This window comes from Meriones unguiculatus, chromosome 11 (genome assembly GCF_030254825.1).
Source record: "Meriones unguiculatus strain TT.TT164.6M chromosome 11, Bangor_MerUng_6.1, whole genome shotgun sequence".
NCBI classification, from domain to species: Eukaryota; Metazoa; Chordata; class Mammalia; order Rodentia; family Muridae; genus Meriones; species Meriones unguiculatus.
In genome coordinates this window covers 97,539,621-97,641,691 of record NC_083359.1, presented here as the reverse complement: position 1 = coordinate 97,641,691, position 102,071 = coordinate 97,539,621, and the positions used below count along the sequence as shown (strand labels likewise).

The window sequence follows — 102,071 nt, the reverse complement described above, 5'->3', positions numbered from 1 at the left end:
TTTCTAAGTGCCTTTTACATACTCATGAGATACTGAGTAGGCATTTGCATAAATGAAATGGAGTCAAAACCATTGAGCTGACTAAAATAGACATTTAAGTAGAATTTAAAGCCTAGAGACTAGTTGGATAGCCTTTCTGCTGCTGTGATAACAGATACTCTGACCAAAAGAAGCTGAGGGAAGAAAGGGCTTATATGTGATAATCTATCATGGAAGGAAGTCAGGAGAGGACAGAAACTTAAAACAGACACCTTGGAGGAACACTGCTTCTGGCTCGGTTACAGGCTTATGCTTGGCTAGATTTTTTATACAGCTTCTACACCTGCCCAGGGAATGGTACCACCTTCAGTGGGCTGGGCTCTCATATCAATTAAGACAATCAAGACAATACTCATAGGCTAATCTGGTCAGGATAATCCTTTTATTGGGATTTCTTTCTCAAATGACTCCAGGATATGTCAAGGTAAAAGTTGAAGCACTAGGAAATATATTTTAAAAGTGCAGTTGGAAAGAATTATGAAATGGAGAAGGAGGTGAGAGGATAGGATAAAGAAAGGAATATGGGGACAACCAACATTAATGGCCTTTTGAAAACACATATGGAAACTTATTGTAGAAGCTTCCTAAAATATATACGTATATGAAAAAAAAATATATATATAATATATATTTATTTAAATGAAGTCACCATAAAATGGGAGAAACGGTGCCCCAACTAGACATCTTAGGTCACCAAGTAAAACCTCTGTTGCTTAAAAAGGGTTACATCTTGAGTTGTTGGCCAAAAGGGCCCTATAGACACCTTCCCCCAACACTGCACTATTGCTAAGGCTATTGGTTACTCTCCATAACCTTAAAGTAAGGCTTTATTGCTAAAGGCACCACTTATGTTATCAAACATGGAAAAACTGATCTATTGCCTAACTAAAAGCTTCGCTCCTACTGACTAGTATTCATAGTACTGAAAGGTATTTTCAATGATACTAGAGGAGAAAAGTAATCATCAATGTCACCCATGAACAAACCTAGTTGCTACACTAGCGTCTTGCCTTCAATAGTGATGCAATAGTGGCACAAATATTACAGGAGTAACCAACTACATGTGTTTGTTTGTTTGTTTGTTTGTTTAAACTGGGTTTAAGGACCACTCTGTGAACTGGAACTCAAACCAGAACCTGTTGAAGTGGCTAAGAACCTGCAACCTGATAAGTCATGGACCCATGGGAAAACCTACTACTATTATTTTACAAAGGAACATAGATATAAAATGACTCCTGTTGTTTTCAGAAACAAAATCCCAAACATTTGATCTTACCAGTAAAGACTTGAGAGCCAGATATTGGGGTGAAAGCTTGCTAGCTCAGAGAGGCAGAGTTGACACCAATCGACACCAGAAGAAGGGCCGCTTCTCCACGCTGTCTTAAAAACCCTTCTGCCCAATGTCCCTCCTTCCTGTGGTTTTGTTGTTGTTTTTTGTTTCAAGACAGGGTTTCTCTGTGTAGCCTTGGCTGTCCTGGACTCACTTTGTATATCAGGCTGGCCTGGAACTCACAGAGATCTGCCTGCCTCTAGCTCCCTGAGTGTTGGGATTACAGGCTTGCACCACCGGGCCTGACTCCCTGTCTTTCTTAAGATCACTCCCTGACAACTGGTTGGTTGCTCTGCCTCTTGACTTATGGTTGACTTTATTTAACTTTTGCTTACAGAAAACTCTTGGGCTAAAGGTGTATGCTAGGGCTGAGCCATGCCACAAGAAACAGGTTTTTTTTTTCCAACTCACAGTCTTGGAGTTCACAATGTGATCAAACACCCTGCAACAGACTCCTAATGACATACTGCTATCAGTGCTCCCCTCAACCCTCAGCAGAGGATTCTTCCTGCAGTAGGTGAGAATGAACACAGAGACCCACAAATGAGCAATGTGCAGACAGTAAGAGATTTTGGAGCATCCAGACATAAATGGAATACCTTCATGAAATCATTCCCCTCAAGGCTCAAGGAACTAGGCAGAGAGTAGGTAGGTTTGTAAAAGCTAGAGGTGTTGCATGCCTTCAAAGAAACAGTATCATCCAGACTCAAAGAGATCATGATAGCACACTACAAGACCTGTAGAAGTTCAAAGCAGACAAAATTACAGTACAGAGAAGAGAAAGACGCAAAGATCCCACCCTTATCCAAGAAGCTATTTGTAATTAATACCTGCTAGGGAAGTCAAAATCAGGTTTTTCCAATAAGTGTCATTAGGTTTGTCAACCGCACTCCAGAGCAGGCCCCATGCTTAGAAGTAGTTGACCAAAACAAATCAGGCTCTATTTGTCTTGCATGTATGCTTTTGCTTTTTTTTGTTTGTTTGTTATTTTATTGGCGGTTTGTTGTTTTGACCTTTTTTGTTGTTTTTCTGGGATAGAGAATATGAAGTTGAATGGATAAGGGGGTGGAGAGGATCCGGGAGGGAGATCGAGGAGGGGAAAGAATATGATCAAAATATACATAAGAGAAAATTTAAATAAGCAATAAATTAAAAACAAAGACAAATAAACAACAAGTTGCTGGGGTCATGGCTCAATGGCTATGCAAGCCTGGGGACCTATAAGTCAGATCCCCAGGACCCAAGCAAAAAGTCAGGCTGGCGGTATGCATCTGTAACAGACCCAAATGATTCTATAGGCAGCTAGTCTAACTGAAGAAATGAACTCCAGGTATACACACACACACACACACACACACACACACACGCACACGCACGCACAGTGTGGGGGAGGGAGAGAGCGAAGAAGAGAGAAAGACAGAGTACACAAGCACGAAGCAGCAACTCTGGGACCGTCCAGCATCTTAAGGTCACACGAAAGTGGAAGAGGAAAGAGAGAAGCAACAGGGAAACCAGGAAGAACATGTTAAGTCAGGAGTCACAGAGGCAGTTGTAGGAGGGCCTTAAAGACTTGTCAGAAATGTTTAAGGAAACAAATGAAGATAAGGAAATGGAGACAATTTTAAACCTAAGGCGGTGACTGGAGAGGGCAATGTGTGGAGGGCATTTTAAAGATGGGACATACTGGGGCATAATTGTATGTCAAGAGAGATTAATTATGCAGGGAGAAGGGTAGGGATCAAGGACATGAGTGTAGGAGTTGGCCTTTGATGGGAGAAATGCTTCATTCGTAATGACAGTATGGAAGGCAGAAGGCAGATGGCCTAGAAGCCCAGGGAGGCAAGAGGAGGTAGGCTAGGAAACTGAGCTGAGTGTCGGGCTGGCCCTCCTCCTCCCCTGTCCCTTTCTTTCTTTTCATCCCCTTTCATTTTTCTTCTGCTTTTTGAGACAGTGTCTGTTGTGTAAATGAGGCAGGCCTTGAACTTTCAGTCATCCTCCTGCCTCTGCCTCTCAAGTGCTGGGATTACCAAGCTGGGCTCCGTATGAGTGTTCTGATTTTTATTGCTCTCAAATGTAAGTGTACTGGCCTGTTTTGGGTCAACTTGACACAGCTAGAGTGATCATAGAGGAAGGAGCTTCGGCTGAGGAAATGCTTCCATGAAATCCAGCTGTAGGGCATTTTCTCAGTTGGTAATCAATGGGAGAGGGCCCAGCTCACTGTGGGTGGTGCCATCCCTGGGCTGGTGGTCTTGGGTTCTATAAGAAAGCAGGCTGCGCAAGCCACTAAGCAGCTCCCTCATGGCCCCTGCATCAGCTTTTGCCTCCAGGATCCTGCCTTATTTGAGTTCCTGCCCTGACTTCTAATGATGAACAGTTCTACGGAAGTGTAAGCCAAAGAGCCAAACCCTTTCCTCTCCAACTTGCTTTTTGGTCATGGTGTTTTATTGCAGCAATAGAAACCCGAAGACAGTAAGGCAGGATTATTATGGGAAAGAACTGAAGAAAAAAAATGTAATGCTTGCTTTATCAGTGGAAACCATCATTCAGCTACTGAACAATAATCATGTATGTTTTGTGTGTCAGCCACTATCAATAGTTTATTCAAGATAAGTTAGACATGATTGAGTCCCTTACTAAACTTACACTGAAAGATACACACACATACACACACACACACATATATATATACTCATAATAAATATTCATAAACATAACAAATTGATATGGACTAGCAATAGTAGAGCATAAGATGAAAGCCTATTTGAGGTGGTTATCGAGAGAGAGGTCAGTGAAGAATGTTTTTTTTAATATGGTGGCTCAGGTCTGTAATCCAGCAGAGAAAGGAGAGTTACCAAGGAGTTCAAGGCCTGCTGGGGCTATCTAGTAAGTTCCAGGCTAGTCTGGACTATAGTGAGAGCTTGTGTCAAATTTTGAGTTGGGTGCTGGAAGTCTAAAAAGATAAAAAGGAATCTGGAAATGTGGTTCAGTTGGTAGAGTGCTTGTCATGTATTCACAAAGCCCTGTGTTCGAGCCTCAGGACTATCTAAAACCGGGAATGGTGGCATATGGCCTAGCACTTGGGGTAGGGTAAAGGCAAGAGTATTGGAAGTTCAAGGTCATTCTCAGCTACATAGTAAATTTGAAGCCTGCCTAGGTCTCTCTGAGACCCTGGAGAGAGAGAAAGAGACCACTAAGGTATGAGAAATCCAGGAATTGCTAACATTCCTAGGCTTGGTGAACAATTGAGAGAGGCTGGAATTTAAACCACCTTCTTTCTTGTCCTTCTAGTCCTCCTTGTCCTCCTCATCTTCCTCCTCCTCTTCTCTTCTTTCTTTCTTTCTTTCTTTCTTTCTTTCTTTCTTTCTTTTTCTCTTCTTTTCTCTTCTTTTCTTTCTCTTCCTCTTCCTCCTCTACTTCTTCTTCTCTTTAGGTTTTTGGGACAGAATTTCTCAGTCTAACAGCCCTGGCTGCCCTGGAGCTTGCTTTGAAAACCAGGCTGGCCTTGAAATCACAGAGATCTGCCTGCTTCTGCCTCCTCTGCTAGTATTAAAGGTGTGTGCCACTATGCCTGGTCTGAATTTAAACCTTTCTGAGGGTGGAGGTCGACACTAAATACATAAGTTCATATTCATAGGTTAGGCCACTCTCAGTCTTTGTCAAATAATCTTCTTGCAGCAGACCCTTAACTGGCCAAAATGCCTCAACTATGGGACAGAGGAGGACTGAACCTTACATGTGACATTCGTATCATCCTTTTCCAAGTTTTGGGGAGTATCACAGAAGAGGGTGGAAAGAATGTAAAAGCTGGAGGAAGGGCAGATATGCTAGAGGTGTGGTTACCACACAAGGCATGCAGAACATTGGGTGTATGAACAGTTCATCACGGAGGGGGAGGGGATCACGAGGCCCCATCCTGCATGCTAGATCACTGACAGTTAATAGTTGCTGAACGGGGGGGGCGGGGGTTACCACGCTCTTCAGTGATGTACTCCATTGATAGGCTGCCATGCTCCGGGATATAACCTATCCATGTTCATGAAAGCACCCCTAATTACACTCAGAGAGTGGGTGTCACCACAAAAAGGACATGACAGTAGGAGGGGGACTTGTTGGGGTGAAAGATTTTAGTGGGAGGGAAAAGGGGAAGGGTGACAAGGAGGATAAAATGACTAAAATTCTCTGTCTCTGTCTCTCTCCTTGCATTTGAAGACATGTGCTCTTGGTTTCCTGCTCCTGCTGCCTTGTCTGGAGCTTGTTGCTGTGTCTCTCTACTAACATTCTTGCCTTCTGAAACCATAAGCCAAAATAAACCTTTTTTTTTTTTAATATATAAGCTGCCTTGATTATGATGTTTTATAGCGGCAACAGAAAAGTAACTCATACAGGAAGGAAACAGGAAGTCCTTTCTCTTGCTTTCTCCTTCTAAAACCTTCTTGGAGGAACCATGCAGAGAGCAACAGGTTGGCAGAGATGTAGTTTGCACACTCCTGGCTGCCCTCAACAAAATAAAGCATGGAAAGACAGAAACAGTAGTGGTTTTGACTAAGCATTTAGTCACAAACCATTTCTTTTTTCCTGGAGAAATAATTTCTTACATCCTGGAGGAAGCATCCCACGCTGGGGGAGTAGATGAAGTTCTGAGTGAATGTGTGCTGTTGACACGAACACATCAAAGATGTTGGTGCCGTGAGAATGGCCCGGGCTTCCCCTGGCGTGTGTGCGTTGACGGAATGTACAGACTACAATTTCCTGTCCAAGATGAGTGGAGGCTGAGACTGTCCCCTGCAGAGATCACTATGGAGATTAGCAAACCCGCCTCCTCCTTGTTTGTATATAATGTGTGTGCTGAGTTTCCAAGCTGTTGCTGTTGCGGCTCCCCTGAGCACATGGCCCACCTGGCTCTGGCTCTTCTGTGTTTGTGTCTGTTGTTGCCTCAGTCAGGTCAACCTCAGGGCTGTGAAGGTTGCTAAGGATGGTAGAACTAAAGTCTATTGCTGACTGTATTTTCCTGTATCCTAAACCACCCCATGTGTACAGCAGCTTAAAATTCATTTTGTTTCTGTTTCTAGAGTCTGGGAGTAACAGTTTGACAGTTTGAGTGAGTGTATCTTAACCAAGTCTCTGGTTTGTGGCCCACTATATCAATAGAGCCCTCCGCATGATGGCTTGATTGGGGACTAGAGATAGGCTTTCAAGCTCACCATGTTGCTCTAATTTGTCACCTTCTGGCCTCTCTGTAAGGCTGCTCCTGACATGGTAACTGCCTGTCCTAGAACAACTGAGGCAAACGAGATTAGGCAACAACTGAGCAGGAAGCCACATGCCAGAAACGGCCTGGCCCAGCTTCTGTTGTATCCTGTTGCTTATGCTGAGCAATGTGAAGGGAATGACTACACGAGTGGACGAGCAACGGAAGGCAGTTCCTCTTGGCCACCTAGGACAGTGTTTTAGTTTGAGTGGGAAATGTCCTTCATGAGTCTGACCTTGGTCCCCAGCTGGTGGCCCTGTATTAGAACGCTGTGGAACCCTTCTGAGACTAGGCCTCGCTGGAGGAAGTGAATTTCTGGAGGGCAGGTTAACAACTTGGCTCCACGTCCATCTCAGTTTCTTTGTTTCCTGATCTATTGAGATGGGAACAGTGGCAGCCATACACTCCCACCGCTATGAACAAAAGCATGCCTGCCCTGTCGTGTGGACTGTAACCTCTATCACCTCCACCGAGGTAGCAGTCCACACGGAGATGAATTATGTTTTACAAATTACCAATCTTCTTTCTGACCAATCCCGGGGAATATCTGGGGAGGTCATCCCCTGCTCCTCCTGGCTCCCTGTGGCACATGCTCTGGTGGATCAGCTGGTACTGGGTGACCACAGTGACTGCTTCAGTTGCATTTGTAGCCAATTCTGAAGAATAACGTGCAGCCTCGGTAGTTGATCCTGAGATAGTTATTTTTCATTTCAGAGTCGCCAGCTACCTGAAGAGATAGCTGTTGCAGGATATTTGATCACACTGTGAACCACAAAATTGTGTTATTCACTGGAAAAACCTGTTTCTAGTTGTGGTGTGGCTCAGCCGTAGCACACACCTTTCATCCAAGTGCTTTCTGCTTGGATATTGTAAACAGGATTAAAGTCAATCATAGGCCAAGAGGCAATGCAAGTGACTAGTTGACAGAGAGTAAACACAGAAAAAAACAATAGAGAGTAAAATTGTCAGGAGGACAGATAGAGAGATGCACAGGAAGTAGAAAGGAGGGGCTTTCAGTTTAAGGGCTTTAAATGTTTGGGATAAGGCTGAAGAGCCAGGAAAGAGGTCTGAATCATTTGCTAAAATTATACAAGGTCCAAAAGAAGTTTTCACTGTTTTTGTTTTTTACAGATTGACTTTATCTGTAAATAGAATAATATCAGATTCAGAAGTCAGACAAATATTAATTGAATCTCTGGTTTTTTAAAATAATGAGTAGGCCTTTAAAGGCAAGATAAGCACCAATAGATGAATGGATTAGAAACATGGCTGCTATTGGATCTCACACTTAAGTTGCTACTCTGATAGAAGAAGTAATTTCTAAAAGTTTTAAGAAAAATAAAAAATGCCAGATATTTTAATTGTGGTAAGCCAGATCAGTTGAAAAGGGATTGTAGGCAAGGTGTTCCTAGAAAGATTTTTTTTTTTTAATGATATAGCCCAAAAGAAGGCCCAGCCTTCCAGAGTATGCAGAAGGTGTAGCAAAGGCCAGCACTGGAATATAGATCTACACGGGACAGGGAAGGTAACCTTTGCCATTGGGAAATGGCCTAAGCGGTCTCCCACAGGCCCCCATGTCAAATTCAGTTCAATTGTTCCCTGTAAGCAGCAAAGAGACTTGTTCACAGAGCAATTAAAAGATGTAATGCCTGTTGTTAAAAACTACACTGCTCTCTCAAGGACAGAACAGCATTAGTAGATAAAACAAACAATTCAGGAGAGACCAGAAAACAAGTATTTTGGCAAACTGTTATAAGTGATCAGAGAATAAAAGCTAAAAAAAAAATGCCATTAAAATTGAAGGTTTAGTAAGACATAGGAGCAAATGTAACAATAATTTCACCAAAATCTTAGCGTCCAGACTGGCCTCTCCAGGAGGTAAATATTCAGCTTCTAGGTACTGGAGCTTTACCTCTGGTAAAACAAAGTACAAAATGGGTTGTAGAAGGAATCTTTTAGGTCTGTATAGAAGCATCACCTGTCAGTAAACAAACAAACAAACAAACAAACCCATGGCCTACACGGAATGGTGTAGATGGTGGGAAATCTAACAAGCAGAAATGATTTTGGGATAGAGCCAAGCACAAGAGATTTACCCAACAAGATGTGAGGAGGACAGATGTCTGGTACCTGAGCAGAGGTACCCAGCCCCATGGCAGAACGTAGATTAGTAAAATGGGTTATTTTAAGATATGAGCTTGTCAGAGAAGAGCCTAGCTAGATGGCCTAGGTATTTGTAATTATATTTTGAATCTCATGAGTCCTTATTCTGGGAACTTAGGGCTGGGAGGAAAAACCACCACAACAATAATTGGAGTATATAGGGCCAGGAGGACAAATAGGAAAATTAAAAACAAATGTGACTAATATAACCATGAATTTATGGGGACATGATTTGTTGCAACAAAAAGATTAACATTCCTCCAGTCTCAGAAGCAAACTATAAAATAAAGAATGATTCTGAGAAAAATTAAAAAGTATTATCAAGAACAGTCACAGATCATTCAGGTTGTACATAAGCAGGACACAACAGCGGTTGGTCTTTCTTTTTCATTTTTTATATTAATTACAGTTTATTCACTTTGTATCCAAGCTGTAGCCCCCTTCCTCAATCCCTCCCAATCTCACCCTCCCTCCCTCATCTCCTCCCATGCCCCTCTCCAAATCCACTATAGGGAAGGTCCTCTTCCCCTTCCATCTGACCCTAGTCTATCAGATCTCATCAGGACTGGCTGCATTGTCTTCCTCTGTGGCCTGATAAGGCTGCTCCCCCCACAGGGGGAGGTAAAGCTGTTGGTCTTTCAAGGGTACCAACTTCCCTATCTTTAAAAGGGTTAAATAGGCATGAAAAAATATTATATTTTAAAATAATTTACCAAAGGCATACTTTCCTTATTGGCATGAAATGAAAAATGAGTTTTCTTAAACCATGTCTCCTAATCCCATGTTGGAATGTTAGACTGTAGATTGCCATGAGGCCCATGCCATCTTGGACATCAGCTTTTGAGTTTTCTTCTTAAATAAAAAGGATGTTTTTGTTGTTTGGCATTAAAGTCAAAGGGTTACTACAGTTCAAGCTTCTTTTCAAAATCTCTAAGAGTTGGAATGATTTGGAACTAAGATAAAATATTTGAGCAATATTTGGTGGTAGCCTATGCCTTCAGTGTTAGCAGAGACAGGAGAATCTCTATAAGTTAGTTGTTTTCTAAATTCTACAGTTATAGTGAACAAGGTAGTGGTGGCACATGTCTTTAATCCCGCCACCAAGTGACGAAACTCAGATACAGCTCCTAATTTGTATGTTTGCCCACTAGAGAAATCATATACCATATTTACAGGTTATTATAAAAACCCTCTACAGAGTTACTAGAAAGACAACTAATTTCCACTGGGGACAGGAACGAAGAGCAGATTTTGCAATTGCCAGTAAGCTCATCTCTGTGCATGTAACCCTGACCAATAATTGAACTAGATGATACCCTAATTATGAATCATATTTATTGGTAAATTGACAACTGGGGACTCTTCATAAAGCAAAAGGGAGTCCACCAACATTTGCCTGTTGACTTTTATTGCAAATACTTTCCCTATGCGAAGATTAAATACTATGTTTGAGAAACAAATCTGGACATTTTAATGAGGCATGGAGGACCTTATATTCAGTAATTTTTTCAACCACCCTATGGTCATAAGGGCACCCCTTACAATAATGGCCTGCATGGTTCAAAGGTAGAGTCCTTCGCAGGCTTAGCTATGGAAGGAAAGTTATTACGGTGGAACTGGCACCTATTTGAATTTCTTAATGACCAGCATGTGGTAGCTTTCCCACCCTGAGTAAATAGCTCAGTTGCTTATAATCCCCATCCCTAAACTGCTCACCCCGCCCCACAAAGAGGCACCTATTGAACTGTGGGGACCAACGGAATTGTCACAGCATTTGGCTAATGCATGGATTACTGATGGTTCAACCACTGATGGAATCAATACTGATGGGAAGCGGCAGCCTGTAGACCGGGGGATGGAACAGCCAATACTGAGGAGGGAACCTCCAAATCAGCACAGCACTATTGACTACAAGACAAACAACTAGGAAAGCAAAAGGGAAAATCTCTATCTTTTCCAGTTCATGGTGTGTGTGCAATGGTACAGCTCTATGGACATCAAAATGGAAATCTACTAACTGGCAAATGGCAAAGATATCTGGTCATGGGAGGCGTCAATGGAAATGGCAAAACTTAGCAAAAACATCAAATTTTATGTGGCTCATACAGGTAAGACAGACAAACCATCTGAAGATAATAAAATAGGGGACACATTGGCATCATGTTTAATTAAGACTAGAATATTAAGGTTTGCCAGGGAACAAATTTAGACTAAATCAGCAAGAATGATAGATTACACATTTGAAAAGCTTGAAAGTTTACCCCTAACACTAAAAAAATAAGGGGAAGTGGAGAACCAAATTAAACCAGGATAACCCTATGAGAATAACTGTTACAAGGAATCCATACCCAGGTGGCGGTTCACACCTTTAGTTCCAGCGCTTGGGAGGCAGAGGCAGAAATATAGGAATTAGTGATTTAAATTTAAAAGCTGCTTGCAAATGGCAGTCTGAAACTCAGAGTGATTGTTCTTTGTTATCTAAAAATAAATACACTTAAACCTTGAGTTTATATATGAAAAGAAAGGGGAATATATGTATATTTATACACACATACGAAGGCATAGTTTCAAATTTTCAAAAGAATTTTTAAAAATTTTAATTGGAAGATTAATACTTTTTCTGTTGCCAAAAGCTATTTTGCCCTAGGAAAGATATAACCTGCCTAAAGAGGAATCCCCTCTCCCTGCTCCCAGAGTTAAGATTGGAGCAGGGTTCTATTTTTGTCTTTCCAGGAGAATAAAAGCATCCAACTAGGGAATCTGGAGACAACTGGACAAGTGAAACATCTGAAGAAAATGGCAGATCATCAAGAGAAAACGTCCCAAGAAAAAAAGAGTAAACTGGCCAAGCAGCATCACCCACCTCCAGCTTGTCTCTGCTGCCCTCTAAAGACATCAGTGGCAAATGGTCTTTATGTGGTTCCATTGCAGTTAAAAATGAAAGCTGGCTTTGGGGTCGGAGCCTTCTCTCCTCCTCTCAACCCATGCATGCTTGTTAAACGAAAACCCCAAATCTCTTTCTCGTATCAGAAGAGCCCCCATGCATGGGACAGAGGAAAACAAAATTAAGGGACTATTCTATTACCACCAATCTCATAATCTTTTGTTTTTCATTTGACTCTTTAGAATTTTTCTTAAGGTATAAATATTATCTCAAAATCTATAAGCCCATTATGTCTATATAAACTTTCTGCCATGGTACGAGAAGTCATATAGCCTCCTGTGTGTGTTTTCAGGTTTGAGTCTGAAGCAGGTGACTAGGAACAAAGTTTGTAGACTCAGATGTACTTAGTACACTGTGGTTCTTAAACCTTTTGGGCATCTGCTGACTGTGGCATTTAACATGTTTAAGTTTTCTGCCATTCCTGATGGTAACCATTGAGGACTCCAAGAAGATGATGCGGCCCTACCAGGATGAACCCACCTGATTGTGGTAACGCTAACCACTGGGAAAACTGCCCTATGCCTCTTCTGCCGCCAGGTTCTGCGCACACAGTGGACTCCTTCGGGTTGACTGCTGTGTTCTACCTAGCCAGGCTTGCCACTAAGCTGAAAAACACCACCCAAAGATCAGCTTCAGACTGCAATATGCTCAGGACATTGAAACTGCTGAGTTCCTATGAGATTGACACAAACATTTTGCAGAACTTTTGACTCAAAAATACTTAATCCTAAAACTGCCAAGTACAACCAAGATGGTCACTGGAAAGCTTGGCAGAAATAGCTTCATTATTGTAATAGTTTTACTGTGTCAGAGTTAAAATCTTTCTTTTTTATTTAGACAAAAAGGGGGTAGTATTTCAGGATTTTGATCACACCGAACCCGGAGATAGTGTTATTTATTGAAAAAAACTGTTTCTAGCTGTGGTATGGCTCAGCCCTAGCACACACCTTTCATCTAAGAGCTTTCTGCTTATTGTAAACGGGTTAAATAAAGTCAGCCATAGGTCAAGAGGCCGAGCAAACAATCAGTTGACAGGGAGTGAACACAGGAGAAAACCATAGAGAGTAAGAGGAGTCAGGAGGATGGTTAGAGAGATGCACAGGAAGTAGAAGGGAGGGACTTCCCATTTGAGGGATTTTTGAGACAGCATGGAGTTGGTGGCACATGCCTTTAATTCCAGAACTCTAAAGGCAGAGGCAGGCAGATCTCTGTGAATCCGAGGCAACACTGGTCTACAAAGTGAGTTCCAAGACAGCCAGAGCTAAAACAGAGAAACCCTGTCTTGAAAAATTAAAAGAGAGAGAAAGAGAGAGAGGAGAAGGAGAGCTTCTTTTTGCCTTTTGAGACATCAGCTGAGGAGATAGGCCAGATGGGTGCTTTCTCTGCCTCTCTGACCTAGCATGCTTTCACCCCAGCATCTGGCTCCAGAGACTTCTTTGGTAAAATCTAACAATTGGGGTTTTTGTTAAAAACAAACAAACAAACAAACAAAACAAACAAGCAAAAACAGATAGCACAGCTGGAAAACTCAAGGGATATCTTTTGGCCTGGACGTCTTTAGTTTTGGAGTGACTTGGTAAGTCGCTGACAACCACCAGTTTGTTGAGACAGAAAGGACAGTGATTAGCAAAGTCTTAGATGACAGTTGCCCACGTTGTCACTGCTGCTCCATAACTGGAGGCAGTAATGGCTTCAATTAAGAGCCCTAGGCTACTGGTTTTTGTTTGTTTTTCAAGAAGCAGGGTTTCACTATGTAGCCCAGGATTACTTTGAATTTCTCATCAACCTGCTCTGCCTCTCTCCTGAGAAATGGGATTAAGCCTTTTAAAAATTCTTTCTTTCTTTTCCTTCATGTGTATGGGTGTTTTACCTGTGTGTGTGTGTCTATGTATCACATTTGTGCAGTGCTGTTAGAGGCTGGAAAAAGGTATCATATCCTCTGGAACTGGAGTTACTATGAGTCACCATGCGGGTAATGGGAATCAAACCATTTTTTCTTTTGTCTTTTGGTTTTTCAAGACAGGCTTTCTCTGTGTAGCCTTGGCTGTCTTGGAACTCACTTGTAGACCAGCCTGGCCTCGAACTCACAGACATCTGATTCCCTCTGCCACCTGAGTGCTGAGATTAAAGGCATGTGCCATCATCTCCCAGCTGCTACTTCATTCTTAATTGGTACAGTAAGACCCAGGGTCCACATCAGCATTGTTTCCCAGACAGCATAATCTTTACACACACACACACACACACACACACACACACACACACACAAACAAAACAAAACAAAACAAAAAAAACCTTAACTTTTAAAAGTTACAATACAGTTTGGATAAATTAAGCTTATTTTGAACATGCAAACCAAAGGATAAAACAGAATTAAAATTTAGAGTTTTAGCTGCCCATTTCAGTATTTTTGGTTGAAAGCCCAGCCTTCAGTAGCTGAGCCATCTCTCCAGCCCATGCTGTCCCTTCTATATAACTTTTATGACTCATATGTGAACCCGCCACTAGAAAAGCCTCTGAAATCCATTTAAAAACAGATGACTTAAATGAAGTAAGTATGCATTTATTCAGTCATTAACTACAATTATATAAGGTTCCATATGACCCAATAATATAATATCTGACACATTTATTCACTGTCAAAACTTCCATGGTTGGGAAGTATCATAATAGCCAAAGGTAACTGATTTTTATTTTCTAAATGCAATGTAATAGTATTTATGTTGTCCTTAAGATGAATAGAAACAATAACATACACAATAATATATGTTATGTGGGGGCGTAATTTAAGAACTTTTTTCAGATCTTGAATTTAATAGTATGAGCTTATATTTAATGTTTGTTTGCCAAATACAGTTTTAATATAATTACATATACATGCATTATCTATGTATCTATCTACATACATATATATAGAGTTAACTCAGTTTTCCTAACTCTTCTTCTGTTTTCCAGGAGGCTTATGCAGTGGCTCAAAAATAAACTGTCTATAAATCTTCATGTACCAGAAATAGCTCAGAACTAGAACGCTGATGAACGTGATCATCAGGACAAAAAGAAAGGAAGCTACTAGGTAGACACTCGGGCTGGAATAAAAACAACAACAAAGACGTCATCAGGAGTCATTTTTCGAGCTCTGCCTGTTAAGGTACCCAGTCCCACTGAAGACCTAGCTTGCGTCTGTCCCCGACGTGGTCAAATGTTCGAGGCTGACCAGGGAGACTGGAGTGATGAGTAGGAGAGAAAGGAAGCATGAACACATTCTGTGGAGTGGTGCCCAGGAGGGAATCTGGTGTGGGTGCGAGTCAGCTGGTCAAGCCTGGTGGAGGAGGAAGTGACTGTGGCTGAATAGAGTATGTGTGAGGCTGTGGAAGCATGAAGAAGCCCGGAGGTCCTTCCATGGCCTTTCTGTGTGACTGGGACTCCAGAGCCGGACAGCACGGTTGGAAATGAGGAGAGGGAGGTGCAGGTGTGGGAATGTGGTTCAGTGGTAGGGCCCTTGTCTATCAGGAATGAGGCCCTTCGTTTGCTTGGCAGCTCTGAGGGAACAAAAGCAAAGGAAAAAAAGAAAAAGACCTTCCCCCAAACAATGCCACCCCCAGAAAAAAAAACAGGGTGGCATGCACCAAATAAGAAAAAGCTTACAGTAAGTAGAGTGTGTGGAGTTTAGGCAAAGGACAAGAGGGAGTTTCATGGGTGCCTAACAGGATGGATCCTGACTTAGGAGAGGGGTGTGTAAACCAGCTTTAAGGTATTTGTAAGTGATAATGTGGGTGAAAAAATGGAGAGACCTGGTTAGGTCCAAGATACATTTCAAAGTTACACCGGATTTGTCTTGGCAATCGGCAAGATGTAGCATTTCAGGAATCAAAGAAAGAACGAGAACTACCGACCATGAAAATGGTGCCATCACGTGCTGGAAGTTCAGAGGGAAGGGGACACTCGGAGAGGCCTGGCCTTAGGGAGACCTTCTAGGCTCGCCTGGAACTCCTGGGCTCAAACACTCCTCCCACCCCAGGCTACAGAGTAAGGGGAGCCACCCCTCCAGGCACAGGGTCTGGTTAAATGGCTTGTGGTAACAGCATTTGTGGATGTGTGTGAGGGCATGTGTCAATGTCTATGTGTCTTTGTGTGTGTGTGTATCTGTGAGAGCATGGGCGAACATGTGTATATGAGTTTGTATGAATATGTGTGTGATTGTGAATGTGTAAATGTGTAAGAGTGTGTGTGTGTGTGTGTGCGTTGGAAGCTACTCTCTGTTGAGGGTCCTTCAGGCCTCTTCAGCTAGATTCTGCAGAGGTACTTCCCATGAGAAGGGCTTATTTCTTAGTCTAGACATGTGGTTTTTTTTTAATATATATATTTGGGGTCTGACTAGAGCAATGTGTTGTAATTTTACAGTTTCTCTGGGCCCACAGTTATCTTCGTGTTTTTTGTTTTTGTTTTTGTTTTTGTTTTTTTCCTCTATGGCCAAGCAGATGGTTCTTTCTTGGACCCATCTTCTCTCTACTAGGCATTGTGCTGAGTGAAAGGATCAGGGGTTCCAGGCCAGCCTGGGTTAGGAGATTTTTGTTTCAAAAAAGTAAAAACAGGAAACAAATACAAGCAAACAAATACAAATGGCAAGCGTTAGGTACTGCTCATTACCTGGGAATCACTCCAAAGGTCTCAATCGCAAAAATAGTTGTTAGGTTACAGAAACTGCAAATTAGAAAAGGTAGTATTAAAGATTAACTTAGATGCATTTAAAATATCCATCTCTATGGTAACAGTCAGATCATATAGAATGTTATTAAGGTGTCATTTTCTTGACGAGGACACAAGAAATGTATTTAACAGGACAGTTATAATGGCTTTTCCATTGGTGCATTTTTAGGCTATCGTGAGATTCCTCAGAGCTTGTCAGTGTAACCAGGCTGTCCTCACAGCATTACACACTTTGGGTAGCAGTTTCCAAGGCAACGGTCACAATGACTTTAATCATAATAAACAATCATCAGCATCTTCAGAAGTACTCCACAGTTAAGCACTGCATACTGAGCCCCGGGTTCACGGAAGATGGGTGCTATCTGAGCATGTGCTACTGTGTGCCTGGGGTTGTGCAGAATGCCTATACACACTGTGTTAGGCCTCGTGAGAACCCTTGCAGACGAGGGAGCGGAGGCTCACGGTGGGCTAGGCAACCAGCGGAGGCCTGCAGTTGTCTGAGTGGCAGCACTGGGAATCTGGATTCTGATTTTTCTGAGTTAGAGGGCTGGCTCCCCTCAAGAAGCTGAGAGGGTTAGGAGCTTGGCAGATGGGTGCCATCATTTCCAAAGTTACCGAGTCCCACGGCTCAGCATCTTGCTTTGAATGAGACAAGATGTGGCTAGATAAACACTCATGGCACAATTTTACCTACCTTCATGGGGGAGAAGACAGAAGAAAGGCACTTACTTCTGGCAAGCCTTTGCTGCAGGCCCAGCGCAGTAGGGCTTTACCCAACATCTCAGAAGCTATGAAGATAGGGGTTGTTGACTACTTATGAACAGATGGGCAATTTGGTTAGTTCTGAATTTTGCTTTGTGTGATCAGAACTTGAAAGGGTCACTGCTCAGTGACAGAAGACATAGTCAGTTGGGCCTGGTAGGACATGCAGATAATCACAAAACTGGGAAGGCTGAAGCAGGCGGTGGCGAGTTCCAGGCTAAGCCTCACTCAACTGTGAAACCCTGTCTCAAAACAGACACAACTCCCCAACACACGGCACCAAAACTGACGTAGGAAGTAGACAAGGCCCTCATTTTAACCAGATGCTTTGACATTCATCTTTCAGAAACCAACAGGGCAAGTATATGGGAAATATGTTTATCGAATTAAGTCTGTGGTATCAGAAATTCCTTATATTGTACAGGCGTGAATCTGTCTTAACTCTTCTCATTGCTATGGCCAAACACCTGAGAGAGACAACTCGAGGAAGGAAGGGTTTGCTTTGGTATAGTCCATCGTGGGAAGGAGGGGCGAGGGACAGCTGGTCACCCTGCACCCACGTAATGGAGCAGGGTGTGGCGGTCACCGGTGCTCAGCACACTTCCCCCTTTTTGTCCAGGTGGGACCCCAGCTGGTAGAATTGTATTGCCCACATTTTTAGGGTGGCTCTTCCCCTTCCCTTCCTCAATTAGCCTAATCTAATAAAACGCCTGCAGATGTGACCAGAGACTCATCTCTTTGGTGACTAGATCCCTTGAGGTCGACAGCAGCAATCGTGCGTGACAAAGTGTAAGGCCTGCTTACAGAGGTCTGCTGGGGTCAGTTTATGAGATAGGAGTTTCTCTTCCACCTTCAGGCAGCGCCCAGGAGGCACTAACTGTTCACAACAGCACTGAGGATCACATCGGTTGTCAGAGGCTGAGTAGGGTCCTGAGGTTCCAGGGAGAGGACGCTGCTATATAAAAGTGCTTGTCCATTTTCGTTAGGATGCAGCAAGAGGCCAAGTGGATTTACAATTAGAGGAAGAAAGTATGGTTCCCAACAGAGAAAAGGCTGTTCAAATGACGGGGCTGGAATTTGGCAGCCCATATTTGGATATGGCAGTTGACTGTGGACCCTCTCTGGCTGATATGACAAGGGCTGGGGTTGAAGCTTAGTGGTGGACTTCTTGCCTGGCATGTGCGAGGCCTCAGCTCAGTTCCAGAATCGCAGGTAAGTGAGCAAATGAAGTTACACGAATAAAATCAACAAGGCCTACCTGGAGTAGGGCCCTCCTAGGATGTGAGAGCAGTGGAGACCCTGCCAAGCTCGTGTCATGGAGATCTACTTTTAGGTTTGTTTCCTCCTTAGAAGGGAACTAATGTCTGCCAGGACTTTTCTTCTGCCAGAGTCACACCCCCTTTTGGAGGAAGTCTATCCCAGAGGCTAGTGATTCAGAGGCACAAAGACCTTGCCCCTCCTCAGAATAGCTCTGCCAGGCACCCCCGGCCCAGCACTCCCTGTGGAATCAACTGAAGGCCTCCCTGGAGCTGCAGTTTTACTTCCTGCTTCCTCCCCTTCCCCAGTTTTACTTCCTTCACCATCTCTAAAGGTGGTGATCTTCAGGCCACCTCCGAGGAAACCTTCTACGTCTGCTTCCTGGGGAAACTGAGCTGCAAACCGTTAACTGCCTCTCTCTCCCCAGGTCATCCGGAGAACTCCTCAGAAGACTGGAGAATCTGGGGCGCCGATGAGATTTTCATGAGCTCAGTAGAGGCTCTTCCCTGGGTTGTGTAATCATAGACACATAAGCAGCCATTCATTTGACAAAACGTTTCTCTCCTCGGTGTTCCACCAGCCTCATTGGCAGAGAGGAACAGAACGGTTTGTCCCCTAGGACTACCTCCACTCTACGAACTGCCTGTCAGAGAGCTTGTTCTTGGACAGTACCCCATGGGACATGGTCTTGATCCCTTATAGTGGTGACATAAGATGTAAATTCAGGTGGTGATACCTGGGTAAGAGAAGAGAGATAAATTCCACACACGGGGGTGGGGGCACATGATAGGCCTTTGAGGGTGAAGGAAAAGTCCTTATTCCCTCAGAGCATGTCCAGATAAAAGGATCATCTTGTTTTATCATTCTGCTATTGCTTTATTTTTTATCCACTTTGGATTTTGGAGATAACATATACCACAATTGGATGGCCTTTTCTAAAATATATATATTTCTCTAAATATATATAAAGTATATGTTATATATTATCCATATTTAGAAAAGTCCATCCAAATGTGGATGCATTTACACATATGCATATATGCACATGTAAGATATAATATGCATATAAATATATATGCATATATTTATATATATGCATATATATGCCCTGGAACTCAGGGAAGAGAGAGCTTTCCTGCGTGTTTCAGGTGATTCAAATAGTGCTGATAGTTGGCTCTCCTGACCTGATCCCATAGCACTGAGTGACCATGGGACCTTGGCTGCTTGCTTTTACACATGCGTTATGTCTAACATCTAAGCCAGATGTGATCTTTCTGTCCCGAAGTGCAAGTGATGTGTATAAAAATGGCCTCACATGCATTGAACAGTTGATAGCCCCCATTTGCTCAGACGTTGGGAGGCCTTCATGGCTCCACTGAGTGTAAAGAAAGAACAGGAAAGAGATTTGCAGATCACTGTGCGTTCGGGGAAAACAAGAACAGGCCTCCCATTGTACAATGTTTCATGTAGATTGTTTCCTCATTGTTCCTGGAGGATGTTGGCCAAGGCCATAATTGTGGACAGGAACTGAATGTGAGATACATAACGGCCGATTTGCAAGAAATAAAAACTGATGAGAAGAAATTTAAGGGGAGCCTGTGTAGGGAGCCCTCAGTAAGATTCTGGATTATTCAAACATTTGGGTGTCACGTGACTATCACCAGAGAAGGGGCTCTTCCTTTGTCGTGTGACTGCCCTGTAGCACCTTTCCCCAGCTACCCAAGTTCTTATGCATAAGGTCATGAGTGACACGGTCATGTTGCCTGCGGTGGCTTCCAGAGCCTGCATTTTCCTTTATCTAGGCTGAACTGGATACTGCCACTACCAAGCACTGAGTTTAGCAGCAGCAGCAGCAGCAGCAGCAGCAGCAGCAGCAGCAGCAGCAGCAGCAGCAGCCCGTCTGAGTCACCCTGCAGGTGCCTTCATCCAGAGGCACTGGACAGCTACCTGGTGGTGGCTGGTTTTATCACGTAGAGGACAGTGGTTCCTTCTTCCTGTGACATGCTCGGGTTTGAATTTGCCTTTTTCATTTAACTTTAGCCTGAAGCACTAGACAGAGGCACCCTGAGTGCCATGTGTTTTTGTTACATTGTCCCAACAAGACTGCTTCTGAACATACAACTAGAAGGCGAAGAGCTGATATGCATGGAATTCATTGGTCTCCCAGAGAAGTAGATATTTTTTCCAAGACATTTTTTGTATTAAAAGATTAATACTAATCTTTTGTTGCTGGTGACCAGGATATATTTGGTATCTACCTGTTGTTCTTGTATAAATACTAATAAAGCTTCATTTCACTCTTTAAGCCTTTGGTTTGGATAATAAATTATATAGTAATGAGAGCTATAAAATCAGAACAAAAGGTTACCAGGGGAATTGCAGAGTTCTTACAGTGATGTGATACTACAAGCCAGTGCCAAGATAAGCAGTTTTTTAAAAAATATTTATTATTTATACAGTATTTTGCCTGCATGTGTGTCTGTAGGCCAGAAAAAGGCACCATATCACATTATAGGTGGTTATGAGCCACCATGTGGTTGCTGAGAATTGAACTCAGGACCTTTGGAAGAACAGCCAGTGCTCATCTCTCCAGCCCCAATAAGCAGTTTTTAAACCTACTGCGAGAATGACAGAATTGGGAGTCACCCAGTTTTTCATTTATAACCCAGAGCACATATGCATAGGCCACATTAAGTGCTTTGACTCCATAGGAGTTTTTTAAAACATCTTTAAAAACATCTTTTACCAGGATACAAAATTTGGTACTGGCTAAAGCCATACAGCACATAGGGATGGGAAGCCAGGCGTGGTGGCCTAACCACAGCACTCGGAGAGAGGAAGATCTCTGCCCTAGCAAGTTCTAGGACAGCCAGGACTACATAGAGAGACCCTGTTCCACACAAACAACTGTAGTATGTGTCTATATTTCTATATTATATTTCCACTAACCTTTACTTTCCCCTTTTTCCATTTCTCCTTTCATATATTACACATGTTTGGTGTGTTGGTGGTAGGTGTTGCAGAATATGAAGTCAAGATCATGATAACTAAAGGAGGGACAAAAATTCTTTTGAGAATTTGAACTTGACACTAGATGGGATAAGACTGATTAGTTCCACTCCAGAGGGTAAGTGTATTTTTTTTTTATTAATTAAGTATAATTACGTTATCATAAGAGAAGTTAAGTTTTGTTGTTCCTTGGAAGTTGAGCTGTTTGGGACAAGGAAATGATATGGACTGTAATAGATTTTGTTGTGGTGGTTATTTTAATCCACTCATCTTCTCTTCAGCTTCGCTTAGTCTCTTTATGGTTTTTATTTTAACTATTAGCTTGTACTTATTGTATAATATCATACTTTTTAGCATGACAATCTTCATCATGAATATCATGAACTTCTGTCATAGTCATTGTCACATTGCTCTCTCTGTCCCCCTCCCTGTTCCCAGTTGATAGCTTCCTCTCCCCAAATACCCCCACTTCTACTTCTATGTTTCTCTCTCTTTAGATCTAAATTTTAGCTACAAGAAAAAAAAACATATTCTGTTTATCTTCTCAGTCTGGTTTAGTTCAGACAGCATGATGGTCATTAGTTCCATATGTCTTTCTGAAAATGATATTAATTTTGCTCTTATGGCTGAATAAAACTCTATTGTGTATGTGTACACATTTTCTTTATCCATCTATTGGTAGACAGCTAGGCTGATTATTTCTTTATTCTTTCACCACACCTTTAAAGCTTTTTTCTTTAAAAAAAAAATTAAAATTCAAGCTGTGGTGGTTTGAATAAGAATGGCTCCCATAGGCTCATCAACTGGCATGCTTGGACCCCAGGGAGTGGCACTATTTGAAAGGATTAGGAGGTGTGTCCCTGGAGGTGGGCTTTGAGGTCTCAGAAGCCCACGCCTAGCCCAGACGCTCACTCTTTCTTCCTGCTTGCTGCCTGCAAACCTGGATGGAGAGCTCTCAGCTCCTCCTCCAGCACCATGTCTGCAGGTGTGCGGCCATGCTCCCCACCGTAATGATTGATAATGGACTAAACCTCTGACACTGTAAGCCAGCCCCAATTAAATGCTTTCCTTTATAAGAGCTGCTGGGGTCATGGTGTCTCTTCATAACAATAGAACACTGACAAGAGACAAGCATACATATTTTGTGTCTTGCATCTCTCAGGCCTAACAATTTCGAGGCTTCCAGGGTTGTTTTTGAAGGTAGTTGTTTCTATTTGTCCTTGTCTGTTCTTGTCTGTGGTTTCTTTTTCTGCCTTGTTTATTTGTTAGAATGTTTCCTTCTAGATTTCTTTGGTGTTTACATTTAAAGGGAATTCTTCCAGAGGGGATTTTTGCTTGTTTCTGCTGAGCATGTGGGAGGCATAAATAGACTAGGACTGTTTCAAATTAAAATTTTAGCTACAGTACAATAAGCACTCGGCTAACCTGGAACCCAGGCTCAAGTCTAACGGGGGTAGATTGGTAGTTACAAGTCTTTAAAAAAATGTTTCATTTTCTTTTTCATCTGGAGTTAGGACTAATTCAGATATATATCCTCCTCCTCATCTCCTAGGATTCTACCACTCATAGTCACAGGTTGGCTGATCCAATCTTTCTGTTTGCCAGTCTGTCTGTCACTTTCTTTTGTATCACAAAGCTTATTTTTCTACCTTCTATTTCCAAATTTTCCAGGATTGGGCACATGGAGGAACTGAAGACCAAAATGTGATGGAGTTAACCCCCATAAAACATTCGCGCCCCCATTTTGCCGCCCGTGGGCATATCTTATGAGCTGTTGTATCTCAGAGAATTCACGGTTGGCTTAGACTGTTGATGACTTTCCCACATGCCTCCTGTACAGCACCTTCCGGTAATACGAAAGTCACCCGACAAAGAGGAAGCTTCCTGGTCAGTACCAACCTGATTTCTCTGTGTCCTGTGGCCAAAGTGTGTGGTGTCCTAAGCTTTAGGGGTTAACTGTCCAGTTCTACTGGGCAACAAAAATTAATGACAATAGGTTGTAGTCCCTTGGTTTCTCTGGGACATCCCTGACCAACAGCTCAAGGAGAGGTGGTTCACACACAGCACTGGGCTTTTTGTTTGATAACATATGACTTCTGGAATGACCCTTGTACCCTGAGTAGGGCAGCCCCAATTAAACTCATGTAGATGTACGCGCGCACACACGTACACACACACACACACACACACTATGTCTCTGTGTGCGTCTGTGTTCATATGTTCTAATAGTATGGCTGCTGGTAGGTTAACTACTGTTGAGTGGATGGACCACACCCAGGAATATATAGGTAGCACAAACTGGAATCAGTGTGCTATTCAACAACAACAACAACAAAAGGCATGACCTTAGAGCAGGGGCTGGGGGCTTGGGTCTGGAAGGAGTTAGGGAGGACTGAGGGATGACTATGATCAGAATCCATTGTACACATGTGTGAAATTATTGAAAATATGTTAAAAATGTCCATGGCCATTTTCATAGCCAAGGGTCCTATGTGCTGAGGGCCCAGATATTAGCTCTCAGCACCCATAACACAGACTGGTGTGCTACGCCGTCCATTTCACAGCAGGTTTCCCATGACCTCCCAAGATGCAGGCGATACTTGCTGTTTCCACACATATCCCTTTTCTCTGAGATCACTTCACCCTTGAAGTAGCAGGTGGCCCCTAGCACCATGACCCAAGGCTAATCTTCTTATTAACATATATTCTGTTATTTTGTATGATTCCGTCTCCCAGGGCCACAAGCATGTGGGCTCATGGTCTTCTATTTGCTCTGTTTTCTTATGATGCTAGGATGAAACCCAGGGCCGTGCATGCTGGGAGATGCACGGTTCATCTTCGGTGTCACCCGGACTTGGAATCACCATGGAAATGCACCTCTGGGACTATCTAGAAGAGTGTTCTCAGAAACGCCTGACTGAGGAAGACCCACATCCAGTCTTGCTGGCCCAGCTGCATGGGCTGGGGGTCCGAGGGGAAAGAGGCCTGAGGCCAAAAGCCACTGTTGTGTTTCCGGATTGTAGCTCTTGGCTACCTGCCTCACTCTCCTGCCACTATGCCGTTTCTACCACGAAAGATTTTTACCCTCAAACTTCCTGTTTATGTCCTTCTTGTCAGGTGTTTGGCCATGTCAACCGGAAAAGTAACTGATATGTGTATCAAGGGGATGTAATACAAAGAATGGAATTTCAAAATGAGTGACCCAATTGACAGTTGACACTCTATAGAAGATCTCCTGCTTCTATAGAGTGTTTTCTATGATTACTACAAACTGAAAAAGCAATCATATAAATAACAAAAATGAGATATTTAGTTGACATCAAATTAAACCAAAAAAAGCAAAAAAAAAAAAAAATACTTCTAAGGGGATAATATCATAAAACATTTATTCTTACCTAAAGTTTGGATCCAGGATCTTTACTCGAAACACATACATTCCAGAATGGTCCATGGGCCATTGTAAATGGTTTCTGTTAGAATAGTTTAAAATCTCATATGGTTGATTTAGGTCTCCTGGATTCCCAACAGCATAAGAAAAACAAGTCCTATAGTTCTAAGCAAGAAGCAAAGAAAAAAAAAAAAGAGGTTATTTCCTGACTTTAACAAAATCTGATTTATATGTGTGAGATTTATTTAATTTTATGTGTATGAGTATTTTTTTACCACCCACACGCTACCGGTACGCGCCAGAAGAGGGCCTCAGAACCTCAGGAACTGGCATTAACTAAAGGTGCTTGTGTGCTGCCTTGTGGACGGATGCCCGGAGCCAAAACCAGGTCCTCTGCAAGAGCAGCCATTGTAGGTTCCACAATGGCCCTTGTTTCTACCCACTGGCCATTCTCTCCAGCCCCGGATTCTCATACATTTAGCTTGGACAATCACTAAGAGAGGCAATGGCTACCCGTTTCTATGCTGCCACTGCAGTGCCAGAGAGTGCCTGGCACATCTCCTACTTGTGGTCGGGGGTGGGGATGGGGGGAGGGACTTCTTCCGGGATGCCTCACATAGAGCAAGACCCTTAGCTTGGTGAAAGACCGGAGGTCAGGTAGAAGTGTGGGAGCAGGAGCCCCCTGGACACAGAGGAGGGCTGGCTTCTTGGAAGGGATTAAGGCTGAGGACAGTGCCCATGGATATAGCTACAGTAGCAGGGCAGAGATCTGGCCCAGCCATGCGCAAAGTGGTGCTAACCCCGTGTGGGTAAGACTGCCCTTGGAGAGAGACTGCTGGGCTCCTCTAGGAATGTGTGGGCTTCCATCCATTTAGAATATCTGTCCCCCACAACTGTACCACCTGATAAGTTTATTTGGGTCTAGTAGTTTGCACGTCCATCTGTCCTGGATCATATTCTTATTTCCGTGTTACGGATGCTTACCACAGCTAAATTCTGTCTATAGCCGTTGGGTTTATAGCACTGGGTTTACCTGATTGTATTTGTTGCTTGATTTATTTATTGTGCCTACATTTTGAGGCCTTTTAATCCAGTGCTGTCATGGGCCCTGGTCTTCAGAACCTGCTTATCTGTATCAAAGTGTGCATTGTTACATAGAGACATGGGAATATTTCTTATTCTTCCTCCTTTCCTCCTTTGTTGTTTCTTAATATGAAGGATAATACGTGCCAATGGCTGCTCTTCTTCCTGTGCCACATTTGAAGTTTCCTATCATGTCGTTGTACTCTTTGTTCATCTATTATCTTCCCCCTTCTCTTCCATTTGTAAGCCATCACTTGGTGAAGCTACCTAGTCTTCAAGAAAACAAATCTCCCCTAGACTCACGAATTCACTCCATTTCTAGCCAAGGACTGCTCTGTCCAGGACCCCTGGTCATGTATGGGGACTCCAACCCAGTCCCATATCACAGAAAAGTAGCCAGCTGGGCATTTCCCATGCTGTCATGAAGTCAAAGAACCTACAAAAATGCCACTTTTGCTTGTGAGCCTTTCAGACATTTTTTTCCTCCCTAGAGCTGCTTCTCAGAGGCAAGCGGGAGTAGGAAGGCTGGACAGCAATAGGTGCAGCCCCAAGAGAATTAGACACTTCCTGTTTCACTGTGGGTCACTGGGGGTGACGCGCTTCGCTGAGAACAGCCTTTTCCCCCAGGGCTTAGTTAGAAGCGGAAGCCCCAGCTTGGCTGGCTGTCAACCATTTCTGTGGTTTCCCAGGTGTAGTCCCAAGATCAGCAAGGTCAGCCTCACCTGGGGACCTTTAGACACTTGCATAGGTCCTGGGTTCAATCTCCAGTACTGGGAAGGAGAAGGGAGGGAAGGGGAGGGGAGGAGAGGGGGTAGAGTGGTGTAGATAGGAGGGAAAGGGAGAAGAGGGTTGGGCAAAAATCTTAGACCCTACCTCATATCTACTGAATCAGACACTCAGGTGAGACCAAGCTATCACTGTTTCCACAGGCCCCCCAGAGGATCATTGCCGCTGCCCTCTGAAGTGCGGGCCCCACTGGACCATTTCATGCTGGTTCCGGCAAGTTCCATGATTGTTAACCACCCAGCTGCTCACGGCTTCCGCAAGCTGCTGCGGGATAGCGTCTCAGAGGACTGAGGCGCCTCGGTAAGATTTGTTCTATGGAGAGTGTTCTTAACATCTTCTCTCAATCCCAGACCCTTGGGCGCCTTTTAAGAACAACAAAAATAACCAGGAGGGCAAGTTTGGTTTGAACTGAATCCATTGTTCCTTTAATTCCTCATGATTTTTAAGTAGTAAGTATCTATTGGAGGTGTTGAGCTACATTTTTTTTTAATTAGTTCTAGAAACACATATTAATTATCTACAATGAACTAGATGCTGGGGAAGTAGCAAAAGGCACAATGTTCTCTTCTCCCTCGGAACTTGCCTTTTTTTGTTTATTTTGCTTATTTAAGATTTATTATTGACTTTGAGCTGTGTGTGTGTGTGTGTGTGTGTGTTCGGAGGCCAGAAGAGGGCGCTGGGTTCCCTAAAGCTGAAGTTACAGGCAGTTAAAAGCTATCTGACATGGGTCCTCTGCAAGAGCAGTACATGCTCCTAACTGTTGAGTCATCACTCCAGTCCCATAACTAGTCTCCACGCTTTTATCAACAGCGGTCATTTGATAACAAGAAGATACAGATTTTCAGTGGTGGACATTAATTTGCACCAAAGAGTGCACACACATGTGCGTGTAGACACATACACACACACACACACACACACACACACACAAATCAAATGAACTAAAGACAAGAATTTTTTTTTAAATAACTGAAAATCATTTACCCTAAGCAAATAAGCAATTTAAATCCGAAGTGTTTCCATCAAGCTGTTGGTAATCTTGACCACCAAACGCAGTCTTTTTCTTACCTGAGGCCCCCAAATGTCTTCCAGGGGCTTGCCCGGGTTTTCCTCTATCATTGACTTCCACGTCTGGGCTACATTTATACAACCACTCTGCCGAAAGATGGTAACGCACGGGTTAGGGAGGAGGCTTTGCATTAGCTTATCTTGGAGTATCTAATATAGCTTGACAGCACCGAAAAATTTGTCTTAAAAAAAAAAAAGCTTTCATTTAAATACAGTGCAGTTTTTTTCACTACTTCAACACAACACAGTTTTAAACACTCAAGTGTTCAATCCAGTGGCAGGAGTTTCACTCCCACTGTGTAAGCACAACTCACCACCATCATTGAGCAAATCCTCTCCCCTGCCTCCCCACAGCCCCCGGCAACCAATGTTCTACTTTCTACTGAGATTTTTTTTTTACTAACTAAAATTTACAAATGAATTAGTTCAGTATTTTTCTGCCTGCAAAACAGCATAACATCTTCACTGGCCATTCATAGTGTAGGAGTGTGAGAATTTCCTTTCTGCAGCTAGTGTGTGTGTGTGTGTGTGTGTGTGTATGTGTGTGTGTGTGTGTCCACAGCAGATGCCAGAGGACAGGCAAGTTGGGGGTCTCTTCCTTCCACCACGTGGGCCCTGGGGGAATGAACTCAGGTCGCCAGGCTTGGCGGTAGTTCCTTCACCTGTTGAGCTGTCTTGTGAACAAGAATTGCTGGATCGTATGAGACGTTTATGAAGAATTACCAGACTCTTTTCCGTGGCACGAATCCATTCCTTTTATTTTAAACCCTTTTTTAACTACGGAAAACAAAACAAAACAAAACAAAAAACAGATGCCAAAACAAACACAGTAACGACAGAGAGCCTTCTGCTTCTGATTTTAAAAACAAGCTGGAATGTTCCTGGGGGCCGTCCAGGCTTCTCTGAGGGTCTCCCATTCACCCAAACAGTTGCTGTCCTGGCTTTTCTAGCATCATTCCTCAGCGTTCTTCCCAGTATTCTCAACAGAAAGTGCATCCCTGCACAGTACAGTCTCGGCAGCTTTTAAACAGGACCACTCTCTCCCTTTCCTTACAGCCTGGGCTCTGTAGGCAGCGCTGTGGACATGGCAGAGACATGGCATGCAAATCCTTTCTTTCCCCGCTTTTGAGCGTACAGGCATGGATGATGAGACCTGGCAATTGTGCTACCGTTTCCCAGGGTGGAGGTGCCCATTATGCCCCCACAATGTGCCTGTCCTCATTTCTCCTCCTTCACTAACACTTACTACTGTTTGTTTGTCCTTATTCTTGCCATGCTAGTTTATGTGAAATAGTGTCTCACTGTAGATTTAACTTGGCTGCAATTTCCCTTCGCTCCTCTCCTCCCAGTCTCTCCCTCCACGTCCCCTCTGCCCTCCCGACCCACTCCTCCTCCCATTTCTCTTCAGAAAAGGGCAGGCCTCCCATGGGTATCAATTAAACATGGTGCATCAAGTTGCAGTCCGACTAGGCGCCTTCCCTTGTATTAAGGCTGGAAGAGGCGACCCAGTAGGAGGAAAAGGTCACAAAAACCATCAAAAGGGCCCAGGTATCCCCGGCTCTCACTGGTAGGAGTCCCACCGGAAGACCAAGGTACACAACTGTAACATATATGCAGAGGGCTAGGTCAGCCCTGGGTAGCTCTGGTTGTCAGGTCTGTCTCTGTGAGCTCCTATGAGCCCAGGTGAGTTGATTCTGTGGGTTGGTGTCCTTGACCCCTCTGCCTCCTACAGTCCTTTCTCCTCTTCCATTGGTTGCTGTATAAAGCCTCTATGATGATAATTGGACTAGGCACCAATTCTGGTGTCTTTTGATGCACACAGTTCTTAGATTTTAGATGACGTCCACTTTTTCTATCCTTTTCCTACTATTGTTAGTATTTAGGCAGTTTGCTTTTGGGTTGCCTAGCAACCTATGATGTCCCCTGCCAGGTAGCCACACCTGGCAGGCATGGTTACAAAGTGGCAGGACCAACCTGCCACTTTGTCTCTCTCTCTCTCCTCTCCCTCCTCTCTCTCAGCTCTTGCCCTCTCCCCTTTCTCTGTCAGGACATCCCCCTTCTCTTCCCTCTATAATGTTTCCCTCTCTCCTTCTCTCTCTCTCTCTTCATCTCCATCTGATAAACTTCTTTCATATAAAATCTGCTGTGTGCATCAGCGTTTTATTTGGTCCTACCAACTATCCCATTCTTTTTCTCTCTCCCTTCTCATCTCCCTCCCATTCCTTTCCCTTCCCCTCTTTTCTCCCTTCTTCCTCCCCCTCTTATTTTCTCTTTCTCTCTCATTCTCTCATCTGTGACTTGATATCGGAGCCGATAAATCATCACCCAAAACAAGGTTGGGATTATTTTTACCCTACATTTTCTTCTAAGAATTTTTTAGGTTGGGGTCTTAGACCACAGATCAGTTTTGAGTTACTGCCTGCACAGCATGTTAGGTCTGAGCCCGAGATCTCCAGAGAATCTTAGGAAATCCTGATGTTAACTTCTAGAAGGCTCTATATTCCTGGGAAGCCTTCAAGACATAAAAGCCCACAGTGGGTGGAAAGAGTGATTGCGAAAGGCAGAATGGGGGGCGATCCAGGAGGCTGAAGTCAGCTGGTCTTGGAGGAGGGAAGAGAATGAGTGCAGAGATACTTATGCCGTGGTCAGTAGGGTCAAATGGAGAAAGATGAACCTAATGGGTGCCCATTTGACTCAGCACCAATGTCTTAAAGCCAAAGTCAGAACCATAAACAATTAAACATTAAACACAGTTCAGATAGAAAAGAAAATACTCATGTTTGCATCATCCTGCTATTGCATTATTTTATTTTTTTCTGACCTTTCTTATAACTTTTTTTTTTAAAGAGATGCATCTCAGTAGTCATTGGCTTTAATAATTTTATTTAAACCTTTTTTATGTGCATTGGTATGAGTGACAGACAGTTGTAAGCTGCCCAGTTGAACCCCAGTCCTTTAGGAAGAGTAGGCAGTACTCTTAACCACTGAGCCATCTCTCCAGCCCATCATCAGCCTTAAAATAGAGTTGGCTTTCTTTTCTCCTACGGCTTGCTCTCTTGTCCCTTAGATAACTTGCGTACAAATTGAAAAGTAACGTTTACTTGTGTGCTACATTCTGTTTAAACTCGCAGACATACCTGCTTCATAGTATTGTTAAAGCTGTAGTCATTCCTGCCGTGGATTTCCCACAGGATAAAGTTTGCTTCGACGATTTTAACAAAGCCACTTTCATCATACCTGAAGCAACAAACACAAAAATAATACGTTAGTGTCAAACGGGGGTCCTGCAGCTTTCGGGTCACACGGGCTTCGGTTTAAGTCCTTTTTGTTTACTGGTTTCTTGAGGGGGTCTCAGACAGCCCAGGTGAGCTCAGTGGGTGGTGAGATCCTGGTTTTCTACTCCCATTTCCCAAAGGTGAATCACAAGAATTCACTCTTTGCATGGGTCAGATCTTGTCTTTAGCACACACTCCGACTCTTACGAATATTTATCTGTGATAAACTCGTATCGAATGGCTGTGTCCACTTCCTGAAACTGAGCACTGTAAGAGGGCTTTGTTTGGAGGCAGGATCTCGGGTAGCCCGCCCTCATCTTGAACCTCTTGAGCTCGCTGCGTAGCCAAGGCTGGCTCTGAACCCTGCTCTTCGTGTTTCCCCCTCCCGAGCGCTGGGACCATGGGTGTGCACCACCAGCCCCAGACAGCACTTGCAAATGAAAACCTAACTTGAGGAGGAAGAAAAGTTGGAGCCACAAATTTCCTCCATGACCGCATACTGATGGGACGGGGATGGATGGGGTCCCCGGGACGCGGGAGAAAGAAGAATGAGATGGACGGAAGGACACGACAAGGATCTCCTGGGGTCGATTAAACCAGGTGGGGTGTGGTGGAGTGAATCCGTGGGGTTACCGGGGTGAAGGGGCGGCTGCAGCTGCCTTCAGGAAGCTTCCTCCTCCTCCAACTATCGCTCCCTCTCCCCGCCTCCTTCTCCTGGCTTCCCCCGACTATCTCTTTTTTGGACACAGTCTCATAGCTCAGGCTGGCTGGCCTCGAACTCCTGAGGCCTCTGCCTCCCAACTGCCGGGATTACAGACTTCCGACACTGGTGGGAAGTTCCCTGGAGACTCAGATTCTAGTGTTCAGTTCTTGCTTTTCCAGGCTCCTGAGTCTTTCACCATTAAAATGCAGTTTATCGCTTGTCAGCTCTGTGTTGATTTACAAAAAAATACTACAGCCTTGACAGTCTCTCTGTTCCTTGCTCAGATCGCTACTTTACGTCAAAACTATTGATCCCGGCCTGGGGTTCGCTGCTACCCAACACTGGCTAGGCTGTGACTCGTCGGAGAAAAGCTTTGGGGTTAAGAAGCAGCTCCTGGGAAGCCATTTCATTTCTGTGTTTACTGGCTTCGAGAAAGCATGAAGAGCTCAGAAGCTTAGTTCTCAGACAGGCTCCGTGGAGAGGAGTAGCTTGGTGTCAGGGCTAGGGAGGAGAACCAAAAATTGTGAGAGAGAGAGAGAGAGAGAGAGAGAGAGAGAGAGAGAGAGAGGGAGGGAGGGAGAGAGAGAGAGAGAGAGAGAGAGAGAGAGAGAGAGAGGAGAGAGAGAGAGAGAGAAGAAACTAACTCACATGAGTGCTTCTGGCCCCGCGCCACAGGAAATGCAAAAAGGAGCGAAATAGCAGCTTTGGTGGAAGCAGGAGTTTAATTACATCTTGTGTGAGTGGGAGAATTCACTTCCTAGGAATTAGGAGTCCATGAGATGTAACCAACGCGCTGCAGAGCCCAATGACCCGGGTTTGGTTCCTGGAACCCCCTAAGTGGAAGGAGACTGGCTCTGAAGGTGGTCTGAGAGCCCCCTCCCCCTCTCCACCAAAGACATGATTTTTTTTTTAAAGGAGTAAATGCTTAAGGACAAAACACTTAAAGAGATGCTCAACATCCTTGGTCATCAGGGAGATGCAAATCAAAACGACCCTGAGATTTTACCTCACATCCATCAGAATGGCTAAGATCAAAAACCCAAGAAACAGCACCTGCTGGCAAGCATGTGGGAAAAGGGGAACACCCCTCCATTGCTGGTGGGAGTGCAAACTTGTACAATCATTTTGGAAATCAATCTGGTGCTTTCTCAGAAAACTGGGAATACTGCTTCCTCAAGACCCAGCTATACCACTCCTGGACATATACCCAAAAGATGCTCAAGTGTACAACAAGAACATTTGCTCAACCATGTTCAGCAGCTTTATTCGTAACAGAAACTGGAAACAACCCAGACGTCCCTCAGTTGAGGAACGGATAAAAAAATTGTGGTACATTTACACAATGGAATACTACTCAGCTATTAAAAAGAAGGAAATCATCAAATTTGCAGGCAAATGGTGGGAACTAGAAAAGATCATCCTGCGTGAGGTGTCCCAGAAGCAAAAGGACACACATGGTATATAGTCACTTGTAAGTGGATATTAGCCATATAACACAGGATAACCATATTAGATCCACAGACCTAAAGTAGCTAAACAAGGAGGACCCTAGAGAGGATGCTTAAATCTCATTCAGAACGTCAAACAGGATAGACACAGAAGGAAGCGGCAAAAGAGAGGGAACAGGACAGGAGCCTACCATAGATGTCCTCTGAAAGGCTCCACTCATCAGGGGATCAAAGCAGATGCAGAGACTCACAGCCAGACTTTGGGCAGAGTGCAGGGAATCTCATGGAAGAAGGGGGATAGGACATGGAGTGGATAGGAGCTCCACAAGGAAAGCAACAGAACCATAAAAACTGAGCCCTGAAGAGAAAGATACCCCAACCAAGGACAATGCAAGGAGAGGACCTAAAACCCCAGCTCTGAAGAGAAAGATACCCCAACCAAGGACAATGCAAGGAGAGGACCTAAAACCCCAGCTCAAATGTAGCCCATAGACTCAGTCTCCAAGTGGGGTCCCTAGTAAGGCGAGCAGAGACATTCTCTGGCATGAACTCAGTGGCTGGCTCTCTGATCACCTCTCCCTGGGGTGTGCAGTCTTGCAGGCCACAGAGGAAGATGATGCAGCCAGTCCTGATGAGACTTGATAAGCTAGGGTCAGATGGAGGGGAGGAGGACTCCCCCTTTCAGTGTACTAGGTGAAGGGGATTAGGGGGATGAGGGAGGGAGGGTAGAACTGGGAGGAGATGAGGGAGGGGGCTACAATCAGGATATAAAGTGAATAAATTGTAAAAAGAAAAAAAATCCTCAGTGGCACCAGGACAGTTAGTACAAAGAACTACAGTGCCATCTTGTGGACAAAGCATATGTTGCATACTTCATCATTTTTGGTTTTTGCTTCATTGTGAATATGTGACAGAGACTTGCTTACAAATGCTTGCTTATCTTTAATAAATTTTCATTAGTGTGGAATAGAATTCTAATTAAACCTGAAATTTCAGGAGTGTCACTAATTGACAGCCAACTTCCCAACAGTTGGTATATATTTATATTTTTTTTCCTATGGAAATCTTTCTCTGGGAATCAAAGAGCCCTCATTACCGATCTTCATATTCAAAACTGGATGAGCCATTATATTAACTATGCCTTTTATTATCCGTGCTTAGGGGAGCATAAAAGCTGGACAGAGTGGCGTTGGGAGAGAGCGAGAGCTGGGGAGTGTATACAGTAGCTGCAGTCTCCAGTAAGAGTGTGCCCTTTTGTTGTGCCTTTTTGTTTGGTGAATGCACATTTGCATGATCATCTGGCTGGCACGGTGTGATGGCTGACATTGGTTTGTCACCTTGGCTGAGTCTAGAGTCACCCATGAGGCGAGCCTCTGGGCATACCTGTGAGGGATTTAGATTAGCTGAGGTTCATCTCCAAGCAAGCAGCGGCCCAGATTTAAGGAGGTCCAAGGCAAAAGCATTTACTCTTCACCTCTGCTTTTGTGTCTTGGTCTTGTGTTCACTGGCCTGGCCTACTCTACTAGAGAGCTGCCTCTGCTTTCCTTCGCTTCTTCGGCCTCGAGGATGGGTGGCCTTCCGGGAATCCTCCATGCCTTCAGTGCTAGGCTGGGACACTGAGGCATCCACTCTCCTGCACTGTGCAGCCTCTGGGTTCTCACCTCGCCAGTGTGAAGGCGAGCCTAATATGCCCCCTGTTATATTCATGGATTCTGTGTGTTTTCTCAGAGACGGGAGAGATGATCTGGGAGGAAGAGAACATGCAGGTACCATGTTTATCAATTGGGAAAGGGGGTGTCAGCCTAAGTGGACAGACAGGCTTCAGGCAGACAGCTCATCTATGTTGTGCTGGCTAGTTCTCTCTCTCTCTCTCTCTCTCTCTCTCTCTGATACAAACAAGGTTCATTTGAAGAGAGGGAGCCTCAACTGGGAAAACCCAGCCACCAGACTGGTTTGTGGGCAAGCCTATGGAACATTTTCTTAATTGGTAATCAGTGTAGGATGGCCCAGTTCACTGTGGGCACTGCTACCCCTGGACAGGTGGTCCTGGGTTCTATAAGAATGCAGGCTGGGCAAATCATGGGGAGCGAGCCAGTAAGCAGAACCCCTCCATGGCCTCTGGGTTAGCTCCTGCCTCCGGGTTCCTGCCCTGCTTAAGTTTTTACTGTTGTAAAAGAGGGAAACAAAAGCTGGGCATGGTCTGGACTTCCGGGACAGCTTCCAGCCCCCTCTGCTGACACTTCTTCACTTGGCTTATGCTCCAGCACTGGATGTTTATACATTTTCTTCCTCAAGGTTCCACTCTCGCTTGAGAGGCTTACCCAGTGGAATTCACCGACACCCTTCCCCTCGTCACCTTCCCTCTGCGTCCAGCCGAGTGTCTGTTATCCTTCAGGGATGCAGTCCTCACTTCCAGAACGTGTCCCAGAGCCCATCACCTGTCACAGCTGGGGTGGATTCTTTTCCTTTTGAGCTTTGATGCCTACTACCTGCTTCGTTCTCTTCTAGAACTCAACTTGGCATGTCAGCTCTTGTATTTCTTTGGCTCACCTTTTGAGGGTCCTGTCCTTAATCCTTGAGTCCCTAGTCCTTGGTGCGGTGCTTGGGGCAAGTGTCTGCTGTGGTAGATGGTGGGGAGTTGGCACCGAGTGGTGGTGAGCCAAACTGAAGAGCGTGCTTTAATGGGAGAGAACATGCGACCTGAACACTGATCATTTATTTATCTTTCCTGGAGAAAAAAAGCATTTTAAAACAACGAAACAGCCAGGCGTGGCTGGCAATAACGCTTGGAATCCCAGCACTCAGGAGGCAGAGGCAGGTGGATCTCCGTGAGTTCGAGGCCTGCCTGGTCTACAAAGGGAGTCCAGGGCAGCCAAGGCTACACAGAGAAACCCTGTCTCGAAAAACCAATAAATACAAATAAAACAAGGAAACAAACAGCACCTAACCAGGTCTCCATAGGGGAAGAAGAGCCCCGGAGCCCAGGAGAACTAGATGGTGAACACTGGGGAGTTTTGGGCCACAGCACCATGGATTCTGATGGGTGAGGGTAGCTTCATGATGCAGGTAGAAGAGCACAGGGGAGAGCCTTAGCAGTGGGGTGGGGGTTGGGAGGGAGAAGGCACGTGGCAAAGCACGCTGGCAGAAGTCTTCTGGACCCCAGCAGGAGAGCTCTGGCAACAAAATAAAGTGGGGGTACCAAGCCACCACTACTGCCCTCTTCACCTGGGATGAGCCAAGGTCTTCTCAGCCCAAGTCATCCTCTAAGTCCAGGGAGGCCAGAATAGGGCATTAGATCTCCTGGACCTGGAATTATAGGTGGTTGTGAGCCACTGTGCGGGTGTGGGGAACTGAACTCAGATCCCCTGTAAAAGCAGAATGCACTCTTAACAAACAGCCATTTCTCTAGCACACTAATTTCCTAAGTGGGTATAAACTTACAGCTGTAATACAGGGTGAAATGGCTCATTGAATTCAAGTCTCTGAGGGCAGCCATATCTTCCCACGTCATACCTTATTTTCTAGAAAGAGAAAAATGCTTTAGTTGTTGTGTCCATTTATCACACTGACAGATTTATACTTTTCTTACCAAATTTTCAGATGGTCTCTCTCTCAGAAATTCCCTGTTTAAAAAGAAAAGACATTCATCATTATCTGCTTATTCTTCCTCCTTTCCAAATTAAAAACCGAAAGCATAGTTTATGTAGGTAGTGTGTGCACATGTGTGTGTTTGTAGGTATACATTTGTATGAATACGTCATATGCATGTCTTGTATGCACACGGAGGTCAAAGGTCAACTTTCCACATTGCTTGAGACAGGATGTCTTTGCTGTTTTCAACTGAGTATGTCAGTTTAGCTTGTCTGCAAGTTTCTCTTGTTTCCTTTCCTAGTCTCATTGTATTTAAGATGGGTCACAGGGTTAGGAGAGATGGCTCAGACGTTAAGAGCACTCGCTGTTCTTCCAAAGGTCCTTAGTTCAATTCCCAGCATCCACATGGTGGCTCACAGCCATCTATAATGAGATCTGGTGCCCTCTTCTGGCGTGCAGATACACATGCAGGCAGAATACTGTATAAATAATAAATAAAATATTTTTTAAAAGATGTGGTCTTCAAATTTAAAAAAAAAAAACAATGATGGGTCATATACCTGGCTTTTTTTTTTTTAAGTTTGGGAATTGCCAAGTTAAGTATGCATGCCAATAATATCACAACCACTAAGTACTAGCTGGTTATAAACTACTGTCTGTACATTAATATGCTTATGTTGAAAATATTTCTTACTTGTCAATCACATAAGAAAAGTCTCGGCGTTGACATTCAGTTTTAGTATATCTACAAAAACAAAACACAGTGTAGTTGTAAGGTCATTCCTCATGCATTTGCATAAACATTTCCCCACTGAACTCAGAGGTGCTTAAGCCGGAGATTGCTACATCATTCATCTATAATTCCTTTGCATAATTCATAATTAAGGTCTCTGGGATCAGTTTGTGGCCTTAGCTTTTCTATTAAAAAAATAATAAGTTTCACGGAGCTACAGAGATGGCTAATAAGAGCACTGGCTGTTCTTCCAGCGGTCCTGAGTTCAATTCTCAGCACCCACCGTGGTGGCTCACAACCAGTTACAATGAGATCTGATTCTCTCTTCTGGTGTGCAGGAAATGTGCATAAATTAATAAACCATTAAGCCAGGTGTGGTGGTGCACGCCATTAACCCCAGCACTTGGGGAGGCAGAGGCAGATGTATAGCTTGTGAGTTCAGCCCAGCCTGGTCTACAAAGTCTAGGACAGCCAAGGCTGTCTTGAAAACAAAACAAAACAAAACAAAACAAAAATCAATTTCACATACTTTTCTGATTAACCTCTCATATTTTGTACGCAAGTCCTGATGAGACCTGAAAGGCTAGGGTCAAATAGGAGGGGAGGAGGACCTCCCCTATCAGGGGACTGGGGGAGGAGCATAGGGAAGAAGAGGGAGGGAGGGAGGGTGGGATTGGGAGGAGAGGAGGGAGGGGGCCACAGCCAGGATACAGAGTGAATACATTGTAATAAATAATAAACAAAAAGGGAAAAAATCCTAAGAAACAAAGGGAGGAGAGTACTTGTTCACAAACTACAATGATTAGTTGGGTGGGAATAACAAGCATAGAGGTCTATTATACTGCGTGGGGACTACAGTTAGCCACATATGGAGTTTTTGAAGCCTGCTGTTTAATTTGAAGTGGGAAAATGTACTGCTCGTCTGAGTCTCTGGGGTAAGAGGACACGCCTTTAGTCCAGACTGTTAGAGCTGGGAAGACCCGCCTCTAATCTGGGCCACGCCTTCTTCTGGAAGCCTATATAAGGATACAGAAGAAAGGAGCTTTTGCTCTTCACATGCTTGCTCTGGCCTCACTAGGGAGTCCATTCCTTCACTGGCATTAGAGCCTACTTCTTCAGGATGGCAGAATATACTGAAGAGCAGCTGAGACATCCAGCCTCCTGGACAGGACAACCACTGGATTCTTGGACCTTCTGTTCATAGGCAGCCATTGTTGGATTAGCTGGACCACAGCCTGTAAGCCATTCTAATAGACCCCCTTTCTTTCTATCTATACATTCATTCTGTAAGTTCTGCTACTCTAGAGAACTCTGACTAACACAGCTGCTGAAACACTGCTGAAGAGTTCTCACTACAAAGGGTTAACTTTGGGGGACAACACAATTAGCTGGATCTAGTCATTCTACAACGACATCGGATCATGTTGTACACAACAAATACAATTTCATCTAGTAAAAAGCAAAACACAAAACAGACAACACAAGTCATAGAGGGGGTGTAGGGGAATTGGGGCCCCCATCTATGGGTGGCAGCAATGCACTGCAGCCATTGTGGGCAATAGTTTGGCAGTTCTTCAGTAAATTAAAGGTCAGATTGACATAGGACCCAGCATCTCCATTCCGCAGAGCATACCCAAAGCGATCGAAAGTATGTTTTAATAAAAATGTGTACACAAATGGTTACAAAAGGCTGAAGGCAGAGTCTGGTCCCTAGCACTGCAATAGAACGCCAGCTGCAGCCTCCCTTTCTCTTGCCCACATCCTTTATGGACCCCACAGACCATCCCCTCCTAGCCTCCCACCACCCCACGCATCACTGCAGCCCAGCCTCCAACACCAGCAGGCATTTCCTGGGAACACAGCAGCTGACAAGTCCAGGAAAACAGGCAACACACAGCCATTGCACTCTCCCAAAAACCCAAAGAGTAAAGAGAACCCAAACGTGGAAACACCCACCCAACAGAAGCAAACTCACAAATCGTCATCAAGATCTACAACCATTCTCAACCCATCTGGACGCCAGCATAAGAACACAATCCGTTAATAGCCAGGGCAAGTCCGTGAGCTCAGTCATCCCACCACAAGCCCTGAATGGTCCGACGCAGCTGGTGTTGGAACTGGGAAACAGGCATCTCTATGGGGACCTGACAAGTGGGACATCAGGCATCTCTGTGGCCACCTCCAGAAATTCAGGGGTAACAGGACCCTTCACCACTTCACCACACACGCACCTGTTCATCCTGCGCATGCGCTGGGTCACCTTATGCGCTGGACTTGCCCCTCTCTCTCCTCTCTCCCAAAGACTATCTCTGTAACCTCTCCTCCTCCCCTAATAAGACCTCCCACGTGGAATCTGTCACCTGGTGTGATTTATGACTATAACTCTGTGGCATAAATTCTAAGAGCTGAAGCATGAGAAAAAATTTAAACTATATGACATGATAAAGGACCTTAAAGATAAAATGTGTAAATCTCTTATAGAAATCCAGGAAAACACAAACAAACAACTGGAGAAAAAGAATAAATCTCTTAAAGAAAACCAAGAAAATACAAACAGTTGAAGGAAATGAATAAAACTGTTATATACCTGAAAATGGAAATTGAAGCAATAAAAAAAAAAAATGAGGGAATTCTGGAAGTGAAAAATTTAGTAATTTGAGCAGGAACTACAGAGGCAAGCTTCACCAATAAAATACAAGAGATGGAAGAAAGAATCTCAGACATTGAAGATAAGATAGAAGGAATGGATACATTGGTCAAAAAAAAATGTTAAATCTAAAAAAGAAATTCCTGACACAAAACATCCAGGAAATCTAGGACACTGTGAAAAGAGTAAACTAAAAGTAATAGGAATAGAGAAAGAGAGAATAATCCCAGATCATATGACCAAAAAATATTTTCAACAAAATCATGGAAAAAAATTTTTCCTACTAAAGAAGGAGATGCCTACAAAGGTATAAGAAGCATACAGAACACCAAATAGATTGGACCAGAAAAGCAATTTTTCTTGCCACATAATAATCAAAACACTAAACATACAGAAAAAATAAAGAATATTAAAAGCTGCAAGGGAGAAGGCTTATTAGAATTATACTTGACTCCTCAATGGAGACTCTAAAAGCCAGAAGGGCTTGGACAGATGTGCTGTCTAAAAGACCACAGATGCGAGCTCAGACTACTAAACCCAGCAAAACTTTCATTCACAATACAAGGAGAAAATAAGATACTTTATGATAAAGTCAAATTTAAACAATATCTATCTATAAATCCAGCCCTACAGAAGGTTCTAGAGGAAAAATTCCAACCTAAGGAAGCTAACTATATTCTGGAAACACAGGAAATAAATAATCTTACTCTGGCCAAACCACACACACACACACACACACACACACACACACACACACCACCACCACCACCAAAACCAACAAAAATAATGAATCAACAATTACTGATCATTGATCTCTATAATTGTCAATGGTATCAGTTCCCCAAATAAAAAAAATGCAGATTAACAGAATGGTTGTGAAAACAGGATTCATCCTTCTGCTGCATCCAAGAAACATACCTCAACATCAAGGTAAAATCCTTTTTACCTTTTACCTCACAGTAGAAGGTTGGAAAAAGATTATTTCAAGCAAACGGACCTAAGAAGCAATCCCATTTTAATATCTAACAAAATAGACTTCAAATCAAAACTAATCAAAAGAGACAGGGAAGGGTACTATATTCTCATCAAATGAAAAATTCTCCAACGTGACATTTCAACTTTTAATTTGTACGCTCCAAACACAAAGGCACCCAAGGTGGAAAAGAAACGCCACTACGGCTTAAATCACATATTGACTCTCACACCACAGAGAGTGGGAAACTTAAATACCTGACTCTCACCAAAGGATAGGTCATCCAGACAAAAACTAAACAAAGAAATACTGACATTAACAGATGTTATAAACCAAATGGACAATTGTTCTGTTTACAGAACAATTTACCTGAAACGTAAAAGAATATACCTTCTTCTTAGCAGCTCATGTAATTTTCTCCAAATTGACCACATAGTTTGTCAAATAGCAAGTCTCAACAGATACAAGAAAATTGGAATAACCCCCTGAATCCTATCAAACCACCATGAATTAAAAACCGGATATCATCAACAACAGAAAGCTTACAAACTCTTGGAAATGGGTCAGCTCTCTACTGACTGTAAAATGAGTCAAAAGAGAAGTAAAGAAATTAGAAACTTTCCAGAATGCAATGAAAATGAATATTTAGTATAGCCAAACTATGGGACACATTGAATGTGGTGCTAAGAGAAAAGTTTGTAGCACTAAGTGCCTATATAAAAAAATGGAGAGATCTTAACAGCTCACTTGAAAACTGCAGAACAAAAAGAAGTAATCACACCAACAGGAGTGTGGATTATTTCAGCAGGAAATAATCAAACAGAGGGCTGAAATCAATAAAATAGAAACAAAGAGAAAAATACAAAGAACAAAGCAAAGAGTTTGGTTCTTTGAGAAAATCAACAAGATAGACAAATCCTTATCCAAACTAACTAAAAGACACAGAGACAGTATCCAAATTAACAAAATCAGAAATGAAAAGGCAGACATAACAACAGACACCAAAGAAATCCAAAGAATCATTATTAGGTTACACTTCAAAAACCTGTACTCCACCAAACTGGAAAATAAAAAAGAAGTGGATAATTTTCTTGGGGTACCACTTACCAAAGTTAAATCAAGATCAGGCAAGCAATTTAAATAGACCTCTAACCCATAAGGAATAGAAGCAGTCATTAAAAGTCTCCAAACCAAACAAAGCCCAGGGCCATATGGTTTTAATGCATAATTTTACCAGACTTTGAAAGAAGAGTTAACACCAGTACTCTTCAAATTATTCCACAAAAAAAAAAAAAAAAAAAAAAAACAGAAGGCACATTGCCCAATTCATATTATGAGGCCATAGTTACCCTAATGCTCAAGACAAGGAAAGAGAATTTCAGACCAGTTTCCCTTATGGACATAGACAGGCAGTGGTGGTGCCTTTAATCCCAGCACTCAGGAGACAAAGGCAGGTGGATCTCTATGAGTTCAAGGCCAGCCTGGTCTACAGAGTGAGTTCTAAGACAGACAAAGCTACACACAGAGAAATCCTTTTTCAAAAAAAATTAAACAAAAACAAAACCTAAAAGCAAAAATATTCAATAAAATACTTGCAAACCAAATCCAGGCATACATCAAAATGATCATCCACCATGATCAAGGAGGCTTCATCCCAGAGATGCAGAGATGGTTCAACACAGAAATACCAGAGATGTAATCTACTATATTAAAAAAAAAAAACAAAACCCACAGGATCATTTCATTAGATGCAGAAAAGGCCTTTGACAAAAATAATGATAAAAATTCTGGAGAGATTAGGGATAGAAGGGACATACCTAAACATAATATGGCAATTGAAAGCAGGCCAGTATCCAACATTAAATTAGATGGAGAGAAACTCAAAGCAATTCTGCTAAAATCAGGAGTAAGACAAGATTGTTCACACTCTTGGTATCTGTTCAATATACTGCCTGGCATGTTAGCTAGAGCAATAAGACAGCCAAAGAAGATCAAAGAGATACAAACTGCAAAGGAAGAAGTCAAAGTACTGTTATTTTCAGACGACATGATAGTATACAAAAGTGGCCCTAAAAATTCCACTAGAAACTCCTATAGCTGATAAACACTTTCAGCAAAGTTGCTGGATGCAAGATTAATTAAGAAAAAAAAAAAAATCAGCTGGGTGTGGTGGTGCCTGCCTCTAATCCCAGCACTCAGGGAGGCAGAGGCAGGCAGATCTCTGTGTGTTGGAGGCCAGCCTGGTCTACAAACTAGTCCAGGACAGCCAAGGCTACACAGAGAAACTCTCTCTTGAAAAATAACAACAAAAACCCAACCAACCAAAAAACAAACAAACAAAAAATAAGTAGCCCTCTTATATACAAATGACAAATGGGCTGAGAAAGAAATCAGGGAAACAACAGCTTTTGCAGCAGCCTCAAAAAATAAAATATTTTGGGGTAATTCTAACCAAGCAAGTGAAAGACCTGTATGATAAAAACTTCAAGTCTTTGAAGAATGAAATTGAAGATACCAGAAGATGGAAAGATCTCCCATGCTCATGGATGAGTAGGATTAACATAGTAAGGAAATATATAGATTTAATGAGACCTTCATCAAGATTCCAACACACTTCTTTACGGACCTTGAAAGGACAATTTTTCAACTTCATATGGAAAAGAAAAAAAAAAAAGCCCCAAACAAAAACCCCAGGATAGCTAAAACAATTCTGAACAATAAAGGAATGCTGGAGGTATCACCATCCCTGATTTCAAGTTGTACTACAGAGCTATAGTAATAAAAACCACATAGTATTGGCATAAAAACAGATACGCTGATCAACTGAATAGAATTGAAGGCTCAGACACAAACACAAGCACATAGAGACACCTGATTTTTGATAAAGCAGCCAGAAATACACACTGGGGAAAAAAAAAAAAAGACAGCATCTTTAACAAATGGTGCTTGTCTAACTGGATATCTACATGTATACAAGTGCAAATAAATCCATATTTATCACCTTGCACAAAACCCAAGTCCAAATGGATCAAAGACCTTAACACAAAACCAGATATACTGAACCTGACAGAAGAGAAAGTGGAGAGTGGCATTGGCACAGGAGACCCCTTCCTGAACAGAACACTCTTAGCACAGACACTAAACTAAGATCATCAATTAAGAAAGGGGACCTCATGAAACTGAGAAGCTGCTGTAAGGCAAAAGACAGCTTCAGACAAAGCAGCAGCCAATAGGATGGGAAAAATTTTCACCAACCCTACCTCTGATAGAGGACAAATATCCAATATATAAAGAACTCAAGATACCAAAAAACTGCTGGGTGGCAGTGGCACACACTTTTAATCCCAGCACTTGGAAGGCAGAGGCAGGTGGATCTCTGTGAGTTCAAGGCCAGCCTGGTTCTACAGAGTGAGTTTCAGAACAACCAGAGCTACACAGAGAAACCATGTCTTGAAAACATGCGCGAGCGGGCACACACACACATATACGTATACCAAATAGAGAATTCTCCATACAGGAATCCCAAATAGCTGAGAAACACTTAAAGAAGTGTGCAACACCTTTAGCTTTGAGGAAAATGCAAATCAGAACTACTCTGAGATTCCATCTTATACCTGTCAGAATGGCTAGGACCTGTCTGCTTCTGGCTTGGGCCGTTAAAGGAATGCTCCACCACAGCTTTCGGAAGCTGTATTACTCATTCCGTCCTTTTGGCTGGCCGTTTTCTGTGTGTCTTCCAAGAAGCCTAGCCAGCACAGATTGTAGATGGATGTCAGAGGTCTAGATGGCCGTGAGCTCTGAACTCAAGCTGGGCCCTAAAAGGTGTTTTTCTTTGTTGACAGCTTTCCTGCTCTGCTCAGGTGCCTGGGACCGCAGAACCTTCTTGCCCCCCTTGAGAACTGTAAAGACCATCTGCCCACAGCAACTTGAACCCAAGATACACAAATCATTCTTGTTGCTCCAGGGCCACGGGCCATCGACTGAGAGCTAGAGAAAGGCCTGAAAGGGTCTGTAGTCGAGTGTGCTCTCCGGGCGATTCTCACGAACAGCTTCGTTATCACCTAGATCCCCTCTAGACGTAGGCTGGCTCAAGCTGCCCGCGCTGCCTGCTGTGGTAGGCCGGCAGGAGCCCGAGACTGTACCGAACATTCATTTCGTTAGCAAGTTGCTTGCAGTAGCTATTCTCAAATTGCCAAAATGCAGATTGTGATTGGCAGTTTGAGTGAGGTGTGAGTTTCTGCATTTCTCTAGGCAGGTCCCAGGCGATGGCAGTGCCGGTAGGTGCACCGCTAGGAATCGACGAGCAAGCCATCTCCTAAACACTAAGATGAGGATCCACAACCCACGGCGCTGTTTCCACTCTGCGCCCCCACCCCCGCCAAGGAAAGAAGTCACGGCAAGCCGTCGTCACTATGCACCGGACCTGGTCAAACGGACTTGTGTGGTTCTCTTAGCTTATAACAACAACAACAACAATAATAATTGTTTGCAGGGCAAATGGTGCAGGAAGTGGAGGTGTCTCTCTGACCAGGGAAAACCAAGCGTGGTTTAAGTAGGACACAAAGAGGGGAAATGGCTTCTCTTGCTTTTGAGTCACAGACTGGTGAGTAGCGGCAAAGACGGAGACTGGCTTGTTATGGGGAAAAGCGGAAATGAGAGAGATGCTGCCTTCTAGTGTGGCTCCGACGTAAGATGTGACTTGACACATGGCTCAGTGATCAGGAGCACTGGCTGCTCCCTCAGGGGACCTAGGTTTGATTTGCTGTTCCCCCTTGGTGGGCTTACAACTGTTGGCAACTCTAGCTCCAGGCGACCTGGTACCCTTAGAGCACCGGGCATGCATGTGGCGCACAAATATACACGCAGGCAAACTACTCATGCGCGCAAAAAAAAATGGTAAAATAAAATATTCAAACCCGCTGAAGCGGGAACCCAGTTCCAGTCCAACTTTGGAATTCATCACGAGCGTGCCCGTTAAGGGCTGGTGTGACCAACCAGCGGCCATCACTCCGTTTGCTCCATCTGTTCTGAAAGTTAGAGCGGGGCCCAGCAAAAAGAAGCGACTCTTACCCTTCAACCCTGATGTGTTTTTTTCCATCACAGCCAACAGCAAGTTCGAACACCTATAAGAGAAAGTAATTTTACAGAGTGAGCACAGCGGGTCTGACTTGGACCATCTGACCTGACATTAGAACCAAACATAGTCCCATTTTTTTCTGGGGGGGGGGGGGCGGGGGGATTGGAAACACAGACTGAATGTTTCTTATCTGAAATGCTTGGCACCAGGAGTGTCCCAGATTTTAGAATCTGTGCACATACCCGAGGAGATCTCTTAGTGGTGAGACCCTTCTAGCTGCACCGCTGAACCCCATTAACTCCATGCTGCTTGCAGCCTGTCAGGGAATTGAGCGGCCTTGCGCGGCCAGCCTCGCCTACTTTGCTAGTTCCCGTTTACCCAGCACTAGTCAATCTTCAAGGGTGTCAACAGCTGTTAGGCTGCACCCTGGGGCGGTGGGCATTTGTTTTAAACACCTCAACCTCACACGTGTGCTATCCTGCCGCTTCCTTCCACGTGCTGTGATTCCAGGCAGCTTCGTGGGTCCCACATTCCCGGCGCCTGTATTTATTTGTTTAAAAGGAAATGAACTAGCCGTGGATAGGGTAGCTCAGCAGCCAGCACGGTGCCTGCATGGTTGTGAGAGGCTTTCACCCAGAACCCTCTTACTCAGGGAAACTCTGGGGTTCAGTCAGAAAGCAAGTGTGACATAAAACAGACATTCCACGTGGAAAAGGGCAACATCAAGAAAGACACCGGACATCCACCTTGGGCCACCACAGTCGTGATCGAACAAACACATGTGTCTACACACAGGTAAACATGTACATAAACCACACACATACAAAAATCTATTGCAGTCTGATGCAATGTAACATCCCCACCCCCATTTTTTCGGATCGTGTTACATTGTCCAGGCTGTCCAGGAACTCTCGGACTCAAGTTATCTTGCTTTTTGCCTGACCCTGATTTGATAACTATATTGAGCTTGCCCCAATCCCTCCATTGTTGAAGAGATCAGATGCGTTTCCAGGAAAGACATGGAAGGATGATGGCTGTGCTCAAAAAATAAAAGAGACTCTTGGTTTCTTTCTGCCTTTTAAACCTGGCAGCCAGGTGCATTGGATTTAAAGCTGAAAGGGGGTTAACTTCACCAAGGCAGCCATTAAGACGGCTTCTTGGCCAACACTGTACTCTCTGACTGTTGCTGCTCAGAAATATATTGCCTAAAAACTATACTCAGCTTCCGCAGGACTAAAATAATGACTGTATCAACCTTACAAGAAAGCTTAACAAGACAGCCATGGTTGAAAATATAGCAGATTAAGGAAAAAAAAAAAAGCAGATAATTGCTTTCAGCTTTGCAGAACTGCCGTGTTTCTGTCAGAGCCAGGGGCCTGGTTCTCTCTCCCTTGCCCCATTCTCATCTTGGTCTGTATTGTCAAAATCACAAGCCCCAGAAACAGTGACCACGGCTAGGGTTAGAAATACGAGTTGTCTTGTCAGTGGACCTGGGGAGGAGGCTTGCAAAAGCCCCTTTTCTAAGGAAACTACAGCGGCAGGCTAGGCACATGGTCTTCCCAGTGTCTGCTTGGAGACATTCTGATCCAGAGCCGAAGTGAAACCATTTCTCCTCAGACCAGGCATGAGGCAGGGCTGCTTCCGTCTCCCCCCACTCAGGGTCAGGCTCAGCAAATTTTCATCTCATTTGTTTATCTGTCTGCTAGTTTGTGTGTGCACCACGTGTATTCAGGTGCTCGCAGAGGTCGGAGGAGGACGCGGATGCCCTGGAGCTCGAGTGGCAAGCAGTTGTGAGCCCTCGTGTGGGTGGCAGGAAGCGAGAGCTGGACTCTGAGGCACTGACCATTCCACACGGGAATTCTAACGGCCTTTGCCACTGTCATGCCGCTGGTGGGGCAATTCTTCTCGGACATCTGGGGCCTGGCCTACACTTCTGCGTGTTCGGGTCTTGGTGTCCAGTTGAGGTACGACATGCTGTTTTGTTGGAGATGACAGTTCTCTATGCTGCAGGCTCCGATTCAAAGGGCTGGTCCTAGCCCATTAGGTCTGACACCATCAGATGGGGACGAGGGAAGCTGGTGCTGTCTGTCTCTGGACTGTTTTCCTGGAAGGTCGATGTCTTACTTATTCATGAGCCAGGCTTCGGACTGCAAAGAAGGGACCCGGTGCTTGAGGGCATAGTCTGTAATTGGTGAACAGGTTTTGACGTCCGAGGCTAATCAGGCAACCTGTCTCTACAGCAGCATGTCTTCCTGTCACTTAGCTGGGCTGTGTGGTGGTTGAGCTAGAGCCACGGTGTATTCAGATGTTAATTGCTTTCCTCTCTATCCGGAAACTTACTGTTCTACCAGCAAACCCTCAGGTAACCAAAACGACGCTTGTGCATCCTCACCCCCCAAAATCATCCCTGAAGGACCAGTAAAAGTGCCGACACTGGGCGGAGCCAGAGAGAGGGAAGGGAGCAAAGGCAACTGGGAGGAGCCTGCTCTGAGGATTGCTGACGACGGACGCAGCCCAGATGGGAAACATGTGCAAGTATTATGGGATCTTGGATGGGAAGTAGCCCAGTTAGGAATGATTAAGAGCAATTGGCATGGGATGTGGGGCTGGGAAAAAATAGCTCAGGGAAGTACTTTCTGACGTTGTATAGGCATATTAAAAAAAAAAACAAAAAACAACTATCTAACGGGTGTCTTTGTCTTTTATTGATCTAGTAGCAAGCTTAATTAATAACTGTCATAATAATTATATGGGCTAAAGGTAAATATTAGTAACCACTTTTCTACAACAGGGTTGTTGCCTGGAGTTCAGAGACAGGCCACTGTCCACTGCAGTGTGTCCAGGAGGCGAGGTCTGAAGCAGGCCTGCCTTGGAAAAAAAGGACAAGTGGAAACCTCATCTTATGCCCAGGGTTATTAGAGAATCATTCTATGACAGGCATTGCTTTTTCTCGTTTCTTTTTGTTTTGAACACTTTTCATAAAGGTTGCCACTTATCACTCCCAACATTCCTCAAAGGGCATAAGAAGCTTGACCAAGCCCGTGAACGGTGCAAGCGAGATCTGAACTCCGGCGAGACAGATCTGGTGGGTAAAGCTGGGCTGGGAAGGGTCAGGCAAAGAGGAAACCTTGACACATTCATGACTAGATAGCAGCAGGAGAAGTCACATGCTTCTGGAAGATATCCACAGGGTTCAGGGCCGAACCTCTGAAGGCAGTGGGTCCAGGTTGCGGTTTTTTGCTTCCACGGCAGGATGCAGGTGGGTAGGTGGTAGTCGGTGAGTGGGGGTGGGGTGGTGGGTGGGGTGCAGCCAGCACAGCTAAGCTCGGAGGGAGGCTGTTGGTTAGGCTGAGAAGGATTGACAGTAGATCACACACTCTGAGGCGACTGTTCAGTACTGGTGGTGGCCGGGACATTCTGTGCCTGTTTCTCACCTTGGTGGTGTTGTCTGTGTCTTGTCTTGGAGTCCTTCTGCCTGCTCTGTGTCTACTTGTTCTTCAGTTATCAATTTTCATCTATTTCTCCCCACCTTTCCTTTCTCAACCAAACCTTCTTGCTCTTTCTGCCCAGCTACTTGGTAAATGTGTGCACCAACTTGTCCATTTCCTGGGGGCATTTTATAAGTTCTGCTACTAGGTGCACAGACTGAAAATCAAGAAATATAATGGGGTATAGTAAACTCTCCTGAAAAAATAAAATAAAATAAAAACAACACAACCCACCCAAACAAGTTCCTTTGGATGACTAAAAACACACATTATCTTGTGAATCAATGTGGGTGTGTCCGGCAGACTCCTTTGACAAACCCCACCCAACTGCATTTGTCCCCCTTGACTTCCGTCTCCTGCTGTGCCAGTTTGTCTTTAAACAGTTTACAAAACCTTCAAAAATTAATAGTGTTACTTTAATGTATAAACTTATATAATCCCACTTTAGGTGAATTTGTGTGTCTTCTCCCAAAACAAAGGACAGCAATCTTCCCCAAGGAGGAGAGAGGACCACAATAAGGTAATATATATTATTTCGCTTATTAACTATACCTTTTTTTTTTAAGTGTGTGTGTGTGTGTGTGTGTGCCCAGATATGTATGGGTACATATATGTGTGGGTGCCTATGCGTGTGTGGACTTGTGTGTGGAGGCCTGAGGTGGGCATCAGGGGTCACCCTCAGTTCCTCTCTACCTTACTTTTTGAGGCGGGTCTCTCTACTGAACCCAGGGGTCACCGACGTGACGAGGCTATCCGGCCAGCTTGTCCTGGAGACCCCCCTGACTGCACCGCCCAAATGCTGGAATTCCTGGTGGGGTGCCATATGTCTGAGGCCATATGGTTCCCAGCATATATGTGAGTCCTGGGGATCCAAACTCCGGTCCTTCAGCAGGCGTGGCAAGTGCTTCTTCCACTGACCCAGCTCCCAGTTCCCCGACTGTCTATTTTTGAAGACAATTTTTCGATTTTCAACCCACGTCACCTACCTTTTTGGACATTGGACATGCTTTTGAAAACTCACTAGGTCGGATCTGAACGAGCAAGAGACCAATGTTGTTCTTTCTAGGAAAAGACAATCCACACAGGTTGTTATAGAATCACGAGAGCAGGCGACCAGGAGTCTGCCTTCAGGAAGAGCAGACATGAAGTCCTACTACAGCATGGCGTTAACCCCTCTGGGGAGCTGAAGAAGCCCGGAAGGTGGCTACTTCCATCAAGGCAGCTTTTCCACGGCTGTGGTAACGTCCTGTGGCAGCTCCTGGACTGCCTCACCCCCACCCCGCCTTTGGATCGATTGGCTGGCACAGCAGGAGACAGAAGTGAGCATCCATCAGCCTTTCAGGGGCACCCCACGCCCTTTACAAATATCCTTGGTCCCTGCATACTGGGGCTCTGCCCTTAAAGCCTCTCTGGATGTGTTCTTCCTTTCACTCTTAAGGAGTTTCTACCCATTGGCAGCACCTGTGAAACAACAGGAGTAATTCACCTCCCTAACCACATTAATCTGCATAAACTGATTTCATCTGAACTCAGAGAAAGGTCAGATATAATGCCTTTCTTAGTTACCAAGTGTACACAGAACATTGTGTTGGAGCAAAATAGAGGTTTCAAAAATTTAACAGAAACAGAACAGCCAAAGGCTTGATTCAAACACTGTACTTCCTGACTAAGATTCTGCTTTTCAGAGGGGCGGGGAGGGGGCAACGAGGGAAAAGAAAATATCTTAGATAACTCTATGTATGCTCTACAATATATTTCTCAGTAAATATCCACAAAACCAAAAAATATCCAATGGGATATTGACAGGCGTACTAGTTACCTTTCTGTTGCTATGATAAAACATCCTGGCCAAAGCAAGCTTAAGGGAAGAGGGGTGTGAGTTCATACTTCATAGGTGCAGCAAGGAGTTGGAACATCACACCCACAGTTGGGGCAGAGAAGGCGGAAGGCCTGTGCCTGGCTCCTTTTCCCTGTTTACATTCCAGATCTTAGTGTGTGTGTGTGGGGGGCGGGGGGGGGGGCTTACTACTGCTGTGATCAAACGCCATGACCAAAGCAAACTTGGGGAGGAAAGTGCTTCCACATCACTATTCCTCACTGAAGGAAGTCAGGACAGGAACTCACACAGGGCAGGAAGCCCAAGGAGGGAGCTGATGCAGGGGCCAGGGAGGGATGCTGCTTAATGGCTTGCTGCTCATGGCTGGCTCAGCCTGCTTTTCTATGGAGCCCAGGACCCAGCTCAGGGATGGCACCACCCACGATGGGGTGGTGGACCCTCCCCTATCACTAATTAAGGAAATGCCCCTCAGCTGGATCTTGCAGGCGGGACCTTCTCAGTTTGGTTCCCTCCTCTCAGATGACTCCAGCATGTGCCAGGTTGACATGAAACCAGCCCTCATGCCACGGAACAGCTCTACTCACAATGGTCAGGTCTTGCCATCTCAAGTAACCTAGTCCTGATGATCCCTATAGATATGCCCAGGGACCATCTTCCAGGTGAATCTAGACCTTATCAAATTGACAATTACATTTGCCATCCCACAAAGCCAGAGGGAAGAGCGAGAGGGTGGGGGAGGGTATTAGAACCTCTCCTGACTGCTGAGCACAAGGAACATTTCCTCCTAGCTCTTCCTGGTCACTGCTCTGCCATCTTATTGTCTTTTCTTTCTTCTTTGTGGTGAGTGTATGTGTATGTGTGTATGTATACCTACAGGTGTGCATATACACACACACACACACACACACACACACACACACACATACACTCACCACAAAGAAGAAAGATGAGGTGATCTTGGCATCTTTATCAGTGTGAAGGAGACCCTTCAGATCACTTCCCGCTGAATTATAAGAAATGCTCACATTTTAAAGGCTAAATACTCATTTCTCATATCTCTAGACATGCAAAGGATGTTGAAATTTGGACATTTAAAAGGGTGTGAGTTCATTTAAACAAAAGAAAACATACGTATTAAAAAAACAATAGAATATTTAAAAGTCATACTTACTGCAAATTGAAGTAATCGCTTACTGATTCGTAATCTGTTGACTGAGAAAACGTGGTTAACTGAAAATAAAATAAAATAAAATAAAATAAAAAATTTCTGCAGAGCATAAAGGGTGGGAATGAGGCCTAAAGTTAGAGTCATTTAGGTTTGTCCGTCCGGATAGTCTAGAACAGTTACAGCGGCATCATTGCAAACCGAGTTCTTCCGAGACAGACTGTGTACTTCTAGACGCTTAAATCTTTGAGGAAGGGAAATAATATACTTGGGACTTACTTATTCGTTTATTCGTTTGTTGTGTGTGTGTGAGAGAGGGATAGGCGGAGGGACCTGCCAGTGTGGAGCATAGAGTAGGAGCTGTCCTCCGACTCCACACTCTCTTCTCCTACATGGGTCCTGGGGATCCAATTCAGATCGTCAGGCTTGGTGACGACTGTAGCCTAAGCCAGTACTGGCTTTTTTTTTTTTTTTTTCCAAACTTGTTTTCTCTTAAAAAGAAAACCTAACTGGGTGTTTTTACCTTATGTGTTTGCCTGCATGGACATACGTGTGCTGTGAACACACAGTGCCCTCTGAGCCAGAAGAGGGCATCAGATCCCCTGGAACTGGAGCTACGGATGGTTGTGAGCTGCTATGTGGGTGCCAGGAATGGCCCCTGGGCTCTCTTAAGCACTGACTGCTCTCCAGACTGCTTCCTCCCCTTTGAGGCAGGCTCTCTCACTGGCCTGAGGCTTACCAAGTAGACCAGGCTGGCTGGTGGTGAGCCCTAGGGATCTGTCTGTCTCTAATAACAAAATGCTGGGATTTAAAGCGGGTGCTACCAAACCCAGTTTTTTGAAATGTGGGTTCTGGAGATCAGATTCATGTCTTTGTGCTTATAAGGTAGGCACTTCAATGACTGAACCATCCCCCGGGCCCCTTTTAATTTTAACTTATCTTTGTTATACCTCCCCCCACCCCCATTCACTTAGCTCTTTTCATTGCAGCTCTCTTGGTTTTATTGTTGACTTATTTCCTGAGCTCTCTAGTGCTCTTCTCACTGAGCTGTTTCACATTTCTCCTCTGATTCAGTTGTTGTACACAGAATAGTTACCAGAACCCATTCTCTTGTTGTTTTGGGGTATATATATATATATATATTTAATTTTTATGTGAAGTTGCTCCTCCTGCTTCCCTCCCCGCAGGAGCATGTCATGTGACTCTCCCACATTTTGTGACGTCTCAGTTAACGCCGAGTAAAGACCATTCATGGAACAAACATGAGAGTAGGCCAACACCCCCAGCCTACATGAAGCGCAATGACTAAATCTCCATGTTTCTTCCAGGCAGGTCTCTGTGTGCACGCAGCTGTGAACAGTCTTTAGGAGGAGATCACTTCAATGTGGTTCTTGTTCATCTGTTTTGATGGGAACGCACTAAGTTCCTCTAAAAAATTATGGGTGACAAGATGCTGGATTCGAGGTGGCACAACACAAAATTTTCCATCTGATAAAGCTGTGGCCTGTGCACTTCGGTGGGATGGTGATCAGATTTGTCCCTATATTCTGCTGTACACAACTCCTTTTCCGTGTGTGTGAAGAATGAGATAAACTGACAGGAATGTTCTTGCTTATGAATGGGTTCCAAAGTTTCATATTTCCTTTTATGAAATGTAGCCATCCAAGCTTTGATGATGACTGTCTTTGAAACGATGCCCGAACACATATATTGTTTTAGATTATAAGCACTGAAACTATTTATGTTATGGGTGTGCTTAGAAGTGCATTTTGTGAATGTAATAGTCTATTTAAAACCTGTAGCGGAAATAATGAATAGTTGCTGTTTCTAGAATAAATGTCAAGCTTGACAATATGTAGTGTAGAAAACACCATCAAATGTGTTATTGCACTCTAAAAACAACAGAGAAGAATCTTCCAAGTGGAAAAGCCAAGCTAAACTGCATATACCAACGTAACATAAATGTGTGGATATTCCATAAATTCCAGATACAATTTTAACAACAGATCAGCTGCAACAAGACTGATGTGGAAAATTGACTGGACGAAATGGCACAACTGCATCTCAGAGAGAGTAAAGAGAATGAAGTAAATATGGAAGTGAGTAGAAGACTCAAAGAGAAAGCTTAACATGTGACTAATTAGAGTTACAAGACTCTCTATGGAATCATAAGGAAGTGATGGAGGTTCAGATAATACCTGATGGGATGTCTGACAGTGACCTGCACATCCCAAAACTCCATGCAGAATTGGAGCAAAGAAATCTACGGGTACCCACATTGCTCAAAAACTGCAGGAAGCATAGAACAAGTCTGGGAAAGCACCTAGAGGTTAAGAGTTAACATTACAGGCATCAGCATCAAAGAGAGTTGTTGGGGGACCCACGTGAAGACCAGGCTGTTGGTCTCCTGTGGGAAGGGTCCCTGGCTAAAATGTTTATCAAATCCCCTCAGGGTGATGTCTGAAGCACCTCCTCCCAAAATAAGGAGGTTTTTTTTTTTTTTTTTTTTTTTTTTTGCGAGTTCTACACCATGTAATTTTAAGAGGGTATGTATCTCCCTAACTTGAGGGTCCTTTTTATGTGATGAATTGTTCCCCATGATAGACAAAGATAGGAAATGCTGCTGGTGATGGTCAATGTTCTTTAGACGGTTTTGCCACAAGGGATTGCCACTCCCTACCAAACACAAGCCTGCCCGAAGATTTAAGAAGCTGGCTGCCATCCTAATGACCATTACATGGCCGCTGCATTTCCAGTGTTTTTGTTGTTATTGATGGTGGTGGGGTTTTTTTTCTGAGAGGCTGAAAGGTCTTTGCCTATGCTCAGGTTGGGCTGTTGGGTTCAGGAAAGAGAGTAAGGGAACCTTTGGCCAATATCGGGGAGTTGCCCGGACCAAGAGGCATCAGTTGTTTCATAAACTGTATCCAGTCCTTCACGAAGGATGGAAAACAAAGTAGGAAAACAGAGCCTCCTCCGTTAGTTTGAAGGCTTAGGCCTGTAGGCTGGGGCACACTCAAACTTTTCCATTATGTGGTACAGGATCAAAGGTTCCAGATTTCAGGGATGCATCTCAGGAACAGCTAGAGCGCTTTAGGGTGAGGCCGGTGTGCTAGGCCAGGGTGTGGAAAGAATTCTCCACCCAGTGTTACAATTCAGCTCTTTTGAACAAGATTGTTGTTGTCAGAGGCAGCAGAAATTCCGGAGTTCCAGAGGCCTGTGATGATACCAAAGTGTTCCGGCTCCTTGGTTAAGCTGTTGTGCTGAGCACTGCAGAAGCCTGTGCCTGCTCGGCTCCTTGGACCAGAAGGCAGGTTTGGCGAGACGCAGGCCTGGCAAGCCTAATGCAGGCCTGGCGGGTGCTTTGTTGGAAGTTGGTGCTGACTCGCCCAGTGAACGGCAGAACGGTGGCCAGCAGCACATGGCAGACTGACCAACAGTCAAGCCATGGTTGGTCCAGAAGCGGCAAACTTACTAGGTTGGCTTCCATTATGCATGCTGGAAGTCCAGCAGTGGCTGTACGCAACACTCTGGAGAGAGGGATAGCCTGGCTGGCAACTGCTCTTAAAGTGGGCTGTTTTGGGTTGGCTTCCGTGATACGGTCCAACAATGGCTGTCCTCACGTGAAGAGGCAGTTGCGTAGCCTACGAGGCTGGCTGCCTCTGTCATCCCAAACTGCTGCTGAGAGCTGCGGGTTTTCACTCCACGTTGGAAGGACAGAGAACCTGAGTTCTGACATCAGCAGTGACCATGGTGGCAGCATAAACCAGTTGATAAGCTCATCAGTGAAAGCAATGGCAAGCAGGCAAAAAGCAAAAGGTTTTCCTTCTGACTTGCTTGAATCTGGGCCGAAGCCCAGACCATACTCAGAATTCAGGCTTTCCATCACAACTAACTTACTCAAGAAATGCCTCACAGGCTTGCCCAGGAACTCACGTAATCAAGTAATTCCTCACAGGTGTGCAGGGACTGGTGGTTCCCTGAGGCTCAATAGTCAACTAGCCTAGCTTACTTGTTTAGTGGCATACCCTGTCCCTCAAAAAGAAAATAATAATAATACACCTAATGTTATAATAGTTATTCAAACCAAATAAAGAAATAAAAAAAATCAACTTACCATAGTTTTCGTACAGAATCCCGAGGCAATCTCATAGTTAACATGTTGTCTCGAGTTTAATATGTTTGGCCCATAGTGTTCCACAATAATATAAAGACCCAGATTTTCTCGGTAGACTATTTGAGACCAAATTGTCAGGTTTTCTCCTTTATCCAGAAGGTAAAAATGTCTCATGATATTGTGTTGGAACGCCAGAAATGGGCATTGGTCTTTGTCTTTGTTTCTGTGGATTATACTTTGCACCTCCAGATACAGAGGGTATTCTTGGACCGTCAGCTTAGAATTGTCAAGGTATAAGAGATACATATTGTAAGATTTGTTGACGTAAAGTGCTGTCTTTGCTTTGTTGCTAAACCATTTATGTAGCTTAACTGCATCTGTAATGTCAGACTTGAAATAGAACATTTCATTATTTTCCATTTTTACCAAAATAGTCCCTTGATTATCTGGAAAAAAAAAAAGAAACATTTGCGTTATTTAATTTTCTAACGTGTATTTATTTGTGTGTATGTGTATGGTGTGTGTGCATGCATGTGCAACAGAGCAAATCTGTGGAATTTGCTTTTTTTTTTTCTATCGAGTGGGGTCCAGGGATCACACCCAGATTGTCAGGTTTGGCATCAAGCATTTTTACTTGGTGAGTCATGTCAGTGGGTCCAGGTTTGTGGGGTGTTTTGTTTTGTTTTATTTTTTGAGACAGGGTTTCTCTGTGTAGCTCTGGCTGTCCTGGAACTCACTCTGTAGACCAGGCTGGCCTCAAACTCAGAGATCTGCCTGCCTCTGCCTCCCAAGTGCTAAGATTAAAGTCATGTGCTACCACTGCCTGGCAGTTTGTGTTATTTTAAGTAATGACAAATCATGTTGTTTCATTGAAGTAGACTTTTAATAAAAGTAATTTCTTGCATAATGACTATATAGCTTGAAAAGAATTAGAGGAAACAAGTATGAACTCCCACCTCTGCCCTCATTTGGGGACTTTTTATTCTCTACATGTCTCTTCATATTCACGATGCCTCTTTATATATCATATCACATACACAGCATTTTAAGTAAGGAATATGCACATAGAAAGGACAGGACTATCAGGGAGGATGATGTTCCATTCAGATCTGTGTTTCCTTCAAATTCATATCCTGGAGCCTTCCTCCACACTGTAATCACACCCGGGAACAGAGACTTTAAGGAGGTAATTCTAGTTCAGTGAGGTCATAAGCACAGGACACTAACTTAGTGGAACTGGCATCCTTGGAAGAAGAGGAATCCACTCTTCTGGAAGATCTCCCTCTCCCTCCCTCCACACACACACACACACACACACACACACACACACACACACACACACACGACAGAGAGAGAGACAGTTCCTGTGAGAACACAGTGAGGAAGAAGCTGTCTGTGGGCTCACTGGAATTCATTCCTCACGGTGCCTTGATTCTGGACTGGCAGAAATATGAGCAAATTCCTATGTGTTGTTTAAAACACCCAGCCTATGGTGTTATGGGAGGACACCACAGTAGAACAATGCATGTCTTACTGGGATGGAGAAAGGACCAGCCTTCTTGCCTTAACAGAGTTCTTTGCCTGAAATAGGGTAGGTCTTTGGTTTTATGGCTCTATATGGCCAAATTGGGAGTGTGGATTTCATGACTCCCTTTCAAGATGACTTCCTTTTGCACACCCTCTATCAATGTGTCTTTTCTACTTTTCAAAAGGCAACACTCAAGAGATGACTGGTTAAAAGTAAGGAGGCGGATGTGCGGGGTCAAGGGTGCCTGGTGCTCAGTGTGTCTTACATTTGGAAGTAGATAAATCACCAATTCATAAATTGCTCTAAATAAGATACTAATCAGATTTGCATATAAAAGGTCTCTTTGATGAACTATTAAGCCGTTATAGGATACATATTGCATGACTCTGCATACAACTGAAAACCTTTCCAAACAAAAACAGTAGATGGGCTGGAGAGATGGTTCCTACCACCAAACCTGATGACCTGAGTTTGGTTCTGGAATCCACAGATTGTCCTCTGGCCTCCACATGTTCACGCACTGCCAACCCCATGAATTCAAAGAACAAAAACAAAACAAAACAACAACAACAACAACAACAACAACAAAAAACCAGAAAAATAGGCTGTATTAGGACAAGCAGAGGTGCCGTCTTCACCTTCCACTTTGTTGGAGATATCCTGACCTTTAGTGCTCATTGCAGTAAATACCAGGCTGGCTGGCTCATGAGCTTCTGGAGATATTTCTGTCTCTACCTCCTATCTTGCCACAGAAGCATTGGAGTTACAGATATGTGCCGCCACTTCTGGCTTGTGTGGTAAGGCTTTACTCAGTTCTTATTTATACCTCTTAGTGAAGACAGAGAGAAGGGGGAGAAAAAGTGAGCTAATCACATCACTTAAGAAGCAAATGCATGGAGCTGGAGAGATGGCTCAGTGGTTAAGAGCACTGGCTGCTCTACCAGAGAACCTGAGTTCAATTCCCAGCACCCACATGGTGGCTCAGAATTGTCTGTAACTCCAGTTCCAGGGGATTGGACACCCTCACACAGACATATATGCATGCAAAACACCAGTGCATATAAAGATAAATAAATATAAGTAAATATAAAGATAAATAAATCATTCAAAGAAAAAGAAGCAGATACAGGCCTCCAAACTTATAGAGAAGTAATTCTCATGACAAAAGGCCAAAAAAGGGAACTAAATAAAAAGAGAAACTTTGATAAATGGGGAGGGAGGGGAGCAAAACCAGAAACAAACACACACAAATGAACAATGTATAAGAGAGTTTTGCAAGAAGGGAAAGGGGGGCTCTCAACAAAATTAAAGACGACAAATAACATATAATTGCACGCGCAGAGGAAGTGTGCATTCTCAGGTGAGAGACGGGGGCCAGTAAGCCTAGATGCTGGGGTTTCTGAAAGGTACAAGCCTCTAAAGCTGACTGGAGCTAGATGGTACTCGGAAGAGGTGGGGGGCGGGCGAGAGAACAGCAGAGTGGGACGAGCACATCTGTCAATGAGGCTAAGACACAGCGAGGTGGGCCCGAGACGCATGGCTAGCATATGTTGGCTGTCAGTTCGAAGCCCATTGACATATGCCTCATACAGAATGGCCAGTAAGCACAAAGTAGGTTTGTGCAAAAGGAACTTTTATCCTCCTGGTTCAGTTGTTGTTTCAGAGGATTATTGCCTCTGCCTGCTAACCTCGGTCTAGTCCTGGAGGCTTCTAGCCTCATAGGATCCAACAAAGGGCTGGGATGTTTTCGGCCTCTGAGACTCACTGCTTAGTAAGCTCACCCTTTCTTGTTCTTACTGAGCTCAGCTGAGCTGGTTCAACTCAGCTGCCCTGGCTCAAACTCTTCTCCCAGCTAATTGATTCAACCTGGCTTCTCTCTTGGTCCCTGAATTGCTCTGCTAGGCCTCAAACTAACCGCAGCAATCTGCTCTAATCTTCTGGCTCCTTCTCATTCTCTGGCTTGTTCTGTCTTCACCTGTGTCTAGTTGTTCTCTCTGCAACCCGTCTCTATGACGGCCTCAGTAAAACTGTCTCCTCTCTCTGCATTGTCCCTTAAGTAGCTTCCCTTTCCTAGTCCGTCAAATCTTCTCTGATTCGTCACTTTTTCTGTCACTCATTTAGACATCACTTCCAAACATGGGTGCTTCCTTCTACAAACTATTTTTAATCTTTATTGTTTGGGATTAAAGGCATGTACTACCACCACGTCTGGACCTAAGCTTTTCTTTACCTAAGACTTGCTCTCTATCAGGCTGGCTTTGAACTCAGATCTGCTTGTCTCTGTCTCCTGGATTAATGGTGTGTCTGTGTTCCAGCCAGATCACACAGACCTAGAAGGTCTTTGGATATCTCTTTCTTGCCAGAGCAGCCATGCTCTGAATTAACATTCCTCTACATATAAGAGTAAAATGAGATGCACACGTTCCTTCTATCAATGGTAAATATCAAACTGTATAAAAGCAGAGGGTTCCCCATACTTTGGAGGAGTATTACTCACTTAGTGACCTCCTGTGCTCTCTGCTTTCTTCAGAGTAGTCTATGCTCTGCCTCCCTTATTTATCCCATTCACCACAGCATCCAAAGACAGCTCCGGGCCCACCACCTTATCCCACCAGCCTGTTCCCTAGTTCTTTCGAGATACAGTAATACAGAATCTTCCTTTGGCCACCTGAACATGATATGTCTTTGATTTTACGTGCAGTCCCTGACATTCTGCTTGGTCCAGCCGTACATACCGGTGATGCTTTCCGCTGGCTTTCTTCATTTCCTGCATTTCTGCTTGGTTTTGCTTTCCCAAATCTCACTTTCCTTGCTGGATTTCTCATTCATGTTGGTTTTCTTGTCTTTTTATTCATATCATTATGTCCTTCGCTTGTTTGAATTTCCTTTAAGGTTATTGATTTAAATAAAACAAACAACAAACTGGATTCTTGAGTCCTTATCTGCCGTTTCAAGTACTTCAGCATCCAGGATTCAACCACTGCTGCGTTTAGAGAGAACGCCTACTTGTGGCATGTTTTCCCATTTTGTTTCACCTCCAGCCTGTGGGATGGTGCAGCCCCTTAATCCTACCCAGAAACACTTAGGGGCAGGCTTTACTAGTCTCCTTAGGCATTCCTCAGTCAAACTTAACAATCATAATTAACCCAAACAGTCCACCACGGAACTACCCACTCCCTGCCATGCTCATGCCTTTCTACTTTACAATCAAAACACATGGAGTCCGTCTCTGAGATTTACCCCAGTCTTAAAAGACCCCCCCCACAACAGTGTCCAAACTCCCAAGTTTAGTTTCTTCTGAGATTCAAGGCAAACTCTCAGCTAGAAACAAGAACAAAATATATACTTTCAAGGGACATTAGCATATGATAAACACTCCAATTCCAAGAGAGGAGGGAAGGTGAGGACAGAAAAATGGGGAAAGCTGTCAAGACAAATGTTGAACCCTGCAGCAGTATTTCCAGCTTTTGAGGCACATTGCGGTGGTGGTGTGTGGGCCCCAAAAGTCTAGGGCGACTATACAGCGATGGCTTTGAAGTCCTCAGCCTGCATGGCCTCTCTCTTGGGCTGGATCCACTCGTTATTTGCAGTTGCTCTAGGCAGATAGTCTACTTTTCTGAAAGCTTCTCCAGTGAAGGTCAGGCTTCCCCCTCATAGCTGTACTCACCACCTTCTCAGGGACGGCCTATTGTTGGGGTAACCCACAGGGACTGTATTTTGTGGCTAGGAAAAAGTGTGTTCTTAGTTATTATCTGAAGCCAGCAATGCCCAGCTAACAGGACATGTCACCTCCTCACTGGAAAGCTGCTGTGGAAGAAGTCGGATTCAGTTGAGTTAGATTGTTGCTGAGAGCCTGCCCAGCAAAAGGCCAACAGCCTTGAACTATACATATGCCTCCGTGTCTTAAACCTCAGGCAGGTTTAAGACAAAGCCCCGCAATAGCCTGTAGGGATGGCAAGGATGTCATACTGCCTGGCTTCACAGGCTTTCTTTCGGAATTTAGATGGAAGCATCCAGGACCCCGTTAGCTCTTGAAGTTTTCATGCCTACGAAACTGGCGTCATGTGGAAGAAGCCAAGATCCATTGCCATTTTCAGAGGTAGCCATACTTCCTTGGACCACATACTTCACACTGCTTCTGAGTACCTATATGGCTAAGCACGGTGAAACGAATCTTGGAGAACAACTTCTAAGACAGTTTGTGCCAGCAGGGCCCTCTTTAAAAAAAAAAAAAAAAAAAAAAAAAAAAATCTCTCTAGTGATTTTATTCTCTGACATGTTTGAGTATGTCCAGAGAAAACGCGTGGCTTCTAGTCAGTGGTGGCAATCTCTTCAGAAAGCAGGCCTTCCTCAGCCTCAACTCTCTTTCTGTGCAAACAAGGAAAGTTCTTTTTGTTCCCGCTTCTCACCGTGAACCTAATTAAAGCAGCTGGCGAAACCTGTCCTACAGGTAACTTTGGCATTCCTTTCACAAGGTTAATTTTGCTTTTTACTTTAAAAACTCAGCCTCTGGACACAGGAAGTCTCTGGACACTAGCAGAATGTAGCCAGGTTCTTTGCCAGGCTGTGACGTGGTTGTCTTCTCATCAGATTCCCAGTGGGGCCTTCATCACCGAGTTTCTTGCCCACATTTCTAATGACAGTTGGGTCTTCTAAGCTCTCACCAGAACTGGCCCATTGAGCTCGGTGAACAGATGCCCTCACACCCCCACCACACACACTCACATAGGTACACAATTAAAATAAAAGTGAACCTTAAGTCTTGCCTACAGCATCCCGGGGCTTCTCTAGCCTGTACCTCCAAGCACTTCCAAATTATTCCCGCAAATTAGTCCTGGAGAGGGTTGAGATCTACAGTTAAACCTGGTTATAGCAACGGCTGTATCTAGCTGGTACCACTTTGGTTTGCTGGTTCTCCTGCAGGCAGGCTGGGGGATGCCTCCCAGGAGCCCACGAAGTCAGGAGGAGCAGATGAGAAGCGTGGCTGGAATGGCCAGCATGCACTGTGCAGGGATCACACACCCTGGAAACCAGCTGGTGGCTAATTAAACCTTAATTCCAGAGAACAAAGGTTATATACCCCCTAGGGGAGAGGATGGGGGTCTCCAAGAATAGGTGGACATAATTGGTTGGAGCTAGGCACTTCAAGGATGCTTGATTTGTAGTAAACAGCCCGCTCCTATCATATGAATGGAAACATAGCACCTGATTATCATATAGGCGCAAGGAGGGGAGAGTTATCAGGGAGCTGTATCAGAGGGATATACCAAATATATCAAATGTGGTTAGGAGACCCTATGTCTAAAGACACTCTCCAGATGAAGTCAGGCAGAGAATAAGAGGCCCCTGAGGCTGCCGAGCTCAGAATGGCTATCTGGACTAGATGAACTACAACCTCTGCCAGCATGGTGCCTCCACAAGTCTCGAGGGAGGAATGATTCATTTTGGCTGACAGTTCGAGGGTTGAGTCCAAGGTGAGCTGACTCTCTTGCTTTGGACCTGAGCAGAGGTGGAGCATTATGGCAGAAAGAGTATCTAGTAAAGGAGGCTGCTCATTTCCAGGTGGGCAGGAAGCAGAGAGAGAGAGAGAGAGAGAGAGAGAGAGAGAGAGAGAGAGAGAGAGAAGTGCCTGTGCTCACTGGCGTGCTCTTATCTCTCTTATACCATTCAGGACTCCAGACTATGAAATTGTGTGATGACATTCAGGGCAGACTCCCATGCCCCCCCCCCCCCCCAGTCAGTCCCCTCTGGAAACGATTTCATGGACATAACCAAGAGGTACACTTTACAAATCTTTTTAGGCACTTTCAAGATAAAAATACCTGACGTGTGGGATTTGGAACGCCTGCTACCCATCCCCCCATAAATGTATTAGGAAGGCAGCTAGAAATAGGAGCAGGGAGATTAGGCCTGGGATCATGGCTGCTGGGCAAACCACAGGCAGAGCCCAGAAGCCAAAAAAAAAAAAAAAACACTCTGGGATGCTTGGCTTTTCTGAAGCTATGATGTTGAGGATTAGAAGCAGGCTGAGGGGTAGAAGCTGGAGAAGGAAGAAGGAAGAGGAGGTATGGGGTGGAGAGGAGGAAGAGGGGGCTGAGGGTGAGAAGAGGTTCCCTGTAGGCCAAGCAGGAAAAGCATTTTAAGGAAAGGCCCAAAGGTCATGTCAAATTGTTCCAAGTGCCACCGGCAGCTCATTCGAGGTGACTGAAGACTGACCTCAAGTTAACGGTAGACAAGTTGAAGGTCTGGCAAAGACTGATTCAAAGAGGAATGCTGGGAAAGGGGGGAAATAACATGACGGTAGACAACACTTTCTTGGAATACATGAGGGAAGAAAATTGAAATGCTAAGAATTAAAGGGTAACATGGGGTTAAGAAAGAGTGATTGCAAATTGTGACACATATAAGCCCATTGACCCATTTGACTTGAAAGCTGAGGCTTAGAGAGGTTAAATGTCTTGAATGGTTTGTTTGTGGATTTATATAGATCTATATAAACTTATATTAATTTATGGCTGAATTATACACATCTAAAAAGATAGGTTAAAGTTTTAAGTCCCAGGACCAACAACTTCAGAATGTGATTTTTTTCTTTCTTTCTTTCTTTCTTTCTCTTTCTTTCTTTCTTTCTTTTCTTTCTTTCTTTCTTTCTTCCTTTTTTTTTTTTTAAATAGAGTCAGATATAGCTGGCCCCCAACCCACTATGGTTGTTTATGTCACATGTGTGATGTGTGTGTATATGTGCTTATTCATAGGTATCATGACACACACTTATAGAAAGAGGTCAGTGTTCAGGCATCAGAACACTCCCTTTCCCATCTGTGCTACTGTGTCTGGGCCTGGGGATCTGAGCAGGGGTCATCGGTGTCTGCAGCAAGGGTTTGAGTGAAAGGGTCGAATGAAAACAGAGGTACACACGAGGAACACAGTGTAGTGACAGGAGACATTGAACTGATTGGTCTGTGGGACAAGTAAAGGAGAAACAAAATAAAACAAAACAAAACAAAAAAAAAAACAAAACAGTAATCAACAGGACTTCCCCGCCCCATCCATTCCATATTGCAGAAGAACATGTCCTACTGGAACCTTGCCTGTGCGGCTGTGAGGTGAAGCTACAGCTGGAGATATTCAGTTGGTATTTAACCTTAGGAATGCTAACCAAGAAAACACCTCTTATTCCAACAAACATGTAAACTGTTTCCTTGGCATCTGGCAACCAAGTGGAATGAGACTTCTGGGTTTCCCATTCTGCCACACGGGATCACATTTTAATGCTAGTCAAATTTGAAGTCTGTTAAGCTTTAGGTGCTAAATATATACCCGTAGCCATCAAAAGCACTGCGCGTTGGAACATTTCCACTTTGTCTATCATCAATATGATGAAACCCAGAATACTTTTAGCAGTATTGAGAACATCTCACCTGGAATGACGTTGTGGATTTTGCTTCCATGTGCTATTGATGACAGGTTGGTGGCTCCTGTAAGTGTTTTTATCATTCCCGTCATAGTGAAATTTTTGTAACAATAGTAAATACTGTGTTCGTTCCACAGGACAAAATCCGGCATCGCCGAGTAAAGAAAGTGTATGAATAATTTGCTGTCCTTGGGAAATTTTAAATCGTAGTCCTGGAAGGTCCACTCGTGTGAGTCTTCGTTATATATCACTATGTTAATGTCCTTGGTGGTAGTATGGGAGGACCAGAGGGACAGTATCAGCGCGATCTCCAGGGGATGCCAGGTGTACTCAGCTCTTTGTATTTCTATGGTTTGAGCGGCGCCTAACTTTAGAATCCCTCTCAGTGATGAAACATCCATTACTTTCTTAAATCTAAACGAAGAGTATCCGAGGAAAAGTTCATGTTTTGACCACGCTGCCACCATGCTCTTTCTTACTTCAGACTGGAAAAGAAAAGCAAATTGAAAAATCCTCAGTGACAGAGAGGGGTCTAGCGATCACCATCTTCTATTTTTACTACCCTGAAAGTGGACAGCACAGATGGGGAGGGAAGCTCCACAGACCACCCTGGGCTCCACCCTGAGCACCAGAAGTAATAAGAAAAAAAAGGAAGTAATTACCAAAAGCAATAAGATCAGAAGGAATTACCACGTTTTCTTTTAGCATATTTCAGAGTAACACTTCGTGTACTGAAGTCTGTTTTAAAAAACATGTCATATTGTGTATTATGAAAAGAAATAATTCTATTCATTTTTTTTCTGATATTTCTATCAGTAGAAAGAATAATTATTTCTTTTAAAACTTTAAATACACCAGCTTTTCCTTGCTTATTTATTTATCCTTTTTTCCAGGCATGGTGGTATATACCTGTAATCCCAGAAGTTAAGAGGTTGATGGAAGAAGATTTTGAGTTTGAGGCCAGTCTGGGCTACACAGTGAGACCTTATCTCAAAAACAAACAAACAAACAAACAAGCAAAACCAAATATCCCATAAAACAACAGAGTAAAAATATTTAAATTTTTATCATTTTACATATGTATCTATGAGTTTCCATGACACTAGAATCACTTACAGTCTAACAGTGACATGACAATGTGTTGTGAGATTTATAGCATATTTAGAAGTAAAATGATATTATACAAAGGATTGGGGTATAAATTGAAAGACATAGTCATAAAGTTCTACTGTTTTGTGGCATAGTGTATTATTTAAAATTAAACCCTGATAGCTTAAAGGTTATTGTTAGAAACACAAGCATAGCTACCAAAATAATTTTCACTTTAAAAAGCTTGTATATGAGACAACATAAAAATCCTAAACACATTCAATGATCTACTTAAAATGAGGCAAGGATGGAGAAAGAAAGGGTCAAAGAACTGGTCGGATGGATGGGAAATGAGTGTTGCTTTTGGAGGCGTGGCTCAGTGGTAGAACACTTGACTAGCATGTGTGAGGGCCTAGGTTCGATCCCTCGTGGAGGGAAAAGAAGCCAAAATAGTGGTCTTTTAATCCCCATTCCCCACATGTGTCTATATCTATGTGAGTATACTTTCATAGGTGACCAGGTGACCAGGGAGGCCAAACAAATATATTGGCTCTCTCCGTACTGAGTTGTAGCCCTTTGAGAGCTGCCCAGTGTGGGTCCTCGGATCCAAACTCTGGCCTCATGATTAAGCAGCAAGTATTCTTAAACACAGAGCAATCTCTCCAGCCTCCCAGAGAGTAGTCTTAATTCAGCCATAGCCATAGTTAACAAACACTACATCTAAATAGACTCTACTCAAAGACAGAGATTATCGCTATGGCTTAAAAAACAACAGCAGCACAAAAACTTTTAAGTGTATAAAAATAAAAACAAACACCCAATGCAAAGACACAGGAAGACCAAAACAAACAAACAAACAAACAAACAACAAACAAAAAACCCCAAACCAAAACAGAAAAACCCAAAGATATAGGCAGGGCGATGGTTAAAGAGAAGAAAGACATAAACAAGAAATACATAAGAGCTAGGTGCTGGGTTTCCTTAGTATGTGTGAGGTCCTGAGATCTAACCCTAGCACTGCAAAAGAAAAAACCAAACCAAACCAAAACAAACAGGATGTTCTTCTATAAGATTAAAGTGAAATGCCACTTTACACCCACTAAGAGTTGAATGTTGAAACACTGAATTTGTCAAAGTTTGGTGTAAGTCAGAACCACTATGGAAAAATATCTGCTATAAATATTTTGTAATTACTATCAATACTGAAACATAATAGAAGACACTACCCTGGTATACCTTCCCGGCCCTCAGCTACTTTTCCAATGTGGAAACAGAAATGTTTGATTTGAGAAATTTTTTTTCTTTTCTAATACAGAAATGTGTCTTCCCAATTCCTATGACCAAAAACTTTAACCAAGGCAACTTCAAAGGAGAAGGGTTTTTTTGTTTGTTTGTTTTTCCTCAAAATTCCAGGTGATTGTCCAGCATTGTAGGAGGTTAAGACAGAAGCCTGCAGCAGTATCACACCCACAGCCAAAAGCAGTGAAAGAAAGAACGCAGGCACACTCGTACTCAACCCTCGCCCCAAGTGTCGCACAATCCAGAGCCTGAACCTAGAAAACGATGCTACCCGCTTCTAGGCTGGGCCTTCACTGTCAGCTAACAATAAAAATGGCCCCCAGAGGCCGGCCTGAAAATGATTAATTACATGAGACTTTCCTTTTCAGATCTCACACGTAAGTAAGCCACACAGCTACTGCAAATTCAAATTCTTAAGTGATTGTGAGTTGGCTGCTATTTAGGAAATCCGGATGGAAACTCTTAAAAATCTATTTCTTTTATTTTTGAGATTATAATTACACCGTTTCCCTCTTCCCTTTCCTTCTCCTAAATCTTCCCATACCCCCCCTTCTTGTTCTCTTTCAAATTCATGACCTTTTTTCCCCATTAACTGTTGTTTCATGCATATGTGTATATATGGATATTCTTAAGTATGACCTGCTCAGTCTGCATTCTTTAGTATCCTAGAGTTCAGGACATTTAATTTTTATGTTTACTTATTATTTCATGTCTATGAGCTGCTTTGCATAAATCTATGTCTGGGAACCTATGTGCATGCCTGGTACCTAAGGAGGTCCCTAGAGGGTGTTGGATCCCTTGAGACCAGAGTTTCAGATGGTTCTGAGCTACCACGTGGTTGCTGGGTAGAGAAGTCAGGTCCTCTGGAAGAGCAGCCAGTGCTCTTAACTGCTAAGTCAACTCCCCAGCCTCTTCTCTTTCTGGAATGAAAGCTGAATATGTTAGGATCTCCTTGAAGGTCATTATTTCTTGCAAAAAGTGTGTTCCAGATTCCATCCTTTGCTCAGGCCCAAGGCTTTCCCTCCTGTCATCTGAACTCTGCTCATCAGAGGTTAGTCTCCAGGAGAGCTAAGAAGCTGGAATTTGTATCTTCCTCTGAGCAAGTCCTTTAGGACAGCTTTTTTTTTTTTTTTTTTTTTTTTTTATCCCCTCTCAGAATTCTTTTGATATTTGGGTATGTGTTGGATGTGGGTAGAATGGTGATGTGTCCCTTGATTCTTGAAGAAACAAATTCAGTCAAGACACAGGTTGCATGGAGGCTTGTATCCCGAAGCATCAGTGAGCGTAGTAAGTTAAGCAGAGCACATCAAACAGAGAGTGGAGCCGGCTGCTCTGAGGTGGGGAGCAGCTTGGTCGGTTCTGTGCTGTGGAGTTATAAAATGTCTTATGAGTGTTTATGAGGCGGGTGTTACAGCATCCATGCTCTTTAGAACCTAAGCAGAGAATGTTGTAAGGAAGCCCTGTCACTACCAACAGGAGCAAACCCACCCACAACTGTGCGGGACTCAAGGCAACTGGAATTGTCGCATGTCATTCAGCACTATCCTTCCTGGTCACTTTGGCTATCACACACATCTTAACATTCAACTTATGTGCTTGTTTTTGCTATAACATATTTCCTTAGGAGCGCAGCAATGCAGTTAAAAAAAAACATTTAAATTTTGTGCAATATTTTTTAATGTTTTGTAATGAGAATGCTTTGGTATCTATTATCCATAATATTGTACTAATTTGATTGCTTTTGAAAGCACAACAAGGTCTTTTGGGAAAACATATAGGGGGGAGCTTTTATCCCAACAATATGACTGCATTGCTCTGTATGATAGTATACAGGATTGATTTTATTCTTTGTCACTGGTAATGAATCTTTACTGCTAAGAGACCTCAGGAAACTTTGACCCAAAAGATAAAGCTGTTTGTATCTTTAGATAAAATAACTGTGTCTGTAGCACTATATAAGTTTGAATATGCTGAATCTTGTCTGATCTTAGAAGCTAAGTGGGGTTAGTCCTTGGCTGGGAGTGATAATAACCATGCAAAATGCTGCTTAATAGATCTCCAATATGTCCCTGAACAAACAGTATAGTAATAGTTCTAAATATATGTTGATAACACGCGTGCTTGCACACATCATCTTTCACTAACCTTAAATAGATATTGCATCTGACACCACTTTCTTCTTGTCATGCCAATAATTTCAGTTTCAGGAATACCTTTACTTGAGCCCAGTTTTACGAATGCTTTGCTACTTTTATAGTAAAGGTCACCATTTATTAGAAAAATAAGTCCACTAGCGAACACGGTCACACCGGACACATTTTGCCTTTGAGCATCACTCAGGATACCTGGAGGGACAGTTATTCTGTTCCAGGTGCGGAAGGAATTATTTGTTTCAAAGGTGTCCTCTTCAGTGACCAAGACAGCAAATGAAGGGATGCAGGCACCCCAGGTAGACATCAATTGACTCCCAGCTGGCAGAGTGAGGGAGAGACCTGTAGGGCTCTCAGGTAAGGGGAGCAAAGGAAATGTCAGCAGGAAAGGGAGGTTTGCAATGAAGCAATCTTGGAAAGCCACTTGGTTTCCTTTCAGGACTTTGAGTAAATCGTCTGAGGTCATTGGCAATTTGATGGTCCATGTTCTAAGGAAAGAAAAATGAAAGAGAAGAAAAAGGAGTGGGTACAATGGTCTCTCCTTCCTCTGATTCATCTCATAGAGTTTATGCTTTAAAAAAAAAATAGGCTTTATCAACACAAGCTGCCATGGCTCAATTTTTTTTTTTTTTAGCCTCCACTCCGACAGAGGGAAATAATACTGACTTTTGATATTCTTTCTTCTGCGGTGTGTCTCAGTAAATACAAACGAACAGCCCTGCTCCCCTCCTTTCTTAACATATAGCTTCACATATCATCATGAGTGGCAAGTGAAGACACGGCAGGGATGCGTGCCTTTCCTCCCTGTGTCTGAAGCTAACCAGCTGACTAATTACACCAGTGAGCGCTCCTATGGCTATCCATGTGCAAGGCGGGCAGTGACAGGTGTTGTGCAGTGGCTGTGGAGAAATGGGAAACTTCATACACTGCTGGGGGAGAGCTGAACGGGGCAGTGATTTTCGGAACTATACACTCTATCCATTCCTCAAAGGAACTGGGTGACTTCCAAAGAGACACCGAGGAGAAACAAAACACGTTGCCACTTGAAAATCGGCACACAGATGCCTGCGGCAGCATTATCCCTAACAGCCGAAGGAGAGAATAGCCAAGATGCTTTACCAACTTCAAAATGAGCCAGCAGTGCAGAACAGCGGTGGCACTGGGTGGACAGGTGGGAATGCGCCGGACACACCGAGTTAGTTCAAACTCCAGTTTAAAAGGCTGGGTTATACGGCCTGTAAGTTATCGTTCGGCAACGCTTCTTAAAAACAGGAAAGGGGCGTGTTACAGAACCTCCCTCCCTTTCCGCCACGTCAGAGAAGGCCTTCGGTCTGGTTTTAGATGGATGGCTTCTCCTGCCATCCACTCCCCAAGCGTTATAAGAGCAGGAAGAATGGAGCTTATCAGTGCTGCGGAGATCCTTTGGATGGCAGGTGTTTCTCTTCCTACTCGTGACCGTCTTCCGCATCTCTTAGAATCTGTCTGTTCTCCTAAGCCCCACTTTGAAGGCTCTCCGCCCACACTTAGAAGGCTCTCTGACCTGGTAACTTCACTTTCGGGAGAGCAGTTCCCTACTCCCTTGTCCTGCAGGCGGGAGTCAAGCTTTGCTCTATGCTACACCGCAGCCAGTGTTGGCCTCTGTCAGAGCGTGTCTGTTCCCTTGTGGAAGACAGTACTGTTTCCCCGCACCCTGCCTGAGCCCAGGCTCTCGGCAGGTTGGGGGAGCTGTCTGTGGCGGCCTACTCCATTCTGTAGTTACCATGTTACCTCTCAAGCTTGAGTTTGTGGGTAGCAGAGTGGGTGTGCCAGTGAGCACTGGTGAAACCAGTTACTATCACAACCCGTCACCCCACCGTAGCCCGTTTTCACGGCTGGGCAGTGAGCAGCTGGGCTTATTGCCACCTCTGATGAGGCTTTTAGATTGAGGGTTAGGTTTTTGAACCAAATAGTGAAACCGTCATCTAAGAATTTGACTGGTTTCCTGTACCATAAAAGAATTCTTCCCTTGAAAATCACGTGTCAGATGCATTTCGTAAAAGTCCACTAATGTTTTCAAATCTCTTTCAAAGCTTCTGATTTCTTTAAATTAAAGATGAATTAAAAAAAATTAAATACCCATTTGTAGTTAAGGACTGTGGGTAGTAGACTTTCCTCTTCTCGATTGTGTAGATGTACGGCTGCTGTCCCAGAGTATGGAGCTGCTTGGTTAGTATTCTGGAATTCTGAAAAAAAAAAAAAAGTTTCTCTTTTATTGTTTTCACAACCAAAGGTGTTTGGAAGAACTTTCATGTCTCTACTGCTGTACTAACTTTGTTCTTTTAGTTAAGATATTGTTTATGCTTATATATTCAACATACTTTCCAGATTTATCTTTGTTTCTTTTAACTATCTAGCTTCCTCCCTGCAAGAATTTCATGAACGATAAATGTCATAGTCTATCAATAAATATAAGCCATGGTAAAGGATCTAATATAGTGAAAACATTCTTGTGGTATCAAGATCCTATGTGAATGAAGACTGTGGAGATCCTGAAATTACAGAAACCTAAGTATTCGGTTGTTTATTCTGTGTTGTTGTGGGTAGAGATGTATGTTGCCACCGTGTGCATGTGGGAGGCACAGGACAGTATGAGGGAGTCGGTTTTCTCCTTCCTCCACCTGGGTGTCCGTGATAGAACCCAGGTAATTTAGGCTTGGCGGAAAAAAATCTTTATCTGCTGACCAACCTTAGTGGCACCATAATTTAAAAAATTTGTCAGCATTCAATATGCTGGGGTGGTCTTCCCATCTGAAACCCTTCATCGATGCTGTGTTTCCTCATAGTCTTTTTTCCCTCATGCTCTACTGAAGGTCTCCAGAATTTGACCATAAATCCTTCCCTCTTCTCACATACATTTTTTTGGCCTCCATGAACACCTGAACATACATACATACATATATACACACATATGTAAGAAAAGAAAAGAGAAGAAAAGAACAGAAAAGAAATTGATGTTGCAGTCAACAGAAAGGAAAACATCATCACCAAAGTTAAAAGCCTTTGTGCACCAAAGGACACTATCAAGGTAAAAACACAATCTACGTATGAAGAAAATATTTGCAAGTCACATTTGGTATATGATATTAATATTCAGAATATATAGAGAACTTTCAAAGCTCAAGAATTCAGAAGGAACAGGACCACAAATGAACAAAGATTTAAAAAGACCTATTTCTCTTTGATTCCTACAATCAAAGAAGGTTATATAAATGGCCAACAGGGACACGAAGAGATTTTCAGTACCAGTGATCATTACAGAACTGCAAATTCAAACCACAATGATGCTGCGAATGTGGAGCAACCTTGAATCCTAGCACTCACCGAGACAGAGTCAGGTGGACCCCTGAGTGTGAGGCCAGCTAGATCTACGTAGTGAGATCAAGCCTAAAAAACAAACAGGCAAACCGCACAGCAAGATGCCCCTGTTGTGAGGATGGCTACTTAAAAAACCAAAACAACATTGAATCTGCAAAACCTAGAAAGTGCCACTGAAGCATGGAAGAGTTGGAGCCTTTCTCCATTGTTGATAGGAATACAGGGCAGCGAAAGTGCTGTGGGAAACGCTGCAAATTTCTAAAAAAAATAAATAAATAAATAAAGCAGAATTACCAGCATAGCATAGTTCACAAGAGCCCCAAGTGGAAACAAGCCAGCTGCCATTGATGGGCAAACAAAATGTGGCTCGTGGTGCAATGGACCGTATCTTAGCCTTAAAAAGGAAAAGAACGAAAGACAAAAAGAAAGGAAGACAAAAAGAAAGGAAGGAAAGAAGGAAGAAAAGAAGAAAGGAAAGAAAGAGAGAGAGAAAGAAAGAGAGAGAAAGAAGAAACAATGCAGAAAGATCTTATGCCAAGTGAAGAAAGTCAGTCACAAAAGAACAAATCTTGTTAAAATCAGATCCGCTACCACGCATGATCTACAGGCCAGGAGCAAAGCTAACACCAGAAAGGAAATGTGCTGGGACCTGCTGTTGGATGTGTCGCCTTGGAAATGGTAGATAATAAATGTGTTTTCTTTGGTTTTAAATCCAGGCAGTCCAAGGCCCTTTGTTATGATAGCACGAGCAGACTGAAACAAAATACTTATTAAAAATTAGATTAATGAAGCCAGGCATGGTGGCACACCCTTGTAATCCCAGCACTCAGGGAGGCAGATCTCTGTGAGTTTGAGACCAGTCTGGTCTACAAAGCAAGTCCAGGACAGCCAGGGCTACACAGAGAAACCCTGTTAAAAAACCAACTAACAAACAAACAAGCAAAAAAAAAAAAAAAAAAAAAAAAAAACAAGCAAAAAAATTAACGAATAACAGACAGTTAAAGGTTGACAGTTTTTTTTTTTGTTTTTAAAATATTTTATTTTATATGCCTGAATGTTTGGGCTGCATGTATGTCTTATTTCTTACTGTTAAATTACAAATAGCAAGGCTACAGGATGGAATGATCTTTCTGATAATAGATTTAAGTTGGAGAATATGAACTCAAGTTTAGTTTAGCATACTACAGATGTATAGAAATATTTATACATATATGTGGACATATATAAATGGATTACTATAGTGATATTCTGCACAATACTTGAACGGGAATCTTCAAAATTTCAAGGTCACAAAAAAACATATAGAAACTATTACAACCAAAGAGTGTCTAAGAGGAACCTGGGCAACCAAATGTAAAGTACCACCCCAGTGGTACTTGGGAACAGAAAAAGGGAATATTGGGGGAAACTGAGGAAAGACCAATATAGATTTCAGTTAATAACAATGTATCAGTACTTCATAAGTTGTGACCAATGTAAGATAATAGGAGGCACATTCTTTGCCATAATTGTGTAAATGTAAAATCATTTTAAAACAAAAGCTTTAATTTAACAAGTAAAGGGAAGATAAGAAAATGTGATCCTTGTATTTTAAAACTCTCTCAAAAGCGTCCTATGAAGTGCCTGTATTTCAAGGGCAGATAAATAGTTAGATATTTTAATATTTCTATTTTGCTTGTTAACCATAAGGGAACAAGAATATTTACTCCATGCTAGCTTTCTATTGTAATATGGATACCGTGCTTGATTAGAACACCTACGTGAACACACTTTTAAATAGTAGGAAGCTGTAAATGTGAAAGAGGAGGTTTATGTTAGCAACCAAGTAAAATGTCTACCACTGAGAAGAACAGGCCAATGAATAGGCCTAGACAGGATTAGAAAGTTAATGACCAACGGCCTGGGGCCAGACGGAACGCAGCTCTGAGGGCTGCTGCCATGGCATAAGCCTGCCATCCTGAGTTCCATCCTTGGAATCCAAATAAAGGTGGAAGGAGAAAGACGACCAACTCTACAGAGCTGTCTTCTGGTCTCTGCACACATGCCCTGGCATGCCTCCACCCCTAACATCTTATTTGCATAAGCACCACACCCCCACAACAGCGTTCCTGACTTGCTACGATAGGATTCTCCTCAGTGTGTTTTAGTTGTAAGGGAATGCAAAATTTCAATCTACAAAGCAGTAAATTTGTGATGAATATAAATGAGGGCTGACATATTTGCTGTGTTACGCCTTAGCTATGTTTTTGAAGCATGGCTTCAGTGGAGATGCTCCCAGGATATGTCTGTGTACTTAAGAATGCACAAAGGACCTACCTCCTCACCCATATGAGAAGAATGCTCAACAGACAGGTTTATAATTGTAGAGCTCAAGTGCCAGGTCAAAATACCCATGATGGCTAGACTGAACAAGGGGACTCTAAAAGTGTTTTAGGCTGGCTTCAGGAAGCTTAAACTGCTATCATTGATCATAGCTTAAACTCGATCCTCAGAAAAAGACAGGCGACTGTCATGATCTTATCTGTGATTATATTTGTATAGTTACCAGCGAAGGTGTCTTTGCAGTCCAGAGCAGCTCTTCCGTGCTGGCACTTTCTGGATCAAACACCCACACAGTGATAATCTATAAAAGAAAGCATGAGAGGCACACATTGGGCTCAGTGGGTTATGAGAGAGAGAGAGAGAGAGACAGAGAGAGAGAATGAGAGAGAGATAGAGAGACAGGGAGAGAAGGAGAGAGAGATAGAGAGACAGGGAGAGAAGGAGAGAATCAGGTCAGGAGGGGCTGGAGTGGAGGGGGAATCTCAGAGTAGTTAGAGGGAAGGATAAGGTTGAGTATGAACGAAACATATTATATGTGTGCATTGGCATTTCCTTATATTTTATACAAATTTCATTATTTTTGTGTGTGACAAAACTACTCAAAATGTTAACTATTTCCAAAGTTCTCATTATTGGTGCTGGGGCAATGGTTCAGTGGTTAAGAGCACAGAGGGAGACTTAGGTTCAAGTCCCAGCACCTACATGGTGGCTCACAACTATCTGTGATCCCCGTTCCAAAGGATCCAATGTCCTCTTCTCCCTCCACAGGTGCCATGAATGTAAGCGGTACACAGATATACATGTAGGAAAAATATGCACACATATAAAATTAAAATTAAAGGTTTCGTTATTCTCTATTTTAAAACATCAAAATCAGTATTTTGTAGTTTTTAATAACTAGAACAATGCAAAGGTCTGTGAAGGGGTAAATAAACGTTTTTCTGTTTCTTGAAGGAACTGATGATAATGTTCTGTATTATGGATCACACATTTTTCTGTATATCTGTAAACAGACATGGCAGCCTTCCTATACATTTCCACACTTTTTTTTTTTTTTTAACCGAAAATGGAATCTCTGCCTATTATTTGTAACTTGTCCTTGGCACTTGACCTGTGTGAAAATTCAATAGAAACTGGTATGAGTGGTTTTCTCTTTCTTTTCTTTTGGTCTTTTGTTTTCTTGAGTTTCTGTTTCCATTTCCTTATTTTTGTCTTGAATAATTTATTTACAAGAGCAAATTATATTTAAAATAGAACAACAACAACAAAATGCCTCTCTTTCCCATTACCTGGTTCCCTTAAGTCCACAGGTGACCAATTAGTCACTGTCTCTATTTTGGTAAAGTCTGAAAAACCTTTGTATAGAATCAGTAAAGATAATCTCTCTCCTCCTTTTAATACAACATATGCTGCGTAGAGTTCCTCACAGACATGCGCATAGGCCAGTCTGGTCCAGGCAGCTCCTCAATGTATGCTTTCCTGTCAAACGACTACAGGCTCAGTCAACTTGACGAGTAAAGCTCACTGGGACCCTTGGGTTCCAGGGATCAAACCCAGATCACCAAGGTGTGTGGCAATGCCCCTCCCCCCATCCCATGACATACACACACTGTGTCTACTTGCTGGCTTCACAATGTGATTTTCCTGGCTACCTCACAGCAGTCTCAGTGTTAGGACTTCCACGGCAATATGTGAGAGCCCTTTCCCTCTATACCACCCCCACCCTGTGCTGCTCAGCGAGTTGGAAATGGTATTTCGATGTAGTTTGACTCTGTGTTTGTCCTGTGAGGAAATGTTAGGGCCCCCACCCGGCCCCCGCCCACCCCACCCCTGCTCAAAGTCCACGTTCATTTTCCTTGCACATTTTCTTCTGGGTTGTTAAGGTGGGGATGGTTGTTTTGGCCGTCTTTCTGTATCTGCCTGGAAGTCTTCACTATTTAGTTCAAACTTTGTAATTTTTAGTTAGAACTTTTGTAATTACTTTGTAATTTTCATTTTGGCTTCTTTTTTATGACCCATGAACACCTGTACTTAAAAATCTCCATCATATGGGGACTAGACAGAGATCGTTCAGTGGTTAAGAGCACCGGCTGCCCTTCCAGAGAGGCCAGGCTTGATAACCCCTTGGTGGCTTCTGGCCATCTGTAACTCCAGTTCCGGGAGATTGGGTGCCCTCTTTTGGCCTCCACAGGCATTGCACGTGCCTAGTGCACATGCGCGCATGCAGGCAAAACACTCACGTAAGAAAATTTTCCCTGAGGTGGAGGCTGGGTGTGATGATAGATGTCTGTAATCCCAGCAGTTCTGGAAGTGGAGGCAGGAGGATTCTAAGCTCAAGGCCTAGTGAGAGAGGAAAACAAAACAAAATTGAACCTGCAGATTTTCTAAGTAAGTCTGTTCCTGAGTCCTTTGGCCCTTGTGGAGGTAGACAGCCTGCTGAGCGCGCTGAATGTTTGCAATCAACACACAGTGTCTGGTGTTAGCTGTAGCATTGTCAGTAGTTACCGTATTAGATTTATTCACTGCATTTAAATATTTGCTGCTTCCTAGTGATTATTTTAGCTGCATCCGAGCTAGCCATTGAGATGGTCTGACCTTTGAGGCTTCTCTTATCTTCATTGCTGTTTTGTTGTGATGAGCTGAGTCACGGTTCTTAAATGTTGGACTGAAGTCTTTTTGGAAAATCTTGGCGAAAATGTCCTAAGTACGGTGATAGTGTTTTATATCCTTTACTTTGATGATATTCTGGGTGATTCTGACTGATTTCTAAGTCGGATGATGCCAATGTAGCAAAGCATATGATTGTTTTATGTCTTCTAGACATTTATTTAAAATTTTTATTTATTATTGTGCGTGTGCGTGTGTGTGTTATATAAGCAGTTGGTGGTTTTGTGTGTTGTGGTGCCTATGTGGAGGTAAGAGGACAGTTGTGTAGAATTGCTTCTGCCCTTCCACACTTCCGTGGGTTCTGGGACCGGAAGTCAGGTCACTGGGTTTGATACAGCAAGTGCCTCTGCTTGCTCTAGATACCTCTTGTTGTCATTTTACTCCAAATTTTTGCATATTTTAGAAATATGTCAATTTTTTAGGTTTTAGAATTGTGCTGGATTTGTCAGTTGAATAAGCAGCTTTGTATAATGTTTGTAAAACCAGCTGTAATGACACAATGGGAGTGTGTGCCCAGCACAAAGATGAAGACATGATTGACACAGGGTATTCATACCCGGCTGGGATATCAGCAGCAGCATCTGCTCCTGAGAGGCTAGAACTCAGACGACATGGTTTGGTGCTGGTGCCTTTCAAAATATTAGCACATCTTCTTCCCAGCATCTTTAGTAGAATTTGGGGGTGCCAAAGATTTTGTGGTCAACTCAGTTACTACATATTACAAGGAAAATCTAACTTTGTGTTGTTGTTGTTGTTGTTTTTGAGACGGGGTTTCTCTTTGTAGCCCTGGCTGTCCTGGAACTTGCTCTGTAGGACGGGCTGGGACCATCGCACTAGGGAGCATTTATGGCAAGAGTACTTTGGGAAATTCCTGGAAATGTAAGCGATAGAGGGAAAACAAGGGGTAGTGACATTCTGTAGATATGCAAAACTGATAAAAGTTACCTGGGTTAAGGTTTCCAAAATGTCTCTGTTGGGAGGAAAAGGAAATACACGTTAGCAAATACAATGTGACACATTAGTCGGAATGCTATACTTTCAATATACACGGTTCTTATTTTTTTATTCACTTACTTCTCATTAGTTTATGTCCAGGAAGGGTATAGCATCACATGGATTCTGTGTCTGATGGCCTTTGTAGGACGGTTGCTCCAGGATTCCCATTGCTGTTTTGTTTTTTTTTTTTTTACACAAACACATCTCTTGCCCAAGTAGAATTTAGTTTCACCTTGGGCATAAACACCTTCAATTTAAAGATGTGTTCTGGGCTTCCTTTGGTTTCAGAGACCTTACTTCTAGCCAGCAAAAATGGCATTGTACCACAGTCTTTCAGACATACTTGCCTTTTACAGGTCCTGTTCCCAGCAGGTCTCAAGATGTCACAAAGAGCAGTACACAGGTTTCTAAACCTTTGGATAGTCTCTTTATATTTTGTTACATAGATACAAAGAATTCAATGTCAAATGTAAATCAAAAATGAAACAAACTACATATATATACGTATATATGTATACTTATTTACCAAAAAAAAAATCTATTACTCATTTGTCATCACAAAAGGCTATGGTGTTGGAATCTTAAATGCATAGTACTGAGGGAAAAAAGCCAGTCTGAAACATTATATGCTGTATAATTCCAACTAGATGTCATTCTAGAAAATGAAAAACTATAGGAAGAGGTAATTTTTAAAAAGTGATTTTTAGGGCCCAGTTAGGAGAAAAGAATTTTAGGATGGTGAAAATATTGTGTGTGATGCCAGGATGATGGAGACCCACCATTATGCATTTGTCTATGCTCACAGAAAATGCAATGCCAAGAGTGACTGATACTGCATTAGGAAAGTTGAGAACTCCTGCTCTAGAATTTTTATGGCCTCACTTGTAGTTGCAAACAAATGCCTTGTGGCATCACAGTGAGGAACCAAAGATTCTTGCTTATAAAATATGGATTTAGGAAAATCTTTAGAGAAGGAGAGAGTTCACAAAAAAATAAACACAGAGATTCAGTTTTCTGAAAATGAAAAACTGAAAAGAAATTGTTATAGTCATCTAGTTGGTGTCTTAGTTAGGGTTCCTAGTGCTGTGACGAAACGGTATGACCAAAAGCAACTCGGGGAGCAAAGGGTTTACTTCACTCACAGTTCCGTATTCACTCACAGTTCATCACTGATGGAGGTCAGGACAGAAACTCAAATCAAACATGGAGGAAACCTCGAGGCAGGAGCTGGTGCAGAGGCCATGGAGGGGTGCTGCTTACTGGCTCGCTCCCCATGGCTTGCTCAGCCTGCTTTCTTATAGAACCCAGGACCTCCAGCCCAGGGATGGCATGACCAGTGGGCTGGGTCCGCCCCCATCACTAATTAAGACATAGCTGGCTCAGGGCTGCCTGGGGGCTCGTCTTGATTGGTCCCAACTCTTGGAGTTCAATGTGCATAAGTGAGAATGGTAACCCATTAAGTGACTTTCAGGGTTTCTAGGAAGATATCTGGGCTTGTTTGGCAATCATGAAAACAGCAAGTAGGTGGCTTTGACATTAATTTCCCATTGCTCCTGTGGCTGGGAAGCACACCATCAGGGAGTCGGCCACTTCCTGGCTCGTAGGTGAGAGTGGTTTCTCTGTGAATAGGGTAGGGAGTGTCCGCCATAAGGGCACTAATCCTATTCATAAGGTTTCCACCTTTATGATCTTATCATGTCCCAAAGCCCCACACCAGCTGCTACAATATGAGCTTGGGTAGGGACACAAGCATTCAATAACGGACATAGATTTTCCTCTCTGGAAGCTTCCAAGTTCTTTTCTTTAGAAGGAGCAGAAAGTAGCCAGTTTGGTGACAGTGGCAGGTTCTTCTTTCCCAACCCCGCTCTACCAGGAGTTTTACTTGCGAATTTGCCCTTGTCGATTGCTCAGTGGTTTCAGAACCAATGGCTGGGGGGGGGGAGGCTAGTGATTGAAAACAAGGACAGAAGCCTGGCATTTCCGCGAGTATCAGCGAAGCAAACTGTGCTTCCTGAAGAGACGCGGGGGAGGTTGGTGTTAGGTATCTTGAGAAGAAGATAATGAAGCTGGTGGCAACGACCGACCGTGCTTTACGGGCGAGTGTGAGCTTCTGCCCAGGTCACGTGCCAATCGTTACCGCAGCCGGTGAAAGCGGGTTGTAACACTGTCACCATGTAAGTCAGAAGAACTTAAAGATATTGTCAGGAAAGAGGGAGGAAGGCTTCCTCCAAGAAAATAGATGCAAAGTAAAAATAAAAAGGAAGGGGTACCTGCCGTTCATCCACAAAATGCACACTGCCTTCATCACGCTGCTAACACACGCTCTGACTCGCTGGGCATTTTTGTCTTTATTCATCGAATAACTTTACACACAATTAACCAAGTATTACCAAATCCACTCCTTCCTTTTATAGCTACAGTCATCCACTTTTTGTGTTAAGTAGTGGCTGAAGAGTGATACAAGACAGAGTCTTTGGAAACAGATAGGCCCTGTGGCCCGAAAACTCAGAGGCCGAGTCTCCCGCTGTCTTCCAGGACCTTTGCGTTTCGGTTCTAATATTCAACCCACCCAAACGTACACTTCCTGCTCTATTAAATAAAGATAAGATTCTTACGTACCTATGGTCATTATGAAAACTAAGAAAAAGAATGTGTATAAAAACGAAGCTGGGGATCAAGGACCTCAACATAAAACCAGATACCCTAAATCAATTGGAAAAAAAAGTGGGGAACAGCCTAGAACTCATTGGCACAGGAGACAACTTCCTGAACAGAACACCAACAGCACAGGCTCTAAGAGCAACAATCAATAAATGGGACCTCATGAAACTGAAAAGTTTCTGTAAAGCAAAGGATACCGTCATCAAAACAAAACGACTGCCTACAGATTGGGAAAGAATCTTCACTAACCCTTTATCTGACAGAGGACTAATATCCAGTATATACAAAGAACTAAAGAAGCTGAAAAGCAGCAATTCAAGTAATCCAATTAAAAAATGGGGAACAGAGCTAAACAGAGAATTCTCGACAGAGGAATATCGAATGGCAGAAAAACACTTAAAGAAATGCTCATCCTCATTAGCCATCAGGGAAATGCAAATCAAAGCGACCCTGAGATATCACCTTACACCCATCAGAATGGCCAAGATGAAAAACTCAAGCGATAACACATGCTGGAGAGGTTGTGGAGAAAGGGGAACCCTGCTCCACTGCTGGTGGGAATGTAAACTGGTACAACCACTCTGGAAAGCTATCTGGCGCTTTCTAAGACAAATAGGAATAGTGCTTCCTCCAGACCCAGCTATACCACTGCTAGGTATATACCCAAAGTTTGTTCAAGTACACAAAAAGGACACTTGCTCAACCATGTTTATAGCAGCTCTATTTGTAATAGCCAGAACCTGGAAACAACCCAGATGTCCATCAACGGTGGAATGGGTACAGAAATTGTGGTATTTTTATACAATGGAATACTACTCAGCAATCAAAAAGGAGGAAATCATGAAATTTGCAGGCAAATGGTGGGATCTAGAAAAGATCATTCTGAGTGAAATATCCCAGAAGGAGAAAGACAAACATGGGATATACTCACTTATATAGACCTATAAGATATGATAAACATAATGAAATCTATACACCTAAAAAAGATAATCAATTGAGCGGACATGGGGTAAGATGATCAATCCTCATTTAGAAAGACAGATGGGATGTGCATTGAACGTATGACAGGAGTCTACTGAGCGCATCTGAAAGACTCTAACCAGCAGTGTTTTCAAAGCAAAGACTCATGACCAAACCTTTGGCAGAGTACAGGGAATCATAAGAAAGAAGGGGAGTTAGTCTGATGGGGAAAGGATAGGAGCTCCACAAGGACCAAATATATCTGGGCACAGGGTCTTTTCTGAGACTGACATTCAACCAAGGACCATGTATGGATATAACCTAGAACCTCCACTCAGATGTAGCCTGTGGTAGCTCAGTAACCAATTGGTTTCCCAAAGTGAGGGGAACAGGGACTATTTCTAACAGGAACTTGATGACTGGCTCTTTGGTCTCCCCACCCCCGAAGGGAGGAGCAGTCCTGTTAGGCCACAGAGGAGGGCTTTGCAGCCAGTCCTGAAGATACCTGATAAAACAGGATCAGATGAATGGGGAGGAGGTCCCCCCCATCAGTGGACTTGGAAAGGGGCACAGTGGAGATGAGGGAGGGAGGGAGGGAGGGACTGGGAGGGAATGAGGGATCGGGACACGGCTGGGATACAGAGTTAATAAAATGTAACTGATAAAAAAAAATAAAATTAAAAAAAAAGAAATAAATAATAAATAAATAAAAACATCAAAAAAAAAAAACAAAAAACAACAAAAAAAAAAAACGAAGCTGGGGCCTTGTTGGATTCTCGTGGTCACATCTCTCCAGAAGAAGAGGTAAGAGGATCCTCACAGGATGGAGGCTATCATGATCTAGGAGCTAAGTTCAGGCTAGCCAGGGCTACACAGAGAGACCTTGTATAAAGACAGACAGACAGATACATACATGCACTAAGTGCTCAAATTGTAGTACCTTCTAATTCAACACTGCTTTGGAAATGCATTTGAGAATATCCTGGTTGGTGAAAAAAAGGTTTGTATACAAATCATGATGAGGACAATGCATCTGTGATTGATTTTTTTTTAAAGTGAGAGCTAAATACTCTACAAGCCTTAAATACCTTTTATTGTGTGTGTGTTACTTACAAAACTGTGTAATACCACATGAAGCAAATGTAGGAATCATGCACAAGCAGGTAGCGTGTATCTTCCTGGTCCTAAAAGAAAATGCAAAAGAAATAAAGATGTTAGATTTGAAATAGATACAAATGCGGACATATTTGCCACATAAGCCTAAAACGTCACAGAGGGCTGTTAGTTAAGAGTAGAGGAAAATAGATTCTAGGCTGTAATCAATAACTTACATGTAGAAGGTGCTCAACTCCCCGGCTTCCCTACATTTACAGAACACATGGCAGGTCTGGCAACTTGCCGTCCTCACTGTGTCTGTCTTACTTTCTCCCTTGTGGACCCACAGGTGTATGACCCAACTGCCTAGGGGGGAGGGTGTATTTGGCAATGTGCGGGAATGATCTTGGATGTTACAACTATCTCTTTTTGCAAACCCACAGATTCAGTGTCACTCTCATTTGTCTGCAGTCACACGTGTTTTCTTGGGGGTGGAATTAAAAGAAAACAAAAACAAAAACAAAACAAACTTCAATTGGCTTTTGGTTCTGGGTATTGCCATTGCGATCTGTGACACAAGACCCATTCTTCCAACAGTACCGTTACCACACAGACTCTAGCATACTAATCATGAAGGGGCTGAATAGGAGAAGTTGCAGCATTAGCTGAACGGCACGACACCTGCTAACCATGTACAAGGCCTTGGGTTCAGCCCCCAGCGCCGCGAGCGGATGAATGAACAAATAAAAAAGGGAAACTGAAGTAAAAATCACATATCATTTCACAATGTGTACTCTGACATGAAAAGCCTGACAGTAATTTTGAAATAGCTCTTACTTATATTTACGACTAAAAGCATTTAAAGCAATTTTGTGTTCGGAAGGCCAAATGGGAACGCAGCAGTGATTATTTTTTTCTAAATTCAATAAAACATCAAAAAAAAAAAATCAGCTTACTGGGCTTTTGACATTTGGTTTTATTCTGTGAATACCAGAAGAAGAACAGTGTAGTTTTGTCCTGGGTGATCTAGTGTTGAAATAGAACAAAGAAGAGGAAGTAATTACAAATGCATATAAGGCTGATTAAAAATCCACCCACCACTTTTAAGCTTAAGCAATTCAATTGTATGGTAGAATGTAAAGGCAAAACAAATAAAAAAAAAAAAACCCTCTAAAATAGCAGCTGTCTCAGCCACCGTCCTATTGCTGTAAAGAGACACTATGACGGAGACAACTGTTACACAAGAAAGCAATTAATTGAGAGTTTGTCTACAGGTTCAAAGGTTTAGTCTGTTATCATCATGGTGGGCAGCAGACAGACATGGAGCAGTAGCTGAGAGCTTTACCATCCTGATCCCCAGGCAGCAGGCAGAGAGAGACACTGGGCCAGGCCTGGGCTTCTGAAACTTGAAATCCTACCCTAAGGGACACACCTCTTCCAGCAAGGCCACGCCTACTCCAATAAGGCCACACTTCTAAATTCTTCTAAACAGTTCAACTCGGGGAAGAAGCGTGCAAATGTACAGCCTATCGGAGAGTGGGGTAAGGGGATTAGGGGTTGGAGGTATTCTCACTCAAACCACCACAGTACATTTTACCTCTCCTTTCAAAGCAATCTAGCCTTTCTTTTCATGTGTGTTTAGTGGAAGGAAATTTACATGAAGTCAGAGCTTTGAAGTCTGAACATCCAGATTATGTGAATGAATGTCATTTTTATATGTAGAAACAAATGGATGTGTGTATATACATATATGGCAAAAAAACCCACACAAAAACAAACAAACAACAACAAAAAGCTTACTTTGTGTCTTCAGCTGTACAAACGTTCGGTATATCCCATGATATAAATGCGCTTCCTTCATACTCTAGCTCAATCTAAGAAATGTGATAAAAGTTCATGTTAGAACAACAACAACAAAACAGTGTTCATCTCAGTGTTCAGTTGTGGATTCAATTATCTGGCTTGTACTACTTAAAAAAAAAATATCCTAAAATTTAGTTCCTTCGATACTGTTCAAAGAAGAATGTCTAAGGAAAATCTGTGACACATCAGCAGCTGATACCCTTGAGGCTGAAAAGAGATGGTTCCTCCATCAGAAGACAGAGCTTTAGTTCCCAGCACACACATCAGGCTCATAAGTGCCTGTAACTCCATTTCATTGACTCCTACTTTCTATTTCCTCTTCTGCCCTCCAGGAGTACTGGCGCGCGCGCGCTCACAAACACAAACACAAACACAAACACAAACACAAACACAAACACAAACACACACACACACACACAGAGAGAGAGAGAGAGAGAAAGAGAGAGAGAAAGCTAGGGGTGCAACTCAGTAGAATATATAACACCATGAATAAGATATATATATATAGTCCTAAAATTAACCAGTAGAAAACATATACATTCTTTTTGCTCTCACATAGGTTGTTTACCAAAATTGACCACACTTATAAAGAAAGTCCTAATCAACCTCAATGCATTATTAATATAATACATACTTGTCTTAATTGGGGTCTCTATTGCTGCAATGAAACAGCATGATCAAAAGGCAAGTTGGGGAAGCAAGGGTTTATTCAGCTTACTCTTCCACATTGCTGTCACCAATCGGGAAACTCAAACAGGGCAGGAAACTGGAGTCAGGGGCTGATGCAGAGGCCACGGAGGGGTGCTTTCCACGGCTGGCTCAGCCTGCCTTCTTATAGAACTCAGGACCACCATTCCAGAGATGGCACCACCCACCATGGGCTGGGCCCTCCCCCAGGGATCACTAATTGAGAAAATGGCTTACAGCTGGACCTCATGGAGGTATTTCTTCAACTGAGGCTTCTTTCTCTCTGATGAACCCACCTTATGTCAAGTAGACACAAAATCAGCTAGTATAATACTATTCCTTTCAATATCAGCAAAATTAAATTAAAAGTCCTCGAAAGCTTGGCTGAAAACAATTTTAGAGTTGTCTGTAATCTTAAAGCAAAAACAAATCCAAGTGGACTTCTGAATGAGTCTTTGAATACAATCATAATGTAAATCACATAATATTTGCAAAAAAAATCAGCGATAGCATTTGCTATTATAAAAAAATTATCATATACCATTTAAGTAATGGCTAAAAGGGTATTTATAGCCTTATATGTATATAAGAGAAATATGCTTGATGACAAACTCAGTTATCACTATGAGAATAAAAGAACAGCAGAGAACATCACCCAGAAGAAAGGAATTTTTTTTTGAAAAGAGAAAAAAAAAAGGAATTTGTAGAAAGAAAATAACCATTTATTTATAGGAAAAAATGATGCTTATAAGTGTCTGTTGTGATAGCTGATCTTAGTTAGCAACTTAACTGCACCTAGAATCAACTAAAACGTAAGCAGCTGGGTACACCTGTCAGGGATTTTCTTGATTGGATCATTTGAAGCGCAAAGATCTGCTCTAAATGTGAGCCAGACTTTCTGGTGGCAGCCCACATAAACGAAACAGGAAGAAGGAAGCTTTTGCTTTTTGCCTGTTTGCCCTCACGCTCTCCTGCAAGTTCATCTGTCCTATTCCTGAGACATTCGTTTGCTTGGTGTTAGAAGCTACTTCTTCAGGATTCCAATGTGGACAGGAGAACTGAAGCTCTTTAGGACTTCCCTGGGTCTCCAACGCTGCAGCGTGAGTGCCGAGATGGGCAGGCTCTTGGACTGAACAACTTCTGGGTTCTTGGTCTTCCCACCAGGAGACAGGCATCGTTTCTCGTCTCAGACCATAGCTGGTAAACCAGTCTAACAAATCTAATGGACCCTTTAGAGAACTCTAATAGATTCACACTGTGGTTTGAAAGTGAATTACTCCCCATTGGGCTCATGTGTTTGAACACTTGGGCCCTACCTGGTGGTGCCATTTGAGAAGGCCTCCCTGGGGAACTGGGTCCCTGAAAGTGGGCCTTGAGTTGTTATACTGGGCCTCACTTCCTGTTCACTCTCTACTTCCAGGCTCTAGTGTAGTGTAGTGTACTTAAGGGCGTGTCTCAGAGAGGGTACCAACAGCAGGGTGACGATGAGAAGAAAAGGGAGATACAGATAAAACAGTTATAAGACAGGGTCTGACGAACTCTTTGAAGGTTCAAAAATAAAAAATACGCATGTTTTTTTTTTTTTTTTAATTCAATACTTACAGCAGTCCTGGTACTGAAAATGGAATAGTCTGTGCCATTGATGTAATACCTGTGAAGGAAAAGGCAGGGTGTGAATGTTAACAGTAATTTCTCCTCTACCTACGAGAGAGCCTACACATGGTCAGGACATACTCAGGCTTCCAAGAGCTCTACCCTCCCTGGAAAAGGAAGCTAGAACTAAAAGTAAGGCCATGACCACTACCCACCAGTCTGGCTTCCTAGGGCTTGCTCAGGTCAGGAGGCATTACAATATCACGAGAAGTTAAGTCCTCCTCCTTATTCTGGAAGTCACTATGTAGCCCAGGATAGCCTCAAATTCATAGGCAACCAACCGCCTCACTCCCCTGAGGGCTGGGCTTTCAGGAGCCGGCTGCCATAGCTGGCTGGAAGTAAATACCCGTCACATGTGTTTTATAGAACAGATACCACTGAACATATTAGGTTTGACTGCTTCACTTAGTAAACTTAGGGAAAATTTAGAAAACCAAAGACTGGAGTTTCAAAAACCGGTAGTTTCCATCTTAGAATACTAGAAATAAAACTTCTAAGTCCTTGGATCATGATCATGTTTGTACTCTTCATTATCCAGGGTCCCTTAAATTCAACATAACTCACCTGTCTAAGGAGGCATTTAACATGAGCCTCTGTGTACATGTGATTAATTAAACCTTGTCAGGTAATCACAAAGTACAAGGACAAACAAAATTCATTCTTATGATATATTCAACCCAAAACGTGATCACTGTAAAATAATGATTTTGCTAATTCCTTGAAATCTGATGGGTGCTCTACATTTAAAATCCATCTCAGTTTGAAGTCACATGTAGTTAGAGATGCTCAGAAAACATCTTAAAATTCTTCTGCCTTCCTTTCACTTTGATATATTTTCCATGTCTACCCTGCATATTTAATTGCCATTGGAAGGAGTCCACACCTAAAATCTTAAGTCAGAAACCTTTTTCCTGTGTGTAGGGGGAAGTTGCTATGATGCCATTATGCAATTCTTTTATCAAAATTACACAAGCCTTAATAGTGCTCTGAATTCCTATTTCAACTGATATTTACCATCAGTACAAACTTGCACCTTTTATATGGACATATACAGCTCAAAAAAGAAAACACGTGCTTTTATGTAGCACTGTAAATTAAAATGAAGTAGATTTTCACTGCAGGATTTTTTTTAACCCCCCCCCCAGCAAATGTGAACCATCTCTCACTTCTTATGGATTTAATATAAGATCCTTTTCGTTATATTGAGAAGAATCAGGAGAGAGGAAAAAAAAAAAAAAAACAAGTGGTAGTTTTGGCGTTTTAACTGACAGAGTTAAAGTACGCAACTGAGTTTGTGAATACTCCGGAGGCTAAACGATGAGGCTCCCTTTCCTGGCAGTTTGTTGGTTGCCTGCTCCTTCCTCAGTTTCACCTCACCCCAGGGCTGACATGAGGGAATGCGAGCAAGGGATACTGTAAAAGTTGCAACTTCCTAACCCAGACCGCTATGATAATCCTAATGCCCTCTCCTCCTTGCTTCCTTCTTCATGTCAACTGTTTAATGTGTCAGTGTTGGAAATAGATCTGGGAGGACTTGTGGGTGGGGGTACACAGATGGGTTATGGCCCTGGCTTTGACTTCTGGCCCTGGCCCCAGCTAACAAAACTAAAGAGCTTTAATTGTCCCTAACACTTAACATTCCTTCATCTCTTGATAGATAACTCCCTTCCTGGTTTCATTTCTCCCCACCCCCCTTTTTTCTACAATATATGGATTATGCCATTTGGGGGAACTATTCTCTCTCAAGCTCTGTACCTATTTATGTATAAATTGACAAAATATTGAGAAAGCATTTTGGGGATTCAAAGTCATTCCATTCATTACAGGCTTGACTCCACACACCTGCTGGACAATTAATTCACCCCTTGGTTGGCCTCAGGGCAAGTACCAACAGACTTCCAAGGACAAACACCATGTGGACATAGTTTGTGGCTATGACGCCTCACTCAGAAGTTACGTCAAAGCCAGGCATGGTGGCACATGCTGTTAATCCCAACCATCTGGGGGCAGAGTCGGGCAGATCTCTGTGAGTTTGAGGCCAGCCTGGTCTACACAGTGAGTTATAGGGTAGCCAGGGCTCTCTAGAGACCCTGTTTCAAAAAAAAAATTATGAGGGAAGTAATATCGTAATATATTTGGAATTTTAAAACAAACTGCTGGAGCTGGGCATGCTAACATACGCCTGTGAAGCAGAGGCTGGAGGGTCAGGAGTTCAAGCCCCATCTGGGCTGAAGACTGAGACCTTGCCTCAGAAATCAGAACAACGCCCCCCACCCCACCAACTCACTGACAAACAATTCAACGGTTATAGAGAATAACATGAGTTAAAAGTACCTTGAAATAAATGACGAAATGATTTCACATCACTTCTTATAAGCTGTGACTGAATGGTACTATGAGGGGAATTAATATGCTATGGAATCCTATGAGAAAAGACAAGGACCCCAAACTATCAGTAAATGCCTCAGGCCCTTAGAGCTGAGTGTTGAGTGTGGTGGTGTGCACCTCTAGTCTTAGTGCTCAGGAGACTGGGGCAGGAGGATCAGCCTGTGTTCTTCAATGAAACCCTGTTTCAAAAACAGAGAAAACGAGAGAGAATGTGACTGAGCTGGAGAGAATGAATGCCAGAATAAGCCCACCAACACAGAAGGGATTTTTAAAATTACAAACAAAAAAATCTATAAAATAAAAAACAGAGGTACGAAAATGATTGAGGCAAGAAAGCTTATAATAAGGCTGATCGAGATTTTGAAGAGAAAACAAATAATACTAACCAAAAGGTGTCATAATTAGGGATAAAGCAGACATTAAAGAGAGTCACTGGGCCAGTGAGTGGCTGTCTTAATTATTGCCAGGAAGAGACACCATGGCCACGGCAACTCTTGTAATGAAAAACATTTAATTGGGGCTGGCTTACAGTTCAGAAGTTTAGTCTATTTTCATCACGGAGGGAAGCATTACAGCATGCAGGCAGACATGGTGCTGGAGAGGTAGCTGAGTTTTCTAGATCTAGATCTATAGGCAGCAGGAAGACAAAGAGCCACTGGGCCTGGCTTGGGCTTTTTAAAGCGTCAAAGCCCACCCCCAGTGACATACTTCCTCCAAACATGCTACACCTACTCCAGCAAAGCCACACCTTCTAATAGTGCCAATCCCTGTGAGTGCATGGGGACCATTTTCTTTTCAAACCACCACAGTAGCTAGGCAGGTGAAAATGCTTGCTGTGCAATCCTGAAAACCCAAGTTTGATCTGTGGAATCCATGTGAAAAGCCAGGCGCAGGAGCTCTAGTCTTATGTGAGCCCACAGTCTTATGTAAGGTAGGAATCAGCCAGAAAGCCCTAGTACACAACACAGAGATGCAAATAACAAGATCCTGCCTCAAACAACAACAATACAAAGTGGAAGGAAAGAACTGATTGGTGGCATGTGTCTATATCTCAGCACTTAGGGGGTTAGTCAGGAGGACCATCGTGATGGAGGCCAGCCTGAACTACATCATAAGTTTGAGGCTAGCATGCACTATAGAGTAAGATCATATATATATATATATACACACACACATATGTGTGTGTGTTTGTGTGTGTGTATACACATGTATATATATATGTATGTATGTATGTATGTATGTACATACATATTCTCAATTATATAATAGATTTCAAAAACTACATCTTACCAAAACTGACTCAAGAAGAAACAAAAAGCCTAAATACTACTAGAAGATATAAAGTAGTTGTTCAAAATCTCATCTGAAACACTGGGGTCAGAGGTATGAAAGTGTTATTAAAGCTTTCAAATTATCCCAATCTTAGGCAAACACTTTCCAAGAACTGGAAAATCATAAGTTTAGTGTTGCACTAAAAACAAAGGCAAAGTACACTGAGCATGTTGGTGCTTGTCTTTCATTCCAGCCCTTCAGAGGCAGACACAGGTATATTTCTGTGAGTGTGAGGCCATATCCTGGTACACATAGCAAGTTCTAGAACAGCCAGGGCTACATAGTGAGACCTTGTCAAAAGAAAGAAGGAGGAGGAAGAGGAAGAGGAAAAGGAGGAGGAAAGAAAGAAAAGTAAGAGGAGGTGGGAGAGATGACTCAGTGGCTAAAGGAATATATTGCTTTTGCAGAGAACTGGAGTTCATTTCCCAGTACTCACAGGGGACATGTAAAAACTGCCTATATCCGGGTGATGGTGGCACATCCCTTTAATCCCAGCACTCAGGAAGCAGAGGCAGGCAGATCTCTGTGAGTTCCAGGCCAGCCTGGTCTATAGAGTGAGTTCCAGGACAGCCAAGGCTACAAGGAGAAACTGTCTTTAAAAAAACAACAACCAATTAAACAAACACAAAACAAAACAAAACAAAACCTGTCTCTAATTCCAGCTCCAGGGGATCTGACACCTCTAACCTTTGTGGGCCCTATGCTCACATACACACATGTCCCTACACATATGCAACATATACATAGTAATAAAAATAAATGTCTCTTTTAAAAACCAAACCAAACAGAACAAAACCCAAAGACCAAATATATAGATACAAATATTCTAAAGTAAACATTTGCAGACTGAATTCAACGAGGCAGGGATACAGACAAACCATGACAAGCTGGATTTATGCCAAGTAAGTAACTGCTAATTTATTTAGGGATGCCTAGAGATGAAACACACCACAAATATTAAAGAGAATAATGAAGTGGAATTTTCTGGTTTCTTTGAAAGATGTATCATGTGGTGTTTTACTAGAAGCCGTCTTGTGAGAGGGCATGTGATGTTTTGCTGCAAGCTGTCACATGTGAGGGGCAGCTGAAAACATCCGGGGGTGGACTCTGAGGCAGGAAGATATATAGAAGCCCACCAACAGTGAGAGAATGAATATTTGGATTGACATCACTGGTCTTTGTTCTTTGACACTTGACTTTGCAAAGAGAAACGTTCCATGAGTTTTGTGGCTTTCACTGACTCATTCTGATTCAGTGAAGTCTTACTGTTTCTGCTGAGTCCTGCTGATTCGTGTTGCTGTTTGGCGTTGGCATTTGGACTAGACTGCTGGTATCTGGACAATGAAGAGTGGACTTGCCCCTAGGAACTACTTCTAAAAAGCTCAACAACCCCCTTTTCCTAATAACCTTCTTTCTCCCCTACATCTGGTCAATGGGTGGAAGGGAGGTAGAAGCGTTTAAAAACCCTAAATAAAGTAGGTTTGTTGAAAAAAATCTAAGTCTACAGGATAAACTCATTTAACTGCTTCAAGACACGGAAAAAATGACAAACTTTCATGTGAGTTTATAATTTAAGTGTCTTTAATGCATGTTGTTGATTATTAATATTTATTATTGATTTATCTTTTAGTTAAACAGCAGTTATTCCTAAACCAGCTGTATACTCAAATCATCACGCAGATGATTTAATTAACCTAGAGCACAATGCTGGGCAATACTTACTCCATCCTAAATCTCCAAGCCCGCATAGTTTCCTCCTATTCAGATTTCTCACATTATACTTGCTTTTAGTCATATTCATGGTTCCAAGTCCTCTCTTGCTGATTTCTCCTCTCCAACCTTCCCACTCGCTTCTTTCTCCTCCCCTCCAGACCAGTATGTCCCATATGTCCCACCCTATTCTCTCCATTGCTCAGCATTGGCTGGTTGTTTTATTGACAATACAGAGAAGAAATGGTGGCATATTTACACAAACTTGAGACAGGCGATGCTTAGAATAAACATCACAATGCAATGTCCGGATTGAGACCAGATAGTGTGGTAGAAAAATCAGCATTTGAATCAACAAGAGTAAATTGTATACATTCCACAAGAACATTATACCAACAAATGCAAGAGGCTGTCTACCTAGTGATAGCACACCCATCTTATCCTCAGTGCTGACAGCTGCTCAAGGGGAAAACAGGAAAGACAAATTCTACTTGGAGCTACTAGAAAATTCAATTAAAAAAAAAGATAAAATCATAGGATTGAGAAGGAGGCTAGGAGCAGAGCACAGCTGTAGAGAATATGCTTAGCATGTGGTCCTGGGTTCAATCCTGAATGTAAAATAGAGGTGTTTGTGGTGTTTAAAATTCTCAACTTGACCAAATCTAGACTCACCTAGAAGACAAACTTCTGTGTATGTGGTTCTAGACTAGGTTAATTCAGGTAGTAAGCCTTACTTCAAATATGGGTGTAATAGTTTTATGGAGGGGATATGGGGACATCCTTACTAAATAATAAAAAAGAGAAGTGATTCATTGGCTCTGCTTCCTGGCAGCGGACACAGTGTGGCCAGCTGTTGCAAGCTCCTCCTTGTTGGCTTAGATTTTTCACCAAACCTCCTTTATTTAGGATTCTTAAGTATCTTTCCCTCCCTTCCAACTCCTTATAACCTTAGGTAGGAGATTAGAAGGGAAAAGGGCTGTAGTTCTTTCTTATCTACTTCATGCTGATCAGGGACAGGGGTCATTAGGGGATTACCAGACTCAGTGGTCAGGATACCAGCAGTCCAGTCCAAAGGCCAACACGGAGTAGCAACACAAAGTCAGTGAAAGCCACAAGACTCAGTTGGATTGCCCAGAGAAGCTCTCTGGAATGTTTCTCTCTGTGAAGTCAAGTGTCAAAGCATGAAGATCAGCGCAGCAATGTGGATCCAAAGAGTGATGTCTCACTCTGCAGTTGGCCTCTACATACATCCTCTCCTCAAAGTCCATCCATGGATGTTTGCAGCTGGCCAAAGTCATGCCCCTTGCACATGAGGGATTGCAGCAAAACATCTGTGCCCTCTCACAAACCAACCTGGGCAAAGCATCCTGTGCCCAGCTTGCAGCAAAACATCACCTGACAAAACTCAGTCTTCAAAGAAACCAAAAATTTCCACTTCACTTCCTCCCATGACCGACTGAACCCTCATACTGTGAGGAAATAAACTCTTGTTCCTTTAAGTTGCTCTTGTCAGGCTCTATGTCCCAGCAGCAAGAAGAGTAATAAATACAGAGGACAAGGTAAAACACAGAATCCATTTCTGCAGAGAATATAAATGGATACAGGGTGCTCGTTTAATAGGAAATTTTAACATTCCTAAAAGACGTCATTTTGAATCACTGCAATTCCAATAAAAAAAATCCCCAAAGAATGTATATGTAATACCTAATAACCTATTTTCAAATTTGTGTGAGTGTGTACAGGTCCTAGGGTGACTAAGACTTCTGGCATAGAACCGAGGACCTTCCTGGAGCGCTCCAGGCATATGACGTCACAGCGCTAGAATGTAGGACTGGTGCGGCTCCGGGCACACTTGCCAGTGGAGCAGAACAGGACATTAAGCCCAGAAACAGACCCGAGTCCACACAGAAGATCTGTATGAGACAGACATTCTACATCCAACTAACTGAGAAAAATAGGAACTATTTACTAAGTAGTGCTGGTTTAGAAATGTGTCTAGGGACTGGAGAGATGGCTCAGGGGTCAAGGGCTCTTCTGACTGTTCTTCTAGAGGAAAAGGATGAGATTCTCAGCACCCACGTGGTGGCTCAGACCCACCAAGTGTCTGTAACTCCAGTTCAAAGGACATCCAGCACCCACTTTTGGGTTACTGAGCACATATGGTACATAGACATACGTTCAAGCAGAACACCCACGTACGTAAAAATATATAAAACTCAAAAAAGTTTTCAAAAGAAATCTAGATTACATGAAGGAAAAAAACAACAACTCTGAGTCCCTAGTATTACTTAGGGAATACCCATCTCTACTGGTATTAAGAACTCATCAAAAGACAAAATTATAGCAACTGGGACATCTTAATCAGTTTTATTCGCAATGCCAGAATTAGGCGACGCTCATTCGGTAAACTAGCACAGATGTTCTGATGAGCTGAGTAGAGCGGGTTGCCATCACGGGCGAACGGGAGGGAGGGACTGAGAATAAAATGTGGATTGGTGATTCGAAAGCTCTGAGTCAGGAAAAGGGATACAGATGGAATACGGCGGACCAGTCAACACCACGTTTCTTCCGGGTACTTTCTCTAAGGTCAAAAGCAGAGGAAAGGCCCTTATGGTACTGACTGAAATTGGAATTTGACTGCTTCTCCCTCTCTTTCTCTCATTCTTCCCCTCTTCCCCAATTCTTTAGCTCAGTAACTGCTAGGGTTTGGTCATTCTGTTCGGCCCACTGCAGGAGCCTACTCCAAAACAAAAGCTTTCTATGAATTTTATTTAACAAAAATAATAAAAACAAAATGTTAGTGGAAGAAAGAACTTGAGCAGGAAGAATTTTTTTCCATATAACACACCTGCCAAAATAGCTAGCAATGAAACAGTTTAAAATTCATTTTGGAAAATTAATAATTTATCTTTTTTTTTCCCAGTGCCTTTTGAACCTAGGGCCTCATGCATGTTTAGCATTAAGCTATACCTCCAGACCAAAATTTTTATCCTTTAGAAGAATATTAGGAGCTGGGCTCTGTGGAACACGACTGTAATCCCAGCACTCAGGGAGGCAGAGGCAGAGGCAGAGGCAGGTGGATCTCTGTGAGTTCAAGGCCAGCCTGGTCTACAAAGTGAGTCCAGGACAGCCAAGGCTACACAGAGAAACCCTGTCTCAAAAACCAAACCAAACCAGAACAAAAAAGAATGCCAGGGCTGGGTAAATAGCTCGGCTAGTAAAGTACTTGCCTTGTAAACCAGAGTACCTGAGTTTAATCTCAGCAATCAAAATCCAGGCATGCTGGCACATGCTGGCACATATAAACACACTAGAGGTTACACATTAGAGGTCACTGGATAGCCAGCCTAACCAACTTGGTGAGTCCCAGGCCATTGAGAAAACCTGTCTCAAAGTAAAAGTAGACAATGGCTGGGCATGGTGGCATTTGTTTTTAATCCTAGGCCTTTGGAGGCAGGGACAGATGGAGCTCGGTGAGTTTGAGACCAGCCTGGTTTACACAGTGATTTCCACACCATCCAGGACTACACAGTGAGACCCTGTCTATAAATAAGTAGTTAATCAAATTAAATAAAGGTGGGCAGTGCCTAAGGCATAGCAGCACGAAGTTTCCATTCTGCAAATCAGTACTTTGTATGAAAATCATATTTCCTCACATTTATATAGCGTTTCTATTTTACCCAGCATTCTTTCCCAAATCACTCTGCTTCAGCTCCTGCACACACACACACACACACACACACACACACACACACACACAGAGGGGCGGGGGAAGGGTAGAAAGACAGAAGGAGAGAAAAAGTGAAGAGAGGGGGATAGAAAGGGGAGAGAGAAAAAAGGAAGAGAGGAGAGAGAATGAGGGATGGGGAGAGGGAGTGGAGGGGAAAGGGGGAGGAGGAAGGAAGAAGAATATTATTAAGATACAATTCAGACATGCTGTGGTAGCCCTGGGAGAAAATAACGTTTCCCTACCACCGCCAACATGGAGCCTGACTGGAGCATTCCTCGAACCGTGAATAGAGGTTAGACAGGGATGACTAACTGTGACTGTACCGCTCTGGGTGTCATACAGCCATACCCACAGTGCTTTCCTCTAGCAAGGCAGAGGTGTCAGGAGATACAGGATAGGCTTTATTGCTAGGAAGCATCTGCCCTAGCTGCTGCCTGGTCCTTTAGACATCACTGGTGACATCTCTGGTGCCTATGACAAAACAAGCACACACCAATTCAATAGCGCTCACGAATTTCCAGCATCCACCGGCTATCTTTAATGCGCTCCCCTACCAACGGCGATTTATCGTTCCCATGTGCTGAGCGCTCCATATCTAAGACTGCATTTGACCCCACAAAACCTGCTGTCTTCACTGTGAAAGCAAAAGAGACTGTGCTTTGAATTGTCCCTCAGGGACTCACATGCATCAACATGCTGGCCTATGGCTACTCCTTTCTTATTTACCAGTCACATGACATGTGGAAGAGAACACCTCCCTTATTGTAAGGAAAAATTTACAATTATCTTATTACTCTTCCTTTCTTTTTCTTTCTTTCTCCTTCCTTCTTTCCTTCCTTTTCCGATACAGGGTTTCTCTGTGTAGCTCTGACTGTCCTAGGATTCACTCTGTAGACCAGGCTGGTCTTGAATTCAGAGATCCTCCTGCCCCTTAAAGGCGTGTGCCACCACCACCTGGCACCTCAATTGTTTCATTTCTTGTTGGTCGTGTTAAATGTTAATTTGGGGGGAGGATAATACTTATTTTTATATAGCATATTTGAAGAATTTCTGGTTTAAGGTGCATTTTGATCCATGTTGACACCTAAAATATTCTGATTTCCCTTTTGAGGTAGTGATTACTGAATACTGAATAACAACAACAAAACAACCAAACCTCCATTTAAGGGTCTCTCTGGACTTCTAACATCTTCACTATCTAAAGCAATACTTTATATGGAAATTAATTTCTTTACCTTTATACAATATTTTAGGGGAAAAAAATCACTTTGCTTCAACTCTTTAATATAAGTCAGAAGTAAAATGCTCTAGCAACCTCTGGTTCTCCTTTGGGGAAAGCTGTGCTTTCAACACACAGAAAAAAAAAGTGTATGAGGGAGTATGCTCAAAATACATCACACACTTTCACAAATAGTCTTATGTATGTGTCTCCATCTATCGTCTGTCTATCTATCTATCTATCTATCTATCTATCTATCTATCTATCTATCTATCTATCTATCTATCAAAATGATCTGAGGCAGCCACGTGAGGGTACTTCTGCAGGACCCGGCATTGCTGAGGGCTGACAGCAGCTCATCTCTAAAGACTCCCAGGTGGAGCTCAGGCTATCTGCTGAGGAGCTGGGGACCAGAAGCGGGGTCTTCAAGGCCAGGGGGCCGGGATGCATCTTTCTACCTCCACACTGCCGAGACGCAGCCGCTCAGCCACCACAGCAGCACCGCCACCTCCCGGGTCGACATGGCGCCAACTCCACGTCTGAGCAACCGCCTCTGCAGCTTCCCCCGGGCTCGCACGCTCCCGGGCCGGGCGCGCGTAAGTGCGCATGCGCGTGGGGGAGTCTCCTAGGGTACCCGAAAAGTTAGCCACTGAGTGAACTCATAAATCCGATTTTCAGTACAAAAACTTCACCTTGAAAAATCCGAGGTGGATCAATAAAAGAGAAAGTATAAGTCTTTTGTTGTTGTTTTGTTTCCAGACTGGCCTCAAACTCCGGGTAGCCGAGGATGCCCTTCCAATCGGGAGCTGAAGCAGAAACCCTGGGGGAAGGCAGCTTACTGGTTTGCTCCTGGTGGCTTGCTCAGCTTTCTTTGTGTATAGCTCAGAACTACCGGCCCAGGCATGGCATTGCCCACACTGAGCTGGCCCTGTCACGTCAATCATCAATTAAAGAAATGCTTCATAGACTTGCACACAGATCAGTCTGATTGATGGAGGCTCTTCCTCAATTGAGAGTCCTGCTCCCCCAGTGACTCTAGTTTGTGTCCACTTGACAAAAAGCTAACCAGGCAGTGCATGAAAGTCTTGGGTAATTAATAAAATATTCTATCTACTTTAAAAAACTAGAACAAAAATCATTTATCTTGTTTTAAGGGGGGGGGGGAAGAGGAACAGAAATGAATAGTCATGGGTTAAAAACTGAATACACATGACAACATTTTTGCTTTCAGAGGGGTTGAAATCTTGTAGGAAAACTGAAGCAAATTCAATTATCAGATAGCATTATAACATACTTGTTGAGGGCAGTAAATGAATCTTCATTCTATTGTCCCAGTAAGCAGGAAGCACAACTCAGTGTTGCTAGTAACACATGTGCCTGTCTACATCTCTCAGTTTAATTCACAACTAAAGTTTAGCAAAAGTGTGGGCTGGTGTAATTTGCATGTGTGTGTGCACTGAACTCTATCTCTGAAGAGACTGTTTTGAAAATTGCTAGTCCCAAAGATGGGAGGAGAAAGACCACCAAATCAAATCGTCATGGCCAAATTAATTAAAGCAAGCTTTTTAATTAATATATACGGGCTGTATTCCTCTAAGTTGGGGTTCAAGAGGTCAGTGTTAGACATGAGGAAGATAAAGTTTGTATAGAGCTCAGGGGTAGGGAGTTTGGGGGGCATGGCAGGTAATGAACAGGGTTACAGGAGAGGAACATAAGCACCATAAGTGAATCATAATGACCTCCTGAAACAGAGACAAGGTTGTGAGTTGGGCATAACAAAGTAGTCATAACAACAGGTAGTCATAACAAGGTAGTTATAGGTGGTTAAAATAACCTTTTGAAGCAAAGGTAGTTTTGCAAGATGGTTATTATACTTTTTGAAATAAAGACACGGTTGCCGTTTCCTGGATCAGGCTGTACAGAACCATTAGTTCTGTAGTCAAGGTTACATAGGTGGGGTCTAGCCCAATCTTTGAGACACAGAGGTTTAATCATAAACAGGAATGAGCCTAGTTTGTCTTTACGATGGCTTTTAAGCCTACGGTGAAGGCGGGCTGGTTCATCGATGGTACACTGTGCTAGCAGAGACAAAACATTGATCAAAGGGTTCCTGGCTCTGTCACAAATAGGACTTAAGGCACAGTTCATTGGCCATTCAGCCATCTCGTTTGTAGAGCTCAGAAACAGAAATGCCAGTAGCTCTAGTTAAAGTTGAAATTCCTGAATGACAGCTAACAGGTGAGAGAGAAGGGAAAACAGGCACGGAAGGCCATGAGTAACTTCAGACTTGGAAGACCTGCAGAGGGGTTCCTGTAAAGGTTAGGGTCTGTCATCGGTTTACAAGCTGGGGTTGTTACAGGGCAGAACACAAGTGGGAGGGGTGGCGGGGGAGTGTTGAGAGGTTTCCTTTCTTGGCTCTCAGGTTGGCCTTTGCTAGGACTATCAAGTAAGCAGTCAAAAACGTTAGTGATTAAGAAATATCCTGTATGGCCAGTCTAGCTCTAGGGGTGTGTGGCAAGAATCTAGGAAGACTAATGACCTTATCTCTCTGATGCTAACTACTGCGGTTTCCAGGAATCTGACACCATTTAACCAAAAATGGAGACATTTTTCAAATGGCATGGCCATGGCTAAAATAGCCATGAAGGGGCAGAAATCAGAGCCTGGAGAACATAAGTGGGAACCCATTCATTATGTCTGCACTAATGATCTCGTCTCACCATGTCACCTGCGCCCAGCAGTCTTAGTATGTAGTAGGGCTGCATTGTGGACAGAAACAGTAAACACCCCTCACTATGGTCAGATCCCCAAAACACTGCTCAGCTTAGACTCTAAGCAGAGACTGCCTAGCTAGCATGTGATTAGGAGAAACAGCAAATGCTAAACAGGGCTTTATGAACCCTCAGAGACCAAGACAGAGTATCCACACTGGGAGACAGCACACAGAAAATTATTCTATCCATGTGTATTTGCGTGTGGTGGTGGGTATCAAATCCTGGGTTCTGCATGTGCTAGGAAGCAATCACCACTCTATTCCAGCGAGCTACACCCCCAGTCATTTATTAGTGTTTTTCCAATTTTTATCAAAATTTAATGTTGTTAATCTGGGTTGCAGTGAA

At 43.2% G+C, this 102,071-nt stretch overlaps 1 protein-coding gene across 1 annotated transcript; it reads right to left on the bottom strand.

The window, feature by feature from the left end:
• Positions 1 to 14,505: 14,505 nt before the first annotated feature.
• Positions 14,506 to 99,524, bottom strand: Catspere (catsper channel auxiliary subunit epsilon). Its single transcript, XM_060364765.1, has 22 exons — positions 99,411 to 99,524; positions 88,523 to 88,571; positions 86,171 to 86,244; positions 85,327 to 85,396; positions 84,389 to 84,459; positions 79,604 to 79,628; positions 76,215 to 76,292; positions 72,431 to 72,537; positions 70,311 to 70,803; positions 65,785 to 66,262; positions 56,836 to 57,281; positions 52,728 to 52,786; positions 50,706 to 50,781; positions 46,225 to 46,277; positions 37,496 to 37,546; positions 36,800 to 36,833; positions 36,652 to 36,731; positions 30,922 to 31,021; positions 27,785 to 27,871; positions 24,855 to 25,012; positions 16,372 to 16,425; positions 14,506 to 14,810 (listed from the first exon to the last, which is right to left on the bottom strand). Exons 1-22 carry the CDS (start codon positions 99,473 to 99,475, stop codon positions 14,657 to 14,659), a joined length of 2,862 nt encoding a protein of 953 aa, XP_060220748.1. The 5' UTR covers positions 99,476 to 99,524; the 3' UTR covers positions 14,506 to 14,656.
• Between the last annotated feature and the right edge of the window lie 2,547 nt (positions 99,525 to 102,071).

Bases quoted from the DNA above. Each gene is read 5' to 3' on its own strand.
- Catspere (XM_060364765.1), bottom strand. From the start codon at position 99,475: ATGTCGACCCGGGAGGTGGCGGTGCTGCTGTGGTGGCTGAGCGGCTGC. The intron at 85,397-86,170 runs GTAAGCTTTTTG...TTTCAACACTAG, and splicing joins TGTACAGCTGAAGACACAAA to ATCACCCAGGACAAAACTAC. The intron at 50,782-52,727 runs GTAAGTATGACT...GTCTTTTCCTAG, and splicing joins AGCGATTACTTCAATTTGCA to AAAGAACAACATTGGTCTCT.